We start from the raw sequence: 144,179 nt of genomic DNA, 5'->3' as shown, positions 1-144,179 counted from the left end.
CGTAATTTCATAAAGGTTTATCCATAGCTTGTATCATATGACTGAGCTCTCCCCCTCCATGATTTACTCAAAGATGTGGATTTTGTCTACTTGTTCCAGCAGATCATGGGTTTTATCCGGCCAATTAACGTTCTATTTCTTGGATGCTTTTTTGATTTGCTATGGTTCAGTTCCGAGAGTTGAGAAATGCCGCATATATTAAGCAGAGCAGACAACCTTTGATCTCCAATCCACCTGCTAATTCTCCATTGGCTATTCAACATAAATTCCTTGCACAGACCTGCCACAGGCACGAACAGCAGCTCGACATGCAGCAAGTGAGGAGTACAGACAAAGCCGAGGAGAAAGCTGGCTGTTGTTTGCTGCTGACAGGCTATTTTTAGCTCACAGACTGTTATTCCACTGAGTAAACTCAAGTCAGGTAAAAGAAAATGCACTTTGCAGCCTCATCTGCATAGAGTGCTGGATCAATCGGAATTCTCAATACCTTTAATGCACTCATATTTTTAACACTTGGCTGGTGATGTTGTGTCTGGCAGGTTGCTGTGGCAAATCCAGCAGAACTTCTTCTATAGACCAGTCATCCTGCTGCACAGTGAAATACCCCCAAAACTTAAATTGTGCTAAAATGCATCTGCCATCATCATCTAAAAACAACTGGCTAGCAACTTGCAGAAGCCCATGGTACGTTTATATCGTTGCAATAAAAATGGCTCTTTCACCTTCCTAACTGCCTTTTGCCAGCCTCCTGGCTTCTTTCTGCTGTCATCAAGGGTGATGGTAAGATTTCAGGTCTCCCGCTTCTCAGGGCAAAGGGCCATGACACGCACCAGGTTGGAGATTTAGGCCACAGTCTAACTCTCCAATTCCCAGTGATGAATTTAGCAAGTTTGACTCCCGTTCAGCACTTTCTGTACTACTTTCTTTGGGCAACGACAGTGTCATTGTCATTGACAGTGTCAATGACAGTTGCCGTCTAGTTTGTCTGCATTTCAATCTTTCTCGATACAAGTGCAGGTGGTCCTCTATTAACCAAGGTGTTTCCATTTAAAAAAAAGGCCACAGGAATCTTGATCCCTTTTCTCTTGTCTCAATTGCAAAAATACTCCTTTTGTACCAGTGGTTTTCACTCTTTTTCTCATTGCTAAACCCCCTCTCTGTGGATACACATTATGCTGTAAGTGTATTGCCATTAGGGTTACTTTTCTCAGAAAAGGAGAAAAACACGGACGTCAGGAAGTTAACCCTGGACCCATGCAGATTCACAGACCGCAGGTGGAAAACTGCAATTTTATCGTTATTGGGAAATAGCATTTTTTTAAAAAAATCAAAATCCTTACCTTAAAAGCAGTCTCTGGACTACCAGATCACACACTGAAAAACAGTTTTTCAGACAGATTTCTGGCTAAGGCTTTGGACAATTATATGGATTAAGTTTTCCTTCACCTAAGTGCTTTCCACAGTGCTTTCTTCTGCCATTATCCCATTGAAGGGGGATTTTGCAGTCTTGGCTCCCTAGGAATGCACCTCTAACCCAAGGATTTACCCAATTCGTCTTTATGTTATCATTCCAAAACACAACATGGGTACTATTTATGCTGAAATATATTGGTAGAAACATATCTCACCATGATGACAATCCTCACCTGTGTTCTTAGTTCAGCAGGTGGCTCTCACCATTTTCCCATCACCCTGGCAGCTACATCTCCACAATGCCTGTGTCCTGACACATAAGGTATTCTGGTTTGTGATTGCTGGGTGGGATGTCCTATGCATTTGTCCAGTTGATGTTCCAAAGATGGTGTCCATTTCTCATTCTGCTGGTTCATTACTGGACAGAGTGAAGCACATTTCCCTTTTCATATCATTGTAACCGCTTCCCATGTCACTTCTTGTCAGCTCTCTTCAACCTGTCAAAGCAGATCAATAAACTGTTCGTGAGAGATGAATGTTCATGTTCGTGCTTCTCCGGTTTGTTTGACTGCTTGAAGATTTGTGGCAGCTATTCTCAAACCCGCCTCTGATATTAGCTTACACAGGTAGCTTCCCCTTTAGGCTCACACAGGTCCACAAAATATTTACAAAGATATATAAGTTGTTGAGCATCCTGAGCACCTGGTGCAATGGTGTATCTCTGCTTCCAACACCTCACATCTGGCAGAGACTTCCCAGGGCATCCAGTGAAATGCATGAGCTGCCTCTGTGTTATTAACCAAACAGAAATGTCTTACCTCTTTTTTTGAATATCAAAAACCACAAATAGTTCTGCTAATACTAGTCATGCCATAGTGACCTTAGGCCTTTTTTTTTAAATTTAAATTTAAAATTTAGATTTAAAATAAAAAAAACTTAAAAGCTTCTGCTCCCTAGTGTAGCTGTTGGAAGGGCTAGATATCCTGTCTATGTAAGCCTAGATTAATTAGTCTTCTCCAGTTAAGGGAGACTCGGGATCTTCAGCTCCCCCTTTTTTAAGCTTTTTTCCTGGGTTGGGATGAATCTGTCTCCCTTGAGGTCTCTGCCTCTCTGCACTCATGAGAGAGGGACCTCTGCTGATATTCATGGCTAGGCTCCAGTCCTTTGGATGATTAAAATTAAATAGGATTAAATTCACCCATTTTGCTTATTTTTTTCACCTATTGTAACAACAGGGAATAATTTGCCTAACCTTCTTTCTTCTCAGTAGCAGCTTGCAGGCGTTAATTTTTTATCACTTTTAAGTTTCAGATATTTTAGTATAAACTACGATGTATACTACCAGTGGAATATTATAATATAATAGGGGCTTCAGCACATGCTTCAGTTGTTTTTATATCCATTTTATATCGATTATTGCAATGCCATCTTAATGCAATTTTCCACAGACTCCCATGTTATTAACCCATATTCATCATTTATATCCCTCTTCCAAGGCTTGTTGTAAGACTCTATAGAAGAAGATAAACAAATTACAGATACAGGAATTAATTGTTGCCTCATTGGAGCGCTCCAATCAAGGGATTTAAGGAACATTTGTTGGAGTGATGCAGCCCATAGGCCATGTTGATGGGAACGGTAGGAAGAAGGGTTGAGCAGAACTGGAAAAAATGATAGACAAGAAAACACACAGATCAGGGCAGATGTGAAAATGGAAGCCAGGGAAAGTGATAAAATTACTGTAGACCTCCAAGGAATGAGGCTGTGCGAGTCAGACATTAAAGATTCCTTCCAGCCAGGTTTGCTCCCCGTTGCTCACACAGCCTTTTCTACAAACCATGCCACCTTCGCTGAGCTCATTACACAGCCCTGCCTCGTCTTTCTCTTTATTTTCCTGCCCACTTAGGATCAGGCATAGAAATCTCTGCTCCCTCCGAAGGGAGAGGGGTCAAAGTAGCTCGACCCTTCCTGGCAGACCCTTGCTAGCTGCTGGTCCCAGCCCCGTCTCCACCCCAGGACAGCTGCCCAAAGCTTGGCAGCACAGCCCTGGAGGAGGGCAAGGAGAGCATGGGGAAAAGGAAGAAGGACCGTGCCAAAAAATGAAGACAGTGTTAAAAACACAGTAGAGAGAGGAGGAAGGAGGCACAGGAGGGCGAAGGGAGTTCAGAGAAATGTGAGGGCACATCAAAATGACTGTGTATATTAAAGAAGCATATGGTGCCTTGACCCACAGGGGAGCTGTGTTGTGCTACAGAGGGTAATGATAAAGAGTAACAGACTGTCCCTTTCCCTGAAAATCATGTGGTTGAAACGGATAAAATACATCAGAGGGGAGATGAGTGAGTGGCCCAGTGTCCAACAGGAGCTCTGCATCAGAGCCGCCCACAACACCCAAGCTAGTCCCAGACAGATGTGCCAGCAGCGAGGCACTGCTGCCCTCCAGGACCATGGCAAGAGAGGGGAAAACCTGGGAAGTGGGAGACAGAGAACTGTGATGAGGTAATGTATGAAAACGGCAAGGGAAGGATGCAAAGTGCGGCTCCAAAGAGAGTCAGGTTTGCCAGCCTGACCTCAAGTGTACACAGAGCCCATGAGAGGGCGAAGAGCCTGACTGAGTTCTTTGCTTGGAGCAAAAATCACGACTGTGAAAGAAATGGGAAAGAGGCAGGCAGACACAAAAGAGAAGAAAGCTGGGGAAGACAGGAAAAGAGCATGAAACTGCTATCCTCAAAAACAAGGCAGATATGCCAGCCATATTAATAACCAGGGCACAGGCCCTTCCTCCACTGCAGCTCAGTGAGGGATCTGATCACATTTATGTTTAAGTCGTGGTTTTTTTTAATAATAATAGTAACAGAAAAGCCAATGTCAAGAAGTAAAAGTCAAGGGCCCAGCTTAATTCTGCAGAGGGAACATAAGGAGAAGCTTTGCATGGAGGTGAATGTGTTCTTCTCTGTCTAAGGAAGAGATTTGTGGGTGGTTTCAAGCAATTTCAGTGGTGGAGCTGATAATCCTATACAACATTTTCTTCTGTTATGTTCCACAGTTATTTTTTAGCCACAGCTATCAATCACACTGCTTTTCAAAGAAGGCAAGTGTCAGTATCTCAGCTCTGTAGAGGCAGCAGAGAGGTGGAAAACAACTTGCCCATAGGCAGCCAGTACCACTGAGGACCCCCATCAACAGGGTCCCAGCCTGGCCCACGCCTCTTCTGTGTCCCTTCTGCGAGGGCTGGGGGGCTTTGGTGTTGATCTGCTGGCGTGACCGTGAGAGTCAGACAAAGTCCCACACCTCGTTCAAAACCACAAGGTAGATTCCCATTTGCCTTAACTGCTGTGTGTCAAAGGAAAGCGGTCGTTTCTACGCCAGCGAGCCGAAGCAGATTATGGGTATCTATACTGGAAACATGCACTGGAATGACTGACTTCATGAGTGGAAGTCAGGTTTTTTTGCTTGATTATAGTCATTTGGTATATGACTGGAAGGAAACATTTTATGCTTTGCACAATGATACCTAAAGTCTGAAATAGGTACCTCTCTGTTTCATTTTTGTCCTGTAGATAGAAATTAAATCTACACATAATAGCAGCAACAACAATAACTGGAAATTAGGAAGATATTTCCCCAATTGTAAAATCATAACCTCTACAAATTCTCTTATACCTTCCTCTGCAGCATCTGGTCCTGGCCACTCTCTGACACAAGATGCTGGACTAGATGGGGCTTGGGTGCAGTCCAGCCTGCAAATGTCTGTGTTCCTAAATAAGCTGTGAAGTATTCTCACATTCTGCTTCTGAGCCTGTACAGAGAAGCCCAAATAAAGCATAATCTTCTCCTTCGAGAAATCTCACATTACATACTTTCTTATATTCTGAAGCAAAATTCCGTTCAATGCTCTCTTCAAAGCACTTGTACTCCCAACAATGGCTTTGTAATGTGCTTATCAAGGCTTCGCTTTCCCAGTGGATAGACACAGTTAATTACTACAGTCACAGAATATTTGCAGCGGTGGTTCTTAAACGCCCTGCCATCCTCAAAGGTGTCCAGTCCATTCTTGAAGTGACCACCTAAAATAACAGAGTGGATAGAGATACTCCAATTGTTTTTCAGATTTCAGTATGGGATTATTTATCACATTTCCTACGTCAAATTTGCAGTTTGTTAAACCAGAAACACAGAAACAGGAGATGAAAACACATGTTTTGAATCTGAATTCCAGGGACCCATGGGAAAATGTTTCTTTTTGTGTTACAAATGAAGGATAGATGAAGAAAAGGTATTTTTTCAGAAACCAGTGGTATCAGACTGATGCATGGATGAAATTGTTCATTTTCATTACCTCCTTAAATTCAGGTCAGTGTTCTTTTAATACACTTTTTGAAATTACAAAAGGTATGATGTCTTTTGTTACATGCATGTAGCTTGCTTAACAGAAGGGAAATGTCTTCGTTCCTTGACTGTCACTGTTTCAAACTGTGTAAAGAACATTCAGCATGCACACTTGATTGTGGAAAAATGCAGTGTCCCAGGGCTCCAGCAGGCAGAATCCAGGATCTGAACCACAACATCTGAAGAGCTAATAGGAAGAGATGTGGCCAGTTATCTTCGAGGGTCAGGCACAGAGCTGCTGTCCTATATAAGAAGCCGGTAGATAATGGATCCAACCTTGCAAACAGTGCTGAGCAGCCTGAGCTTTCAGATAGTACTGTAGGAATGATGAGGGAAAAATCAAGTCCACATAACCAATAATCTCAGGCAGAAGTAACTTCAAGGGAATCCTTAAGCTGTGGATTTCCAGAAGCTGGTATCTTTATTAGGAAAAAAAACCCCAAAACAAACAACAAAACACTAAATGTTTCCCTGTTCTTGTATTTTGTGTGCTTCTGTACCATTTAAGGAATTATGTAACATACAAAGGAAGAGGACAAAGAAAACCAACCAAGTCTCTAAATCCATATAACAAGACACAGCAGAGAAAGCAATCAACCAGCTTCATCATCTTCAGTTCATCCAATTTACACCTGCTGTAGTGCTGACCCTTGTAGGAAAAGAAATACCTGGCAGCTATTGTCCAGTCACGTTAGGCATTCTATTGCCTCCCCACAGGCCACCAGCGGTCAATACAATGATTTTACAATCAGTCCAAAAGCAACATCTTTAACACCATGCTGGATTATTGCCCCAGCTCTGACTCAGGGAACATTTCCTCTAGCTCTTGCATTTTCCTTGGAGACTTGTCCATCTAAGCACTGACCAAGCTCAACCTGTTTTAGCTTTTGAACTATGACAAGGTAATAAATCACAGCTGCAGGCGAGCAGGGTGGCTGGGTTATAGTGTTTTAGCAGAAAGGCTGCCATAAAGTGCCATGACAGCTTCCCACTCTGCTGGGGGCTGTATGTTCACCCAAATCATACCCTGGTGTCAATAGGCAGGATCCCTTCTGTGTGCCCAGAATGGGGAAGGGATACAAGTAGCAGGGACACAGTTGGAGGAATAGATTTTCAAACATAACTTCTCAAACGGGCCATAGGACTGTATAGACACCATCCTCTGCAGATAAGCCCTTATCTCAGGTGTTGGTAACATTTCTGCTGCCCTGTGATCCTGCAGGCTGGAGGCAAGCAAGTAGTAAAGCCCATGAAGCAGTCCTCATGCCCAAAGAGGCTACAGCAGGTACTGCCCATCCCAGCAGACTTTCCTGTCCCACATATAACCCAGTATGCGTTGTGCTCCTCCCAGCATTCCTCAGACCATCAGACTCTTGTTGAGAAAGAAGAAATTTTGGAGACACTGAAACACTGGAGTCATTGGGTGACTTTCAGATCAGTTTAGGGGATTCTTTTTTGCTGGTCGACAGCCGGCTGAACATGAGCCAGCAGTGTGCCCAGGTGGCCAAGAAGGCCAACAGCATCCTGGCCTGTATCAGCACTAGTGTGGCCAGCAGGAGTAGGGAAGTGATTGTGCCCCTGTACTCGGCACTGGTGAGGCCGCACCTTGAATCCTGTGTTCAGTTTTGGGCCCCTCACTACAAGAAGGACATTGAGGTGCTGGAGCGTGTCTGGAGAAGGGCAACGAAGCTGGTGAGGGGTCTGGAGCACAAGTCTTATGAGGAGTGGCTGAGGGAACTGGGGTTGTTTAGTCTGGAGAAGAGGAGGCTGAGGGGAGACCTTATCGCTCTCTACAACTACCTGAAAGGAGGTTGTGGTGACGAGGGTGTTGGTCTCTTCTCCCAAGTAACTAGTGATAGGACAAGAGGAAATGGCCTCAAGTTGCGCCAGGGGAGGTTTAGATAAGATATTAAGGAAGAATTTCTTCGCTGAGAGAGTGGTCAAGCATTGGAACAGGCTGCCCAGGGAGGTGGTGGAGTCACCATCACTGGAGGTGTTCAAATAACATGTGGACGTGGCACTTTGGGACACGGTTTAGTGAGCATGGTGGTGTTGGGTTGATGGTTGAACTTGATGATCTTAAAGGTCTTTTCCAACCTTAATGATTCTGTGATTTTTGTCTAGCAGATAAGAAGTATCAGGCAGTGGAGTCCTGCTCACTGCCAGGCTCCTCACAGCACGGCGGGGGACTCTGTGCCTAGCTAGCAGACCAGCTCTGCTGAGAAGACGAATCCTTTTCCAGGCACTTGCAGCCAGTGCACAGCTGCTGCAGCAGTTTCGAGGGAAATCTGGCCCTCTACTGCCAGCAGCAATTTATGCACATTTGCAGGTGTGACACATTTGCTTCATGTGACCTCTGAGAAGGCAAAAGCATTGCCTTGAAAGTGTGTCAGTGATACCATTTGGCGCTTACTTTTTCTACTTCAAAGTGTTCTACCAATATTAATGAAGTGAGCTTAAAAATAAGAGCCGAAAACACCCTAATAACATGAAAATATTGCCCTGGAATAAATATATAATCAAGAAGGCAAGAAAGCCATTATAAAATGAGGAGCTTTTTTTTTTTCTGTAATGAGTTGTCTTTGCCAATCTATTTTAAATGTAGCTCATCTGTTTAGCTGGAACCCTCCAGCCATTTCTTGATCGTACTGTGCTGTGGAATATAGCAACTCAAGATGCAAAATTTCAGTTCCTGTGACCCTAGTGGCCTGGGAGAATATAGTACTCAATTTAGGAAGATCTTAAATTACTTCACTTATCACTCCAGACTATTTCTGGAGTAAATGTAAATGTATGCAAATATATGGTACAAAGAAAGGTTCAGCCCCTGTTTTGAAGCCCTGGGACTGAAGGACTCAGCTGAGATTTGACCGGGAGCTGTAGACAGTCAGAGGTGCAATTTTCTTCTGAAAGCATCATCAGGACACATGTAACTGTGAACAGATCACGTAGGTTTGAACAAAGCAAGTAAAATTGCCAAATCCAGGCATCTCTTAAGCTAGTCTCCCATTGTTTGTAATAGTGTTAGGATTTTGCCTGCTGGACTGAATTTCCAGCTCTACACTGAATTTACTGTAGTAGAAATCCCTTAATCTCTCTGTGCTTCCTTCTCTCTGTGCTCTTTCCTATCTCTTCATTTGCAGATAAGGATGATACTAATGTCTGCCTCCATGGGTGTTATGAGAACTAATTAACTGAGATTTCAGTGAAACTTCAGCAGCAAAGTCAAATTTCTTACCTGGAGATGAAACATACATTCACACACATGTATAAATATAGATATTTGTGTGTATAGAGTTACATATATAGAGATATATAAATTTAGATATAGATATGGATATTAAAGCCATACTTATCACCTGACAAACCTTTGTCAGTGCCAAGGCTCTTCTTCTCTTTGCCTTGTCTGTCTGTTATAATCCTGTTATTTTGAAATGCTGGGCTTTATTCCAAGTCAGTGTGAGAACGTCAGGTAGGTAGTTGTTAAAAAAAAAAGAAAGAAAAGCTTTTGCCTTCTCTTTTTTTCACAGCATTTTTGTTCTGTAACTATTGTTCCTGCCAGTCAGAAAAACTGCTTGGTTTTTAATGAAAAATCTGAACACCAACAAATTGCAACCCTCCCTTTCAACACAGACATGCCCTTTGAATTTAATTATGCCTCAGGCAATGCATTATAACAGACATATGATAAGTGACACCAAAATCTTACAACGAACACAGCAAATATCCCCCACCGGGTAAAAATAGCCCAGTACCAGATTGCCTGGTTTGGTCCCAAGTCACTCGGGGCCAGAGTCTGCCTGATTTACCCCACCTGGGCTGAGGTGTCGCAGGCTGGCCTCGCTGATGCCAGGAGAGCCGAACCCCTTCGTTGCTGCCGAGGGTCCGCTCGCTGCGTGCCCCTCGATCCCCGGCTCCGGCAGGAGGGGGTGGCTGCATGAAAACATTAACCCGAGGAAGGGGTGGAGGGCCCCGCTGTGGCGCAGGGACGTTCCTGGCGGGGTGATTCAGAGCACCAGCGGGAACCGAGAGGAGCCAGGGACAGAGGAAGTGGAGGAGGTTGGGAGGTTTCCTTTCCTCCCAGAATAATTTCTCACAAGCTGTGTCAACTATCCGCAGTTAAACAAATACTTGAAATATCAACATTTCCCATTTGGAGGGAGAGGCAGCACCGGTTACCTTTGGTTTTGTTGTCTCGGGAGCTGCAACTGTCGGCGAAAGGAGACTGCCTGGGATTTTTCTGAATGTTCGCAGAAGAAAATTTCCTTTGAAAACAAACACCCACAGCCCTGCCTGTAATGCAACACCAGGGTCAAACTCCGTCCTTTGCATCCTTCTGGATGCTAGCACGGGATAACGCAATGCCCCTGTGTTATTTAGGTCCTCTGGCATGGCCAGCAACTCCCAGGCAGCGGCAGATCTTTGCCACTTCTTTGGTGATTCGGGTGGTGCACAGTGGTTGGGGCTGCTTATTGCCAGGATGGAAAGTATTCCTATGTATGGGGAGACAGCAGTTGCAGATGCCTCCTGACTGCTGGTGGGCAAATACCAAGAAGAATTCCATCTAACCTCAAAAGTCATATGGCTGTAAACACAAAATGAAGCAACAGCAATCCTGCCAGAGAGATTCATTCTTTTAAAGTGGCTGTATTTGACCTGATGTCTGTCTTTCATTCCCTTTCTCTTCTGTACACGTACCTTGGCTCACTGACATTTTAAAAGAGGCAATTTTTTTTATTGTATATCAGATATAGCTGCTCTGGGTCTGAAGACCCTTGCTCGTGTCAGGAAACTGGTTCCCTGCAGTGGTGCAGCTCTCATGAGCTTCTGCAGCAACCGTTTTCATTGAAGTCTTAAAGATGAAAGACAGTGCTTTATAGAAGAGAGAGCTGGGACACACAATCAAGTTATTGCAGTTTAATGTGTTTCTGTGCAGCAGCTGAGCCACACCAGACAGCTGGGTTCACACCTTCAACTTGTGGTAAACGCAGGACTTAAGATACACGTGTTACCATCACCTGAGTATGTCTCTTGTCAGATATTAACAACAAATTGTTCACTTTCTCGAGCACATAACTCCATCACAAAACTGAGTCCTACAGATACTTAAATGTTTCATTCTTGATTTCACCACTAACTTGCCCTGCAACCACGAGTCATATCACTTCCTTAGGTTTCAAACTTCAAGTGTAAGATGGATATAACACGAGTGCTTATTCAAAAGGGTATTGTAAGGAAAAATACAATAAAGCCTGTGAGGTGTTGAGATATCCTGGGTACCTCAGCTGGCCTGAGGGACATTGTACACACACTGTTCTGTTAAGAGGACTCAGAACAGCAGTGCTTTGCTTTTAGTCATTCACAGTGCTCCTCATTATTTATACAGCTGTGGAGCTGACAAATGATTTAGAGTCTTGTCTTTTGCTGCAGTAAATAGAAGCCAACAGGGTTGCATCGCTCTACAGGCACTGAGAAGCTGGACCACTTTGTTGCATGTTTTAATGGGAACCTGCAAGTCACAGTTCCTGTACCAAAATATTTGCAAGTGTTATCTCCTTTGAAAGATGAAATTTTAGGAGCTGCTGTCATATATCCTGCATAAACAATTTGAAGGATAACATCAAACATTATGAAAGTGTGGAAGTACACCAAAGAGAAATATGGTGATTTACTGAGCTTTAATCAGTTCAATATAATTCCATGAATTTTACCCCTAAAGGATTAGGATTGCTGTAACTGTTACCTGTGGATAAAGCTCGCTTCTGGCAAGTGATAATTAATTCTTAAATCTTGGAAGCTTCTGAGTTTCAGAGACCCCTGAGCACATTTGTATGAAGATTAGACATTGTTTCTTTTCTCCTTTTTTCTTTGAAGTCTTTTCTTCAAAGATTGCAGCTCGCTGTTCAGACTGCATAAACCCTCTCTTGACAGAGACAGCTTTTCTCTGCGCTCGCAGAGCCTTTGGGTCCGACTCTGCACTCCCTTACTCCACTCTGCACCACACCAAAGTGTACAGAGAGATGTCAGCATCACATCACTGCGAGCGGGGAGGAGAATCCAACCCTTTGCAAATACGTCAAGCGAATTGCTCACCCCCTGTGGGGAAAATTTATGATGTAACAACACAGTAATTAATATTGATGGTGCATGTTGTTCACATTTCATTTTTTTAGACGCTTGTTTTCAGGACCGTGAGAAGCCAGGTTACAGTGATCAAAGGTCAAAGCCTTAAGTTCCCTGTAAAACAGCTTCCCCAAGGCTATGCTTAATGTGGGAAGAAATTAGTGATGAGATTTATACAAGGCTTGTACCTAAGCTAAAAAAGACCAAAGATGCTAAATTACAAGAGTTAGATTTTCTTCGTATTTACAGCCCTATGAATTGTAAGCAATTGCTCTGACGCTGAAGGAATGACCTCCTCCCCATTTTTAGTTGAAGTAGGAAGTGTTTAGTCCATAGCAAATGCAGTTGAACTCTTATATTCACACCTTAGATGAACTTCTTAATTCTCTGTCCTCGAGCTGTGTTATTCTTGATCTTGTCATGAAAAAATATTTTGCCACTTCTTTTCTAATGAAAAAAAAAACAACTGTGCAGTCAAGGAGAACTGTTTCTTGGAATATTTTTTTTCCTATTCTGGATAACTGCTTTCTGTCAGCTCATTATAGAGGGAGAAGAGGAGAGGAGAGGAGAGGAGAGGAGAGGAGAGGAGAGGAGAGGAGAGGAGAGGAGAGGAGAGGAGAGGAGAGGAGAGGAGAGGAGAGGAGAGGAGAGGAGAGGAGAGGAGAGGAGAGGAGAGGAGAGGAGAGGGAAAAGAAGAAGGAAAAGGAGGACAAGGAGAAGGAGGAGGAAAAAAAGAGATGAGTGGATTCATATAATCCAGGAATTCATTTTTTTACAGCTTGGGATAAATGACCCCCATTAGTGAGAATCTAGAAAACTAGCGTTCTACCTTTATAATTCAGAAACCATAAGGATGGTTCAGTTATTTGTACAGCAGGACTCCAGGGTCTTAGTGTTACATAGTACAAGTCTTCAAATACTCCTACTGGTGCCAGTACTCTCAGCTGTCCCATAACTTGTGTGCGAAGTCACTGCCGAGGTGAACAAAGGTTGCACCATCCAGATGAATTCTTGTAGATTAAGTTTCTACGCTGTTTCTACGTTTTTCAGGACAGTGAGAAAGAACAAACAACATTCTACAATCTGGCCAAAATCAACATCTTTCCATTCGGCAGCAACAGGGTTTCAGCCAAATCACTGCAAGTCACTGCAGAAGCTTTCACACTGAAATACATGGCTGTATGTTCAGTGATGCAACTGTGTGGTGGGTTGACCCTGGCTGGATGCCGGGTGCCCACCAAAGCTGCTCTACCATTACCACTCCCCTTCTCAGCTGGACAGGGGAGAGAAAATATAATGAGAAGCGCGTGGGTCGAGATAAGGACAGGGAGAGATCATTCAGCAATTACCATCACGGGCAAAACAGACTCTACTTGGGGAAGATTTAATTTAATTTATTACAAATCAAACCAGAGTAGGAGAATGAGAACTAAACCCAAACCTTAAAACACCTGCCCCCCACCTCTCCCTTTTTCCCCAGGCTCGACTTCACTCCTGATTTCTCTCCCTGCTCCCCCCGAGCGGCGCAGGGGGACGGGGAATGGGGGTTGTGGTCAGTTCATCACACCTGGTCTCTGCCGCTCCTTCCTCCTCAGAGGGAGGCTCCTCACACTCTGCCCTGCTCCAGCCTGGGGTCCCTCCCACGGGAGACCGTCCTCCACGGACTTCTCCAGTGTAAGTCCTTCCCACAGGTTGCAGTTCTTCACGAGCTGATCCAGCCTGGATCCCCCACTGGTGCCGTCCTTCAGGAACAGGCTGCTCCAGCCTGGGTCCCCCACGGGTGCCGTCCTTCAGGAACAGGCTGCTCCAGCCTGGGTCCCCCCACGGGTGCCGTCCTTCAGGAACAGGCTGCTCCAGCCTGGCCCCCGCGGGGTCCCAGGTCCTGCCAGCAAACCTGCTCCAGCCGGGGCTCCTCTCTCTCCCCACGGGGCCACAGGCCCTGCCAGGAGCCGGCCCCAGCGCGGGCTGCCCACGGGGTCACGGCCTCCTTCGGGCATCCCCCTGCTCCGGTGTGGGGCCCTCCCCGGGTGCGGGTGCAGATCTGCTCCCCCGTGGAGCTCCATGGCCGCAGCGGCACAGCCGGCCTCCCCGTGGGCTTCCCCAGGGGCTGCCGGGGAACCTCTGCTCTGGTGCCTGGAGCCCTCCTGCCCCTCCTGCTCTGGGCCGGGGGCTGCAGGGCTGCTCTCGCATGTTCTCACTCCTCTCTCTGGCTGCAATTGCTGTTGCACAAGTAGGTTTTTTCCCCCGTTCTTAACTCTGTTCTCACAGAGGTGCTGCCACCATCGCTGACTGGCTCGGCCTTGGCCAGCAGCAGGTCCTACTGGCTCTGTCAGACACAGGGGAAGCTTCTGGTGTCTTCTCACAGAAGCCACCCCTGTAGTCCCTGCGCTACCAAAACCTTGCCACGCAAATCCAATACAAAGTAATACTTAATTCACACAATATCTTGTTCATTAGGAGATATCTTTAAAAAAAAGATTATCATTAAACCTCTGTTAGGCATGAGAAAATAGAAGTGCCAGAGAAGTGACGTGTCTTGCTCCAGACATCAGGGTCAATGACAGAATCAGGAGTGGAGACTCAAGCACTCACACGCCCCATCTTCAAACCATCCCTTATGTTACATTGCTTCCCAATTTAATGCCCTAACTGGTCTGTTCGTGCTGTCCTTCCAAGCACTCTTGAGAGTTTCCTCTCATGTCATTTCGTGGCGCCCAGCCTGCTGAAGGAAATGCTTCTGACTCTTGTTATGAGTCTCTTTTTTTCCCAAAAATTCAATGCACAGACCTGAAATTTTGGACCACTTCTTGAAATTGGCACTGCAGGCCCTGTATGCCTCCATCACCCACCCTGGGCATGCACAGTAGTGCCCCGTGGTGGCCCAGCATCCAGGCACACGGGCGAAACTGCACCGGGAGACTTGTCTCCAGGGGCCACAGGCCAGATGACAAAGAGCCAGGAGAGGAGGTTTATGGCTGAATATCTTCGCCCAAGGGAAAGCAACCCAAAGAATACAAAATGTCAGCAGAGGGCATGTTGCCCTTGATTGAGTGGAGAAGGACCCCCGCTGGCTGGAAACCCAGAATTAACAAAAAACAACAACAAGAAAATTAGCAAGGCTTGCCAGCTGGGGAGAGACATCTGGCTAGTGATCACAGGGGCCTATGAGTCAATTAATCCATCTCCGAGCTGGATTAGCACATTGAAACATGCTTCCCTTCACTGCTGCAGAGGGACCTGTTGAATGAGCTGTAAAGATGAATGGAACTAAAGAAATTTCATTTAGATGAAGAAAAATGGCTCTGAAGTAGTGTGTGGGTGGTTTTTACATGCCTTATGTGCTGCAAGAATTAAGAACAACTCAGAGAATTTAGGGCATGAAGCAGCCATTTGGATACAAAAGCTCTTGAATTTAAGAACTGATGGATTTAAAATTTGTATCTAGATATCTGCCTATTTACTTCTCGTGTTTATAGCATACCCAGGACAAAAGATACCGCAAACACAAATTAGGATATATAACTCTTTCAGTCCATTCTTCCCCAACTGTGTTATATCAAGTCACAGTGTGTGTCTCCTCAGAAGCTATTCCTGGGCTCTTTTGCTATTATATGGAATGACAAGACTGTTATTCAAGGACATCATCTTGCATTTAGCTCTGGAGAGATTGAGACTCAGTCTCCACTTTCTCTGTCATTGTAGGTCAATGGGACATAGTCTCCTTACATACTTTTCAGATCATCAGAGATAGGACTTCAAGGGACCTCTTTGGTCATTGAGTTCAGTTCCTGCTTTCACGAGCCATCAGGTCATATAATCCCTTCTATGGATTTCTTAAGCTCCCTCTTCAATTTTGATTTTTTGGCTGTTATTCCTGCTGTTGGAAGGCTTTTCCAAAACTTCATTCCTCTGTTGTTTGGAAACTTCTTTATCATTTCCAATGTCCATTTATTCAGGACGAGGTTATACTCAATTGTTCTCATGCCAGACATGTCTTTTAGTCTCCTGCCTCCTGAGTACTCAGCCCCTGAGATGTCAACGGATAGCTGTCAAAAACTTCAGCTTTCCTTTTGCTCAGCTTAAATAAGTGAAGTCACATTGCTCTCCTCCCTTAAAACAGGCTCACCAGTCCCCTGGTTATTGTAGTAGTCCTTTTCTGCACCTATTCCTATTTGTCCTGGTTTCGTCTGGGATAGAGTTAATTTTCTTCACAGAAGCTCGTATGAGGCTGTGTTTTGGATTCGGGATGAAAATGATGTTGATAATATACTGATGTTTTCAGTTGTTGCTGAGCAGTCAAGGACCATCTAGCTTCTCATACTGGCCTGCCAGTGAGCAGGCTGAGGGTGCATGGGAAGCTGGGAGGGGACACAGCCAGGACAGCTGACCCAAGCTGGCTGAAGGGATACTACATACTGTATGATGTCATGCTCAAAACATAAAGCTGGAGGAAAAAGAAGGAAGGGGGAGACATTCGGAGTGATGGCCTCTGTCTTCCCAAGAAACCATTATGCGTGATGCAGCCCTGCTTCCCTGGAGATGGCTGAACCCCTGCCTGCCCATGGGGAGTGGGGAATGGATTCCTTGTGTTGCTTTGCTTGTGTGCGCGGCTTTTGCTTTCCCTATTAAACTGTCTTTATCTCAACCCACAAGTTTTCCCACTTTTACCCTTCCAATTCTCTCTACCATCCCATCGCGGGGGAGTGAGCAAGCGGCTGTGTGGTGTTTAGTTGCTGGCTGGGATTGAACCATGACAGTTTCAGTTATTATTTTCACAATAATACATGGATTATATACAAGTTTTAAATGCTATCCTGTGCAATGGTACCAACACCACCTTTCATCTACAGAAAATACCCTTTCTGCCTATACCTTGAAGTTGTACTCACTGATTTTCACTGGCACTGGTTAGCTTATTAGTAATACACAAAGACTCTGTTTTTTTCAGCAAAGAAGATTTCAGCTTTAGGAAAGTATAAGGAATTTCTGTTAGCCCTGGAAGCTTACACTAGAGACCTTGTAGGAAGAGACATACAAGTTTTCTCATCCAGGAGAGGATGCCCAGGAACAATCCTCATGCAACTATTAGCAAAGCAATTCAGTGCTAGGATGCATCAGGCAAGATTTCTCTAGCAGAAGCAGCAAGGACTGTCTTTGTGTATTACTAATAAGATAAACAGTGCCAGTGAAAAGTCCTAGACGATACACTCTGATTGCCCATACTGAGAAATTGCTGAACAGTCCCTGGCATAGTTCTGACCTCAGTCATTGAGTTTTTTTGGGACATGACACTGCCACAAATTATTCCTAGACATGGCTTGGGACTTAGCACATAGTGAGGACCAGTCACCATATACATTTTCAATGTGGGCACCCTGTTTTAGAGGCTGAGAGAGGTTAGCTGTATGGGTGTGCACCACTGTGGGCCTAATGATCTCACTGCCTGAGAATGGTCCCATGTAAATTTAATTTGTGAGACTAGGCATAACTATTGACACTAGTGTACAGCTCCTCACCTGAAGGACTGTGCACAGTTCTGATCATCTGTATTCATGGCAGAAGAGCTAGAAGGTTGCAATTACAGCTCTTAATCAGTGCCAGACACCAGAATATGACCATCCGTATCACTTAATTGCTAACACAGTCCTTAGCCCTTGAGTTTTGGCCAAGATAACTCTCCCAAGACAATCCCTGGGAAGAGGCTGGAGACTGTCTCAGCCCCAGCAGCATTCACAACAGACCCCAGGGATGTGACCATCCAGTTCTGGAGTGCCAGATGTTTAGCTGTAAGGGCACAGCACAGCTGTGCCAGATGGTATCCAGACCAGAAAGTGGTCCATGACCCATCCTGTTTTCTAAGATAACTGCAGACAAACTGGATCAGATGTAGTGAAGGGCTATTTGGGTGATCAAGAGAATACAGAATTACCTTTATGAAAGCAGGTAAAACAGATTTTGAATGCTTTTGAAAAATCCCCTTTATACTCAAAGAGAATTTTGTCTACAGAAATTGTCCCCAGCCCCTGGGAATTTGGTCCTCAGCTCCTTTAACTGGAGCATCCCAAATGATTTCAGCTGTCACATGTCATGTCTGAGAGACAGCAAGCGTTGGCACAATACGTACCTTCAAACAGATGCAGCACTTCTCAGGGGGACAATGACAATTGCTGAGCATGATTTTCTTCCCAATAAATACGAAAACTCCATAGGCAGCAGTCAAAAGAAATTTACTCTCCTTTAGACATTTCATTTGAATCCCTTTCTTTCCTCCGTCCCTCTGCTATCTGTCTCCTCTCTCAATGAAAGTGCTGAAGTAGATAAATTCAGGGCCTACTCCTCTGAAAAACAAAGAGGCCTAGAGTAAAAAAAGTCCCAAACTATGAGCATCTGTACATAAGTAGGGTCATATCAAGTTTGCCAATATCTAGTCCCTGTTGCTACTGGGTCATTCAGTGTCCATTGCCAGCTATTGACTGTTATCCAACACAGACAGTCCCAGAGATAAAGAGTGAAGGGCTCCCTCTTGACATGCATGTAAAGCCTACTGCAGTAAGTGTTTTGCTTTGTTAGGACTCCTAGTTATACTTACACAATGCTTAAACTACAATATTTGTCACAAGTTCAGGGATCATCTCATCTGAGGAACCAGGGAGGGTACGAGAAGCACTTATCTGTCTTTTTATTTAAGTGCAAAGGAAAGACACATATCTGGTCATGTCTGGGACATGTTCAAACCAGAGGTCTAACGATGCAAAACTTTCTCTCTCTGGGGACCACAATCAGTTCTTCCTCTTCTGATTGTGTCTGAGGACAAGAAAGTAACGTACATACATACAAACTTTTTGGAGAGGGAAGGATACATGCAGAGAGGGATCAATGCAGAGAGGGACTACAAGGATGCAGAAGTGTCTCCATCCACTTCCCTACAGATCTGAGGAAGGCATCTCAGGACTAACCCAACCAGCTTCTTGTACCTCTCCACCTGCTGCAGGCACCCTCTGCTCAGTATGCCACCAGTCTGGTTTCTCTTCTAGGGCTCCTGATTTTTGCTTTGTGCATGTGCAGGGATGCATTGAGCACTGTGAACCAAGAGCCAGTGGTTTAAGATTTTTGTTACAGATGCTTCTCAAAAACGTTTACCCACTCATTTCCTCACCCCACTCCAATCAGCCGCCAAATGTTATTAATTTTTACAGTTTTGAGGTATCTATGTATTCCTCCATTCATTCATTCATTTCACATCTGTTTTCTAAGCAATCTATCTTCTAAAATATTTTGATCAATAAACCAGAAAGTAATCCAATGAAACAAGTGATCACAAATAGATATGTATGTTTGAAAATAAGAATATTAACACTAAATGCAGGCAGATATAAATAATAGAAGAAAATGCGCATTTATGGACTTTATAAATATGTCCAAAATTACTCTCACAGCCCATCAGTGTGATGAAAGGACTCCAAATTGTCTCATATCACCAGTGGAGAATATGGGACTTAAAGGGATGGAGAAATGTGTCTACAGTCACGCTTGACACAGAACTGTAAATTCAGTTGAGGTGTCCTGATCACCCGCTCATAAGTTAATCATGATGAGAGAAAAGAGTCAACTAGGACAGCTCCAGGAACATGATATAGCTCTAAATATTCCTTTATAGCCATTAAGCCATGTTCCTTTAATATGGCAGAGCAAGAAACACGGGGAAAGGACCAAGGAAAGACAAGCCTGGTCAAGATGATTATCACCCATCTAATCCCTGTCAAGTGTAATCCTATAGGTGTTTGCTGCCAGCAAATGAAAACCACCAGCAGTGGGCATCTCAGAAACAAGCAGTCCCTCATTCAAAAAGGAAAAGCAAATGGATGTTTTAAACCTACCTGCAAACCTCCTTGACCTTACACTCATGTATAAGGGAGCCTGTGTATTATAAAAATAAAGTGTTGTTTAAAGAGAGACTGCTAAGTTGTTTAAGAGCATGTCCAACAGAAGCTCTGGAAATAATAAAGAAGTGTTTAAAGCAGATTGCCTGCCTCATTCAGATATGTCAAGGAGCTGATCCAAAGACACCCAGGAACTTTAGAAGGGGCTGGAGCATGCCCATCCGTTTCTAGTACTAATAGGAGCTGAGCTGTTAGTGCTTTTGCATGATATCCTGTAAGAAAAAGCACTGGCACTTGGCTTACTCAGGAGAGATTTCACCTTCTGTTATTGTAGAGACCCAATAATGATACAAAAACCAAATACGCGAAAAACCCTAACACTCTGTCATCATTTCGAATTTAGTGAGGTCTTAAAATATTCCTGCACAGGTAGAGGATTTTGTTGGAGGAGAATCAACAGAGCAACGGGCTCAATTACATCCGAGTTTCCTGTGTAAGATCTGTCAAGCAACTCTTATCATCACGTCTGTGGGTGAGTGTGAGTAATGGGTTTTATTTAAATTCATGTGGTATTTACTACCTACACCCAGACAGATAATGGACAGATAGCAGAACAATGATCAGCAAGCGGCTACCACTTAATTCTTGTTTTATTCCGCAGCTTGTCTGCCTTCATCTGCCTTCCATTCTGAAGAAGTAAGCATGTTCCTTCTGTCTCAGATGGAAATGCAATGGCCTATTACAGATTCATTGCAAATTTTCCATTTTCCATCCAAAATTATGGCAGTGATAGAAAAATAAAATCCCACAGTATTTGTTTCCAAAAGCATTCAGCTCCATGCATATATGGTTAGCTTTCTGCAATTGGGTTTCTTATCCTCAAAAAGATACAGTCAACAACTGCACTTTCTAAGTAGCAAATATAACATTTAAGGAGTTTATTTGCCTTTACAAAAACAATAGGTACTAAGTATGATGGTAAAGGCAGGGCATCCTGAAAAATATTGAAATAATCTATTGACTTGCTGCAGTTCTATTGATTTCAGAAACACAGGGAGAATATGCTGAACAGGAGGAAAAAAAAATTAAGTAGCATCACATGAATGCGGTAGTAAAACATCCTACATACTCTCATCACTGTCAGCTTCCTGCAGGAAGAAAATATGTGTTCAGCCCTGAAAACTACCTCCTTTCAATACGAGTATTGGTACACATTCATTTGCTCTAGCTAGCTATCTGAATTCCTTTGGGTTTAGTGAAGCTGTCAAAGCCTTACAAGTGCGAATGCTGTTGTGTAAGTAAAATTAACGATTCCTTTTCTGCTTCTCGTATTTTAAAGCTTTAAATGAGTCTTATGGCTTAGGGAAAGGGGAAGAGGAGCGGAAGGGCTGTCAAAACAGAATTGTAAATCTTTCGGCATTTAAAATCTTAGACCTGATTGACCTCATGACGGTGCTTCAGACCGGCATTTATCTTGGTGTTGTAAAGCAAGCAAAATATCTTTACCCAGGCATGAATCCCACTTCACAATTTGTTGTAACTAACTAGGATATGAGGCTCAAGTGGAAGACTCCAGTCAAGCAAGTAAACATCCAAAAACAAACAAAAGCATTTACATTTCTGGAAGTTTTACATGTATTTATAGTCTTTCCTGTGAGTATCTGTAAATGTTGGAGTAAGGGGACAGTAACGTGAACATAGTTGTAAGTCAGTTCTTAAATAAAATTGAAATATATGAATAATTAATACCAATAATAGCTGATGCTTGCCAGACTGGTGTGTGCTGAGGCTTTATTTTATGCTTGTCATGATATGAGGTCATAGACTAGGGGTTGTTTGGGGAGAGGGCTTCCTCTGTGTCCGGATCCCCCAGAATATTGTGGGCTACACCCCAAGCTATAGGCTTCCTATTTTCAGTACAGCGAGGAGGACTTCCCATCAACACCCTGCTTATGGCTGCAAGATGAAAGCTGGCTTCAGAAAGAAGCGTCAGCCTGCCATAGACCATTGCCCACATGCTGTCTGTCTACACCAGTGGCTCTATCCCATGGTAATTTAGACTCAACTCAACCAAGGTTATTGACATCCTCATATTTCAGCTGGCTACCCTGAACTGCCCCACAGTCAAAGGCTCTCCAGAAAGCACTTTGGAGCAGGAGCCAGACCCAGATGCTCCAAAAATCCCATGACATTTTCCTAAGGAATTTGCATGTGCCCAGAAAGGAGAGGGATCCCTGGGAAGATGGCTAGCTCATTACTTTCTCTGCATGTTAGCAGCAGAGATGACCCCACATGCGTTATTTAATTGTTTTTTTGTCAATTGTTTCAGAGGGTGCAGGTGACGGAATTCTCTGGAGAGTATCTCCTATTTTACTAGAGTGTGTGTGCCTAGTTCTTCCTCAACCTATCAACACAGTTTCTCACAAAGTTATGTCACAATGTTGAAGTTAGGTCTGACGCATGTCGCCAGCTGAAAGAAATCTGGCTGAAGCCTAGAGAAGGCTAGAAGAAGGTTCAATTGGATGCTATCCAATGGGACTGAATTTCTGCTGCCATCAGACGCGTACCTAATTTACCTCCGCACAAAGAAGAACAGTGTACTCACTGACTAGACTACCATTCACTGGAGGACTATGTAGCACATTACAAGCATTATTCTTAGGACACAACTGCAAGGTCAGAAAGTAACATTACCCCTGTTACATATATATATATACACAAAACAGTGAGCCAAAGACAGAGATGAGACTGGAACCAAGTTTCAGTCCACTGTTTCACTTGCTAGACTGAAGCCCTTCCAACAAATGGAAGGGGATTTTGTATATTATATTGCGTGCCCAAAGCCAATAAAAATATTCTCATGGTGCAGTGAGTTGACTGCAGGAAATATGGGGTGTACATGAGTTTTCCTAAGAGATTTGGGGAAGTCAGTCTTTAAATTAGAGGCTGTCATAAAGTCAAAAATTACTGAAGGACACCTTCATAGAAAACAGCAGGATTTTCTCCTCATAAACAAAAAAATGAATATTCAGGATACTTTGAGTGGTTCGATCTAATGTTGTAGACCTTTTTTCTCTTGGTTCTGCTACTGGCTCCTCCCCATTGAAATTCATCACCTTTCTGGACAAATAGCTTTTTTAAGGATTAGTGCTGTGGCCATAGTGAACTACATTGCACTCATATTTAATTTAAGGTCTTAAGTGGTTCTAAATATGCTCCTAAGATTCAGTTTAAGCACAAAATATTCATTCAGGTTTAATGAATAATTCTGAATAGCTGGAACAAGAGAACAAAAACGTTTTAATTTTAACAAGGGCCAGATTCATCAAAAAAATAACTATGGTGACACAAATGGAGTCTCTTTCACTGATACTTAATTTGGCCATTGCATTGCCGGCGTTTTATTCCCCATGATTACAGTCCTAGCTCAAAATAGTCTGTTGGTACAAGAGAACTCACAGGTCAAGTCTGTAATGCTCCTGACTCAATGAACCAGTGGAGCCAGTCAAAGGTCTCATGTTGTCTCTAATGGATGTTGATTCAGCAATTGACACAAATTCTTGAATTCAGCTCGAAAAATGTGTGAGTTTTCTCTCTGTGTAAGAGACTCTTTCAGTGGTGACTGTTCCTAAATTTGTCAAATGTTTCCCATCATGTGGCTCTCGAGCCCTGGTTGAATGGAAATATAGGGTGCGGTCTGCTTGAGGCTGAGTTTAAGGTGAGATGAGAGTGGGCTGAGGGTGAGAAAATTTCAGCCAGGAATTGTGTTAAGAGGTACAAATGGAGATGGAAAGACTGCTGATTTGCCATTTAAAAACAGAATTTTCTAGCAAACTTTTCTTTGAAAAACAATTGCAGTTGCTTGTGCTCTAAAGCAGGACACTGAGAACAAGCACAAGAGTCATTTGGTCAACACTTCTGTTAAACCTCTGAGAATATCCTGAAGCTGGGCTCTTACCAGCCCTTCAACATAATCACTGCTTACACGTACTCAGGAAAACCTTCTTAAGAGACCAGTAGCTGAAACCTTTAAAGAGTCTGTCCTCACCAAAAACACTCGAGCCTCTCAGTGCCTCTAGTGCCATCCAGAATAATCCCACAAAATAGAGAAGGAGGCTGCATTGCTTCACTGTGTCTGCTTGGGACCAGTTTATCCATGCAAAGAATGACAAAAGCACAGAGGCAAAACCGAGATTTTGCTGTAGTTGTTGTTCTCAGCAGCCAGCCGTGGTAGGGCTGACCACTAGAAGAGTCTCTTCTCTGTTGTCAGCACAGTCAGGTTGAATGAAAGAAAAAATCATGCCACTCAAATATTAAGGGCATCAAAAGTGTCTTGCAGCGTACAAATAACTTGGGAGAAAGAGGCTGCTAGCATGAAGAGGGGGAAGGCTTGGAAGAGGAGCACAAGGAGATTGCAACTGGAAATGAGGAGTGGGATACGTCTGAGAGCTGCTGATGGACTGAGATGTACAGTGATCAGTGAAGGGAACAGTTCACAGACTGAAGAAATGGATCTTTTCACATTTGCAATGCTATTATAAAAAGCTAACTTCTTGCATGCAAACACCCTAACTGCAGAGTACCAAGTTAACTCACCAAGTTTATGCTGGGCTAACTGGGGCATGCTGTAAAGATAATAAGAGCATTTATCTGTCATGAATGCAAGCTTATAGATTGATAGATCATTTGATCTGTATGACTGTATTATGGATTTGCCATTAGCTTTCATCTTTAGCCATGCTGACAGGATCAAAAAAACATATTTATTACACTTGGTGGGTTTTAATCGACTTTGCATTTTCCTGTGAGTAGAGTTGGAACACAGATAATCTGCAAAAGACACTGACAATCTTTCAGTTTATTCTGGTTTATTCATATTTTCCTAAAAAAACAAGCCAAAGAACGTATCACAGATGTATTCTCCTCTAAAAGCTTTACATAAGATTTGAAGGAGAATAAGCTAGCATTAGCCATAGAAGAGAGAAAGATGCAGTGCAGAAAAAGCTTATCCTCTGGGCTTGATGAAGAAAACAGCTCGAAGCCAGCAAATCAATGATCCCAGAACGAAACTGAAACACTGCCCATAGACACAGTGGATTTGCAAAATATATGTTCTTCCAGTTTCATATAGTATTGCTCCGACTCACAGAGAGGGGCTTTTTAGTACCAAGGCACAAGGTCCGATGCTATCAAGGTCTGATAGCACACAAATAATATGACAGAGGGACTGGTCTTTAGCTATATCAAAAAGCTAAGAGTGCATGAAGGGAAATCCATCTTATCTGGACATCTTTGTTGTAGATGTCTGCATGTGAACTAACTGACTTACCGTGGATTTCATCAATATAGTCAATAGAGTGTAGCGTGTGATTCAGCCTAAAATAGACGTCTCCGTTTGGTGAAATGGATTGCATGCTGAGCTCTTTTGGCTACACTCACCTCATTGACTAACTGGGAGTCTAAAGAGTTCACCTGATGCAGAAAACTCCATTGTCTGGCTCCACAGGCCCTGTTTGCTGTCAGTGGAGAGAAAGAGATACAGTTAGGTGCAATTTATTTCATCCTATTCCAATGTCTAAAATATATTAGATGAATCACAGCTTATAATTGACTAATTCCAGGAGTAAAACTGTTGCTATGGGCTTACATAACAATAGGAGAGGTTTAAATGTTAAAGCTTGGGACATCGCAAGGATAGAGGATTGCTCATAGCATGCTCTGATCTTTTGAAGGCTGGTTTCCTAAAGAAATAGGGCTTATACAATTACATTAACTGTCAAGTCAAATAAAGTTTGAATGCTAGACAATTTCAACAAAATTGTACAAAATACAGACTTCAAAGACATTAATTTGCTACAGGTTTCCTTTTGAGGAAAAGAAGGTGGCTGAGTAAAGGCTGAGAACAAGATTAAATTCCCACTGAAAAAGAAAGGCTCAAAAATGATCTCAGCCACAAGAGCAGATACCAGAGAATCCTCCCGGGAGAAAACCACAGGAAAAGAGACTTTCCATAACGTCCTTTGCTTGGGTAGGCTATATCACTGTTGTAACCTATCTTACATCAGCTGGAAACTGCCAGACAATGTATCTGTCTTGGAAAAAATAAAATGCTGTGGCCTTACATAATGTCAGAAAAAAACCCACTCAAGCTGGGAATCAAGTGTCATTTGGGGATAACCTGTGTTTCAGTGAAATCAGTGGAAGTTCAGCTCTGAATTCAGTAAATCCCAATTTCACATCTTGCAGCCTTGTTTCAGAGAGGAAAGCTCCTCTCCAGGGGAGGAGGCAGGGCACACTCAAAGCATTCAGTAGCTTATTCAAGCCAGCGAGAAATCCTCAAGTCAGGATGACTGACCATCTCTGACACCTGTTATTTCTGTATGAGATACCTTCGCATTGCAGACGAAGGTGTCTGTTCTGCGACCCGCTAGGATGAAAAACGTGCAGCCTGTGATAAACTGGAGGCTGTTACCCCAGTATTGTCTTCATTTTATATTGAAGAGATGCCATAGGATTTTCCATTTTAAAATCGTCACCTGCTTTCACAGGACTCCCCCATTTTACATGTATGTTTTTCATTCCTTTGTGTGACAGGAAAAGGCAGAGGATTTTGGCCATGCTGATTTTACTTTCCTGAGAAAAAGCATGCCAGCACCCTCCATAGCCAGGCAGTTGGGCCTGAGCCCTGAAGGGAGGGTATTTCACCGCTTGTTGCCAAACTTAGTGTGATAGTCCTAAAAGCACCTAAGGTCATTTAACTTAAAACTCTGTGAACTGCAGTTCTTTTCCCCTGCAAACCATCATGTAGCTTAAAGGTCTAGGGTTTTGTCAAAGCTACCATTCTGCCCTAGAAAACAAATTTCAAAACTTCCCCTCAAAATGTCCATGTTTGTTCTCCTGCCATAATTCCCCTCTGCCCAGGCACTGCCAGTGGGACTCCCAGAATTTGTCCCCAGGCTCAGCGATGGCCTGACCTGCTGCTGAGCTACTGCTGGAACAGAGACACTTCCAGAGCTGCCGTTTGCTTCCTGACTTCTGTCCTTGCTCGAAGACACCTCCACAGTTCATCTCTCACCCAGCCTTCACCTCTCAGAGCCATGGGGCTGGCACAGGGGTAGCACCGCAGCCCGAGCCGCCCCCCGCCCATTCGCTCCTAACACATCTGCACGATGGGAAGAAGAGATGATCTGCAGAGATCAGTCTTCTGCGTTGTCTTCCTGCCATGTGAAACAAGCTGTGGATCTAGAAGAATATGCCCTTGAGGGGAATGCAGCCTGGATCAAAATGTACGATTACCTTACTTTGTAACTTAACTTACTTTCTGCTGCACTAACCAAGGGCACCTGGTCTTGTGGTTTCTCAGCTCACATTTTTCAGTCACTGTTCAACAGGAGAATTTGGGGCAATTATCAGAGAATAACATTCCTTGCATGCCTGCTGCCATCTGGATGGTTCTGCTAGTGTTCCTACGGTCAGTAGAAATGTTGGCAGCCATGGGGCTTCTCCCCGATCAAAGCCAGAAAGTGCAAGCAAAGCAGTAAAATTCTCACCTCTGGTTCAGTTTTGTTAACAAATACAAGTAGTGACTCTTGGCCAGTTCCTGAATTCTTTAATGGGATTATTATTCATTCATGCTGGCCTCAGTGAAATTTAGGATACAAGTATTAATCTTAAATTGCATTAAGAATTATAATAACAAAAAAGCTTGTTATTACAAGGCACACAGGCCACACAGAAAGAATATTCAGCCCTGGCCCTCCCAAAATAAATCAGATCTAATTCCTCCTGGAGTGAGAGAGGAGCACATCCCTAATATGACTGTACCTTCCAAGAAATAATAAACCTCTATACAAACAGCCATGCAAAACAGTTTTAACTCTTCCTTGACCAAAACTCTCTGGATCCAGTAAGGGATGAAAGGAGCACAGTTAGGAGTTAGATTCATCCTGCTTAGCTTTAGGCTTCTGACTGCAGCAGTGAAGTTAGGGTTGTTGTCATCCTAAGCTCCTGCTCCTCCTCCTAAGCATAGTGGAGGCAGCATCTGTAGAGAGTATTTCATCCCACCAGGATAGGAATTGCCATTTGGAGGTTCCTATCTTCATCTATACATTGTTAAGGAAACCAAACAAGGAACCTCACTTTAGATGTCTAAAATTAGATATGAACATTTGTCTTTAGTGGACAACTTTGGAAGTTGCCTTATCTCTCCTTATTTTTATCCAGGCATATTACCTTTCCAGTATAAGAATGAGAGGACATCAGACAAAGATGGAAGGGGGTAGGATCAAACAAGGAGGTGTGTTTTTACCATGAAAAAAGGTGGTTTTGCTAGCTAAGCTCCAGAATACCATTTCAAAGCTCTGAAGGTCATTTGGTGGATGCTAAGAGTTTCATGGGTTCAAAGGGAAAATGTACAAGATAAATCTATTGCTGGTTAATAAATTCATAAGAAATCAAATCCAGCATAGGAAACTCCTGAACTGTAAGCTGTTGGAGACTGGGACTGTGTTCATGGGAAGTAGCACCTGTGTTCATGGGAAGTAGCACAATGCTCTTGTTCAATTATTGCCCAAAGACATTTTATGACGAAGGATCATGGTGGCCAAAATGTCTCTCTCTCTGAATAGTTTACAAATAAGTATGCTTCCTTCAAACAGTAAAGAACGAATAGAGACACCTTCATCTTACCTTATATAAGGTGTGGCCATGTTTAAGAACAGAGAACAAAGTTTGCATAGGTTTAGAAAGATGTAAAACTCCAGAATTCACTAGGAATTGTTGAGATCATTCATGTTGGCCCTTCTTTTATGCTATCATCATGTCTGAGATTTGGCAGCACCATGTGATTCCTTGCAAGGAGAAGTGTCGCAGACATGCGGTGTGCTTTGTCCTATGACTCAGTCGGGCCCTTCATCCGCTGCCAGGCACGCTGATGCAGAACACTAGTACCATTCAAGAGACTCTAAACAGGGCCTGTGTCTTTCCTTGCCTTCATTAGCAAGGAATTCCCCCCTTGCGCTATCAGATCGTGAAGGATTCTGGCAGAGGTATTGAGGACCAGGCTGGGTGGACTTCGAATTCAGTTCTGTGGCTGATCAGATTGCTGAAATTTCATTTACCGCCAACACAGAGAAGAATAAAGACAAAGCCAGTGTTAGGGAAAGCTGTTTCCTGCACCACACGGAGGAGAAGGTGCCAGACCAAGGTGGCAAGGTCCCCGGCGTGTCCTGGAACAATTGGTGACTGGAGCCACAGCGGGCCATCAAAGAGTGGCTTTTCGCAGAACGATGTCGCATCTCTTCTTTCATAATTTGTGCTAAGTCCCTCTCTAAATTTTGAGTTAAGCAGTTGTTGCCATAGTGATGGCCATGTAGAGTGAGAGAAGGCAGCGAGTGTGTTGGGGATGTGAGGTTCTGGCTCTTCACATAAATATATATATATATGTATGCACGTGCACTGCTGTGGAGCTGCGTGGAAGGAGTCAAACAAAGAGCTTACACCGGATCTGAGGGGTGGACAGAGGATACGGAAAAAGGAGCAGCTTGCTGCAGGCTGGAGGTGTTTGTTCCAGGATGTACCTTCACCTACAAAGAGCCAGGTCCAAAATACAAACCAGCCTGAGTGGTGACTGACATATTTGGTTTCATACCAGTGGAAGTCATTCCCTCGGTCAGGGCGAGGCATGTTTGTTACTGCCTCTGTGGGATACATTTTTGCAGAAACAGGAAAAATTGGCTTTCACAGGTTTATTTTTATTAAAAAAAAAAACCTCACTGCTAGCTCTTTAGCAGGAAATGCTTTTCAGCAATCTACTCCCAGTGTTCATACTAGCTTGTTTGTCAGGGCACAGGCTGCCAAAATGTCAATAAATAATGCAGGTATTGTATTACCCCATTTTGGGTCCTCTTCTAAGATATTTCTGCACTCCTAGCACTAGCATTTCTGGTAGTCACAGCAAGATAGAGTCAGAATTCCTGGGTTTTACTCCTTGCTTTATGCCACCTCTCTGTGAGTGAGAAAACTGTAGGAGCCTAAATACCTATCACTAGGGCAAGATCCTGCCCACATACCTGAGTGTATTTCTCAGGGGACTTTGGCAGAGTTTAGTCTTCCTCTGACTAAATTTGGCTAATAAGTGGAGTTAGGTGTCACCTTGATCAGCAAACACAGGCAGTGCCTGAAGTTAAGTGCTTTGGGAATTCTCAGCCTGAGAGCGAGTTTTAGGTCCCTGCAGCGCTATCCGATGCAGAAGAGCAAGCAGTTTGCATCACTGGCTGGGACCCAAATTCCGTCAAAGTCCCAAATTAGACAGATTGTGAATGGCCTTTTTAAATTCCATAAATTTACAGCAGGGCATCCAAGTTTGAAAAGTGTACCCATAAACCTACTGTGGCATAACTTGTCCATCCATGAGCCCAGACAGGGTCAGAATTAAACATTGTTGGGTTCCTGTAAAAATACACAATTTAAGGTTTGAAAATAATTTTGGGCCCAAAAGAGAGAAATAGGTGTGAGTATTTTCTAAGTATACCTCTGCATTGGTGCTTGTTTCACAGCAAATAGAAACTGCCAGCTCCTGTTCCCTATCAGTGACCTTACCTGCTTCTAAGGGCAAGGTGAGTGAGTGGTAGGTCTGCAAGATTGAGGATATTGTTTCCATCAAATTCCCAGTGGTATTTTCTGGCAGAAGCAAGGCAGTCTCACACCTTTCTTTGCTGACTGGAAAAGAAAAATGTAAAGAGGATCTCTAAGTCAGAAAAACCCATAGGTTTCAGTAGTTTACTGATTTACAACAGCTGCAAATCAAGTTCAGTAAAATTTTTAGAACAAACCAGTTCCTGTAGATAGCTGAGGGCAGCTTTTGTTTCCAGTAAACTTCTGTGACATTTGTGGTTAAAACTGTGAAGGCAGTAAGCACAATTCACAATCAATTATGTTTTAGTAATGGTTTTTTAATATGCGCCACAGCCCAGTAATCATGAAGCTGTTGAACAGCGTTGTTCTAAAATCAGCTAATAGCAGGATGTAATTTGCAGCCGACTCTGCTCACTTACAAAACACTTGCTCCGTTAATTGTGATTTCACACTCCGCTGCGTGCTGTAGCCTGGAGGTAACATTCATGTGATGGAAGAGTCACCAGTCTGGTCTCAGGTGGAGGGGAAAGAACATTTTGTGAGAGGCTACTGTTGTTAAATTTTTAATCCTTTTATGTTAAAAAAACACCAAGCAACTCAGCAGCAAAAAGCTACGATCCACTGCTAAACAATTCTTTCATTCCTTCATAAACCTGAACAGCCTTTCCGTATTTTGATCCCTTTCTATTGCTCTGTGTTGTTATCAAGAACACAACAAAACGTATGACCGGTCGGTGAGACCCTGTTCATGTAATCAGGCACCTACCTTGATCTCACATTGTAGATGACAGGTGAACTAGTCTGCCCAAAGCAAGTGCCTAAGTCTTTATTAGAAATATTTTTGTGCCTTTGGGGGTCTCCAGACACATCTTGTGTCTTTCTGAAGTCAGAATAGGCAGGAGATTCTCCTGGGAGAGGTCAAAGGTGCCTAAAATGTTGCCATACGCTAAGTATTCCAGTTAGGCAGATTGAATCTCATCAGTAAATGGTCGGTGGTGATGAGACAGAGTTCAGCAACGAACAGCCACGGGCAAGGCAGCAGCTCCTGCTCTGAAATGCTTCCAGTGTGTACGTCAGAGGGAGAAATGTTCCTCCTTTGACAAACAACAGAAACCATCCTAACTTGGAAAATTCTCAGCTGAGTGTTTTGTGCTGCTGTGGCAGGCTGGGACGTACAGCGCAGCCCAGACAGGGGTGGGAGCGCCAGCCCGGGAAGGCTTTTATTTGATTTGTGACTAAGCCATGGGCGGACAACAAGGAGCCATGGAGGGGGCTTTGGCCACTGCTGGCTGTCACCTCTATTATTCCAGGAATGTTTCTCCTATCCTGACCAGTGATGTGAAGGCACTGGGCCAGGTTTGGATGCCACTACTCGGGGGTGCAGGCCATGAGTGGGTCCTGTGGCAGCAGGTCTAGGTGGCAGCAGAAGGCATCCCACGTGCAGATGGAGAAGAGAAAGCGTGCACCCTGCTGCGCAAGGCCTGTGTGACTCTACGGCTGGCTGTGCGGGCAGCCAGGATGAATCCCAACAGAAGCGACAGTAAGAAAGGACTCTCTGCCCTCCACATATGCAGAGGCTCAGCCATATTTTGGCCGTGTTGCCGCAATGTGAGGGAAATGTCTTGGCAGAGGAGTGATTAGAGTGAAATCTGGCAGCTCGCACCGATGCCATTCGGAGGGAGCCAAGAACGCACAGGCAGAGCACCTTGGCTGGAACACGGGCAGAAACGCACAGAGAGATCTGGGCCCACGCAAAACCCTGCAGATGTTGCAGAGAACTGAAAAGTAATTATGAGCACAACACAGAAATGAGCACTGAGAGGGCAGAAAAAAATAGTTGCTCAAGAATCAAGTAAGAGAGAAAGGCTAAATAGTTGTCCACGGACTAAATGCAGATACTCCTTGGGGGGCTGTGCATAGATTGGTGTTAGCTTCACTTAGTTATGCTTCACTTGCATTAAGCACAATGTTAAAGCTCCTCGTAGCTAAAAGTTTCATCCCAGAGCACGAGGCTGAAAGTGTCACAGTTCACTTTGTGCAGGACTCCTCTATATTTATGCCATCACCTCTCTCACCCAGCCTTTGACATTGCTGACTGTAGCATGGCGATGGCATCCCTGCACCACCTAGCAGGAGGAACTGCTGTGACAGCCACAGGTCACAGAAGCCCAAGTCCCCAAAGTCTTTATACTCCCCCTCTTCCTCTTCCATGTCTTTCTGGGACCACACAGGCAGACTGAGACTCGAGTCAACTAACACGCAATCAATAAGCAGACAGCACTTGTCTGTTCGTTGCTGTCGCTGCTGGTGCGCTTTCAGCTGTCACCAATGCCTGGAAGAAATAAGCAGATGGATAAAAAGCAGTAGGATTCAGCTCAATCCAAAACAGACAGACGGAAGGTGGTGAGACTTTCAAAGGACTAACCCTGCATTACATGAAGATCATTACACCACAAATTGTCCAGATGGTGCAAAGCCTCAGGCTCATGGCTGGACTTCTCAGTACACTTGAATATACTTATTGTCAAAGTACAGAAGAAACTCTATGAGTTAGGAGGCTGCACAGACTGACCCAGATCTCTAGCTCTGGTGGTCTTCTCATTGCAACTCTCTCTCCTGAGACCAAACTTACAACAGAAGGACTCAGTCAGTGCCAAATGCACTCATTTGATGTAACAAGTAGGAAAGACCCATATTTCCACACCCCATTAGTGGCCAGTAATCTCCAGTGGCTCCTTGTTCCTCACCTGGCTGAATTAATAAGTCTTGTTCTAATCTATACAGTTCTTTAATACCTAAAAACTTCACGAGCATCAGGTCAGAGACATCTGTTTTCCTGTGTGATTAGTATTTTTAATTCTCTTTTTGAAACAGGATGAATATATCATAGATCTCTGAGGAAAGGGCTGGGCATCTGTTATATGTTGACATTGTAGAAAACATAAAGCATCACTTGTTGACGCTTAACACAGTACAAACAGTAATGTGGTGTTCTGATTTTTTTCTTCTCTATTCTAAAGTAACAGAACATAAGTTTACATTTTAAGAAGAATGGTATCCTTCTACACTGACATATTATCTCTTGCTTTACATGTCATTCTTTATATTGAAATTGCCCCTAAATTTTTAGGGCTTTTCAAACTCTTCCACAATATGCTAGGCATGGGATTAACTTGTATGGGTTGTTTACTTTCATGCTGCTGGCAGCGGTAATTGTATTAATTAATGTTTTTCATATATGGATTTCCAAGTTGAAATGAGAGGCACAAAATCATCTAGCTGGAAAGCCATTTTTGTCATTTTTCCCAAGGAAAGAAAAAAAAATAAACTGAGTTATAACAGCCAGCAATGGAAATTTAAAACACTTAGATTAATTTTCAGCAAATTTATGTGTCAGCATCTGATTAACATTTCATGAAGGAAATTTCTCCATTTCCATAGGAGAAATTTACTTGTTTTCTCTACCTCACCACATTTTCTGCAACTTTTTCCTGTTTTTTTACTTCCTGATTTAAGCTATCAGATTTCAGCCAGCCAGAATCAGGATGTGAGCAATTTGTATACCTGGCACATGCCTGTCACAGTAAGGCTTGGGTTCTTTTACAAAGATTTCTCTTCGAGAGGTGATGGCATCTCTAATTATAATTGGTAAAGAGACTCAAGCTTGTCCATCACTTTTTTCCGATGAAGTGAGACATCTTATCTTTCAGTGCAGTTCACATCAGGCCTTAAGGTCAAGTTCTGGCAGAGCACATATAAATGCGCCAAATGTGTTGGATGAGCAATGCTGTTGTGCAAGTTACCCGTGATCTCTGAGAGAAATAAATCATGGCATTTAACTTACTGTGTCAATCTTGAAAGATGTGCCAGAATTTTGAGCCAAAATTGAAATTGTTTTAGAACTCTGCTTCCCTAGGATAAGATTTTTAGAGCACAGCAAGGACTTGGGGAAAGAGATCTCTCTGATGGGGCACCCTTGGAGACAGATACGTTGATGGAACTATTAACTTCAATGTTGTAATGTGCCACAAGAGCACAGGCGTGGGAAACCTCCCCTGTGACCTTCCACTGAGCACTGGCCTCCTCCAAAGAAAATTTACTAAGGGTGGTGGGTGAGTCCAAGTTGACATATGGCTCCAGGCACCACAATATTACATTATAGTCCTGAATAATGCAATAAAAATCCATTACTGCCAAGAGAGAGCCACCCATAATAAAACTAAACATAATCTTCTACAGTACTCACATCAGCTCTTGTTGCATCCTTTCTCAGGAAGCTGCATAAACAGATGAACCCTGCAATATACTGCAAAAGGGAACAAATATGTGAGAATTTGGGCTAACACAGAGCAGGCATGAGGGGAAAACCTTCCAGGTTTTTAGCCCAGTCAAGTACATTGTCCTGTTTGCTAGTTAATGGTGTTGAAAAATAGCTAGGAGATCTGAGATGCCTCAGCTTTCAATGAAGTTTCCCATTCCATCCTTACAAGTGTAAAATTGAAAAGTCTGCAGCTGTTGGGTAGACTGCCAATGCTAGACATGGGTGTTGATATGGTGGAAGGCATCAGCAAAATTGTCATTGATGTACGAACAATCATAGTCTATTTATAAATCATCTGGCTAAACGAATTCTTCTTGGATTTTGACACCTAGAAAAATAGACTGACAAGAGACTTAGCCTAGTAAGAATTCAGCCCTGAACCGATAGCACAAGGGGAGCTACCCTGTGAGCTGAAAACAGAAAGCCTGCAGAGCACCAGAGTTGTCATGTGAATATAGCTCTGGAAAAAAGCCATGAAAGACAGATTTTGTTTTGGAACGATATCGGTGGGATACTGAATGTAGAAAACCCAGACATCCTCTTTCTCATCCTTGTTGCTTTCACAAAAACAAGAATGTGCATATCTTTAGTAAATAAGTAAGTTTGCACCAAGAAGTACTGGATTTGTGCAATCAACTCTTTACAGGCACAGAAATAGTCCACCAAATGGATTATTCAGACCAAAAGGCAAGGGTTTTTCAGCAAGAGCAACACAGCTGCCTTTAACACAAGTGAGTTGCTTTTACTGAGGGAAGTGCTGACAGTGTCCCGCCAAGAGCAGATGTAGCTCTCCCCTGTGGACCTTTGCTGGCGGAAAGAGAAGAGGTTCCAGAGTACTGAGTGAAGGTGTATCACAAGCCAAGTGCTGCTGGATAAAATTCACATAGGGAAGTGCTGGCAGAAGCCCCCCGATCCAGACATGAAAACCTTTATCCTTGTTCTTGTTTCTGTTTATTTTTCATGTTGATATTTGGATCACTTCTACACCTAGCTCTACACCTAGTTCCACCAGAGATCTAAAGCCTATAGAGCTGGGGTGTACATATTTTTAATATGAACAGAACACCTCAGACAATATAAACCTGCCTGTAGCAAGAGTTAAAACATTAAATACAAATGAAAAATGAAAAATGAAAGCTTAATCAACAGCTGCTTCTTTCTGAAACATCCCAGAAACATGCTTTTAGTAGAAGAGGGTACTGCAAAGCCAAACTGGCATGGCCAGTGTAGTGAAATCACTTCTGGTAGGAAATGGCAAATCTCAAATCCAGGGTGCTACCTTCACCACAGTTAAGAGGAGGAAAATGGGCTGTATCAGCCTGGAATAGGTGCAAAATATTTGTATATATAGTAATGAGTTATGCAAGCTGCAGAGAAAGCATGTGGGAGGTGCAGAGAAAGAACAGGAGAGAAACTGAGTTGCTAGCCCATCTTTGCAAGCTGCCTTAAAATAACCTCCCTTCTTCACATCAAGCTGTCTGCTCGGTGTCACCATAGTGACGCTGCTCACCGGCCACCCAAATCTGCCTCGCGGCTTGCTTTAGGGGTCCCATCACCGAGAAGCCGTTGCTCCTGGAAGCATCTCTCCCTCACAGCCCGAAGGGGAAGCCTCCCCTGAGAAACCAGCCTTCACATGAATGCCTCCTCTCACAACCCGCGCACAGCACCCTTGTTCCACGGCAGTCATGGGCAGCAGTGCACAGGCTGCTGAGCCTGCAGAAGGAGAGAAGCACATCTGATACCCAAAGCTGTGTTCTTGGTAACTGTCCCCTATTTAGAAACAAAGGATTTGAACACGTAAGATAGGATGACCACGTTTTCCTGGAAAGCAGGATGCTGCATGGGTGGTGTCTCCCTACAGTTTCAAAGCCTCTGTGAAAAGCTCGGAGTTTCACAGGAATTGTCAAGTGGGGACGCTAGGATGGTTGGGGTGGGTGAGTGGCTGGTGGGTACCACCCGTGGGCACCCCTCATGGGTGTGTCCCCAGAAAGAGCAGGATCATGGGGCTGAGTCATCACCACCCAGGTGGGGTTCCTGACATCTCCTCTCTTCATATTCCTGGATGTCTTCAGACTGGTGTTCTCAACACAAATCATCAAGGAAGAAGCAGAGAGATGGTGATGCCTATTCCCAGTCCTCACTTTCTCCAATTGCTCCTTGACTTCTGCTGGGACAGATCCTGTGGTGCTATGACAGGTTTTGGTTTCCCTCAGCAGGGCCACTGTAACAAGCTTAAGTGATAAAATACAGAAATTCTTTGCAGGGAAAATCAGTTCTCTCTCCAGCATCATTCATTTTACATATATGCTCTTTAGGGGCAACGTTGAAATAATTTTCGGTACATTTCTAGCCTTTATTGCTGATGTAGCAGACAGACATAGATCCTTGAGATACAGATATGATGCAAGGTGGAGGGTGATGCCATTTGCAGAAAACAGCATCTACGACGGAGTCAAGGGGGATGAGAACAGCCTCCTTGCTGTTCAGGGTAAATCCACTATAGGTCTAGGCATGTCCCAGGTGGGTTTTAGAAAACCTTATAGAGGACCCCATTACAAGCCTTTTCTTCAGAAAATTACTTGTTCTTGGTAGTGTTGAAGGACTGCTGAAAACAGGCTGAGTTTTATATGATCTTATAAAAGACTCGCATAAAAGTTAGTAGGAGCAGTAGGAAACAAAGGAGATTTATTGTTAAGGTATCAGAGAAGATAAAAGGAGAAGACACTGGAGAAGATCAAAGTTTGATTCTTGGCTGTGTTGATGACCTTAGGTAAATCATTCAGGATCAGGCTTGGAAGACAGACCAGCTTGCTTAGGAAGTTGCCTATTTCCTGAACCAGGGGTCCAGGACATGAAGAACATGAACCATGTTCTTCAATTCCTAAAGGGAAGCAGAGACCTTTTCAAAATTTGATAGTGATTGTGACTGCCGAGCAAAACGAAATCTGAACTTAGACTCTTCCGAGAATCTCATTTCATCTTTCTGTGCCTCTTTTTCCCCAAGTGTAAAATGAGGAAATAAATATTTTACTAGTGTTGTAAGGATAAATGTATGAATATTTGCTGAGATACAGTGGTGACAGAAGATACAGAAGTAAATAGAATGGATACTGCATTAAAAAGAAAATCCAAAATCCTGTTTTAATCCAAAAGGTGGATTAGTGATGAGAACAACGGAAGTTGGTCTAACTGAATTATTAACCACACAACCGTTTATGTGACAAATGTCATCTTTTTGCCTGATAGCTATTTGCAATAAGATAGTATCACCATTTTGTATGCCCTCTGTACACTTGAATAATATTTGGTAAATTGTAGTACTATGACACAGAAAGTACTGCTGAATACAGTTATTTCATTACTCCTCCTAATATTTCCAGGAAATATATTTATATCAGAAAATATATATCACCACATATGATCAGCAAACCAGCTTCCTTATAGATCACTGAGAGATGATGAAGCTTCTTTTCAGTTGACATATCACTTATTTCTTTATGGAAAATTCTGCTGAGACAACCTGCAGCTCAGACTACACACATGTTACTAGGATTGAAGAGAAAGATCTTTAACAGTGCATCTGACACATTACTGGTTTATGAGAGAATAGTTTTGGACTAAATATGAATAAAAAGCTATTTTTTCACACAATTTGGTACAGCAACATTGAAAATGTACCAGGATAAACAACTGCCTTGCAATAAGCATCCTCATCCATCATTCAGTGTTAAACCTTAATTGTTGCTTATTACAATTCCTTTGTGTTAAGTGTTTCTAAATTATAAATAACCATGCAACTCTAATAATAATATAAGTTCTGTTAAGGAAAATGTAATTGCAGAAATAAATTATTAAAGTGATCTATTTAAATATTACCACACTTGATTTATCTGAGGATTTGGAGATCAAGGCAGCCACTGTCATATTTGAAGAGGTATTGACAAGGAGTCTATGGACAAATCATGCATCTGTATCTCATAAATAGACCATACATGCGTAATTAGTTACAGTCGTTACAACATTGTCTTCGCTCTAAGGCTCAATTTTTCTCCTTTTAAGGTCATTAGCAAACTGTCTTGACCTCAGTGAGAGTACAGTCATATCCTAAGGACATACGTCACTGCTCTCTTCTCCCCTTGATCTGAGCACTAAACTGTGATTAACATTACAGAGAGCAAGTCCAGCTATAAGCATTTTCACATGTCCTAAGCAAGCATCGAGTATGAGACTCTTCTTTGTCATGTCTCTTCTTTTTCTCTCCCACCTCTCTTTTTTTTTTTTTTTAATTTAATTTGCTTGCAAGAGAATCTTTTGTGCATTAAGGAGGGATGGTTTTGTGATTAAGGCATTTGATGGAAAGCCAGGTTCAATGTCCAGGCTTTCCACATAATAATTAGCTTTGGTAGGTCGCTTCACAGAATCACAGAATCACAGAATCACTAAGGTTGGAAAGGACCTTCAGGACCGTCAAGTCCAACCATTAATCCAGCACCACCATGATCCCTAAACCATGTCTTGAAGCACCACATCCACGTGTTTTCTGAACACTTCCAGAGATGGCGACTCCACCACCTCCCTGGGCAGCCTGTTCCAATGCTTGACCACCCTCTCGGTGAAGAAATTTTTCCTAATATCCGATCTAAACCTCCCCTGGTGCAACTTGAGGCCATTTCCTCTTGTCTCATCGCTGGTTACTTGGGAGAAGAGACCAACACTCTCGTCACCACAGCCCCCTTTCAGGTAGTTGTGGAGAGCGATAAGGTCTCCCCTCAGTCTCTTCTTCTCCAGACTGAACAACCCCAGTTCCCTCAGCCGCTCCCCATAAGACTTGTTCTCCAGACCCCTCACCAACTTTGTTGCCCTTCTTTGGACACACTCCAGCACCTCAACATCCTTCTTGTAGTGAGGGGCCCAAAACTGAACACAGGATTCAAGGTGCCTTGCAGAACTGCAGTGCTAATAACTAAACGGACCATGGAACATTCTCTGTTGGTGATGTCAGCCAGCATGTAATGGCTGAAACACTCTGACCACACCAAAACTCTTTGTTGGAAATGGCCTCTGGTCTCTGACTGTCCATGAACCATGCCCAGGCACTGTTTAGAAGAGCACTAATTGTCCTGAGTCAAAACCGTCCCAGGGAGCATGTTAACAGTTGAATAGTATAACATGGACTCACTTCCTTTTCTGTTACAGACACAGCCTTCACCTGGTAAAACAGGGCATCTCATTTGTCATAGGCCAAAAATAGAGGTAAAGCCCTGAGAGGTTTCTCCCATCCTCTCATTGCCTGTGCCAGGTGAGCAGGCCAGTAAAGGAAGGCAGAGCAGGTGGACTTCAGCAAAAGACTTTGGATCTGAAGCCCAAATGCTGAGTTCAGCAAAAATTAACAGCAAGGAGATGACACTGTCACAGTGTTCTAGCTGAAGGAATAGTAAGTAGAGCGTAGTGAACAAAAAAAAAAAAGAAAAATTTATTAAGGGAAGGCTGGAAGCAGCTAGAAACACAGTGAATGTGAATACATAAGAATCCCAGTCCAAAAGAGAGAGAGGATGGAATAAGAGAGGATGGTGTGATGAAAGTGTCAGAAGTGGTCTCTGTCCTTGCAAAATGTGAAACATCGTTGAACGGTGGTCAACATCAGATATATCACCCCATATATCTGTGGTCTTTGTGCATAGCTGTCACAGTAGATGCTTAGCCTGTAATAAGTTATGAAGTAAATGGAATAAGGTGCTCTATGAGAACACAAGACAAATGTATTTCTTACTTTTTATACTGTCCAGCAATCCCTTAACATTGCTCTTCAATGTTTTATCGATAAAAGTTTTGTAACAGCTCACATCTCCTTTTGCCTTTTCTAATTCCTTCTATCTCTTCTTTAGAGGTCCAGTGGAAAGACTTGTTTGCTTGTGGGCCAGCACTTCAAATTTGGCAATGGATCAGAAGGACTGAAGAGCACTTTCACTTCCACCAATGTTTCTTAGATCTGCTAAAACAGGACCAATGAAGATGTTCACCAGACTCCAAGTCCTTGCGCTAGCTTTATTTTCCAAAGGAGTTTTCCTTTCCCTAAGTGACCACAGCTTTGTAAGGAAGGAAATTAAGATAGAAGGAGACCTGGTCTTAGGTGGCTTATTCCCAATCAATGAAAAAGGCACTGGGATAGAAGAATGTGGGAGAATCAATGAAGACCGAGGCATCCAACGCTTGGAGGCCATGTTGTTTGCCATTGATGAAATCAACAGAGACAATTACTTGCTGCCAGGAATTAAGCTTGGAGTTCACATCTTGGACACATGTTCCAGGGATACGTATGCCTTAGAACAATCTTTGGAGTTCGTCAGGGCATCTTTGACTAAAGTGGATGAAACAGAGTATATGTGCCCTGATGGCTCATATGCCATTCAAGAGAATTTACCATTACTCATTGCAGGAGTCATAGGCGGTTCATATAGCAGTGTCTCCATACAGGTAAGTCACTGGACCCCCATCAGGTGAGACTCATTTGTCTGCAGCTCCTGTGAGAGAACCTGTGCTTACATAAGTTTGTCAATAAAGAAAGTCTTAGCTCAGTCACTTTACCTTAGGGGTCAATCTAGCATATAATTTTAACTGAATTTATGTTAGTTTGATTCACTCTTTAAAACACTTGTAGTTTAAATCTCGGGCAGCTCTCCACTTCTTCTAGTTATGGTGTATCCTGAGGGCATCTGAAGTCTCCAGAAGTCTTAGTATTTATTTTGAACTTTGCATTTCATAAGACTTACAACTCTAAGTTCAGATCTCTGCTTTCACATCAATAATAAATTATACTACCCATATTTCTGAAAATATGTATGCCTGCCATGCTGCATGTACGTAACATTTGTCATTTAAACAACAGAGATTTAAAATGAAAGAATAAAACCTTATCTCACTTCCAGGCTGAAATAAAGTAAAAAGGGCATACTAGCCAGAAACTTAAATAGCACCTGACCAAACAATTGCAAGTTTTTAGTGTCTAATTAAGCACACAGAAGCCAATGAAAATTATTCTGCTGACTTCAGTGAACAAGTTCTCAAATACCCCAAGCATGCAGCACAACTTCTGAATAGGTTCTAAATTTGCTGTCTTTCCTTTTATTTCCATATATAGTTGATACTAAGTTTTGCCAGGAAACATTTCCAGGCAGAGTGCAGTGTAAGCATTGTCAGAAGTCCAGCACAGAAGATAGATGTGCTCGGTATATCTTGCTCCCTCTTTCTGGCACATTGTAACTGCAGCTTTTGGTTTTATACTGGTCCCAAACAGAGGCTCAGTAGGGTATTGGAGAGTATTTAATAGCTTCAAAGGTGTAAAGTTGCAAGTGGGTTAAATGATTTTTGTGGTTTAGCCCCAGCCGGCAACTAAGCCCTACGCAGCCGCTCGCTCACTCTCCCACGGTGGGACGGGGGAGAGAATCGGAAGAGTAAAAGTGAGGAAACTCATGGTTTGAGATAAAGACAGTTTAATAAGTAAAGCAAAAGCCGTGCACGCAAGCAAAGCAAGACAAAGAATTCATTCCCCACTCCCCATGGGCAGGCAGGGGTTCAGCCATCTCCAGGGAAGCAGGGCTGCATCACATGTAATGGTTTCTTGGGAAGACAGACGCCATCACTCCGAACGTCCTTCCACCCCTTCCTTCTTCTTCATCCCAGCTTTATATACTGAGCATGACGTTATATGGTATGGAATATCTCTTTGTCCAGCCTGGGTCAGCTGTCCTGGCTGTGTCCCTCCCAGCTTCCCTGGGCACCCCCAGCCTTCTTGTTGGCAGGCCAGCATGAGAAGCTGGACTGTCCTTGACTACTTAGCAACAACTCAAAACATCAACATGTTATCAACATTTTCTTATCCCAAATCCAAAACACAGCCTCACACCAGTTTCTGTGAAGAAAATTAACTCTACCCTGGCTGAAACCAGGACAATGGTCCATATATTCCTCCAAATATGATTTTATTGCATGCTTGGTTTCAGTTGCAAGGGGTCAGTGTTGATTCCTTTTGGTCTTGGCTTCCCATTTTTTATAAATTCATGATAAAACTTTAAGTCCCTGGCATTTTTTTTCCATTAAATGTATATGAAGAACATATATGCCCCCTTCTTTAGCAGAAATTCTGTATTTCTCCTCTCTAGAGTAGGCATTCCTATGTCAGTGCAGCCGCCGATGTTCTAATGTTCCCTACCATTGCCAGTGTGTACTATCCATGAGAAAAAATGCCCCCCAGCTTCACTGAAGCTGTCAAATCTACATATATATCATTATTTTGGGTTAAATTAAATAAATCAGTCCAATATCACTCATAACCACCAATGAGTGGTGTCTTAAACCCAGATTCAGGTAGGCAAAGACCCTGCCTCTAGTATTTCCTAATGATCAGCTGTAGGTTTCCAAAGGCACCAAGCCTTGACAGTGCTGGACATGACTGAAACAGGCCACTGGACTACTATGAGCAATATTTTTCGACACTAAGTACAGACCCTCATTACTGCCTCAGTGTCAAAAGAGAAAAATGTTCTTCTGTACTACAGACCATCCCAGCAGTGACAGAAAGCTCAGGGAGCTTTGTTTACCTGTTTCAGGCCAAGAGTTCATCCAATGCTCGTTTCATTCACAATTATACTGGGGAACTAGCTGCTGCTCTTGTCAAGGCATTAAATCCCATCAGCTTGGAAGCAAGGCCAGCTTCCATCAGATATGTATGAGCACAGAAAAAGCATTTCAACAAAGTCAGTCCTGGGAAGAGTATATAAACCCTGCCTGGTTGTGTAGCGATGGGGTCAGGAAGGCCAAGGCACATCTGGAGCTGAGCTTGGCAAGGGATGCAAAGAATAATAAAAAGGGCTTCTGCAGGTATGTCAGCCAGAAAAGGAAGGTCAAAGAAAGCGTCCCCTCCTTGATGAGCAGGACTGGCAAACTGGTAACAATAGATGAGGACAAGGCTGAGGGACTCAACAACTTCTTTGCCTCAGTCTTCACTGGCAGTGTCTCTTCGCACACCTCTGGAGGGGATCGACTGCAAGATGGGGACTGGAGGAGCAAAATCCCTCCCACTGTAAGAGAAGATCAGGTTCGAGGCCACCTGAGGAACATGAACATACACAAGACTACAGGACCTGATAGGATGCACCCCAGAGTCCTGAGGGAATTGGCTGATGTAGTCGCCAAGCCACTCTCCATGATATTTGAAAAGTCCTGGCAGTCAGGTGAAGTCCCTGGAGAATGGAAAAAGGGAAACATTGCACTAATCTTTAAAAAGGGTAGAAACAAGGACCCTGGGAACTACTGACCTGTCAGCCTTACCTCTATGCCTGGGAAGGTCATGGAGCAGATCCTCCCAGAAGCTATGCTAAGGCACATGGAGGACAGGGAGCTGATTTGAGACAGTCATCATGGCTTCACCAAGGGCAAGTCCTGCCTGACCAACCTAGTGGTCTTCTGTGATGGAGTGACCACATCACTGGAGAAGGGAAGAGCTACCGTTGTCATCTATCTGGACTTCTGTAAGGCCTTTGACACAGTACGTCACAACATCTTTCTCTCTAAATTGGAGAGAGATGGATTTGATGGGTGGACTGTTGGGTGGATGAGGAATTGGCTGGATGGTCGCATCCAGAGGGTGGTGGTCAATGGTTCAATGTCCAGATGGAGATCGGTGATGAGCCGTGTCCCTCAGGGTTCTGTACTGGGACAAGTACTGTTTAATATCTTCATCAGTGACATAAACAGAGGGATCAAGTGCACCCTCAGCAAGTTTGCGGATGACACCAAGCTGAGTGGTGTGGCTGACACACTTGAGGGAGGGGATGCCATCCAGAGGGACCTGGACAAGCTCGAGGCATGGACCTGTGTGAACATCATGAGGTTCAACAAGGCCAAGGGCAGGGTCCTGCCCCTGGGTCGGGGCAACCCCTGGTATCAGCACAGGCTGGGGGATGAAGGGATGGAGAGCAGCCCTGCCCAGAAGGACTTGGGGGTACTGGTGGATGAAAAGCTGGACATGAGCCAGCAATGTGCACTCGCATCCCAGAAGGCCAACTGTGTCCTGGGCTGCATCCAAATCAGCGTGGCCAGCAGGGCGAGGGAGGGGATTCTGCCCCTCTGCTCCGCTCTGCTGAGACCCCACCTGGAATCCTGCATCCAGCTCTGGAGCCCTTGGCACAGGAGAGACATGGACCTGTTGGAGCAGGTCTAGGGAAGGGCCACCAAAAATGCTCCAAGGGCTGGAACAGCTCTGCTGGGAGGACAGGCTGAGAGAGTTGGGGTTGTTCAGCCTGGGGAAGAGAAGGCTCCAGGGAGACATTCTGCAGCCTGCCAGGACTTAAAGGGAACTTATAAGAAAGGTGGGGACGGACTTTTTAGCAGGGCCTGTTGCCACAGGACAAGGCATAATGATTTTAAATTAAAAGAGGGCAGATTCAGACTAGATATAAGAAGAAATTTTTCACCATGAGGGTGGCAAAACCCTGGCCCAGGTTTCCCAGAGAGGTGGTAGATGCCCCATCCCTGGAAACATCCCAGGTCAGGTTGGACGGGGCTCTGAGCAACCTGCTCTAGTTGCAGATGTCCCTGCTCATGGCAGGGGGGTTGGACAAGATGACCTTAAAAGTCCCTTCCAACCCAAAGTATTCTATGATTTTATGAAATTACGTTTTATTTGCTTTTGTATTCCAGTATGTGGCTTGTCTGTGTATTCGTATAAGGGAATACATGGGCAAATGGTTCCTCACACTACAGGAGAATAGTTCCTGCAAAGAAGAACCTCAGTCATCTCTCATACTTGGAGTGGTTTTGTCCCACTGTGGACCAGCTAGCGCAGCAGGGATGTATCCTTCACCAGGAAGGATCTGATTACTTGGTGCACAATATTCCAGGGTTGGAAAAGAGAAATCTGTAGAGGAGAAATGACAGCTACAAAACCTTGGACAACACAAAATGTTAAGGCAATCATTATTCATTTTGTCTTCCAATCAGAAAAAGACTACATCAAGTGAAACCAGCAAATGGCAGGTTGTTGTGGATGCTAAAACCTTAATGAGTTCAAGAAGTGACTAGAAAAAATCAGAGAATTCTGTATGGATACCACCTCTCTCTCCGCATTACCCAGAGCTGCAAGTATCTCAAGGCTGTTAAAATATTTTGAAATATCATATGCTTGCCCTGTGCCACTGGTGGAGAGGTGGCAGTGGTTTTGCCTTACCTCCAGTCTAGTCATTTGTGGTCAGTCTGTTTCTCAGTCCACCCTAAATTCAAGTGTGTCCAAAGGACAGGAAGTAGCCTAAAAGACATATCCATAAAAGCAGTTACAGCTAAGGAAATAGTACAGGTATTTCCTTCCCTCCCAGAAACCCTGAAGCAGGCATGCCACACTCCTAAAATGGCCTGGGGCCTCTTGCACAACATCTGTCAATCTGACTCTTTGAAGCCAGTCTCTGGTGATCACTGACATAAAACTAAATCCATATCTGAGGCAACACATTGGATGCAGTACACACTGAATACACATAGCATATACAGATGTTTCATATTCCAAAAGCTTGGGTTTGGAGCAGCTGTCAGATGGAAATCGGAAGTCCTAATAAGAGACTTCAGTACCTCTGAAAAATGGCAATATAGATGTATGCATATCTGTATGTAGCCCAATTTTCAAAACCTACGCGGGGTGATGAAACAACAGTTATATCTAATATTAGTCTATACTCTATACAGCTTCCTTGTTCAAACATAAGATGTTTCTTACAAAGTTCTCCAGAAAAATAAAGATACAGGTTCACAAATAATTCAGTGTGTCATCGAGCATTTTACAGCTAGAAGTGTTCAGTTGATGACCTTCCCTTGACAAATTGAGTCGGCCTTCCTTCAGTCTCTTATCGGGCTTTCCTCTAGACTTCATACTATCTAGAAAAGATGTAATTAAGCCATTGACTCCTTCTGCTCATCTTGTTAAGATAGCCAGTCATGGCTTCCATTTCAAAAGAAAATCCCTGTCAAGAATAATAGACATTACAGACTCAAGCCTGAAGATATAAGAACTTCAAAGCATTAAAGCATTTTGGTGTCATGCCAGAAAAGACTACCGAATTTCAGAGACAGTCACCTGTACAGAGTAGCTCCAGTAGCAGCTGGAATCACACCACTGCTGAACATCAAACCACTTCAGCAGGCATGCGTGCAGGGCTGAGCATCCCTGTTGCCCGTACGTTCAAATGGCACTCAGGGTGCAGGGTGCTTCCAGACGTAGCCTTGTCAAGCATTTCTCTTTTGCTTGAGAGCTCTAAAGATCATAAAGTCCACAGTGCAGTTTCTTAGCCTTAAAATAAACCACGCTGAGCTCTTCAGACAAGAAATTATTTCTGCCTCTTTTTTTTCTGCTCCTGTGAATTTGCCGGTGTATTTCAGTATCTTTTCTTCTCTTCTTTTCACCCTCCTTTCCCAGATTTTGTCTGGACAGCTGTCTGCCATATCACTTCATGATGCTCCTGCTGTCAGGTTTCTCCTTCTTTCATTATCCTTCCACCAAGGGAAAAAAGGATTTGCTAGTAAATCAGCAACGAACACCTTCCCCACTGAGTCAGTATGCGTGATAGGCACTTTTTGCAGACACTAAAAACAACAAGAGAATGCAGAATGCTTAATTATTTTCTGGTCAGACTAGGCTATTATCATTAATGATGATCTGGATAATTAGTTCTTAGATGTTGTGTTTAAATTAGCAGTGAGCCCAATCTGCACAACATTTGATCCCTCAAAACCCAAGCCAGGATTATCAGTCAATGGAAGAGATCATGTAAAAAAAGCTGTTTTCATGAAATAAAATTCTGACCTGACTTGAATCTAGGATCAGAAGGTGAATTCTCCAAAATTTGGAGGACTTTATTTTGGATTCATGGCTTTTCATTTGAACCAGATCATCCACTCTCTTCTAGTTTGCAACAGAAATTCCAAACATATTTTCCTTGGAGACGTTCAGTGACATAAAAAGGGTAAGAAAAAAGCATTTTTCATTTGCACAGAGAAGCACCTGCATAGCAAATCCAAATGCCATGTTTAAAGTTCTCAGGTCAGCTCTGTCAGTCATATGCATGTGTAAGCAGGAATTCAAGTTCTGGATTTGTTCTTTTTTGTTTCTGAAAACTGGACCCATCTTCTGAAAATGAAGATTGGGGTCCATTCCCTACAGTCAGCTCTCTTAGAAACATTAAGACATTTCCTTAGGGCTGGACTTTGCATTTCCATATCCATTATATTCATGTTGATGTAGGGCCCTGTGTAAAGTTTCCTTTGTGCTACCAGCCTACAAGACATCCAGACCATGGTCCTGAGAGTTATTCCCAAGTTAGAGCCTCATCAAGAAAAAATGGCAGAAAAGAAACCAGTACCCAGCTGTCTTCTCTTGAATTCCTTGCTGTGTCTCAAGTAAACCGTAGCAAAACCACTGGAGAAGGTTTAGAGGTACATTACTGCTATTGCAAAATCTAAGGCGCCTCTCCGAAGTGAATGACCATTTGGCATGAAATTCAGAATATGTACTCATTTACTGGCAGTCTTTTCCTGGCTGTCATTTCTCCCGAGCCACACAAGTCTGCCAAGGGCTCATGAAATCTGAAAGATAATCACCTCCATTTCCTTACTCCAAGGGTAAACCATCTTCCAATCAATGAGTCTTAACAATAACTTGTGACTTCCATAACCACTGAAAATAGTGCAAAATCTTAGAAGAACTACATGCAAAAAAACCCACCCATAATATATATGGGGCCTCTGTCCCCCTGTTCATGGACCAAATGGGGATACAGACAGGAGACACATGTGGGGGGCTGCAGGGGTTCACCAGGGACCACAGACCACATATGCCACTTGTACTGTGCTTGTAGAGGAGTTTTGCGTTTGACTGTGCAACAACAACCTGTGGTGATTTAGTTTTGTAAAACTAAACCAGATCCTTATTAAAAGGTCTGTTCTGTGAGATGGGCCACTACCACTAGCATTTGAGCTGCGCATGTACTTGCCAAATTCCTGGTACCTCCTTTCAGTTCTTTCTCTCTTTCATCTCTGTTCTTTCTCTCTCTCCACTATCTCTCAGCCAGATTCTTGCTGTTTGCTCCCTTTTTTGTTTCTATTCCACATTCAGAAACTGAACAGCCACTAGGCTGAGATTTCCAAAGTGCCCAAACAGCACTGGACACATCTCTCCTAGAGATTTCAAAGAAATGCATGTACCTCCCTCTGGTTGGTTTCTTTGAAAATCTCAAAGTAACTGATCCCTTTGCAGAGTTTTTTTTTTATTTGTTTGTTTGGAATTCCCCCCTGCCCAGTGTGAGCATTTTCTCCTTTTGACAGAGAGAGATGAATTTTACAGGGATGGGTAAGTAACCCGTGAGAACACAGGTAAGGAAGACACCCAACCATGTTAGAAGTGGGAAAGGATGTAACTGCAAGAGAAGTGGCCGAGAATAGGAACGAGTTAGGGACATCTTGACATCACCCACACTCATTCTGTCCCTTCTGACTAGGACTTATGCATCAGTTAATGAGTCTCAAATAACCATATTTATCAATGATGGCTCTTTTAACTCCAGAAGCCATTTCATGTTTTCAGAACCATTAACCGCAGTTCTGACTAAAGGGACTCCTTTCCTCATCACGTGTAAATGTGACATGAGTCACTCACGGTCAGGTTTACCACGTCTCAGAGAAGACTTGCACTCTTCACATGTAAAGCAAGGTCTTCTGCACAAATCTCTTCTCAGTGTGCCAGCTTAGTGTTTAGCTTACTTCACTTCAACAATGAATGCTGTATGGAGACAGAGTGCATATGCAACAGCTCGCTGTGCTATCCCCTCCAGAAAAAACAAAAAAAAAATTTTCCAAAAAATTCTCCTCTCAGACTACATTTCTCTGCATGTCCTTCTTGGTTTATTTTTGATTACACAGGACACACATATAAAAAGAAATTCCTGGGTCCTCCACAGAAATCCTAGATATTATTCTGACAGTTTTCCCTATTTCTAGAGTTCATTTTGCAGATGCAGTTATTTCACTCTTCAAACACTGCTCCTCTGGATGTGACAGCTGTATTTAGCTATATTTTTTCAGCTTCATTGCCAAAATTTTCAGGAGAAAGCAAAGCTAAAAACAGTGTTGTCTTCTCCCCTCCCCCTGCTCAGAAAAAAAACCCAGACATTTTTGTCTGTTTGGTAATTAATTGTTTTTTCCTGAATTATGAATTGGTTTTTCCTGAGTTACCTTTTGGAAGGAATTTTGTTAACGAACAACATTCACTAACTAGTAAACGGCCCTCAATATCAAAGACAGAGAAAGCTGAAGGAAACCACTGCTTCAGTCCTGCAATGTATCAGAAGATTACACAGGAGTACAAACCAGGCTGGGACTCTTAAATAACTTCACTGCTTCTGGTTTAGTTCCTTTGCAACTGACCTTTGACGATTAAAAGGACTGGGATGTCAGCATTGCCAACGCATTCCTGGGGTTAGAGCTTGAAGTTCAGCTGAACCCAAATGGATATTTTCTGTTGCGGGTGGTGACACAGCCCCTGTGTAGAGACTGTCTTCCATAGCGCTTATTATAATATCCCAGCCATAACACCAACAGTTTTAAATTGGGCTATGGAGAGAGGATGTTCCAGACTGATAGAGGTATTTCAAATCTGGAAATTAAACTGCTAATTTCCCATTGAAAACAAATCAGAGTTTAGAGTGAAGTATTTTCTTTGGTCTGAGCTGAGCAGCTGCATTTGCATCACTGAGATCTCCCCCTCCCAAAACCTCCCAAACCATATGTCAGGAGTGCCTGAGCCCAGCCATACTGGGTCACACTGTCCCTAAGGTGAGACCCTACATGCCTTTGAGCGTACTGAATCCCAAGAGGACAAGGAAAGTTACGGTGGAGATCATCTCTTCAGTATTGTTCATATTTATTGCCAACGATGCAACCTGGCAGCACTGTAGGCTCACAGCATGCTGAGCTGTATCTACAGAAACATAGCCAATAAATAGTTGGAAACTATATATTTATTCTGTTCCATTGGATCACATCTGGAATACTGTGTCCAGCTTGGAGTTCCCCAATAAAAGAAAGATTTAATAAATACAGAGATGATCGTGGGGAGGACAGTGTGGAGAACATACCCTACAAGAAGAGGTGGAGGGAACCAGGTGTGTTTAGCCTGGAGAAAAGACGATTTGGTGGGAAACTAATATCAGCTTTTCAGTATGTACAGGTTGGTTCTCAAGAAGACAAAGCAAGTGTCTTTACTGAGATGCATAACAAGAGAGTGGTTATAAATTGAAAGAAGGGACATTCTAGCGACAGAAAATGTACAAGCCAGGAGCTGGGAGCTTGGGGAGGGTGTGCAGGCCAGTGTAGGCAGTTGACTAGATACAGGTACCTCATTTATTCTTTGCATTAGGTTTATGTCCCCCACTTATCACACACCCACACTCTGGCCCATTCAGAATGAATGTTTCTTTCCTGCCTTTCTAAAATGACACTTTCTGTCAAAATTTGGTTAAAATATTTTTAGATTTAAGAAAAGAAAAAAGTAAAAAAACCAAAAGTAAAATAAGCAATTTAAAAAAATGAATTGGAGCAAATGCTTTAGCTGCAGTTTGGCCTGCAGCTGCCCAAAAGCTAACAAAAAGCACACACTGTAGATTACCATCATTTAGGAACATACACTTGCACATTTCTTCAAAGCAAAAGTTAAGTTCCTGTGCTATAGCAATGATCTAGACATTGCGAAATCCTTGGGACACGACTTCGCCACAGTCCTGCTGTGGGAAACTGGACAAGCGACTTATACTCAGGAACAGAAAGACTTTTTCAGGAGACCAGAGGCAGTGACTGTATCTCTGTTAGGATAGATTTCACTTCAGAGGGACAGGGGTTTCTGCAGTGTCTCAACAGAAACAAAACTCCTTTACCTCAATCCCATTCCTCTCGGCAGCCTAATTTATTATCTGTTCAAACCATCCGCAGGAGTTCTCGCCTGTCTCAAAGGAGCTCTGTGAAATTTGATTCATTAAGCCATGTTAAGTACCATGAGACTCTCACGTGGTAAAATTTTAGAAGTGCAGAGAGCACTGTCATCTAACAAGGGGCCTGCTCTGTCCAACAAATGTGTAATACACACTGAAGAAACCCTACCCGTCCTAACACTTCTGTATTTTTTTCCCCAAAGTGTTTCCTGTGCTCCCCAGCCCTGTATGCATTCAAACAACCCATGTAACAGCCTTTGGGATGTTAAGAAGGGAAACTTTAACCAAAAACATCAGAATAAATCCTACTGCCAGCAAAGAAAGTCCTACAGAGAATAAGCAAAATGCTTGATGGGATTCAATAAAACTATATATGAGTTTCTGAGAAATATAGCTGTTACCTATCTGACCCCATCTCTTATCAGGACTCTTGAATGGCCAGAAATATACTCAGAAAATGGATCCACATCTTGGATAGCTGTACCTAATTCATTGCTTCTTGCAGAAAGGTATTAGGAAGCCCTTTTCAGTGTTATAACTAGATTGGCAATTTCCCTCAACTATTTGTACTGTCCCTGATGTGCAGAGAAGTGGTTTAACCCCAGCTGGTAACTCAGCCCCACGCAGCCGCTCGCTCACTCCCCCACGGTGGGACAGGGGAGAGAATCGGAAGAGTAAAAGTGAGGAAACTCGTGGTTAGAGATAAAGACAGTTTAATAGGTAAAGCAAAAGCCGCGCACACAAGCAAAGCAACACAAGGAATCCATTCCCCACTCCCCATGGGCAGGCAGGGGTTCAGCCATCTCCAGGGAAGCAGGGCTCCGTCACGCGTAATGGTTTCTTGGGAAGACAGATGACATCACTCCGAATGTTTCCCCCTTCCTTCTTTTTCCTCCAGCTTTATACACTGAGCATGATGCCATATGGTATGGAATACCCCTTTGGTCTTTTTGCGTCAGCTGTCCCAGCTGTGTCCCTTCCCAGCTTCTAGTGCACCCCCAGCCTCCTCGCTGGTGGGGTGGGGTGAGAAGCAGAAAAGGCCTTGGCTCAGTGTAAGCACTGCTCAGCAATAACGAAAACACCCCTTTATTATCAACAATTTCCAGCACAGATCTGAAACATAGCCCCATATTAGCTACTATGAAGAAAATTAACTCTGTCCCAGACAAAACCAGCACAGAAGTAGAAGTGCCGTGAGAGGGACATCAGTCTCCTCTGTCACTGCCCTGGCCACTCCGTCTGCAGGATCTTGCTGGTTCAGCCTGTCCTGACAGAGGGACATGGCTCCCACTGGAATTTCTGCCGAGCTCACGTTGGGCAGAACCCCTCGCGTTATGAATCACCCACACCCTGGCAGCTGGGTGAGAGCCAGGTTTGCCTGGGAAGTGGACGCTTTAGCGCAGGACAGTGGCTACACCAATAAACTCAGCAGTGTGAGCGCAGATAAAGGTTTCCCGTCACGCTGGAAGCTGACTGTATCGACACGCTTTGTTCACAGCAAGCTGTGCGAAGCAGTTGTTTTAGGTTGCAGATACAGAACATCCAGCCTTATTTTCAAAGGTGTTAAGCATCTGCAAAACCCACTGGTTTCGACAGCAAAAAAAACAGGCTACTACTGCTACTTAAGTGCCGACATATGGATTTCAGGCTCTAATTGCATGCACCATGGCTTGATTAAATTGCTGCCTGGAGCTTTGCCAAAATAGATTATTTCACGGAGCAAAAGCTGGATCTACACTGCAGTTTTGAAGCAGTAGCACACATCCCAAGGCAGCATGGAGCTACGGTGCAGGTATGCCTCAGGTGGGTCCGTCTCAGTGCACATAACTCTGGTTCACATTGCACTGTCCTTTACTACACTGAGCTGCTGCAGAATAGACCCAGCCTTAGATAACAGCTCCTCCCCAGAACCTGTTACCTGTGCCTTTATCTTGTTGCTCATTTCATCAGGATCTCATTTTCAGAATCAGATGTTCAGATCAGCATGGAAATGGCTGGAAAAAAAGACTGTTCTGAAACCAGCTGCATCAGCTAAGAGCCTGAGACCTGAGCTCTTTTGAAAAATTAGTCCCTAAAATCAAGATGTTACAATATTGCAGAAAATCCCCAACTTCAGATTTTCCAGAAGAGTGTCCTGATCTGAATTAATAACAGCTACAACTTCACTGAGCTCCACGATCAGTCGCAGCTCTCAGGGACGATCAGGTCACTATCCTCTACGATTAATCAGGCTTTCTTATATATTTTATTTTTTGGTCTATGAAAAACCTGCCATCTGGAGAGCTTTGCAGTGAAGAGCATTACAGCAAACAGCCTTGCCACAGGGATGCTTTCCTCCCCCCATGGCACAAGCAGCAGCATTACAGGCAGTCTGCAGTGTCCCTAGAAGTGCGGTGACCTCCAGGGCTCAGGGTCCCCTTGTGAAATGAGGGTGTAGCTCTGTTTCCCTGCATACGGATACTTTGGCTGCTTAGACTAAAATAAATAAAAAACAACTGAAAAGCTGCTATATTTGTTATTAGCATCTTTCTGTGAGGTGAAGGCTTGACTACATACTGAGTCACAAGTGCTTTAGCTAGAAAATGGACTTCTTTTTTAGCCAGTTTCAGGAGGAAAATGCAGAATGATATGCGTGCATGTGCTTATTATGGTTTAGCTCAAATAAAATAATTCCTGCTAGAATAAACTGAGACAAGAAAAACAATTCCAGCCCACACGGTTCTGCAAGAAATGTTCCAGAATAACCACACCGAGGACATTCTTAATACCAAATCAAAGTGCTCTTTTTGAGTGACGACATGTGAACCAAACCGTGTGGATATGTGGGCAAATAATCAAAACTTACAAAGCCACAGAGGCTTAACAATGCTCAGAGCATCCGTTGCACCTTGGTGACAAAACAAGCCTCTTAGCCCACCCCGTTACTTTAAAGCTGTTCTTTTAAATCACCACAATGTAAATTAAATCCCACATTTCCGGCATAAGGCAGCTTAATGCATGTTACTACCTAGCAGGATGGTTAAGGACACATCAGCTGTTTCCTGAGGGACAGTCACTTGTCCAGCCACAGCACTTTCTGACCACGTGCCTCTACCTATAGACAAAACTGCAGGGCTTAGCCAAAGCTCCCTGTCAAGACTCCTTCCAGTGTAGAAAAGGCTTTGTTTTGGTTTAAATGAAAATAAAGCATTTTGGTTTATTTTATGAAGACATGCTTGGGCTCCCCAGATACAGGCAGTTAGAGACCTGAGGTGCCAGAGCATCCCACCTCCTCTTCCCCAGTGCCGCAGAAGGACAAGAATCTCCTCAAGTTCCCTCTTTCAGACAGCACAGGGCTGTGAAAGGCACTGCGCGTGTCCAGTTGGGCAGCAGAGTCTGGCCCAGACAAGAGATTACACCAGTTTACAGCGGGACACGAACCACAGCAAGACACTAGTCCAGTGCCTGCATTAAAGAAAAGACAGAATCTGAATCTATAAAATATGAAGAGATAGGGGTTGCCAAAAAGCAACAAAATTCCTTTGTGTGTTTTTTTACCAGACTGCCTATTTTGCTACTGACGTCTAAGTCTTTAAAATTTGCCTTGTTCTGCAGTATTTTATTTTTTTCCAAAACAGTCCCTTGCCTTTGAATTCTCACAGACATAGTCTGTGGTCAGAGAAACATTTGGAGAAAATGTTAAAAAATAATTATTGGACAATTTTTAATGAGTTTCCCTTAGGAATCTCAAGTACACTATTGCTTTTCAGATGGTTTTGTCAGGCTGTACTCCAAGGTCAGCTTCAAATTTCATTTACTGGACACAACTTCCATGCACCAAGAGCAGAACTCCAAAGTCTTCCCTTTGTCATTTAAGAAGCAATCACATGAAAAAAATGCCATAACCTTTCTTCATTTATTTCCAGATATTATCAGGAGCTATACCTGTATGAGAGTAAAAGAGTAGATTTGGGAATATTATAGCAAAGGACATAGTAATGTATAAAAAAGAAAACTACAAAAGCCAGGACTTTGGACAACATAAATCACACAGGAAGGGCAATCAGAGATTATTAAAATTTTTTATTATTTATAAAAAGCTGTAGGTCAACACAACATTGTACAGCACTTGAGGAGTACTAACATGCAACAAATACACCATCTCAGGAGGACTGCAGTCAGAACAGCTCAGAAAAAAGAGTTTAAAACAGTAAAAAATAGGAGAGGTGGGGACTTAGAACTTGAATAAGTGGGGTCAGAAAGTTCTCTGAAAGGCCTGTGCACGTATATCTGTAATATTTGCATAAAATAAAAATTTCTGTCTTATTAGTGCATTTGATTAATCAAATACACTGAGTCTTGGAGCAGATGAATCACACTGTGAACAGCAAAGGCATGCAAATCCCCAGATCTTAGTATGGAGCATGGGCCGAGACTGAAGTATATTGACCATTTGTGTCAAATTCTCTGTTGGTTTAAACAGGTTCAGTTTGACAGAAATAAAAGGTTCGTTACAGTCCCAGTAGGACCCTGGGAATTAACTGGGCAGCAGGACAGCTATTCTGCATACTGCTCTCACTGGAGTATGTTATCAACACCCTTAGTCTCTGTTAGCCAGAACACCTCTTATTAAAAACCACTGTTTATACCTTTCCCTAGATTCTGCTGTTCAGTTCTATAAATACCACCCTTTAAAAACCTGTGGTCTCCCCCTTCTCTCTAGGTGGCAAATCTGCTCAGACTCTTCCAGATCCCCCAGATAAGCTATGCCTCCACCAGCGCCAAGCTGAGCGACAAATCCCGCTACGACTATTTCGCGCGGACGGTGCCCCCTGACTTCTACCAAGCAAAAGCCATGGCTGAAATTTTACGGTACTTCAACTGGACTTATGTGTCAACGGTTGCTTCAGAAGGAGACTACGGGGAGACGGGGATCGAAGCCTTCGAGCAGGAAGCTCGCCTCCGCAACATCTGCATCGCCACCTCCGAGAAAGTGGGCCGGTCCAACATCAGGAAGTCCTACGACGGCGTGATCAGGGAGCTGCTTCAGAAACCCAACGCCAGAGTGGTGGTGCTCTTCATGCGAGGCGATGACTCTCGGGAGCTCATTGCAGCTGCCAACCGCTTCAACGTTTCCTTTACCTGGATTGCCAGTGACGGATGGGGAGCGCAAGAGAGCATTGTCAAGGGCAATGAGCACATAGCTTCTGGGGCAATAACCTTGGAACTTGCTTCCCATCCAGTTAAAGAGTTTGACAGGTATTTCCAAAGCCTCAGCCCTTACAATAACAGACGCAACCCCTGGTTCAAGGACTTCTGGGAGCAAAAATTCCAGTGTAATCTCCAAAACCGAAAACCACATAAAAAGGCTTGTGACAAACACTTCACCATCAACAGTTCTAACTACGAGCAAGAATCCAAGATCATGTTTGTTGTGAATGCCGTGTATGCAATGGCCCATGCCTTGCATAAAATGCAGCGGACTCTGTGTCCAAACACCACCAAACTCTGTGATGCCATGAAGCATCTGGATGGCAGGAAGTTGTACAAAGATTATCTCCTGAAAGTAAACTTCACAGGTAATAACTTCTCTTTTGCTACATACAGAACGTCACTGTAATTAATGAAATGTTCATTGGTCACAGTTAGAGCCAGATGAATGCCCACCAATTACCAAGGTTCAGGCCAGTGTTGTACCCTGGCAAGGCCACTCCTATCACAGGAAGGGAGAAAGAGAAAGAGGAACACATAGCGTGGTGAGAACCTTAAAAAAAACAAGCTTAATGCTCCTGTTTCCAGCAGAAGGAAGCGGTGGAGGTGGCAACAGCTACTTCCACGCACCAACTTCCTTTTTATTCAGAGCCAGTTTGGCTTTGGCTGGGCATGTCTGGAGACCAATGGTTATTTGACCGTCTGTTACACTAGGCAATCGCTTACTATGACTATGCCAAGACTTGGCCTTCTCTTCTTTGTTTTTTTATGAATTTGCATAATAGCTGGACCCTGGTCAATGGCTAATGTCTTTGCATTAGTAAAGCAATAATTCTTGCCATAGAACCATATCAGTATAAAAAATTTAACTATGTGGTATAGTGCCATTACCTATGTTACAGATCTTTAGGCTTGATGACAAAGTATGAAAAGCTAGATTAAATATATGCAGGAGGCTTGTGGAGAAAGAGTGGATGATCTGGCAATGATATAAGCAAAATTCATGGGGACTGGCTGCACAGCACATGACATCTCTGCTTTTGCCATCACATATGGCTGAGCTCAGGTTTGTTATTGATACTGCACCATAGCAAGGCTAAATGGATCTGCAGGGGAAACAAGTGTAGAGCATCAAGTCCTTTTGCTGTTACATGTCTAAATTCTTTCTGAAACATCTATGTTGAGCTTGCATTTCTATGTATTATTAAACTGATATTCTCAGCTGACAGAGTTGATAGTAAGGAAACATCATGCTGTGCTTTATATGAGAACTAGCTCCAAGAGGAATTGAAGGATAAATACGTGTATGATACCACATGCTCAGTCCCAAGAGACCCTCAGTAATGGTACAACATTAGTAACACTGGGAACTATGTGAAGCTGTCAGATTGGAGCTTGAACTTTTCCCTCCTTCAGAGTTCTCAGCATTTGATTCAGACTGTATCTAGATACTACCAATTACAACCTGAGAGCTTCTATCACCCCCAGTGTGGTGTGGCTGGTGTAACCAAGCACCCCACTTTCTTGGGTACATGCAGACATACCTCCCAGTACACGCTGCAGAGCTCCTTAGGACCCCTGGTCTTCCAGCACTGCTGGCTGACTTGTTTAGAGCACTTCAGGGCTTCCTGCAGCCCACACACCTGGATTTCTTTACCATGGAAATCAGGGTGGGGCAGATGGGACTGGTCATGTCCTACATCCTAGCTCATCCCCCAGGAGGTGATTCAGGAGGACCCAGGAGATTGGGCATGGTCTGGTAATATAGATTTGGTCACGAAGAAAAAATGATGCTCTCAGTGAGAGCAGCTGGAAGTTGAGATGCTTCAAAACCTTCACCTGAGTGTTGCATGCAATGCAGCTGAAACAACACGCCTGGCCTGAGCAACATGATGCTTGTGCACATCATGCTTCTGGTCTCCTCCTAAAGACTGCTGCACCAGTAAGTATAGTCACATACCATGACATATACGGATGCATAGGCAATGTACATACAGCATATGTCATGCTGTAATTGCATTTGATTTATTTATTAATTTCATGTGTTGCAGACAACAGCACGAGACACAATGAACCAACCTTTTAGGCTTTAAACCTATGGAAAATAAGAACCATAATTTCTCCTCCCCCTCCACACAGTACTTTATACACAGAAGCTATTTTCCCATTTGCCTACACTTATCCTGAAATACATGAATGTCTTGAAATTGTTGAAATCAAAAGGTTTTAGGAGCACAGCACTTCCCAGAAGCTGGGTGCTGGCAGACTGATCACGAGGGATGGCAGTGGTGTGCAACGTGCTTCTGCCCCTGCCAGGGAGACACGTCAGGACAGTAACAGCCTACCCAAGTGAGTAGGCAGTTCAGTAATTTAAGCTTCAAATATTTGGAAACTTGTTCTGACACTCCAGGTATTTTTATGGGCTCAAATGCATATACTTTTAGGAGAGAGGCCAGCTTTAGTCTGTCACTAGACAATCTTGGTTCCAGTACATGATTCCTGATAATTTTTCTGTTGAGCAGAGATTTTTTAAGAACCTAAGCATTTTTCCACTCAGCATTTAGAGATAAAGTCAAACTCACCACAATTTTCTTTGACCAACCTCCAGGAAAATTTTCATTTGAATACAGCCAGAAAAATTAATTTTCATTTTGATTGGAATATCTTTTATACATTTTATGAATTGGAAGTTGAAGTTGTTCAAGCTGAAAAAAAAAAAATTCAAAACCTGTCATTTTGTAATTTTGAAAACAGAAGGCTCTTCTTTGAATCAAACTAATTTGTTTTAATATAAACATGGCAATCTTTGAAACTCTGAAAAACTTTAGTTTCAGTTAGTTTTCATTTCCAATTTAAAGCATTAAAAAACCTGTCGAGTTCGTATCCAGTGGCTTTGTTCCATGTATATTATTCCTAGATTACAGCATGATTTGCTCATCGCCTGTTTCTTTGTTATCAGTTCTCCCATTATAATGTGAATCCATGTTTTAATGTCAGTGATTTTTGAAAGCAGATGAGTTGATTTTTATGTAGTGAGAGAATCAGCAAATCTCCCATGTCTTCTCCCCTTCAGAAATGTGTGAAATTTTAATACATACAAGTCTTGTCATTGATTTCCAAGGGACCAAGAATTCGCTTCTGCTCTTTTCTGGTTGAAGAAAGTCTCTGGGTGTGTTGTTAATACAATTTCAGGACCCTGCAGCACCTCACAGTTGATCAGTGATGCTCTCCTAGTTCCAGGTCCAAATCTGAGAATTTATCCCCAGTGCAGAGAGACGATGGCATGGAAGCTACCAGCCCATCAGGTACACTGCAACCAAGCCAGACTGGGAATTTTCTTACTTCTTTAGGCAGTGATGCACAACCACCAAAAGGAATCAGGCAAGAAGCAGAACACCAGCAATAACCATGTTCGCACACACAAACAGCAATTTAAGCAACGCCACCTCTGCTGAAAAGCAGAGGTACAGATAGATGAGTCCTGCATGCATAAACCTGCAACTTGCCATGAAAATAACTCTAAAAATGGCCCTGAATGTATTCTCCCAGCTTCCAGGAACATTTCAAACACACCAGTCTGAGTAAATGATAGGATGCATTTATATGACTGGTGTGGGACTGTGCAATTTCAGACATTTACCCTACACACTTGAATTAGTTTTGGATAGTCTCTGATTACAGTTAGTGGAGGGGATCAGCACTTACAGGCTGCCGTTCAGCCCACGTGAGGTAGCCCACGTGAGATATGATTTGCCCCTATATCTCTTGCTATTGACTACAGGTGGAGCATACAGCAGCTGAGATTTTCACTTGCGATTTAGCTGAAAGCCTGAAGTGAGATGCTCAGGTACAGCAATAATGGGATCTGTAGGGAAATATTCAGAGATCAGGTAACAGTAGGGTTGGGGTAGAGGACTGGCCAGGATTTGTGCACTCTCGTGCTGCCACTGTTACTGATATGCTGTGTGACAGGTATTTCATTAATATCTCTGGGGTCCTACTTATTTCTCCTTTTTCATTAAATTGAAATAACTGCATAGAACCGCAGTGTGGCATGAAGGCAGGGTGCAATTTCATTCTTTATTGTCTGTGAGATACACCGAGCACAGTGTAAGAAGTGTGACAAATGTCGTGATATCCTGAGTCTCTTCAAGGGAGAAAAGAGACACCTATGCCTGATTCCCACTTCCAGCAGCAGGATCTGAGAACGCAAAGCCCAGCCCCTAGATAAACACACCGACTCCATGGCAGTGCTTGTTTGGCCTTTCAAAGAGATATAGGCTGGTTCATCTTCTTGATCTTCTCAACCTCTGCATTCCCTCCTGAGGGCACAATTGTAGCACTTGATGTTCTGAATCGTGATGCTCTTCTGCTGATAAAGAGATGCTTGTTCAAGAGGCTGTTAGCTTGAATTAGCAGAACGACAAAGAAGTGCTGAACAAAAGTAAAGGGCTCCATGGGAGAGAGCACAGAGTAAACTCAACTTCTCCCCAGCACCCAGCCATTGCTTGGTTGAGGGCAGCGTGTGGAGGGGACTCTCGGGAGGGCTGTGAATCCAGGGATGAGCCCCAACACAAGGCAGAACTCCATGTATCCAGAAGCCTCCCTCCTTCAGAGGGTTGGAGGGGCCAGTGCAGCCACCAGCTCTGCTAACTCTTTTAGCTCCTTTAAGCCACCAGGATGACACAGAAAAGCGGTGTTACCATTGCCCAGAGCACTACTGCAAACCTCACAATGTTTGACATGTGCCAGAACAGTGTCTGTTAGCACAGACAGTGTGAAAAGGGTGTCCACCACTGGGGATAAAGCGGCAAGGTCCTGCACAGCCCTGCCCCATACGTTGCTACTTGGTGTAGCTGCTTCTCTGGGGCATTGGGCTCCAGGTTGGCCAGGGATGAGGAAGGGCAGCAATGACATTCAAGGACCAGCATTGTCTCCATCTGGCCCAGGGGTGCTAAGGTGGCTCTGCAGGATGACAGCCTTGTCGCCCAAGGGCATGGGACTGGCTTCCAGCTTTTCCCACTGCACAGTTAGCAGGGCTGATGGTATTGCAGGACTAACCCTGCTGTGAGTCTGGCGTGGGAGCCTATGGGCAGAGAGAGGTTGGATTTAGGGGTGTATGCATGTCCACCTGTCTTCTGCAGCTTCCTGAATCTCCACAGCAAATGGTAGGAGGAATTGGGCTAAAATTGTAACTCTGGAAAATAGATCATTAAAAATTTTAGGCAACACATGTTTATAGTACTCAGTGTCATTTCCTACTGCTTTCTTCCTCCACAGCTACAAGAATCACTGTCATGTCCCTCCTTGTATTATGTTCAGAAATCCAGCTCTTCTACAGCAAAGCCTACGTCATCAAACCTAGCTTTTACTGTGCAAAATCCTCTCCTGTGGCTAACCAGAATGACTACTCAAAATGGGAAAAGGCTTGTAAGTCAGGTCTGATTTGTCCCCTTTCATCTAATGGGCTTTATGACAAAACAGTCATTCCTGCTTGGTCCTAAGTTTCTGCGTGGTTTATTTTCTTTCTTTTCTTCCTCTCCACTCTGCCCCAGTCAACACTTCAATAATATGAAGCAGAAACACAAACTCTCCTTCTTGTTTACTCTTGAACACTGGTGACCTCTGTGGTGGGAACATACTTTCATGGACCGTTTCCATCATAACTGTTGCATCCAAGTAGGAAAGAGCTTGAAAGTCATGGTCTGCAACAAGCAGATGTCACCTCACTTCTGAGCACAGCAGCATTGCATGGTCCCTGCTCTGGGATTCAGCCATAAATATTTCTTGTCAAAAGTCCACTTCAAAGCTCAGTGTCCTGCCAGGCTTGCATGGAGCACAGACCAACAAATGATGCATCTGCTATCACAAGCAGATTACAGATACAGAAACTTCCAAGGCCGGTATACATTGACAGCAGGGAGTGTCTGTCAGTAGATGTGCAGGCTAAGGCTGGAGCTCATATCCCAGGCTCTGCAGCAGATGGCCCTGCTACTCTGTCATCTCACCCAACGAGCTCCTGCTCATCAGGTCAGATCCCCTTCGCCTCCAGCACTCAAACAGTCAGCTGTAAGGTCCTTCTGGCCTTCCTTGTGATGCCTATTTGTAAAATAAACCAGAGCACTGCTTTCAGCTGGAGGTAAAACTTCCATGGGGAGAAGGCATCTGATACCTTGTTAGTCATAAGAGTTTTAAAAGTTAATCCATGATGGATTTGTAGCCAATAAAACCAAGAAAATACAGAGCGAATTCCTTAAGATATCAATTAAAAATAGACATGACAAAGATGTCTAGGATTTATAGGAAAAATTACTGGTTTTCTCTTAGGACCACATATGTGTCATAGCATTTAAAATCTTGAAATCAGCTAAGGGACAGTCTCTGAAAGCACACTTGAGATTTGCTATCTCAGAGCAGAGAGGAACTGTTGAACCTGCACAGTATTTTCCCATATTTTTCTCTATATTAAAGTTGTGTTGGTATACACACACAGACCTGTAGTGAGATTTTGACAGCCTGGTTTTCCTAATGACCCCGGTTTACTTTCTCCTTCCTTCAGCCTCTTTGCAGACCTAGCTGCTGATGAGGATCTGCAGTTCCTCTCCTTTGGGCAAATTTACCCAGGTTCATGGGCACAAATCTCTGCTTAGTCTTTCCTGAAGCTTTTAATATGTGTGTACATTCATAAACATATGTACTTTGTTTATATACATGCATATTTTCATACACATATATTTAATTGCGTATGATATAGATTCATAATATATAGAATCATAAAGTTAAAGAATAAATCAGGTTGAAAGGGCCCTCAGGAGGTCTCTAGTCCAACCTCCTGCTGAAAGCATGGTCAGCTGTGAGATCAGACTAAGTTGTTCATTGCTTTATAGATGTAAACTGGCTGAAATTAAAATACTATGGAACCTTTCCATCCTCTATTTTAGGTTTAAGATATCATTATGGCAAACAATCTGACCTGCACCCTGGGTGCATTGTGTACCACACACTGCACCATCTAAACTGCATACTTGGGTTGCCAGCAGGACACAGACATTGTCATCTCTAGGGCACAACTTCCAAATAAAATTTTCATTAAAACGTCTCTTGCCGTGATGGCAGGTCAGTGACCTACCTTTTAACTGTGTCTGTTTTCTAGCCAGAGACTGTCATAAAGTGCTTCCTTTTCATTCTTTCATTTGGTACTAATTAACAGTAAGTGGCCTGAGTGAACTGGAACAGAGACTGAATCGTGTTCATACCTCTTGAGATAAGCTCCACCAGCAGAGGCCAAGGTGTGCTGGACCATTGCTTGCCGGCTCACTGGGGTGCAAGTTTTTTCTGCCTGCTGCCACCATGGCCACCACTGCCAGCTGCCACCACTCTTCTGCCTGACCTGGGCACTGAGGTCCCGTAGATGAAAAGATGGGAAATGAAGCATTAGCAGGACACAGAGAAACAACAATTTTTCTTTATAGTCCCCAGGAAGACTCTGGAAGTAAATGCCTTTGGTTTTTACCCAGCTGGGTGACATTCCTGGAAAGTCTGCAGAAATCACAGGCCAGCAATGGCCCTAAACTTGTAGCAGCAAACTTAGGTCAAGGTGCTTTGACATCCCTAAAACAGCAAATAGCTCTCCATCTCAGTTTCCTCTACTTGAATATTTGTACAACCCACCACTTCAGCTGAACTATGAAAAACTGAATAAAAAGTTATACAGCTTGTGCCTTGTATGTCACTTACAGTCAGCTGCTTTCAGCCTATTAATAATGTGGCCTTTAGGCATCTTCTAAATCTCTAGATTGCGCAGAGCCTATGCGGGTGTGTAAATGAGGATGAAATTAGACACTCTGTGTTTATGGAGAAACATATGACTGAAAAACTGAGCAATGATTTTCTTTCAGATCACATATTTGAGAAACAGAAGGCTCAGTAACTTAATTTCTCTAAATCACAGATTTTTGTGTTTGCCTGCTGCTTGTTTTATAATGGTTATTATTTCTTGTTTAGTTTCACTGGCAAATGTCATGTGAATTCCAATCACGAAGGGTCTGCACAGTCAAAGTGCTGGGAGGAGCAGGAAGACTTGTACAGCTTTTTCATCCCCCAACCGTGCACGCTCACTTTTCCAATCCCACTGGTCTCTACAACAGGGGGACAACTCAGGACATACCATGGGATGATATTACTATTCTTCATGCAGGTTTACCTGTGCAAGACGTCCGCACACAGCTGAAAAGATGTCAGGTCTGCTTCTTTATCCTTGTGACCTGGAAAAACAAGATATGTGAGAAAAGAGTTTCGTTCAGGATTCCTACCCCTTACATTTTAGCATCTAATCTGGCTCTGAAAAGCCAATGGGAGAACCAGATTCTGCTCTATTACCTCCTATGGAAGAGCGCTTAATACTTCCAAAAGCAATCTCAGTTAGTCTCACTTGGATGATGAGATTTGTTGGCAGCTAATAATTACACTAGAAAGGCAGAACTGAAAGCATAATCTGTATAAAAGTATCTTTTCTCCTGAAATAACCTTAATATCATTACATTCCTGGAAGACACGTTTGCTTCACCCAGTAGATCACAGTGCAAAGGTATTTGCAGGCTATCATTGACTAAATGGGATCTGGTACCAAACCAATATAGTTGCATTAATGGGCACCAACCTTCAGCCCAAGCTGGTGCTGTAATCTAGACATGGATCTTGCTCTGAATCCTAAATCACTTCCACGTAGCATATTTCCAGGCAAATCTGCCACAAGCTGACTGCTCTACTTGTACTTGTTAAACTGCAGCCCAGATGAGCATGTGAATTTATTTCAGCTTTCTGCAAAGCCTGAACTATTCCCTCCCAGCTTGTCTCTGCCCGTTTCTGACACTCAGTGCAGAAAGAACCAGCTCAGTGACAGTCATTTTTCTCTCTCTCAAAGGGAGAAAGGATCTCAACCCAACTTCAAAACATCCCTTGTGTAAATTTTGGCACCAACACACATTTTTCCCTAACACTCACAACCTCTGTGTAAATTGTCTCATGAATCAAAAGAAGTACTTAGGGCCAAAGTTTCAAACCAATGACTGAAAGGATTTGCAGATCCTATCACAAATTCACCTTTCTTATTCATGCAAGTGTTTGTGAGTATTTTTATCAAAAAAATTACTCAGGCCAGAAGATTACACCTACCTCCTAAAAGCGAATTCAAAAAGCATCCAGATCTGCACTTCAGTGGGGCAGAAACTCCTTTTACTTATGAGTACGTTTCACAAACCGACCTTCTACACAGTTCCCATCGACCGCAAACTGGATGGACCTGGCATACAAATGTGCTAAAGGGTGACGTTCAGTTCCTCATCTGTTAGAGACGTGTTTCTGAACACCTTTAAAGCATCTCATACAACGTCTGCTTTGCCTTCACTGCAATATTTATGGCTATTTTGCTAGCAGATACAGAATATAATGTAAAGAGATATTTTGTTGCTGTTATCCGGGTGAGTCATTTCCTTTTGTTTCCTTCTTCCTGCCATGAGAGTGTGTTTTGTCTGTGGATATAACCAGTGAACACAAAGAATACTGAAAGTCTTCAAGGAAGGGAGAACAACATACATATCCATGCACAGGGGTATCGGAAGCAGAGAAGCTTCACAAAATCCTGGCTGTAGCAGGCTCAGGCAGAGGAGTGATCCTTTGACTTTGCTTTCTCACCCCTCGCTCCAGCTATGGAGCAGTTCAGTCAACATGACCTGTTCATTATTGGGATGCAATATTGAACTGAACATTCCGGCTCAGCTCTAAGCCAGAAATGACAATATCTCCAAATATAAGTCCTTAAATCTGAGGCATGTAAATCATAAAATAATTATCAAGATCGTTAAGTTGGCTTGTAGGATCTCCACACCAAAACTCACTGTTAGCGCATAGGAAGAACAGCACAGAGCACATCACAGGTGGTGATGGGAATGGTGGTTGCAAACACCAGTAAATAGAAAGCAGAGGTTAAAGTACCTCACACTCTGAAGACCCATGCCCCACTCAGTCTTGCATCCACTTTTCATCTCCTACAGCTTTGCTTTTCTTGTTACAAGCCCATCTTTCTACTTGCCACTACATCAATCATCTCATCCCTTCTTTCTAGTGGCATATATATATCTAGCACTTTTCCTACAGAAGGAACTCAAGAGTACTTCTGAAGGCTGAGACACACTCACTTTCTAAATGTGCATGTGCAATTGCTCCTCAATTCAATACGGGTTTCATGCAGTACATTTTTCTATTTGCTGCTATACACAGATTCTAGATGATTTGATGGACAACAGTATAAGTTAATGCAGCAATTCTTTTGTCCATATGAAATATTTACTACTTCTGCAGCTGAAATACGAGGCTCAGCTAAGAAAACACCACAGTTTTATCCAAGGAAGGAATTGCACTGTGCTCAGTGGAAACAGGGAAACTATTAGTATGAGAAAGCTGAGAGAAGAACAGCCTTGAACAAAGTCCTCACACAATGTGTGTGTCACAGAAATCCCTTGTAGCTGTAGCTGAGAGCACATGGACTTTCGGGGTGGAGTGTGAATGCCTAATGGCTGCATCTGACATCACTTCGACTCCGTGACTCAGTATCAACCACACTGCCGTATGGGAAGTTTGGGTCGGAAAACATATACACAGGTATGCACGCGCACGCACGCACACTCACAAGAGCACTTCAGATTTACTTAACCCAATTCTATGGTAAAAGATAATATTTGATGTATGTTGAGTTTGCATTGGCAAAAAGTGAGCAACAAATCAAAAAGAAGCCATCTTTTTCTACCAAAGAGGAGGGACAGCCTCCCGGTGTTTAGGTAACAGCGCTGACAAGTTGCAGCATCCATAACCAGGTGGCAGTCCCAGGGTGGTTCTTCTCTCAGATTTCCCTTCCTTCCTTTCCTTGGAGAAGGCCGTTACCATCCTTATAGCTTCTCGTTATCTCTTTTATCTTTTCATCATAGACAGGTTGTTTCTCATGTGCTGTACACATGGTCTTCTTTCTGTTGATTATGCCCTAAAAACAATCCCCCCTTGTTGCCAAGGTTGAATTTCTTTAGTGATCAGTAGCTGACTGTATGTAGCTCTGGAGCCTCAATCATCTTCTTGTGCTTCTGCTACAGAACTCGCTCGCTCTGTTCCTGTGGGAACACTTTCTCTGTGGCTCTTTATCCTTAAAGTAGGTCTTAAATGTGTTACAAAACACCAGAAAATGCTTGATCATATGCAGAAGTGTATGGGATGGGTTTTCTGGACTCTTCCAGTCTAAGCAGCAATGGCATAGTTGCCCATAACAGCAGAAGGTTGTGCTCTTGAGGTCCATTACAAGTCTATTCCTTTGACATAAATAAATATACAACATGTGCCCTTGTAAATAATTTTTACCTATAGTTCTTCTGAAAGTAGAGTTTTTCCATAGTATTTATTTATGACCCTGATGGATGGAGCAGCTGATCACTGCTCCAAGATCTTGATGCCAACTTAGTAGGAGAGATTGGCCTGCTGTGCCAGGACAGATGTCCACCAGACAGTGGCAAATAAGACACTGTATGAAGGTACTATTGAAAACTGAAAAAACTGTGCTGAAAAAGTTTGTTAAACTTCCTCTTACATTTGCACATCTATTTGAATAAATAGCTAATGGCTAGTTAATGGTCCAGTAACTGAAAGAATAAAAAGCCCATCTTTAAAGGCTCTTTAGAGAAGAAAATATCTCAAGTCAGATGAAGGTTTGAGGCAGTGCTGTTAATGTCCTTTCTAGATCTCTGAAACACTTTATCAGTCTAAGCCTATCAATGTGTCTCTGCTTCCACCATTAAACAGGCAAGTAAATCAACATTTTCTTTTTACATTTTCCCATGAGGTCCAGTGATTGCTGTTGCCGAACTGATTCAGTGGAGCAAAACATTAGCAAAAATGATTCTGTGCTCTCAGCTTTATCTTTTCTTCCTGAGAGCAGAAGAATTTGCAAGTATTAATAGGACATGCAGCTTGCATGTTGTAGGATAATGCACGCCAATGAACACTGATGATGTTGGGAGAGGTGACGTGCTACCTTTGCAGCTGGTGTGTGATATGCATGAATAACCTTAAAAGACAGGAGTTCTTATCCTTTATCTTACTATCCTTTTACTGAAATTCACTGTTGCGAGTAGCTCACTTTCACCTCTTGATTGGCTGACTCAGCATTTGGTCATACATGAGATATAGTCTATTGAATACTGACTTAACCTGTCATTTCAGTAGAAGCGCATTTCTAGCCATCACATTACTATATGGAAATGAGTAAAAAGAAAATCCAGGCTCAAACCTTTACAAAGGAAGACGAGTCACATTTAAGGCGTGTGGTGGGCCTTACTGAAAGCATCAGTTTGGTGATTTCTCCATCAGTGGCCAAAATTCAACCCAGACAGCTTTCATATCTTCTTTGACATCACTCACTTTGTAGTCTAATAACTTGAGAACTACTGATGGAGGAAGATCTGCACCTTCCTGACGGCAACTCGGTTTAGCCAGAGCCACCTTTGGAGGTATCTATTTCTCTCCACTGACTACAGGAGTTCTGTAAGAAAACTACACTCCCAATATAGACACTCTAATTAAGTTTTAGGTTAAAGAAATATAAGCCACTTTTTCCATGCACATATATTCACAGAGAAAACTGATCCGCTCCAGATTCTTATACCACAAGATGTGTGGAACATTTACATTTCCAGCTGAACTCCAAGTCTTCTTTGTCTTCCTCCAACATTATGTCAGATGTGCCAAATACTGTAACTGAGCTGCATAATGCATCTGAGCATAAAGGTTCCTCTGTGTGTTTCACAGTAGCATTGTTTCTTTATTCCAGCTCTGAAGAATCCTACAACTCCTTTTTTTTCCACAAAATGTTCAATAAATTTGAGCTTCGGTTATTTGAAAAAGATGGTCTCCTTAGAATTCACTACTTATGGTTTTATTTTCCTACTGGAAATAGAATTTCATTTTGCAAATTACCTCATTATTAGCAATTTGTAGGGTGATTGCTGAGTTTTCACTATCTTCGTAACAAAAATAATAGCATAGAGTCATGATTTGCAGAAAGAGGCAATACCTTTATTAGACTGCCCACATATCTGGAAAAAAGAGAGAAGCTTTTCGCATAACATCTCTTTGCTGTATTTTGTCTCGCATCTGGATCAGAGCTTGTGTTTAGAAACTTTGTACTTTTAAAGAAGCGAACAAAAAGCTCTCAGCAATTACTCTGCAAATAGATAGTAATGAGGCCGTTTGCAAAGTGAAATTGTGTTTCCAGGAGGAAATAAAAACCTGATGTACTGAACTCCAAGCAGAGCTTTCCTTCAAAATAATTGAAGGTCAAATTGTTTGAGCAATTTTTCTGATGACTTAATGATGTGACCTTGTGCCTGAAAGCTTGTGCACTTCTTCCATCTATAGACTAGTCTAATAAAAAATATTGCCTTTCTTAATGGGCTTGAAATTTCTTGAGTCTTAGACCATCATATCTACAGTATTACTACTACTAAATAATAGTATTGCATTGTAAGTAATTAAATCTATGTCAGCCCACCTGATTTGGGAGTGTCTTCATATCAAGTCAATTAGGAAGTAACAGCCAGAGGGTCTATTTCATGGTTCATTTGGTTCTGATCTCTAAGGGCAAACTATCTAACTAAATTATTCAGAGCACTGTCTGGAAACACCTCTCTAATCCTCAAGTCCCCACAGAGGAGAGAATGTTTTAACCAACTTCCTCTAATATCTTAGTAACTGAATCTATTCATATTTCCTTCAGGGTGACAAAGAAGGACAAAAAAATATTATTAGGTATTGAAAATTTCCTTAGCCATCAGCTATTATATGCAATCTGAGGGTGGAATTAGCACATCATGAAATGGTGCCTCCAAAAAGAGAACGATTCCTGCCCTTCTGACATAACTGAATCCCTCACTTAGTCCAAAATGAATTTGAGCAAAATTAAAACACAGCTTCACCCTCTTTCAGCTGCACCCTGGATGTATTGAGAAGAGAGGGGTAAAGCATGGCACCAGCTCCCAGTGCTGAGGTTAAATGAAAATGTCCCTCACCCAGAAGTCCAAGCTGGACACCGGGAAATCATAACCCCAGGACTGCCAGAAAGTCCCAACCAAAATCTCAAGCTCTGAAAGCAATTTTAACGTTCAGCAACTGGCAGATAGCTCACCAGTGAATGCATTTTTTTTCCTCAGACCAGGACATTTTCAAGAGATACTGAAGTCCAGCTTAGAACTTAGAGTTCCATCTCCCAAGCTTTTGTGTTGTCACCCTAACAGAGGCCATAATTCTTCGTAATGGGATTGGGTTCCCCTTGCTTCTGTTTACAAAATAACTAGTTGGCCTGAGGGAGGAGTGAGGCAGTTCAAAGTCATGGTTTAATTTCCGTTGTAATTGCAAGTTGATTGCTAGTATAAATTACCTTGCATGCATTTTGGCCCTTTGCCAGCCATTTCCTAAAGTGGATAATCTTAAATTAAAAGAGTACTATCAATCGAAAAGTATTACTGTGTTGGAATCTCACAAATCATTCATATCAACTATCAAACTAGCAGACTTACTAAAAAAAGAAAAACACCTTGAATGCTTTTCCATGAATGCTTGTTTTATTTTAAAGTTGGATTAATGCAAATTTAGCCAAAGAACTTCAGGAAATTGTCTTAATTTCAGGGGATGTTTTGTATTTTTAAGGAGGAATATAATGAGGGTAAAAACATGTACATGTTTTCTACCTCCCATGTCTCAAATTCTGAATCCTTTCAGGAATCAGAAATCCCCTTTTTAATTCCTTAAATTTCCTTTAAAAATAAGAGTGATTTCATAATTTCCTTGATGAAGAGTTGTATCTTGGCATGTAGTTCATTCTCCCCGAGTCCTAAAGACCACACATATGCCCAAGGGCCACACAAGCAGGAGGACAACACACACCTGAAAATGTAAAACATTATGCTCAAGGCAAGTGTTTCATAGGGAAGGCAGATAGGGAGTTCTGCATTCAGCCAGGCTGAGGGGAATCACAAGCTGAATGAATTCTTCTAATCTTTCAGACCCTTCTTAGGTTTTTTTGCCAGCATCCACACTACTTTTCTCCTGGGCTGTTCTTTCCGATAGTCTCCACAGCAGCCTTGCAGGCAGCTTGCAAGAGACACCCTTCCGCAGGTACATTGCAGAGAGCTTGTGCAAGTTGCTGTCACTTGGTTCACCAGCTGTGAGCCTGTTTCAAATATCTGGGTGATATTCATCCCACCTAACTTCAAATACCTGTATTGTAGATGTACCTTAGCTAGTCATTCTCATTATGGTCAGCAGAAAATAGCAGGTACTGTTCAGCTGAGATAACTGTTCAGCTGAGACACCTACTCTTAAGTGACCCTAGAAATACCCATTCTCCTTTGCCGGACAGAAGCTTGGGATAAGTAACTCATATGCAGATATCTGTGTGATAGACCTTTGCATCTAGGTATGGGGAAATATTTCTGTCTCTAACAACTGCAAACTCCGTGAGTGTTTATGACATTTTAGAATTCCCTACAACAAGTGAGTTTCTACCCTGAGAGAGGAGCCACAGAGCTGCATGGAAAATCTGTAGACATAGATATGAAAATTACGTTTGTAGAAGACTAACTGTGGTGGTTGTAATCAGTCGCAGCCCTGTGCCTGTCTCACAAAATGACCTTACGCTGCTCCTGTTTCTACACATTTGCATGCATCAGAACTCTCCATCATACCTGCCTAAGTCATTTCCAAGTAAGACTGAGCCTAGGGATAAGGCATCCACAGGTTTGCGCATGTTCCTTGCATAAGAAGAAGAAGGAGCACTGCACATGACCCAAACGCATCTAGAAACGATTGTGCAGAGGTTATAAGTGACTACTTGTCTCTGTGAAAATTTATATTTTAAGCCTATTCATTATTTATTAATTGTGGAGAGGTACAATCTAGTGACACTTCGCTCTGAGCATTCCCTGTACTAACTTTTAAACTGCCAAATTTCAATGTCCCTTCTGCCAATCAGGTGTGAAACCAGCTGCGTTATGCTGAGAGAGAAACAAGAATGGGTGCATCCAGGTCTCCCTCTCTCAGTCTGAATGTTCAGCCAAGCAGAAATAAGTCAGTTTGACCTCAACAAACCACATCTATCCAAAAATAAAAGAAAATTAAGAGATACATGCATTTTCAGTGTCCTTTGTGATACTTTTCAAGATAAGGCATCATACATACAGATGAGCCTGTTGGACAAACACACCATATCCTGTCGTTATATTATTATCAAGGCTCTTCCTTGCAGTACTTTAATAAGGCATTGCCCAGGATATGTAACAGGAAGGAGTAGGGGGCATTAAAAAATACTATATTTTTCCATTACATAAAAAAATGCCTTGTTTTTCAGTCTTAAATCAGAAGTTCAGAGTTTTTGCAGCACCATCTAGTGAGACTAAAGAGGTTTTACTCAACCTTTCAGAAGCTCCAGCCTGTCCCTCTTTACATTTGCATTGCTTTTTAATCATTGATCTCCTTCTAGTCTATTGGCTGAAAGTCTTTGGGACCAACAAGCGGTTGAAGAAGGTGCCTTTGGTGCACACAATAGTCCTTTTTACATTTCTTTCTGAACTGTATGAAATACCACAGCTTTGCAAACTGCCGAGCTGAAAAACTGCAGAGCTTTCATCAAGCCTTGCTATTAATGAGTTGCCTCCGAGCAAGTGAGCTGTGCCTCTGATCTGTACTTTGTTTTGAAAAAACACACTCTGCAAGCAAAGAACAGATGCGTGTTTTACTGGATATGAAGGATGTTCTCAGATGTAGGCATACCTGTCATCATTCCTGCCAGGAAGTGTTACAGATGATATTTTCTATAAGACAACATCTATACACTCAGCTCTGGGCCAGACACATGCAAGACTCTGTACGCAAAATATCCTTCCTGGCCCAAAGATGTTGCTGGCAAACGAAACTCAGTCAGATTATAAGCCAGTTAAAATGATGTCCATCTTTTCCTAAGCTGCCCTGTCTCTTAAAAGTTTCCCTGTGCCTAATTAGGATTAAAACAGCTTTGTTTTCTTCATCTGCTCATCCCTGGTTAAAAAATCCTGGAGCACTTTCACCCAACTGAGCCAATGTGCAGAAACAGAAGCATTTAAAAAAATTATTTCCCATACCACCTCTTAAAATAATGTTTTTTACCAATAAGAAAATAAATCCCCCCTTCAGAACTAACTTTCTGAATTCTTTCGTGCCACCAAGAGCTGTACATCACTCACACTGAAAATAATAAAGATTTCCAAATGAAGACAACTCACCTGTTTCAAACAGCACATAAGCACTTACTGGCAAGTTACGTGATTGTTGGAAAAGATGATCCCACTGTAGGAAGATGGAAACAAAATTACATAATTCACTATATAAAAGCTATGACGTCATTTTATGTGCTTATCCATATCTGCTGCTAGAACAGTTGTAAAACTAGAGTCTTTCCTCTCTTGTCTGAAGCTGAAGGAGTTTGTCCTCCACTTAGACAACAGCATCCTCTCCTCCGACTTCTTCAGTGAGCTGATAGAGTTGGGCTGCCTGCACCGTGGCTCCACTCTGTGTACCTGAGTATTTCTCCTGTTCTCATAAACGGCACTGCTGTTACATCTTCATTCCTGAACTGCTGCAAGCTAGAACACACGACCATCGCTGATTTATCTTTAATTCATTCTAAATTATCTGTTCTTTTCCTTGGTAAATTCTTTTATAGAATTTCTCTTGGATAACTGCTTTGCATAAAGATAATTAATTTCAGGAAATGCAAGGGGAAGGGAAGATTCGAAGGCACTGATCAAAAGAGTCAAAGTTTCTACTGTCATTCAGATAGCCTCTTAGCTAACAACACTGGTAGACCCCGAGGGTCTTGTCTCTCACCTCCCAAGGGACAAATCCAAAACATATTATCTGCAAATCTGAATAAGACCTCCCAGAAATACTTGTTATAAAAATTGTAGGTTTACTCTCACAACTGAAATTTAACTATGAAAAAAATTCTCACAGTGACGTATGACATAGCCTGACATCTTCTCAGGGAAAGTCATCTATCAATATGCAAAAATTACACTTTTTACTCTAGAACATAAAGTTCTGTTTTCTTACGATATTACATTCTTGCCTATAAGCATCTTATAGTTATGATTATTATTCGAATCATAGAATCAGAATAGGTTGGGGTGGAAGGGACCTTTAAAGGCCATCTAGTCCAACCCCCTGCCATGAGCAGGGACATCTGCAACTAGAGCAGGTTGCTCAGAGCCCCGTCCAGCCTGACCTGGGATATTTCCAGGGATGGGGCATCTACCACCTCTCTGGGCAACCTGCGCCAGGGTTTCACCACCCTCACTGTGAAAAATCTCTTCCTTCTATCTAGTTGAAATCTGCCCTCTTTTAGTTTAAAACCATTACACCTCATCGTATCACTCCACTCCCTGATAAAGTGTGCCTCCCCATCTTTTCTGTAGGCTCCCTTTACGTCCTGGCCGGCTGCAAGAAGGTCTCCCCGGAGCTTCCTCTTCTCCAGGCTGAACCCCCCCAGCTCTCCCAGCCTGTCCTCCCAGCAGAGCTGTTCCAGCGCTCGGAGCATCGCTGGGGCCTCCTCTGGCCCCGCTCCAACAGGTCCATGTCTCTCCTGTGCTGAGGGCTCCAGAGCTGGATGCAGCACTGCAGGGGTGTCTCCCCAGAGCAGAGGGACAGAATCCCCTCCCTTGCCCTGCTGGCCACGCTGCTTTGGGTGCAGCCCAGGACACGGTTGGCCTTCTGGGCTGCGAGCGAACATTGCCGGCTTATGTCCAGCTTTTCATCCACCAGTCCCCCCAAGTCCTTCTCGGCAGGGCTGCTCTCCATCCCTTCATCCCCAGCCTGTACTGATACTGGGGTTTGCCTCGACCCAGGTGCAAGACCCTGCACTTGACCTCGTTGAACCTCATGAGGACATCTGGACATTGAGCCATTGACCACTACCATCTGGATGCACTACCTATTTGGTATACTCCCTGTTCCTCATCCACCCAACAGTCCACCCATCAAATCCATCTCTCCCCAATTTAGAGAGAAGGAAGTTGTGGGGGACCATGTCAAAGGCCTTTCAGAAGTCCAGATAGATGAAATTGGGAGCTCTTCCCTTGCCCACTGATGTGGTCACTCCATCATAGAAGGTCACTAGGTTGGTCAGGCAGGACTTTCCCTTGGTGAAGCCATGCTGGCTGTCTCAAATTAGATAATATTTTCTGAAAACATGAATTTTTTGAAATGGTTCTACAGGATCTAGAATATGTCAATAAATATCAGTTAAAATGCCTTAGTGATTTTATATGTCATCAGTGAGTATATTAATTGCTGCCACCCAGTGGGCTCATTTGTAGGCTTTGGTTTACCATACTATAATTTAACATATCATTGTTTGGTTAAATGATTTCATCCTCTCCATCTGAATGTGATTTATTTTCCTCTATCAGCAACCACTAAAAATTAATGTTTCAAGCTACAAGCTGTGGTTGACTTAAAACACATTTTCCTACAAAAACCTTTTCTTCATATTTGTGCTGTGGGAACAACCCCATGGAAGGCAACATATACATGAGCTTCAAGCTAACTATGCATGAGATTACCTGCTTTGCCTTCTGGACCTACCTGCAAAGCCCAAGGCGAATACTTTGCTCTACTTAAATGATAAATATTTTATCAGAACTGAGAAGTTGTTAAGCATCTTACACAGAGGGAGCTCTTTCCTGAAAAGTGCTGATATTTCTGACCTTCGCATATCTTGCACTAGGGTACTCGTGCACTTGTTATGCACTTGACAGAAGATAAGGCATGCAACCAGTCTGCAATTTGTCTTGCTTACCTGTGGCTCCACTGGAGCCAGTAGAAGTCGCAGGCTCTCAACACACCTCAGCAGCTGGCCTGTATAACACTGAATTGAATAAATGGGCTCTTAGAACTGGGCTGCCTTGTTAACAGCTCCTACAATCTCTATAAGTGTTATGACTAATGAAATAAGACACTGGCAATGACAACACATTATTGAAGAACTGTTAAGTAAGTGCTGCATTATGATTTCATTTTAATGCTGCTCCTGGATGAGAGAGATTGCATGCCTGTGCATGAGGAGGAGGAGGGAGAGAAGGGAAACTGCTTAATATTATTCTTGTTGACCTATATTTTGAATTTAGCTATCTGTTTAATTTAGAGCGTGTTATTTCCAGGAGGACTGGCCATTTTGGGGAATATTATGCTGCCCTGGATTTTTGTGCATTCAGAAGGCTTGTTGGGCCAGACAATGGTACCACTAGATGCCAACAGTGAAGAAAAAGAGAAAATGATCCTCTTATGCATTCCTGATTTACCCAGACCTAATCTGTAATCCTGCAAACCAAGGCTGTCCACCACTGTAGTTGACACAGGTGAGGTGGTAAACTGCAGAAGAGGGCAGATAAAAGGACAGGCAAAGTCTTGGCTCAAACCCAGAGGAGACTATAGCTGGGCGTAAATTATCTTCCAACCTTGCCCTAAGACAAGAAGAAATTTTGGAAAGAAATGTGCTCCAAGTTCAGCACCTGGGAAGGCGCAGGTTATGCATCAACCCTCCAATCAGGGCTTCTGTGCCAAAAAAACACTATCCCTTTTACTGACCTTAGTGGAAATATTGCAAAATCAGGTAATGCTCTGCAGGAATAAAGGTGAAAGAATTTGGCCTCAGTGCTTTATAGAAGCTAAATAAATCTATTGCAAGAAATCCAAAGTATCTGGAGTTGAAGTGGAGGAAGATATTACATCCTTATACAATATTGCTCATACTCGAGCACAGCATGGGCACAGATGCAGAGAAAAAGATTTATTCCAGCAATGACAGTGAAACCACTTCTGTAACCAAAGACACTGGGGAATGAAATCACCTTTATTGTTCATCAATGGCAAAAAAAACCCCTTTTGCTTCCTGCCTATAAAGCTATTCACTTTTGATGCTACAGCAAATGACCAATAAATCACATGGTAAATGAAATTTCCTCCTACATTTTAAATATTTCTTCATTCCCTGCATGAGCCTCAGCTGGAGGAAAAAAACAAAAACTCTCCAGAGCTTACCAGCTCGAAGTGTTACAATATTGATTTCACAGAAGGTCACAGATCCATTTTGTGTTATTTTCATCCATTCCCCAAACAAGATATAGGACCAAAGCAGCACATGCTGGGAACCTCAGACCAGACAAGAAATTTCAGAAACTGATAAAATTGAAGTAAAATAGAAGGGATTCAAAGCTTCCTACAATACAGGGGGAAGTGAAAGAGACATCGTAAGAAATTGTTGAGGACTTCATAGGTACTTCTCCATTACCCTCAAAATTAATCCTCTGTTCAAGTGCATTCCAGACAGTTGGCCTCAAAACTGATGTTTATTTATATGATCATTTAAATTTCCTTATATCATGACAGCAAATTTTCACCAAATAATCCTGTTTCAGTTAGAAGCAGACCTCTTCCAAGAGAAAATGTGAAAGGTAGCAATTGGGCATATTGGGGGAAATAATGGGAGAATTCATTTGTATATGGGGCAAAAAAAGTAAGGACACATAAGGTAATCTAATGAACTTTCCACATTCACAAATATTGCTCATGCAGTAAAGTGAAAGAGAGTTCTACTACCTGAATTCTTTTCTTTTTCCAAGTTCAAACAGGGCAAAAACTTTTCAAAAATTAGACAGGTACAGACCTCTTGACTTACCGGTTGGCACCTGAATTGGTTTCTATAAGCTATCAGGTATCTGTGCTTGCCAAAAGGATGAAAAAAGTCATTCGCTGGTTTGGTAATAAGATTCTCTATTTCTTGTTGTTTCACAGCACCATTCAACCCTTCCAATGCTGCAGACAGTATGGTCAAATTCGATGCCTATGGAGATGGGATAGGACGATACAACGTGTTCAATTTCCAATACACTGGAGGCAGATACTCCTATGTGAAGGTTGGTCACTGGGCAGAAACCTTGTCACTTGAGGTAGACTCTATCCACTGGTCCAGGAGCTCTGTCCCCGTCTCCCAGTGCAGTGACCCCTGTGCTCCTAACGAGATGAAGAATATGCAACCAGGAGATGTCTGCTGTTGGATTTGTATTCCCTGTGAAACCTATGAGTACCTGGCTGACGAATTTACCTGTGCAGACTGTGGGCCTGGAAAATGGCCCACGGCTGACCTGACTGGCTGTTATGACCTACCAGAAGACTACATCAAGTGGGAAGATGCTTGGGCAATAGGTCCTGTTACCATTGCATGCCTGGGCTTTATTTGTACTTTTATGGTCATTGCAGTGTTCATCAAGCACAACAATACCCCCCTGGTCAAAGCCTCTGGCCGTGAACTGTGCTACATATTGCTCTTTGGGGTCTTCCTGTCTTACAGCATGACTTTCTTCTTCATAGCCAAGCCTTCTCCAGCTATCTGCACCCTGCGTCGTTTGGGGCTAGGAAGTTCCTTCGCTGTCTGCTACTCCGCCCTTCTGACAAAAACAAACTGCATAGCCAGAATATTTGATGGTGTAAAGAACGGTGCTCAAAGGCCTAAGTTTATCAGCCCCAGCTCTCAGGTCTTCATCTGCCTGAGTCTCATTTTGGTACAGATTGTGGTGGTGTCTGTGTGGCTCATCTTGGAGGCTCCTGGCACCAGGCGGTACACTCTTCCTGAGAAGAGAGAGACTGTCATATTGAAATGCAATGTGAAAGACTCCAGTATGTTAATCTCCTTAACATATGATGTAATCCTCGTAGTCTTATGCACTGTATATGCCTTCAAAACAAGGAAGTGTCCAGAGAACTTCAACGAAGCCAAGTTTATCGGTTTCACAATGTACACAACGTGCATCATTTGGCTGGCCTTTCTCCCCATATTTTATGTGACATCCAGTGACTACAGAGTAAGTCTTTGGATATCTGTTTCCATAAATCATGTACATCACTTTAAAGGACCCTGTCATTATTCACTAAAAGCTTCTTTCACTTCTTCTGTCCTCTGGAACCCTTGCAAACAAGCTCTGTTTCAATGTTAATGTCTACCTAAGCATACTACCAAATTTTAGCTTATTTCTAAGAAAGATGGTCTCATTTCAAAGTGAGCATGTACAGTTAGCAGTGAAAAGGATTAGTACCATCAGCCTGATTGTGACAGAGGCAGAGTGTATGCATTAAATGTTCATACCAGTACATCAGTATGTGAAATCATAGTCCAAACAGAAAAACCTACTAGATCATGAGCTAGAATGAGTCATAATGAGTTATTTGGTGGAGGTGGGCCTTAAATTAAAACTGAACTAACTAGTCTCCTTCTGCACAAGAATCTGCCATTCAAACGTGTTGGTTTCTTCCAAATAAAAAAATACAGAAAGAATTTCAAAATTTCCTTTAAAACAAGTTTTTTTTTAAAAAAAAAATTTCCAAGAAATTTTATGCTTGAATATAGAACTTTTTATTCTTTCTCCACTTTGTACAGGATAAAACACATGCCTCAGCAGAAAATATTGGTCAGACTTCACCAACAAACTTAAAAAACATTATTTTTTTTAAATTGTCACATAGTGTAGCAAAGCTTCAAGTTCAATAAAACTGTATTTTTGGACAGAAGGAAACTGTCTCAGAAAAAGATTGAGATCTGCTCCACTGGAAATTTCACAGTTATTATGATGTGAGAAGTGACTGTTGGATTTGGCCCTTACAGCAGTTTGCAGTGAATTAATTCAACTTTCTGCCCAGAAGAAAAGTAGATTAGCTTAGGGTGGTATTGTTAACAGTAGCATGTACATGAAATAGCATGTAACACTGTGGAGCTAATAATGTCATTTAACATACTTTTGGTGTGACTTCTCTGGAATGATATATTTAGTACTATTTTTCTCAGCTTAGGAAAGGTACTGAAAACCTCGAGAAAACAAGGATAGATAACAAACAACGTTGTAAGACACGCAGAGTGACAGTAAAAGAGCTAAATATATTTAGTCTAGACAAGAGTAAACCCAGGGAGACGTGATCACAGACTATAAATAATTTCAAGGCAACAAAAAGAGAGAAAGGAATTATTCAGTCTCAGGAGAAGTTAGAATGGTGAGTAATGGATTGAAGCTAATGAAGGAAAAGTTTAAGGAAGGCACTAGGGAACAACTCCAGACACCCAAAGTAATCGGGAAAACAGACACAGAAGGAGGCTAATATCAGTGCAGACAGTCACATGAGTGGGTAGCAGAGACACTAATGGTCAAGAGGAGCATGACTTGATTGTTCAAGCACCATTTTTCAGCCTTATCTCCTCAGCGGGATTTTCAGAAGCAACCATAGACATTTAATTTAAATGCAAGGTTCCAAATAAGCCAGCTTGAGTCCTACCAAATTGACAGAAAATGCTTTTAACAACATTTTTGATACTTACATGACATGTCAGAGCTTTTTGAAAATACCATCTTAGACGACTACACTTCTGGGGTTCCTTTGAAAAGCCCATGTTTAATTTCCATGCAGTGCCACATGTTGACTCTGAAACAACCTGTGTCATCCTAATGTAGACCAATACTGCTGGCATCATCAATAAACAATCTTAGAAACATAATAGTAGCAATGAAAAAAAAAAATTGATTGGCTTGAGATTTTATCATTAGGCACAAACATCACTTAGGACTCAGTTTTCTGAAAAAAAAAAAGAGAGTTCCTAGAAATACAGCCAGAGATTTGGTGATGGCCCCACTGTAGTCAAAAAAAACAAACCCAAAAAAAAGTAGTTCAACATGCCTACCAATACTGAAACAGAAATGTCCCTATATGAACTCTATATGAGAGGTGCCATAGAGCATGTTAGATACATTGGGATGGCATATTATTGCATGTCTTAGGGTTAAGGCCTCCTCTGCTGTAAGGGTTTATGGTATAGCTATGCCTCCAGTGCATAGATGCTTTTTTTTTTTTTGTTCTATTAAGCTTGCTTATATTGGAACAACTGTTCTATTCTCCTTGCATTGAAAAAAAATTTAACAGCAAAAGGAATTCTGGGAGAAGGGTTTACAGTAGAGCTCTTGGTGATTCAATCATGATGTCAGCTGTGGAATTTTTCCACACACAACATGCCTTCACGTAATCACCAAGGTGGAAGGCACCTCTGGGGATTGTCTTGTCCAACATCTCCTGCTCAAAGCAAGGTCACCTCAGGGTGTGCCCCGTCAGTTTTTTAATATCTCCAAAGACAGAGACTCCACAACCTCGTTGGGCAACCCGTACCAGTATTTGACCATCTTCATAGTTTTCTTATGTTTAAACAAAATGTCCTGTATTTTGGTTTGTGCCCATGGCCTTTTGTCCTGCCACTGGGCACCACTAGGAAGAATCTGGCTCCTTTTTCTTTTCTCCCTCCATGAGGAACTTACATGCACTGATAAGATCCTGCTAAGCCTTCTCTTCTCCAGGCTGAACAGTCCCAGCTCTCTCAGCTTCTCCTCATGTGACAAATGTTTCAGTCCCTTAATCATCTCCATGGCCCTTTGCTGCACTTCCTCCATGTCTCTCTTGTAGTGGTGGGCCCAGAGCTGGGCACAGCACCCCACATGTGTCTCATCAGTGCTGAGCAGAAGGGAAAGAACACTGCCCTTGACCTGCTGGCAGCGATTGCATAATGCAGCCCAAGGGTTTGGACCTTTCAAAGGTCAAAAAATTGACCTTTTTTGCTGCAAAGGGCACATTGCTGGCTCATGATGTACTTCTTGGTCCCACCAGTACCTTCAGGATCTTCTCTGCAAAGCTGCTTTCCAGCTAGGCGGCCCCCAGCATGTACTGGTGTGTGGGGCTGTTTCTACCAAGGTGCAGGACTCTGCTTTTCCCTTTGTTGAACTTCATGAGGTTCCTGCCATCCCATTTCTCCAGCTTGTCAAGGTACCTCTGGATGGCAGCACAACTATCTAGTATATCAACAACTCCTCCCAGTTCTGTATTATCTTCAAACTTCTTGAGAGTTCACTCTGTCCCAGCTTCCAGGTCAGTAATGAAGGTGTTAAGCTGCATTGGTCCTAATATCAACCCCTGGAACATCCCGTGACTGACCTCTGGCTGGACTTTGTGTCACTGACCTCAATCCTTTGAGCCCAGCAGTTCAGTCAATTTTCAGTCCACTTCACTGTCCACTTATTTAGCCTGTACTTCATCAGCTTGCCAATGAGGATGTTGTAGGAGACAGTGTTAAAAGTCTTACTAAAGACAAAAGGAATAATATCAACTACTCTCTCATCATCCACCAAGCCAGTCATTTCACTGTAGAAGTCTATCAGGTTGGTTAAGTATAATTTCCCCTGTGTAAATCCATACTATTACCAGTTATTGCTCACCCATGCAAGCCTCCTGCCACATTTATTTGATTTCCTGACCATTGGGATGGGCCATTCTTAAACTTGAATGAGGCAATTCTTGAAAAACAGCCAGGCGTCCTGGACCCCTCTTCTCTCCAGGGCCTTATCCCCTGGTATTCTTCCAAGATGCCTGAACAGGTCAGCCTGCTCTGCAGGGTGGCAATCCTACTTTTTGCCTTGCTTCCTCCCCTTAGGATCCTGAATTCCACCATTTGCTGGTTGCAGCAGCCAAAGCTTTCCCTGCTTGTCACATTCTTTACAAGTTCTTGCTTGTTCGTAAGTATGAGGTCATGCGGAGCGTCTTCCTTCATCAGTTCCTCAGTCACCTGTTTTAGGAAGTTGATCTCAGCGTGCTCCAAAAGCCTCCTGCATTGCTTCTGCCCTGCTGTGTTTTCCCTCCAGTGGGTATCAGGGTGTTTGAGCTGCCCCAGGAAGACCCGGGCCTGCAAACGTGAAACTTCTTCCAGATGTCTGAAAAATGCCTCTTCTACTTCTTCCTGATTATGTGGTCTATAGCAGACAACCACCACAATATTGTCCACTTTGGTCTGCCCACTAATCCTGGCCCACAGTCTATCAGCTGCCTCAAGACTCATTGCCGGGCAGAGTTCCGGTCATGCCCGCTGCGCTCTCACACGGAGCGCGACCCCGTCTCCTTGCCCTGCTGCCAGGCTACCGACCCGCACTGTGACCGCAGAGCTGGCAGCAGAGCAGGAGCCATCTGCCCGCTGCCGCAAGTCACAGGCTTCCAGCCTTCATCGTCATGGGAGCCTCCATTTCCCAGCTCAACAAACACGGGCTGCCTAGTTCTTCCTAGTACAGGCCAGGCTCTTGCACTTTTTTCAGGCTCAATCCACCTTTTTCTCATCATGCCTGGTGCTGCAAACTGTGCTGACCTCCTCCCGTAGCTCCTCAACTTCGCAACAGAAATCCTCCACATCTCCTGCACAAAAGGAGAACAACTCCCCCAGCCTCCATGAGATGCCTCGGGCATCCCTGCAACCCCAAGGCTGCGTCCTCCCTCGGGAGCTCAGTCTGGGTCAATCCTGATATGTCAGGGACAGTTGTCCCCGTGGGCACTGGGGACTGTGCCCTGTGGCATCCCCCTTGTCCTGTACACAAACACAGCCTTCAGCGACGTTTCTAGCCCTCTTCTGTGCACCTTTCTGCACACTGCTGAACCTGTTAGCTGCCCAGCACCTACAGCCAGGCCTTCCCAGCACCTGCAACAAGAGTGCCCAACCTTACCTAACGAACAGGCAGCTCAGACAAAAGCTCCAAGCTGGTCAAGGACAGCTGGCAGAGCTCCTTCGGAGCTGATGGAGGTTGCTAGAAGTCACAGCCTCCTGCAGCAGTCCTCTCCCAATGACATTCCTTGAAGTGTTCCCAGAAGTCCTCCAATGATCCCAGAAATTGTTCCCAGAAGGTCTAAAAGATCCCAAAGCAGAGGCCAGGAACTGCTCTAAAAACTCCTGTGTTTGGTGGCTGACCCTGTTAACTGCACTGTCAAAAATTTAGAGAACTGCTGGAAAAGGTAGATTTCTCTGATGTCATTGATTTTCATGCAGAGATTTACACTGATTTCAGGATCAAAGATACTATCAAACCTGATATGATTAAATAAGCAGTCATAACGTAAATTCACAACAGCCCCAATATCTAGCACAATTAAGGGAATTCTGAGCCTGATCACCTTAGACATTAAGAAATAGATTAAGAAATAGATTAAGAAATGCAGCAATAACACAGGAAGGGAAAAGTCTGAGTGTTAAACTGGTGATAACAAAATCAGATGTCAAAAGTTCCTACTGTTTAGACAGTTTCTCCTTGCATTTTCTTAGGGGTAATTCTGGCTCCAGGAGCTTGCCCCCCTGCCACTTGTTCCTGCCTGGTCTAGCGGGATTGCCTCCGTTCTGCCAGCACACCAGTGTCTGTGAGGCTGGGTCACACATCGAACTACTGAAGTGACCTGGGTTAAAAGGAACCCTGTGGGATGAGGCTATTTTTAACCCAAATCTGACTGAGTGTATAATTGTGTCGGCACAGCTGAGCTGCTCCGGGAGGCACAAACCCTGGCCGAGCCGGCTGGCGGGGAGGGCACTGTTAGTGAAGAGAACTTACCTTGAAACTATTACCTTCATCTATTCTTGTTTTATATGAAAACTCCCAGTCCTGCTTTACCAGTTCAGGACCCACCCAGAACTGACTGCAGAGCCCCGTGGCCAAAATGCCGAGAAGGGAAGGGGAAAGTGCAGCTGGAAACCCTAATGTGTCCCTTTCTCATGCTGCCTCTGTGAGGGTCTTCCGTGTTCGCTCACCCTGTGACAGCTGAGCACCTTTTCATGGTGCTTGCCACATCTGCCTTGGGTAAAGAGTGATTATTATATGATCACATTAATTACGCTCACTGCTGACAAAGCACTTGGTGTTCTGTATATATATAAAGCAACAAAATCCATTCTCTACTCTATTTTTCATTTTGCACCAATTATTTCTGACAAGGAGGTATGAGAAGCATTCCCACAGAAGAAGGTTAATCTCCAAGGACAAGAGTGTAACTAAGGAAAAACAAGCCCTGGATGTATAATCGTTCAAATTAAGCAGTAGAGTTTAAAACAGTTTAATTCAACATCTTAATTAAGGAATCTCCTTGAAAAAAAAGAACATAAACTGAAAATGTGGCAGTAAACTGGCATCTAGTTATACCATTGAACAAAAAGGAAGCAAGACAAGACAGTGCCAGCAAAGTTACACTAACAAATGCCTCAAGGCAACTACTCTAAAATCTTGCAGCCTTACACACAATTCATTTCTGAGCCCAAAACCTGTATCTCAAAGCCAGGGCTCTTTTCAGTCTGACAAGTATCACCAGCTCTTATATTTACTCCAAATCACACCTATATTCCTGCAAGGGTTTGTCCCAATTCTTTAATTAGAATTGAGGCTGGAGACTAAACTGGTTTTCAAATGGGTGCTTTGCATGAGGCATCTAACATAAACCCATATAATGTGCCGTATGTGCAAGCTGGTCCAGTGCAGCCAGCTTTGCTCAGATACTGCGTGACAGGAATTACAGAGGATTTCCTGATCGATTTAGAAACCAAGGACATGAGAGATGAGAGAAAGAAAGCAGAATTACCCTTTCTGTACTACACTGATGGAGGACATGCTCAGCCAGTCTCCCCCTGATGTGCAGAGGCACGGGGCACCGTCAGCCCCACGCACCTCACTCCTGCTCGTAGCGTTGTGGCAGATAAGGATGCGAGAGATGTTCAAGCCCTCCTGTACCAGTGCAAACCCCCAGGACTGTGGTTCCTGCTGTTGTATGATAATGCTTCTAATAGTCTGTGTTTCAGAGCTTTCCGCACTGAAACACAGCGCTTTGCGCCCACTCTCTCCTAGGTGCAAACCACCACCATGTGCATCTCCGTGAGTCTGAGCGGCTTCGTTGTGTTGGGCTGCTTGTTCGCGCCCAAGGTGCACATCATCCTCTTCCAGCCCCAGAAGAACGTGGTCACTCACAGGCTCCATCTCAACAGGTTCAGTGTCAGTGGGACCGGGACCACTTATTCCCAGTGTAAGTAACAAAACTGACACTTTTTCATAAGGGTGTGGGGGTGCGGTGACTTTGGGTGAAGAGAAAAGTGGTCTTTTACCAGCAACAAGAAGACCTTTATAGGCTGGGCTGTGTACCCTGTGGAAGTACATTTGAGTCTGGCAAGAAAAACGCATCCCCCTCCCACGGGAATCAGCGCAGTGCCTGCTCTGAAGCCCACTGAAGTCGGCAGAAAGCCTGCAGCAGGCTCTGACTCCAGCCCGCTGCCCAACGCAAGTAGAGCTGTCGCTCGCTGCCGCTCTCGCAGCAGCGACGGGACCAGGTTGCCCTGGAGTATTCCCGTCCAAAGGGACGCCCACAGGGCCTGGGCCCCAGTTGCAGCGTGCTCTCGGTGGCTCTTGTCGCCTGCGTTACAAGAAGGCTCCAAGCCTGCAGCAGGTGCAGACAAGGGATGCCATAAGCTGCATCTGCAAGTGCCGCAGCCCAGAGGAGCAATCGGTGCTCCGTTGCAAGGACAGCTCATCGCTCTGCCTCCCTCCTTTCCTTCATCTTCAGTCACAGAATCACAGAATCACTAGGTTGGAAAGGACCTTTAAGATCATCAAGTCCAACCATTAATCCAGAACCACCATGTCCCCTAAACCATGTCCTGAAGCGCCACATCCACACGTTTTTTGAACACTTCCAGGGATGGCGACTCCACCACCTCCCTGGGCAGCCTGTTCCCATGCCTGACCACCCTCTCAGTGAAGAAATTTTTCCTAATATCCAATCTAAACCACCCCTGGCGCAACTTGAGGCCATTTCCTCTTGTCCTATCACTAGTTACTTGGGAGAAGAGACCAACACCCTCGTCACCACAACCCCCTTTCAGGTAGTTGTAGAGAGCGATAAGGTCTCCCCTCAGCCTCCTCTTCTCCAGACTAAACAACCCCAGTTCCCTCAGCCGCTCCTCAGAAGACTTGTGCTCCAGACCCCTCACCAGCTTCGTTGCCCTTCTCTGGACACGCTCCAGCACCTCAACATCCTTCTTGTAGTGAGGGGCCCAAAACTGAACACAGGATTCAAGGTGCGGCCTCACCAGTGCCGAGTACAGGGGCACAATCACTTCCCTACTCCTGCTGGCCACACTATTCCTGATACAGGCCAGGACGCTGTTGGCCTTCTTGGCCACCTGGGCACACTGCCGGCTCATATTCAGCCGGCTGTCAACCAGCACCCCCAGGTCCCTTTCCGCCGGGCTGCTCTCCAGCCACTCCTCCCCAAGCCTGTAGCGTTGCATGGGGTTGTTGTGGCCAAAGTGCAGGACCCGGCACTTGGCCTTATTAAACCTCATACAGTTGGCCTCTGCCCATCGATCCAGCCTGTCCAGATCCCTCTGCAGAGCCCTCCTACCCTCCAGCAGATCAACACTCCCACCCAACTTGGTGTCATCTGCAAACTTACTGAGGGAGCACTCAATTCCCTCATCCAGATCATCTATAAAGATATTGAACAAGACTGGTCCCAGAACCGAGCCCTGGGGAACACCACTCGTGACCGGCCGCCAGCCGGATTTAACGCCGTTCACCACAACTCTCTGGGCTCGGCCATCCAGCCAGTTCCTCACCCAGCGAAGAGTAAACCCGTCTAAGCCACGAGCCGCCAGTTTCTCCAGGAGAATGCTGTGGGAGACGCTGTCAAAGGCTTTACTAAAGTCCAGGTAGACAACGTCCACTGCCTTTCCCTCATCCACTAGGCGGGTCACCTGGTCATAGAAGGAGATCAGGTTGGTCAAGCAGGACCTGCCTTTCATGAACCCATGCTGGCTGGGCCTGATCCTTTGGCTGTCCTGCAGATGCCCTGTGAGCACTCTCAAGACCAACCGCTCCATAATCTTCCCTGGAACAGAGGTCAGGCTGACAGGCCTGTAGTTCCCAGGATCCTCCTTCCGGCCTTTCTTATAGACGGGCGTCACATTGGCAAGCCTCCAGTCTTCTGGGACCTCTCCTGTTAACCAGGACTGCTGATAAACGATGGAGAGTGGCTTGGCAAGCTCCTCCGCCAGCTCTCTCAGTACTCTCGGGTGGATCCCATCAGGCCCCATAGACTTGTGGGTGTCCAGGTGGTTTAGCATGTCCTTGACTGCTTCCTCCTGGATTATGAGGAGTACATTGTGCTCTCCATCCCCATCTTCCAGCTCAGGGGGCTGAATATCCTGTGGATACCTGGAGTGGCTGTTAAAGACTGAGGCGAAGAAGGCATTAAGTACCTCAGCCTTGTCCTCGTCCTTGGAGACAATGTTCCCCGCCATATCCAGTAAGGGATGGAGATTCTCCTTGCCTCTCTTTTTGTTGTTAATATATTTGTAAAAACATTTTTTATTATCCTTTACGACTGTGGCCAGACTGAGCTCTAGCTGGGCTTTTGCCTTTCTAATTTTGTCCCTGCTTGACCTAACGAGATCCTTGTACTCTTCATGAGTTGCCTGCCCCTTCTTCCAGAGGTGATAAACTCTCCTCTTTTCCCTGAGTCCCAGCAAAATCTCCCTGTTCAGCCAGGCCGGTCGCCTTCCCCGCCAGCTCTTCTTTCGGCACATGGGGACCGCCTGCTCCTGTGCCTTTAAGATTTCCTTCTTGAAGACTGTCCAGCCTTCCTGGAACCCTTTGTCCTTCAGGACTGTCTCCCAAGGGACTCTCTCAATCAGTGACCTGAACAGGCCAAAGTCTGCCCTCCACAAGTCCATGATAGCAGTTTTGCTGAGTCCTCTCCTTACTTCACTCACAACCAAGAATTCTATCATATCGTGGTCGCTAAGCCCAAGACGGCCTCCGACCACCACATCTCTCACCAGTCCTTCTCTCTTTGTAAACAGCAGGTCCAGCAAGGCACCTCCCCTGGTGGGCTCACTCACCAGCTGTGTCAGGAAGTTATCCTCCACACACTCCAGGAACCTCCTAGACTGTTTCCTCTCTGCCGTGTTATACTTCCAGCAGATGTCCGGTAGGTTGAAGTCCCCCACAAGAACAAGGGACAGCGAATGTGAGACCTCTGCCAGTCGCTTATAGAATGTCTCATCCATCTCTTCATCCTGGTTGGGTGGCCTGTAACAGACTCCCAGCAGGATGTCTGCCTCATTGGCCTTCCCCCTCATCCTTACCCACAAGCACTCCACTTGGTCTTCACAATCTTCGATTTCTATGCAATCAAAACACTCCCTAACATACAGAGCCACCCCACTGCCTCTCCTTCCCTGCCTATCCCTTCGGAAGAGCTTATAGCCATCCATTGCAGCACTCCAGTCATGAGAAGCATCCCACCATGTTTCTGTGATGGCAACTACGTCATAGCTGTCCCGCTGCACAATGGCTTCCAGCTCCTCCTGTTTGGTGCCCATGCTGCGTGCATTGGTGTAGATGCACCTGAGCTGGGCTATAGATTTCAACTCTGGCACGTTGAACCTACCCCTAGGTTCAACTCTAGTGAGCCCGGTTTTAGCCCCTCCCCCCTCCAAATCTAGTTTAAAGCCCTCTCAATGAGGCCTGCCAGCTCATGAGCAAGAATCCTTTTGCCCCTCGGCGTCAGTTGCACTCCATGATTTGCGAGGAGACCTGGTGCCGTGTAAACCGCCCCGTGGTCAAAGAACCCAAAATTCTGACGACGGCACCAGCCCCTGAGCCATGTGTTGATCAGGTGTGCTTTCCTGTTCCTTTCAGCGTTCTTCCCCGTCACTGAAGGGATTGACGAAAACACTACCTGTGCTCCCGCTCCATTGACCAGTCGCCCCAGTGCTCTCAAGTCCTTTTTGACTGCCTTCGGGCTTCTTAGCGTAACCTCATCGTTGCCAACCTGCATGACCAACAGCGGGCAGTAATCAGTGGGCCGAACCAGACCAGGGAGTCTCCTGGTGACGTCTCTCACCCAGGCCCCAGGGAGGCAGCAGACTCCCCTGTGAGTTGGGTCTGGTCGACATATTGGGCCCTCTGTACCCCTTAGGAGGGAGTCACCTACAACAATCACCCTCCTCTTTTTCTTAACTAAGGACGTCTTGATGCATGGGGCTCGTTGACTCACCCTAGGCACCCCCTCGGATGGACCTTCGTCAGGGTCCTCATGTTCCTGTCCCTCATGTTCCAGAGCCCCATACCTGTTGTGTAAGGGCAGCTGGGACGGTGAGGGAGGCCGGGAGGGAATTCGCCGACCTCTCCGAGGAGGGACCTGCTTCCATTTCCCCTCATCTCTTAGGTCCTCTCCTTCTGCCCGGCAGCAAGAGGACAGGGGATCTCCTGCTGCTTGTGGAGCCTCCACCAGCTGCCCCTGCCTCAGGGCCGCCAGGGAGTGGCTCCACCAATCTATCTCCCTCTCACACTCCCTAATGCTCCTCAGCCTCTCCACTTCCTCTTTCAGCTCTGCCACCAGGCTGAGCAGGTCGCTGACCTGGTCGCACCGCACGCAGGTAGCGTCCCCATCGGTCTCTGGGACAACCGACAGGCTCAGGCACCGCCTGCAGCCGGATACTTGGACAGCCGCGTGCCTGAGCGGGAGCTCCGTCTGTGTCGCCACAGTCTTTCTGGCCCCGGTTTTCAGCCGAGTGGCGACCATGGCTGCGCCTCCTCTGGGAGGCCGATGGCCACTTGTACTGTACCCCGCCCGCACGCCTTCCCTGCACGCCCTGCCCGCGCGAACTGCCGCGCAAACTGACGCGCTACGCCCTCCTGACGTGCCACGCCCTGTTCGCCGCGCTGCGGGTCGCTCGCGCTCCCGGGGGCGGCTCTTGTAGCCGAGGGGTTTTGGCCGCCGCCGCCCTGGGCCCCGCCCGCGCTGAGTCAGAGCTGCCGCTCGTTAGGAGCCCGCTCCGCCGGCCGGGGGTCGGGGGGGGAAGCTGGGGCACTCTCTCGCTCCCTGTGCTGCCGCCTTCGCGGTTTGGCCGCGTCGGGAAGGCTCCCCCGGCGCGATCCTTCGCTCCGTAGCCCTTCGCCTCGGTGGCTTCGAAGTCTCTTCATCCCAAGCAGATTCACATCTGTGATTTTGATTTCAGGCTGTTGCTCTTCTTCGGGGTAAATTGCTTAGAGATGTTTTTTAATTAAAAAAAAAAATAGGTCACCTGTATCATGTTTCTTTTATTTCCTGATCAGACTTAACTAGTCAAGGAGGGGAGCACACAGCACCTCGTTCACAGAGCTCTGCAGACAGCATGTCTAACCTGGAAAGCTAATTGAAAAAACACGCTACAACTAGAAAGAGGCAAGGAATAAAAAACAGAGGACAGGAGGGACACAGAGCAAGGCTTGCCAGCAAGTTCACACCAACCTAGTTTCAGGGTTTTGAGTATCACCTGAATTTCAAAATTGGCTAGAAACCTTTAGCACTTCAGATTTCAGACAGGACGTGGAAGGAACTCGGGACCCTGGTGTGTATCACATTGGCAGGGATTAGGAGGTAAAGGGGTCCCAGACATCTCTGGCTGTCCCACTCCAAACCACCGTGTGTCATGAATGCCCAGGATCCCTTGACAAAAGAGCAGCCATGTGGCTCTACACATCCCCCATCCCATCAGTCAGGACTGCATCCAGCCCTGACACCAGAAAGCACAATCTCCTTGTTGTTTTGGGAAACAAACTAAGAGAGAAGAGAGGGCCCAAAGTGCTGAGCACTACCTGAAGGGCTGGATTTGCAAGACCAATGGATTCTCAATAACCAGTAGACGTTTGGTCCCTTGATGAAATGGTAAGTCCATGACAGCCCTTATGAATCTTGTATAAGTGGTCTTCCCAAGTTTTTTAATTCTCTCATACTGCGTAATAAGCTTAGTCAGAAACCATTTTGATTCATGGGTACTTTTGTACAGGATTGCATTTTAGAATTTGATATTTTTATTATATTGCTTGAATAATACATGTGTGTGCACAACACGCATGCAACTGAAAGACATTCTCAGTGCACATCTTTACATTAAAAGCCTACTTCATCAGGTTTGTGAATAGCTTTAAGACATTAAGGAAAGCATAGCAATCGAGACTTACAACCTCTTGATACTTCATTGTTTAGAAAAGGGTGGCAGTCATTTACTTTTCCTGCTTACACCTAGCTGAATAAGGGCTGCTCATCTCTGTTAGTCTTTTCAGACCATGGCAAGACATGGACCTAGAAGTAGAACTAAAAGGTCCATCATATACAATGGAAAAAGCCCTATAGTTTCCATCTAGGACAATTATTTGGGAAAATAACACTGAGAATTCACTGTCTAGCACAGCGCCAACATTTTTAAGAAGGAAAATTTTCCCTTACTCCCTTCCATTTATTTGTGGATGATTTTAAATAAATTTTCTTTTTTTTTTAACTGTCTAGTCATTTATAAATCTCCAAAAAGGTTGTCATCCAAATTGATTCTAATCCATGTCTAAAATATTCCTCTCATCAGTCCTGGCACTGTCAGCTTATTTTTATTTTGGTCTTGATAGTTTTTCATCAGTCAGAAACTGCTTAATATGAGACTGATCAAAATTATCTCCAAGGATTCTAGTAACAGCAACATCCAAGAAGCCAGTTCTTGTTCATTATCAGAGCTTTAGAGGACAGGAGTACCCAAGTTGCTCAAATGGGCAGTGTGTTTCCTACCTCCATAGATTCCCACCTCCATTGCATCCCAGGGCTGCCACCATCACCTCATCAGTAATTAATGCCATGAGCATAGTGGGTCATGCACAGCAGGAGACTCACAGCCAGTTTTTAACACAGTTCCTTCAACCATGAAAACTGGCCAAACCCTATGAGAAAAGGTAAGTGACACTCATAATGATCTTGGGCAGGGCTAAGCGTTAGCGTATCGCAATTACATCCCTAAACGGAGCTGTGGAGGGAGGGCCCGAGTCAATGGTCAACCACATAAGCTGCAGTGCGGTAGCGGTCATGAGAGCTAAACCGAGCGCCTCATGTAGCCGTCCGAATACAGCTCCTCGTCTGTGCTCCTTGCTCTGCAGAAAGCTGGTAGAGGGGAGGACCTGACTGCTAAGAGAGGAAACTTGCTTTAGAGCCACCAAGCTTTGATCATTTTGACAGCTGAAGTCTGGACTATAAAATATTCAAGCCGAGGAGAGGCGGGATATATGTGTGCTTAGGTATATGACATGTTTTGAAACATATACATCCATACACATTTATGTGCATCTGAAAACTCACCTTTGGCAGAGCGCTGCATAAGCTCTGCTTCCCCGCAGTGCTTCCCCCATGGGGACGTTCCCCAGTTTTCCTGTGGCCTGTTTCGCGGGCTTGGCAGAGGTACCCCCATAAGGCAGGGGATTAGCACTCATAAAACTTCCCAGAGAGCTCAGCTGATTTAAGCACCTGCATGCTTCAGGCTGAGCTTTTACACCCAGAAGGTGTCATTCATCCAAGTTAAGTCCCCAGGAGAGCAGCACACAGATTTGAGCTCCTCCAGGCATCCTCCACAGGGGTCAGAAAAAGAATTGAAGCTACTCTTTATAGCGAGAATGCTAAATTTTCTCTCTCAGATTTTATTTTCCCAGACCTTGCCCCAAACTAGCCCTGATATATGGCTTTTACACACGATTAGCTCGCAGTCGTCCAGCTGTGAGCACGAGCAGAGGAAGCATCACACAGGCAGCAAGTTTGAATCTGCCTGTTCCCGATACGCAGGTACGCTGCAAGGTGCCCACAGCAGCGCTGGGCTCTTGCATTCTCCCTCTGGTTCTTTGCCTTTGGATTATCTAAGCACAATGAGGGGCTGCCAGGAAAGACGAGATCAAAAGCATGCACTGCAGCCAAATGAAGACTTCTGGCCATGTCACACATTTTTCCTTGGCCTCAACGCAAGGCAAAATGGAGGTGAAGTGTCTCCAGCAGGTCCAGCTCTATTTCATGAGCCCCTTTAGCTGCTGTTGTAAGATGAGGTGGAAAACTCAGAACCCTGCAGGGCCAGCAATTAACATTGCCGAGGTCTGTGAGGAAAAGCAGGGTACTCCCAAAGTGTGAACACTTTACTCCACCCAAAAGAGTTAATAACTGCCTCCCACCACTACCAGAGAGGAATGTGCTGTGCAGGACGCCTGGGAACTCAAAAATCAAGGCCACCCATTTCTCACCTACCACCATAGTTGTCCGTCCAGCTTCGACATCCTCCTCACCCAGTTACTGTAGTATTTGAGCTATTCACATGTTGGACTTAAGAAAAACCCTGAAGGTAAAAAATTCTGGGTGTGTGACTGATGTTCACAGAAATGAAATGCTTTTGCCTGTAGTTCTGCCCTGCGGCAGAACGGGGATTTGAATCAGATTTCCTAAGCAGTACTGATTTTTCTATTTGCCAACAATAAGTAGAAATGAAAATAACAATAATGAAAATTTCAGGTCAATGTGTTGCCGTATTATACCCAGTTAAAAACTGAATACAAAACCTGATGGTTCATTTGCACAAAATCATACACATGATGCCATGTGTCTTTTTACTTGGAGATGACTGTTTTCATATATGTGGCTTACAACACATCCAAGTTGTGAGACGTCAAACTCCATCTACCTAATTCAGAGCAGGGGCTCATTCTTGGATCTCCTGTTTATCAGGAATATATCCTTCCTTCTGAGTAGTAGGTTAGCCTCTAAATTTCTCTTGTTAAAGCAGTTTTTTTCCATTTATATTTATTCAGTCAATGAAAGAATTCGAAATAGTAGCTGATTTGAAGAAAGAATGATCTGTTCTGAAAATGATGTGAGCATCTTTAAAAAAACAGTCTGCAACTGAGAGTGTGGCCAACACGAGTTTTGGAAGACTGAGCATGCCCTTGTCAGCTGCATAAATTGCTTTTTACACTGGATGATTGAATTTACCAAGTCATGACTTGCTGTGCGTTTTCTTTGATGAAGGCATCACATTTCTCTGGGTCACTGTTATCATTAACCTAATGTATCTTTCAAAAAACAGCTTTATGGTGCCTTAAGCAGAGATGTCACAGAGTATCTGAAAACACATTCCTGATGCCCACTGGATAATTTTAACAAAGATGGACAAACAAACTTGCTTTAAAATTAAAATTTACAAGGTTTTAGCAGAATGGTAATATATCCTATGGTCAATATACAAATACATTTAGAAACAGATTCTGATACTCAGATTTAATTGTCATATCACTGAAGCAATGAAAACCTGTTGTATAAAATATTAGGCAATGTAGACAAGGGTATTGGAACTTGACCCTTGACTCTGGATGCATATTGAATCCTGATCCAGAGCTCCTAGAAACGAAGGGTATTATGGCCAGAAAATATTCTGGGATTAGGTGAGAAATAATCTTGCTTTCAAATTCAGTTATTCAAAAATATCTTCACTCCATCAAACATGTACGTAGGATTCTTTTTTTTTTTTTTTTTATTAAAAATAGATCAGCACACATTCCTAATATGCAGAGGTGGATTCTCTCCTGGATTTAAAAATGCATATATTTTACTTCAGGAATGTCCATTCCAATTATGCAAAAGCTCAAAGGATCAGACCTTAGCATTTCTTGCCAATAAAATATGAAAAATACAAAGGTTCATTTTTTTATCCTACAGGGATAGCTGTAGGATAAAGCACCACTCTGGCTATATTAATTCACACTACCATGCAAAGTGCTATAAAGTGAGACCTAGTGGCCCAGAATCATCAAAAAAATTTCATGTATTTTATTCAGAAACTTCTCAGAGAAGCTTAGTGACCCTAAGCACTCTCAAAGGTCAGCAAAGAGAAATCAGGTTCCTCCACAAGGTGCTTCAGCCGCAGATCGGAGTTGTCTTGTAGAGGTGCAAGCAGCACCTCCATCAGCTCCGCTGCTGACACAGCCACAGACAGTGACTTTGCATGGAGCATCTTGGTTAAATTGGGTGACATGGTCCAGATCAACCCAATGGTCTCGCAGTTCAGATGGTTTTAATCCTGCGTGTTGTCATTTTTTGCCACCCTGAAGTCAGTTGATTTTCCCCTCTCTTTCTCTTTCAGCATCTGCTAGTATGTACGTACCGACTGTCTGCAATGGAAGGGAAGTTCTGGACTCCACCACTTCATCTCTGTGATTGTGACTTGCAGTTCAGTTCTTGAGTTTTTAGACTGTTAGGCAAAATTTTGCACATGTTGTGCACTCCGAAAAACACCCGAAAACAAAAGAAATCAAAACACAACTAGTACCTTTTTTTTAGAAACAGTGTAATAAATTATTTTTGAGGATTGTACAGTATATAGTGATGTTCTGGAACTTTTTAGACTGATTTTAGCCTTTCTGTTAATGGTTGTAAGGGACATGTAAATAACCATGGTTCACAATGTGCATAGTCTGCAGTAAGGGAGTGATTTGTTGCAAGCACAGTTGCAATGTTAGGTGACTTCTTTCCTACGAAATTTTTTTGTAGCTCCTTGTTGTAATTAACTTAGACTGCGTTTCTATGTTGTATATTACAGTTACCTTACGTGTAACAGATTGGTTTTCTCAGCACAAAACAGCAGTATTAATGTAAAGGCACCAATAATAAAAAGATAAAAGTTTTTCAGCATGGTTTGATTTTTGTTTCTTCCTCCCTGTGGTGATGCATTTTCTCCCCCCCTCTCCTTGCCTTGCACCTGGGCTGCTGTACAACCTGAGAAATTCAGTTGTCTGGCAAGCCGACACATTACATTTCCCTAGACACCAGAACAGGTAAAAAGGATAAAAAGTCTCCAGTACCAGTGCGTACACACGTATCTGTGTATCGGTCTGTGCCTGTGTTACAAAATCCGTACCGCACAGCATGTGCTTACGATGAACGCTTTGTCAGGGTCAAGTATAAATTCCCTCTCTTTAAAAAAAATGCACATTATTAAAGCATCTCAGGTGCTCTTTTTGTTATTAAAATGTAGGGTAATGTTCAAAAGTGAAAATGTCTAATTGCATCCCAATGAGATATTAGCAAAAATTTGTTGATCTCCGGTTCACTCATCTGGTGTAACTTAATGCTGTCATGCACACAACAGTTTGGTAGTGTATAGAAAACAAAGAGATTTTAGATTACGTTGGCAAAAAGATGGAAGAAAACCTGTCAGAAAATTAGCTAAGACTGTTTTATACCTCCAGCCGAAACAACGCTGGTTCAGTTTGTCTGCATCAACAGTGCCGTGAAAGGCAATTGGAGCACTGCAGAAACAGAGACCAAAAAAAGTCAAAAAAGAGAAATCCAGGAGACATTTACACACGTCTCTGGGGTGACCTTTGCGTTCAAACCAAATTATCCAAGACACGCATACCAACTACTTAGACAATTGCAAAATACCTTTAAAGTCTGGCTTTTATAAGTGCACTCCTAAAGCTGCCCTCACACTATTGAAACAACCTGAAATCCTCCCTTCTGCCGGGTCTCATAAGTCATTAAGAAAACAAACACACCTTTGATTAATGTGCCTCAGCGTATTTACCTAAGGGCTTGTTCCCGTTGATCTCATTCCAGCTGAGGTCAACAGCAAAATTCTCATTGACTTCAAAGGCAACACCACCGAGGCTTGAAAGGCACACACTACAGATACATACTGTTGGATGTACAAGTTCTCTGGCACCCCGTTCTCCTGCACTTGCAGAGGTTTTTACACATTTCTGGAAAGGTGCGAGTCCTTAGGGCTGAACTAGCAAAGGAAGTATCTTATTTTGAATGCAAAAATTAAAGATGCAGGTTCTTAAAATTCCTTCTCACTGATAGATGCCTGTTTTCTTTGGACATTCACATGTCCACAAGCAAAGACCTCTTGATGTCTACACTTCTGCAACTGGCTACACAGACAGCTATTTAAGTCTCTGCATCACGGAGCTGTCTAGTACAAAAATCCCTGTAACTTTCCCCAAAATAGGCATTGCTCAGCCTACATAGCATACGGAGCCCTGCATTCAGCTTCTTTCTCTCCACAGGCTCTGGAGTGCCTAATGTTTGGGGTTTGGTTCCCACCTTGATGCAAGGTACAGCGGTCATGCTTTGACAAGTTGGGAGTCTTGCTTTCTAAATCAAGATCCCTTAAAGCATCTCAAGTTGTGCAGCTGCTTTCATTTGACTTTTGCATGCTCTTTTGTGGATTAAGAGGCTGTTCGCAGTATGGCAAAAGGTCAAAATATCTGACCATAATGCCGATGTCCCTGCATTTGCATTATCTTTATGGAGCTATTAAAATGCTTAAGCCAATGAGAATTTCTTCTCAATTTTTATGGAAAGCAACAATCAGGGTCAAATCCACCTCACCTAACAGTCTTTCTCTACAGTATAAATAGCTACATACGAGACTGTCAACCTCTTCTCCCTTTGTAGTCAGTGGAGAGAAGTAGGCACAATTCCCCTGGCTTTTCTCAGATGGCTACTTTAGGCTGAGATGAATCTCTCCAAACAAAGGCTAGCACAGCTTGCTCAGATCACAAAGTTTGCACTGGAAATAAAGACATTGTGTCAGATGAATTCCACCTCTAGAATTTAAATTGGCATTACTGAAGCTAATTTATAGCAGGTGAGGATCTTGCAGTCTGGGAGTTTTCATTCATTTCAATTTCACTATTGAGAAAATGACCCAGCATCTGTGTCTGAACATGTGTTATGAATACTTAGGTTGTTTGAAAGCCACTTGCATGTGAGTTTTTCATACAAAAAAAGAACCCACGTGGAGCTCTGGAGCTCCAGCCCCACTGAATGTTCCTCACATTCTTGTACTTTACTTGGTTTTGACTTGAAAGCTTTTCACTACATCCTGTTGGATATCCAGGGATGCAGATTATCTGGTATTGCCTGATGATTCAAGTAATCCAGTTTCAAGACACTGCAAAACAAAAAGGAATATGTCAAAGTTTGGCAAAAGCTTTGCACATCATACTGGCGTGAAAATCTCTTGAGAAAGGGATTGATTTTTTTTTTCTGTTGTCTCACATCATCGTTTTAGTTTCTCTGTTTAACACAGTTCGTAGTTTTTGTTTCCATTTGTGTAAAAATTGGCTTTAGAGTATCAACTTCTTCTGATCCTAGTGTTCCCATCATATGTAAAGATTTGAGTAATTCACCTCAAAACACAATCGGTCCCATCATGGTTCCTTGCATGGTGGATGAGAGAGTCATCATACCGCTCTGAGCCCTGCACGCAGCCAGCCAGGAAAAATGCTGGGGATGAGAGCAAGGCTTAATCCAGCATCTGTGGTGCCTTAGTGGAGGCTGCAGAAAAGTTTAGTCTTTCATCCAGAAGCTATAACTTCAGAATACCTTATCTCTCTGATTCAAATCAAGAGCACAGAAAGGTTTGCCAAAACCTGATCACTATTTATTGGCTGAGCAGAAAAATAAGACTCAAAAAAATCATTGCAGGTCAATCTGAAGTAAACAAGGTTTGGGACTTTTTGGTCTTTGTTCCTGGTATGAGGTTTGTTGGGGTTTTTTGGGGTTTTTTTTTTGTAGGAGAGGTGTTTCTTTTTTAAACCCTGAAGTTTGAAAGCAAAACCAAAATCCACTATGGTAAAGCCAAATTTTCATTTTGCCTTCAAGTGATTGTTTTTCCTGAACCAATTGAACACAACTGGTTTTAGTCATAGCTAAAGAAATTTCAAAAGGAATTGTCTTTTCAAATTTAAAAACTCTAACACCTGTTTCAAAATGATCAAAACCTATTTAAAAATATCATGTTCTACCTGAACAAAACAAATCCCCCAAAAAGTCAGTTCAAAACATCCAAAATATCCTGGCTCCACCCAGATGTGTCAGCTCTGGTTAAAGGTTTCTGCTGCAATCCTTCACCCAGTTAGTCCACCTAGTGTAAGGGAGACCAAACCAAACCCTTAAACTCATCACCAAACGCAGCCTGATTTCCATGACGTCATTGCCTACTCATCAATGCTTGCAGTCTGCAAGACGAAAGGCAGAAGCTGTTTATCCAGAGACACCTCAAAGCCTCTCAGCAACACAGGCAAAGCTGAGTTTTGTCACTGCAAGAAGAAAAGCGGCCAAGACCAGGCTGGGCTGCTCTTGCAGGAGAAAGGGGATGGGTAGGAAGCAAAGGCTGGGGCAGGTCTGGAGCGTCAGTCTCGCTTCCCTTGCCTCGAAGGAAATGGCAGGGTTGGGAAGGGGCTTCTCTCTCCCCAGCAGTGCCACTTCCCTACGCACAACCACCCTCCTTTAGAGGTAAAAACAGCAAGCCAGGTAACACTTTCACCACTGCCTGCAACCAGCTGGAAAACAGAGCGTGTCACCCCTGAAGAGAGACATTCTAGTACATTGCTGGTTTAAATTCGGAAGAAGGCAAGGACAGGAACGGGCTGCATGTAACAGCAAAGCTCTCAGAGGTCACTCTCGTATGTCTTTTATTCAAGCAAACACACATCCACACAACCTTGCTTTGGCTTTTAACTGCTGGTAGAGCACCAGACTCACAGTACGTGGACCTTATAGTTTTCTTCCTGACAAGGTCCAACTCTATACAATCCAGAGAAATAACCAAGACATGGTGGCAGCTTATGAATAACTCACTCTCATGTTTCGCTGGTTACTGCTGCATGTATTCAGTGTGGGCTCATCCAGCCAGGTGGTTGCGGATGTCACCACGCGTTGTGACACACACTGTATATATTAGGATGAGCCTGACCTCTTTTTATTTCTGCTCCTACCTCCTTTACATGCTTGGCAAAGCAACACAGTTCACAAGCATTCAAAAGCAACAAGAAATTGAAACAAGAGGATTCGGTGAAAGAAATAGACACAGGAAAAGAGTAAGAGAGAGCACCATCAAAGACAAGCAGAACTTCCCGAGATTTCTCTTAAGGTTATCATTCCCTGTTACATTACCTAGAATAGCTATTTAGGGCCTCCAGGCTGAATGATGGCTCAAGGATGAAGGGATGGAGAGCAGCCCTGCCCAGAAGGACTTGGAGGTATTGGTGGAGGAAAACCTGGACATGAGCCGGCAATGTGCGCTCACAGCCCAGAAGGCCAACCGTGTCCTGGGCTGCATCCAAAGCCGCGTGGCCAGCAGGGCGAGGGAGGGGATTCTGCCCCTCTGCCCTGCTCTGGGGAGACCCCCCTGCAGTGCTGCGTCCAGCTCTGGAGCCCTCGGCACAGGAGAGACATGGACCTGCTGGAGCGGGGCCAGAGGAGGCCCCAGCAATGCTCCGAGGGCTGGAACAGCTCTGCTGGGAGGACAGGCTGGGAGAGCTGGGGGGGTTCAGCCTGGAGCAGAGAAGGCTCCGGGGAGACCTTACTGCAGCTGCCAGGGCTGAAAGGGGCTTATGAGAAAGATGGGGACAGACATTTTGGCAGGGCCTGTTGCCATAGGACAAGGGGTCATGGTTTTAAACTAAAAGGGGGTAGATTTCAACTAGATAGAAGGAAGAAATTTTTCATATTGAGGGTGGTGAAACCCCGGCCCAGGTTGCCCAGAGAGGTGGTAGATGTCCCATCCCTGGAAACATCCCAGGTCAGGTTGGACGGGGCTCTGAGCAACCTGCTCTAGTGGAAAGTGTCCCTGCTCACTGCAGGGGGGTTGGACTAAATGGCCTTTAAATGTCCCTTCCAATCCAAACTATTCTATGGTTCTATGATATGGACCAACCAAGGCAGCACTCCTTGCTTAGGATGAAATGTCATCCCCATTGGCGTGTCAGCACCAGTTGTAGCTGCTTTTACTCTTACACTGAAGCATTTGTGTTGGCCACTGCCAGAGATGAGTCAACAACCACTGGCTCCTAAATGGCAACAGCTGCTGCTATCTTGTCTGATTATATGTAATCTCCATTTTATGGGTAATACTGGCTCTGGCAGGACAAACAAACCAAAACTTGCAAACTTTCCCCTTTACTAACAAAGAGTCCCAAAACCTCTTTTTGAAGAGCAAATAGTCAAATCTTTTCTCTGAACAAAGATGACAGCTCCCTGAAGCTACTCAGTAACTTCTCATTGTGGCTCTCAGACACTTAATTTTCCCAAAACTTAGACTCTTAATCAATCGTATTATATATTACAAACATCAACCAACATAATCAGAGCCAAGACAGAATACATTCTTTGCACATTTCCCCCCTAGCAAGCACTGTCAAAGCTGAGACAAGAACATTCTGTTAATTTGCCAATAATTTATGCAGAGACACCACTAAAATGTGCTTAATCCTCAAAGAGATTCAGTTGCTTGACTCAAGATTTCAAAGAAAAGCATGCAAATGCAGCAATAAAATGCATTCTGTTTAATCAAGTGAACACATAACAGACTGATTCACATTGTTTTATGGCTTCAAATAACAGTTTCTGATGTGATTCCATGTGGGAGAAAAGGGGGGAGGTTGCTGTAAGTATATTTTGGCAGAATACTAGAAGAGGTCACAGGCAGCTGATTTCTTAATGAAGTGTTAAGGGCTTCCAAAATTTGTCTTTTATGGGAAAATGCAAACTTCCCCTCTCTACTATACCTTTAACAGAAAGAAAAGAATAGCAGAAGTCAGCTAAAATATACCAGTTTCAACTTGCTTAATTGTTGGAAAATGTTATTTTCTTATTTTAAGGTAAATAAAGTCTACAGTATTGGTTTGTACCCCACGACGTCAGCACTGCACCAGATACGCTATTAAGTTGCTTGGAAGAATTTTGAACAATATCATGGCAAACCATTTGGAAGCAGAGCTGAGAAGGGTCGTACAGCAAAGTCTGTTAGAGCTGACCAAAAAAAATGCCACTATCATTTGCTTTATTTGGACAATAAAAGGCAAAGGAAAATGAACTAAACAAACCCTCTGTGGTATTAAGTAAAATTAAATATAGTTCATAAAATTAAGGCATTTTGACATTACAGAGATATGGGTCCAGTGGTGAAAGAAGAAATTATGTTCTGCAGAATGAACTGAAATTATGGCTTGGAAAACATATGGAGAGAGAAGGGAAAAAATTAAAGGGGATGTAGACAGATGCAATTTGATGGCAGTGAAAAGCTCTAGCACCACTGCAGACCTGCAATGTTCAGGAAAGGCTGCAGTTCCACCAAACATCTCAAGTCCAAAATTTCAAATATATTTTCACTTTATTTTATGAATGCCCATCAATCAGATATATATCCTTGATGCTACAGCACACTAGTTGAATAAAAATCAACAACATAAAACCCCTCTTCATAAAAGATCCAAGTGAAATCCCAAAGCCATAACCATTTACTCTGTAAGCATATCATCTTTGCCAACCATATATAAATGACAACATGACAACAAATACAATGTACAATAATAAGTGTGCAATGGTACAAAATATACAAAAAGGAATGTGTATTTAATATACATTCAACAACACCCCATAAAAATCTTTGTTGGGAAAGTGAAGTGCATTTTCAAGAACAACAAAAAACATACACCACTTCAGTTAAGAAGCCTGAAGTATCTCCCATCAAAAGAGTATAGCCTGTGTTCTTTGACTGGAGATATAAAATAATTGAGCTGAATTTTCCCTAAAGAAAAAGAAATTTTAAACTTCATAAAATTTTTGTCCACATCTATAGTATAATAAAATATTTAGTGTGCAGAGAATTCAGTTTAATTTAAATTTTACTTAAAAGTGGGCCCTCTTTTATTGATAGATAGATAGATAGCTCAGTCATATAAAATCAAAAATCTATATTCCTTATAGTAAAAAGACCATTTCTTCCCATATGTCTTTTCTGGTTTTGATGCACAATTTGATTCCACAATTCATATAGATTCACTATAATGGAAAATATGAGTCTGACCAGAGGCCAGTACAAAAATTATTCCTCATTTTCTCCTGGCTCTATACAAGTCCTGCATAATTTTACTCAAATTTTTTTTCCTAAGTTTCAGATTCCTTTGAGTTTGACCTCAATGGGAATTTCAGGATATTATTACAGTGGATATCATGAAGATCACATGCTTATAATGTGGCTGATTTCATTAAAAAGTCCACCTAGCCTCCAGTTTTCAGGCACCATTTCGTGCCTTCCTTCCAAAACCGGTACGTGCACTGACAGCAGAAAGCATTCAGATACTGAGCTGTGCAAGTACGTAACCCATGCTGAGCTCTGCTGGGCTTCTGTCCTCGTTCCTTGCATGGGTTCGGGAACAGAGGTGGCGGAGTATTTCTAGGAAGCCTCCCAGCTGACAAAGCTGATCCCTGATCTCCAGAAGTAGGGATTCTCGCTTTAACTCCAGAGTTTAGGCTTTGTTGATTTGCAGCCCAGGGAATGGTGACAGCTTGGCAGCCCAAGGGAGGGTACTGAACCTGCCAGTGACCTCTCTTGAAAGGACAAACTTCCACTGAGAGGGACAAGTGCAACTTGCACCGTAGGTATCACTTTCTTTCTCTTTATAGAGTTTGAGCCTGCTACTGCCTATAAAATCATGGGCCCAGACCTACAGTTCATACAACAGCAGTTAACACATTAAAATTCAACAGCACCAAGTTTTACCCCAACCCCGATGGCCATGACTTAGACATCAGAATGGGTTCAGCGTGCAAGTGCAACACCGTGCCTCTTGTATTAGAGGCCAACACTGACCATCCGGCCCTTCAAAGCATTAAAATCAAAAATATTTTCCAAAGTTCAAAACTCACCTGAGGCTCATTCCGAGTACCATTCACAAGTTTGATTTTGAGAGAGACTCATAGTTATGCTACTAAAGGACAATACACATCCTTTGCAGGAGGTTTCAGGCCTCTCTGAAAATCATTTCTTATGAATATGCGTAGAAGGAGTGATAGGAAATGAAAGGTACCTATAAATCATACGGCATGCCTGAGTGATGCCCAGGTGAATGCAAAAAATTCACGTTATTTGCAGTATGTTTATCTCTTCCTGAGTTGAATTTCATTCCCAGTATGGAATCCAAGCGTCTGCTTTCTTTTTTGGCAAGGTACTCAATCACATGGTAAGGCAATCCAATTTTCTGGTTTGCTTCCTGTTTTCTTTCCTCCTAAATGGTCGAGCATTTCTCACCAAGATCACCACTACAATGTGTGCCAGAATATGTTTAAAATATGGTCCTGTAAAAATAGAAATTAGGTTTGTATCTTTGAAGGCAGCATTAATTCTTCATATATTCTGGGATCTTGAAGATTTCAGCTGAACAGATTCAAAATGATCTTCCTTTTCCTGCAATGGAAAAGACAGGTTCTCATCAACTGGGATTCCTCAAATTCACTCCAACAGTTACTACAGTCACTTCTTCTCTTAATATCTCCAGAGCAGCCTTTGCCAAAGACTTCACTTTATTTCTATCACAGTGAAATCTTTGACCCTTTTCATAACACTACTAATTTTGTAAATCAACAAAATTATGCCATACACATTGTTCATGGTACTTACTTTAGAGGGTACAGGGAAAGTTTGCATTTCATACTCATAGTATAGGACAGGTAGTCAGAGCTGGGGAATTATAAGATAATCATATCTGTGGTTATTATTACTTATTAACATGTTCCTACAATAAATAAAATGTTTGGAGCAAAGTCTGTGAATGTGAACACCACTGCCTCACTCCTGGATTCCTGCCCCAACTCCTCCTCTGGGAGACACACAGGACAAAAAGAGTCTACAAATCCTCTGCCGTCTTAAAAAACAGGGATGGAGGGTTGAGCTTTCCTTCTGTTTTTACTTGCTGGGTGACAGCCTAGGCCATCTGGCCAGCAGGCATCAGGGTGAGAGGGGTGGACATATGCATCATTGCGTGTGTGAACAACCCAAAGGTCCATGCAGAAGCAATGAATGAAGGAGCCCTAATGAAACTTCTCACGAGAAGGTGCCGGTTCTTGCTTCATGTATCTACCTTTTATACTTGTTGATATACACAAACATTTTGGAAACCATGTTAAACCAACCTCGTGATCTGATCTTTAAAGCCATCTCCCTCAGAGGTCAGGACAGTCTGGTGCAGACATGGGAAATAGCGGGGGAGCAAATTGTCCTACGCCAGCCTACGGCGGAGTGTATATTTCTTGTTCTGAAGGACCTGGTATTGTTATGCTGGAAACAACAGCTGGAACTAGAGCAGCCTCCAACCTGAAGCAGTTTCATAATTCGTTGACTTCTATACTCTCATTAAAGATAACAGTCATTTCTTTCTATATTACAGGCGTAGCCCTGAATTCCTTGGGTACTCAAAACCACTAATAGCTTCATGAGATGTTTTGCTTCATGGAAATGCCATTGCCTGAAGCTTGAACATATAGTTAGGATAATTCATATTTTTCTTTATTCCTCAGTTTACATTTCTCCTCTTTTTCTCCCGTTTTCCTCCATATATTTTTTCTGTATTTTACATGCATATGCAGCAGGAGATGCATTTCCTCATCTTTTGCATAAATGAAAACTGATGCCTATAACATTTGTTTTGGAGAAATACATATTAAATCCCAGTTATCTGCAGGGATACAGCGGACAGATTTCAGTAAGCTAATGAGGCACTGGAAGCTGAGTTTGCCAGCCACGATTATCTAGCAGGAAAAAAGGAACCAGCTTAGAAATATCTGACAGGCTTATTTAAAAAGGAGAGAATACTCAGGGAGCCTGCTACAATGGATATAGGAACTTTAAAAAACTCTTTTTGAGTCCAAATAGGCATTCAAGCGGTCTGAATACTAAAGTACTAAAGCTTACCTTAAAGAGAAAAAAAATAAACACTTCTCCCACGCTCTCATCTCTACACTTCTAATCAGGAAGGAGCCAGTGGTTGGTGCTGCAAGTGGAGTCAGCAAAGTTTTTACACCTATCAGGCGTACAGCGAAGCATGACCCTCACCAGCAGCACTGGTCAATACGCTCAGCCACAGCCAGCCAAACCATTTCACAGACCAAAAAAAATCATCAGTATTTCAAAGTCAGTCCCTATAGGATTCAAAATGGAGTCAACTTCCATTTTTGCAACACAACCACAAATTTTGGTGTTATTTGATTTTATTTACATTTTCAATATTCTCAATATTGAATTAAGAATTATTATTGAATTTTTGCCCCTTTCCACAAGGAACAATATTGATTTTGGAAGACAAATAGTCAGGCTGGGGTCAAGGGGAAGTTCCGCATATTGGCTGTGTGATGGCAACATCTCCTAGGAGAAAGATCTGGGGAGCAAGTAGCATGGAAAATGTTCAGCAGTCTAATAAAAAAAGTAAAAGAACATAGAGAAGAGAAAAATATGGGAAAAAAAAGGAGGCATACAGGATTTTATTACATTGCACTCAGTCACAGAAAGGAAAAAAGGAATAGGAAAAAAAATCTTAACATTCAACATTATGAAATATTATTTGGACAAGAAACAAGAGAGGGACTTTTCAAAAAAATGTTTTTATTATGATCTTTTAAGAAACCTTCTTATTTTGAAACAACCCACTTCAGCAAAACTGTCTGAAAGGGAAACTGTCATCCACCTTCATCTTGATCATAACAGATGCTCCAGCTGGAATCCCTTAAAGACAACACTACCCTTCCCATTGACTTCAAGGCATTTGGGTTAAAGACCTAAGTGCTTGCAGGATCTACCATGATGGTCTTCTGTTGCTTCTCTCAGAAATGTTCAAAGGACACCAAAGACCTTTGTGCTATGAATTCAGACATGCAGCAACCCACATCACATGTGCTGCAGAAAAAAATGCTTTTTGCTGCTGTTGCTTCCCACTGAAATGGAGGAGGCAGCTGTATTGACATCAGCACGCAGTAGCTGATGTCTCATCTGAATCCAACAGTACTCAGAATAATGGTTCTCAAGCCAGCCATGAAGCCAGCCCAGGTGAGCTGCAAGCAGCTGGTGGCTGTGTTCCCAGTGTTAATGTTCTGTATTTATAATAGCTGTGTTTGCCTCAGCAACCGAGGTGTCTGGTAGGAATCTGGGAAGAGAGGATCCCCCCGCCATTAACTGCTTATTTTAGGTATCACCCTTACAATAAAGATTGCTACTGAAAGCTCTCTGCAGAAGAGAGAGCGTTTACTTAATACCCTGCAATATTTCTTATTATCCATACTGTGGATTTCAGCAGATCAGCTATGGACTGGGTGATGTGTGCGTGGGAGGCTACACAAAGCACTGTGCAAACTAGCATCACAGCCTCATCACGTCCAGTCATAAATGAAGGTAATAATTATTTTTAGCATTAATAGTAGTCATTACTACTCACCTTTGTTGCCAAGGACTTGAGCTTCCCCAGCAGTGACTGCTTATTTGAATATACTATTTCTTCCTCATTATCTTCTCCTTCCATTATAGCACAGCTGTCAGCAGCTGGCAGCTCACACTCTTTTGAGTTGGCTGTCATCACTAATTTGGAATATTTATACTCCAGCCTGAAGATATAAAGCCAGACAGGCATTGGTTTTTTTACAAATGTCCCATACTCAAGGTTTTTGTAATTTAGGTTATCTGCAGTCCTTCCACATAGTTATTTCTGAGGTATTTACTTGAAATTAGATATTTTTCAATCATTAAAGACACGTAACCAGAACAGTATTAACAATGCATTGAGCTCCTGCTCTCCAGATTAGCCCTCTATCCTTATGAAAGAGCCATGTTTTCCCAAAAGACCACAGGCAGGTCAAGAGGATTTCCTGCGTGAAGTTCAACCTGTGCGCTGGTTGGGGCAACAGCAGGTCTGACTTCAGCCTGTATCAGAATCTGCATCACACCCATGTCCAAGGGGAATATGGGGGACAGGACACATGTGCAACAGGGTGTTGTAGGAGGCAGCAAGAGGTGGGGACCATGTTACTGGAGTCCGGGTTTGATGAAGCTGGATGTGCTGTGGGGTGACAAAATCCCATCGAGGTAGAATCATGTTTTGAACGTTTATGGCATGAGATTTTGGAAGCAGAGGACAATGGGGATGGAGAACAGTCAGTATGATCAGTCTGAGAAGCAGGGATCTTTTGGGAGTGTACTAGACATGTCCTGCCAAATAGACCTAAGCAATATATAGTTAGAAACTCTATTTTAACCAAACCTAAAGGTATGAATTAGACTGAAGACATAGCCTTTTGGTCTTCAGATCTTGAGAAAGCTGTGTTGTTTCAGGGCATAAAGTCAACTTCAAACTCTTGGGTGTTAAAAAGACAGTTCCTGTTGGGAAATTATTCCATAACAAATTAGTGTGAATTTTCTATACTTTCTTTGCTAGCATTTTGCAGCCACTCGTGGCAGAAGAAACCTCAACTTGGTGGATTAACGGATTGATCCAATATGGTATTTACTGATCCAACATGGTATTTCTCATCAACATTGTCATAAGGTCTGATCCATGAAATGTTCTTCAGTTCACTACATCAAGCTTTTATTTTACTTCTATATGGACCACAATTTGCAGTACTTACTTCTGGTTCTTCTTCCAAAAATAGCAGGTCAAGGCTATCAGCAGAACAGCTGTGAAAGCACCAACACCAGCTCCAACTTTTAGCCAGAAGTCCACCGTTTCACAAGTGCTGGTCCTTTTTTCTGGCAAGGGAACCCCTTTAATGCAATGCTTTGGATCATTCCATACATACAAGGTTTCCTTTCAAACAGAAAACACCAAAAAGTGAGCTGTTTGTAGGAAGAGAGAGCACGCTTTAGAGTTGAAGAAAATGAGCTGTTTTGAGGTAGACAGGTTAGACATCTTTCCAATGAAAGCAAATCAAAACATGTACTTCAGGTTTTCAAACTCCAGGTGGAGTCATATTGTCTACTCAAGTGTCCCCTTGATTGTGCCTGCAGCTTCAGACATGGCAAAAGGATTTCCTCTTCTGTATTGCTCTTCACTTGGCACAATATGGGTTGGACAGCAATTGTGAATGTGTTGTGCCTGCACTGGAACTCTTGATCAACAGAACAGTTCTGAACCTGTGAAAGGCCTTCCTAATATTTGACTAGAGAAGACAGCAGCAAAAAAATTGCAAGCAAGGAAGGATGAATTGCTGAACTGAAATTCTGAATCCTTTCCCAGCCTGCGGCTGAAGTTTATGGCTATTAAAGGACTGAAGTCCTTTGGGCGCTCCATCCTTTACAAATAACTTCCCTGCATGTACGAATGCATAGCGGGTTCACGTTCCTACCCACATAGCTGGTCAGCAGAAGACAGCTCTCCTCCAGGAACCATGCTGCCATTGGAACAAATGTTCCTGAGTCCCAACACAGCATCTCACCAATAAGACTTGCATCCAGTCAGCTCAGAGCCCGGACCAAGATTTCCCAACTCTGCCTGCACTTACGTATCGATTTGTACACTGAATTTCAACAGAGTCAATTTATACCCAAACGAACCCATCTGACTTGGAGACATGGGTCCTGTACCTGAAATCCTTTTTTGCAGGCTCCCTCAATCTCATGGTAGTCTTGCTCCGTGCAGAGAGGGCAAGCTTCTGCACTTTCCCACACAAAGTAGAAAGTGCATCCGTCGCAAGTGCCCGCAGGGCATGAGCTAGGAGGAGAGCAAAGCTTAGTTATCACTTATGAAACACTCTGGGGTTTGCATCTTCATTCCACATTCTGCTGCTGAAGATTGGTAATGGTAAATACAACAAATGGGTAAACATCCATCAAGTCAGCAGATGGAAAAATCTGGGGGAAGAATATTTCCCAGTTTGTAAAATGCTTCCTCAAGTGAAAACAAATATTGGATTGTCAAAGGTCTAAAATAACAGTTCAGTTCCTGGCAGTGAATGCTACTCATATACCTACATTGAACAGAAGAGAAAGAAGCAAGTCTTGGAGACCAGCAGAACTACTCCAGCATTTCAGCAGCATGGGCTAGCCCAGCATGATCCTGCACCGCTGTTCCCCTGCACTGTTCGCATGAATGCTGCTATCTTGTTCCTGTTGTTCTAATGATCTCTGGGTGATTTTGTCCGTATGGAATGGACTTGTCCTGTCATGGTTAATTACTAGAAGGATGTTCACCAGTTAATGAAGAGATAACAGCTTCTCTTAGTCTAAGAAAGACTAATGACCCTATTTTGTATTCAGCCTGCAGAAGAAAGTTGTACTGGCAATGGTAGGACATTCACGCAGCTTTTGTTACTGGCAATTACATCAGGTCTAACAGCAGCAGTGGCCAAAAGTCCATGCAAGAAGCTAGGTCATGTAAATGTGAAATATATTGATACAGAAAAATGGATTTAAAGGTTTTTTTCTATATCATCTGGAAATCTTGTTATCCTGATCTGAAGGAATGAAGAATCCACAGCCCTAAAATCCCGTTCAGGTTTATCCTGATTTGAGTAAGTGACAACTGTTCCCTCTGGATTATGGAACATTTTTTCAATGTACATGGCAAGAGCACTGACAGACCTCTGTCCTCAACCTCTTTCATCTTATAGAATCATAGAATTATATAATCACAGAATCTCTGGGTTGGAAGGGACCTTTAAGGTCATCTAGTCCAACCCCCCTGCCATGAGCAGGGACATCTTCCACTAGAGCAGGTTGCTCAGAGCCCCGTCCAACATGACCTGGGATGTTTCCAGGGATGGGGCATCTACCACCTCTCTGGGCAACCTGGGCCAGGGTTTCACCACCCTCATTGTCAAAAATGTCTTCCTTATATCTAGTCTAAATCTTCCTTTTTTTTAGTTTAAAAACATCACCCCTTGTCCTATGGCAACAGGCCCTGCTAAAAAGTCTGTCCCCATCTTTCTCATAAGCCCCTTTCAGCCCTGGCAGCTGCAGTAAGGTCTCCCCGGAGCCTTCTCTGCTCCAGGCTGAACCCCCCCAGCTCTCCCAGCCTGTCCTCCCAGCAGAGCTGTTCCAGCCCTCGGAGCATTTTTGTGGTCCTTCCCTAGACCCACTCCCACAGGTCCACGTCTTTCCTGTGCTGAGGGCTCCAGAGCTGGACACTGGCCTCCATTATACTGTAACTTGATGTGATACTAAACACCATGTCTGAAGGATCAAGGTGTTACATGCAGTATTATTTGACATGTACCCAGTACCTCACTGTCTGATTGCTGAGCTAATCAAGGGGGGCTGGGAAGGGAGAAGTCAACAAGAACTGAGATAAGGTATGTCATGTCAGCTGCGTGCTGTTTCTGCCTATGCTCATATTTTTAAAAGCAAGGTTGGTTACTCCTCCCTCACTACTAGTGAGTTACCACAGCTCACACTGTGTTTAACATATAACACTAGAAGGACACGTGGAAGATTTTCACACAGCAGCTGATAGATAGTGGCTTCTTGCCCAGCATAATTTGTAACGTGACAGGTCCCTAAGAAGCTGGGGTAAGCATCTCCAAAGGTGTTCGAACACCAATCACTCATCCATCACCTGTGAAGTAGATGCCTCTTTGCCTTCATTCAGGTGAGCATTGTTCACCCATCCCAAGAGGGACAGGGATCAAAGAGGATCCCACACTTCTCACACTGTTAGCTTTTGGGAAGACGTTTTTTGAGGACGTAACTTTTGGGAAGGAGAATGAGTGAGAGGGTTATCAGCAGATTTATAGTAATGTCCAGACAGACTAAGATGGGCCTTAACAGCCAAAGAGAAGGGTTATCAGAATGGAGGGGAACTTCTGAAGAATCACAGGGTGTTGCTAAAAAGTAATAGAATTAATTCTTTTACTGTTTTTTCTCCGCAACTTTTCAGGTGCAGACATAAACAGGACTTTGGAAGAAAGAAGCTTTTTGGAGTCACTTGAATCAGAGTGAAGGGACAAAGAAGTCAGGCAAATTAAACACAACTGTTACAAGGGGTCCAGGATGCAAACTGGAGTGATGAGACATGTAAATAAATACATACAGAACTTGACCTAGACAGTCAGGGCTCACATAAGCATTGCAATAGCAGATTTCATAGTTCCTATGACAGATTGCTCTTTTTCAAAACATCACTTTGTCCACAGCCACTGCTGTAGATCAAGGAAGAAAAACTACCTCTCAGAGCCCTGACTAGGCAGTTCTAATCAGGAGGCCAAAGATCAAAATAAAGAACTGAAATAAAGGAGAAGTGGAGACAAGAAAACATCACTACATTTTCTTTTGGCTTTAAGCTTCGAACAACCTTCCTGAGCTCTAACCTCGCTCACCACACAGCCAAAATACAGAGCAGCTGGTCTGCTGGGAGGTGATGGACACACACGTCCTTCACCTAGAAGAAACAAGTGAGACCTCCTGCATGGCTGATGAGGGAGACAGCACTCCTCATTCCTGTTAGGTATAAAATTACTAATGAGTTCTGTAAAGATTGCCTCAGAGGAAAAGGCTTTTTAGCACTACTAGGATACAAATATTTAAATACCTGGGCACAGATAGCTCTCCTTGGTCTGGTTTGTTGGGGTTGCATCTCATCGTCACAACAGTTGCACGGCCATTTTCACAGGAGGTTGTCACTGTTGAAGACCTTATATCAAACCAGAGGAGAAATGTAATACATTTCCACTACAGTAAATACATGTTGCTCTTTCATATGTCTCTGTCCATTCATGTAACTGCAGTACTAAAGAAATACCCTTTACCACAGCACTTTTGCCTTTGTCAGCTGGAAGAAAAAAAAGGAGCAACAGAAGCAGGGCAGGTTTCACCACTTTATTTAAATCTCAAATTGCTCTGAGATGCCACTCAAGGGACTGCTCCATTTTTCTAGCTAGTTTGAATTCTGCTGAGTCAAGGAATAAGCCTGCCCACAAACCAGAATAGAACAATTTAAAAAGAGAATCGCAAGTGCTGTCATCAATGTGTTACTCTGCTGGGGAGTTTATGGTGGCTCTCTGCTCGCATAGTAATCTGAGAACGACGCTGTCCTGAAATAGCACAAGGCAAAGGGGTTCAAAAAATTGACCTTATTCCAACATGATTGACGTTGTAAGCCAAGTTCACGATATACTCAAAGTAGGGTCACTGGTGTGGCATTCAGTTTGCAGAATCAGACACGTAATTTAAGTATTCACACATGCATAAAGCGCTATAGCCAGTTAAGATCTAGTACTAAAGACAACACAATTTAGAGAGCCAATCAGTAGAACAAATATAGGTATGTGCCTTAAGATACTCTGAATAGCCGCACGGGTTCCAGAGTCCAAATTTAGAAACCCAGTTCATGTGAAGCCACCAGCATGTGGACATCTTAATTGAGGTGATCTTTGAGCTAATTCTTACCCAAGCTGAGGTATTCTTTTTATGGAGGAAAGTGAAGAATAGGAAAAGCACACTAGTAATTCTGCAGATTGGAACAATTCTTTTTAAGTTCAATTAGTTAATTTTTGTAACATCAAAGTAAATACAAAATAACATGAAAGAAAATATGCAACAGGAAGTGGCCATATCAAACCCAAATATGAGAAATTATGGAAAGGAACATGACACTGGAAGTGGCACCTAGGTCAGTCAAAGCTCTGGTATCTCTCTGCAGATCAAGTGTAATTTAGATTTGAGTAAACAGTGTTTGCTGATTTCATAAGATGTTCTTCAACATGCCAATCGATATCAGCCAGATACAGATTAAAGTGATAAAGATTAAAGGTGGATTAAAAATCTCCCCTTGCAGTTTCGGTTTCCTTTAAGCAAATGAGGAAATTTCACATACCAATAAACAGTATTTTTTACCTACTTGTAAAAGAAATGCACATCAGGTATTTTGCTTGGAGAGGGAGGAAACATGTCTGTCTTGATGCTGATATTTTCCAGTGTTGTTTCAACAGTAGCTCCTAAAATTTGAGAAGAAAAAAAAAAAGGAACAAGCTAAGAATGGATTTCTGAGGGGTTCAAATGTAACATTTTCTCAGTCTGAAAGGTATGGATCTTACTTAGTAGCATTTAACGACATTACTATACATTATACGCTTTCTTCTATTCTAACTAAACTTTGCAGATTTGTATGTTCTTCATACAGACTGATTTCCTCATACAGACATAACAAAACAAAAATTTAATAAACCAACACCAGTGCAAATAAGCTTTACTCTTCTGTATGAATTTAAAGCAATCACAGGATATTACAGAATTATAAAATAGTTTAGGTTGGGGAAGGACTGCTGAAGATATCTGATCCAATCAACTGCTCAAAGCATATGCCTTGAATGTATAACCTAACATATCATAACCATGTAATATCCTGAGCAATCTGCAGTACTGAGGGAGAAAAACTGAAAGATGCAATGACAAGATTCAGAAGGATTATGGAGTCATAGGCAAGCCTTGATGGAACATTTTGGAACAAATGGCAGGCTGATGTGTGGAACAACACAGGTTACACAGGTCTGCATGGATTCTGGAGAAGAACTGAAAAAGAGGAAAATTCAAGTAACCAAAGTTCTTAGAGATCCTTCCAACCCCATGAACCAAAGAAGACAGAAAATATTGGTGCTGCACTGCCACATGTCAGAAGAAAAGGGAGCTGTACAAATGGAACAGGCTGCATCCTTCTAGTGAGGTGAAAAATTACTAAAACAACAAGAAAAAGCAGTAGCAGCCAGCAGCTGGTGGGAAGATGGGAAAGACTGACGAAAAGAAGTTTTCCACTTGTCCTGCAACACTTCAGACAGCCTAGCTGAATTCTTAGGACTTTGACTTGACTTCAACTTGACTGGCATTACATTTGGGAGGACGATTCACACAGCTGGAAAATCCATGTCTGGTAGACAATTGGATTTGGTAGACAAAAAGGAACCCTTTTAGGTGAATAGGGTAGATATAACAAAGGTGACAATTTGCATTAGACACTACTACCTGGTGTAGGGCAAGTCAGAGCTTGGGATTGTGAAAGTACGTGGATCAATGAAGCGCTCAGTAACATTGCTCAGGAGGGCTTGCAGGTGAGAGATTGCTACAGAGCATCACATCAACAGACAGAACAAAATGAGCTGTGCTGCAGCAGCCATCAGGAGCATGGGCAGAAAGATGTCAGGTCATTGTGGAGGGACCTCTGTTCTGAGAACATACACTGACGTCAGTAAGGTTGATCATTTCCTCTCATCAAAGACATTGCACTGAACACAGCGTAATTTAAATTTTGATTGCAACACAATGGATAGAGATTAGTTACTCACTAGACTGGAAGAAGATAGCTCCTAGGGACCTTATTATATACAACAGAGGCAATGAGGGAATATTCCCATCCAACATGCAGTACTGTAGAGATGGCATCTCAAAGTGCAGTTTCTCAAAAATAAGAACACTAGAAGCAAAATCAAGTGTGAAAAAAAAATGTCATTCTTCAGAGGTTATTAATTATATGGCTAACAAGCTACAATGACTCTCTCAAGAATGGCAATAGCTTTGACTAAGAGTCCACCTTGGATCAGAACAGCGGTAAAAAAAAATCAAATAAAAAAAACATTGACACAATCTTAATGGAGGGGAAATAGAGAATCAAATAGAATCAGAAGTTATGAGTTATAGAAAAATGATAATGGATGCTAAAGACTTCAGGGAAAAGCCTTTGTTTGGCAGCACTAGAAAAATTGTAAGTTTAGAGCTTTTTTAGAAATACTAGAAATAAAAGTACATCTTATGAACAGGAAAGGCAAACTTCAACCATTTTAAAATGTAACAATAGTGATCAAGAAAAGGCAGCAGAATAGCTTGATATCTTTTCTCTCTGTTAGGAAAAAATCATTATTTTCTCCTTGCCTTCCAAGACAATGACTGAACACCTTATTCCTTCGGTGGCAAGAGAGGATATTGGCATCTACTTGGCATGCATGCTTATAAACTAGCAAGCGCATACCTAAGAGTGATCTTTAATAGAGCTTTTAATGATAGTGAAATGTCAGAAGACTGATGGAGAGGGGATATGGTGAACCAAATTACAACATGGTTAACACGATGAGGCAAAATAACAGGAATGGTAAGTGGAAGATGGGTTTCAGTAAATGGATAGATACTTAATGAGTGACAGTCAACATGAATTTATGGAGGACAGCTCTTCTTGAACAAATCTGATTTTATTCCTTGAGTGCTGATGAATTTGGTTGCTAAAGAAAATTACGTAAATTTATTGAGTATTTCACTAATTACCACATGAGATTCTAATAAGAATTAGAATTTAAATTCTAAAAGTTAGCAGTGTAATATCAATTAAGCACACACTCAGGATTAAAAATTATTTAACTAACTAATTATGAAATTATCTGGCCATGGGAAATTGTCATCAAATGTGATATGTCTCCATGCTTCTCTAGGCATTGATATTGGAGTTCCAAAATGCAAGGTTATCATCAGGGAGCTGCAATTAACTATATAATCACTGTTGGCAAAGTGTGTAGATGAGACAAAGAGTAAGAGGAACAGGAACAAAATACAGAGCAAATTGGTTCACCTGGTAAGCTGGTCTCAATCAAACTAAACATATTTTAGTGCAGACAAGTGCAGCAAGGGATGAAGGCCAGTCCTAAGGAAAAGAGATTTTCCCTTGGAAACTGTAACTCTGAAAAAGATCTGGAGTGGGCATCAGATCCAAGAAGCCACCATGAATTCCCATGAGTCTAGAGGAAGAAGGGCTCAGGGATTCCATCTTGCATGTAAATACAAATATGGAAGTTATTTTTATAGCTATTATAGTGAATTAAATACTGGAATACTACTCCATTCTGATGCCCATGCTTTAAGAAAATGTAATGAGAAGTTACAGAGGCTGAAAAAAGAGCCCTAAAAAGTATTCAGATGCTTGAGAGAAATACGTGATAGTAAGAGACTTAGAACAACTTGGTCTACTTAGTTTATCAGGAGGGTGTGATGATTTTAGCACATAAAGTATTTCTCCAAGGAGGAAAATGTGGGTGTGAAATGGAGAAAGAATAAAATGAAGCAAGGGCTGAAAACTGAAGCCAGGCAAATTCAAAAAGGAAACAAGTCTGCTTTAAAACAAAATACAGAGACAATATTTGACCAGTGGAAAAAAAATACCAATGACTGTGGCAAAGTTTTTCTTTCCGGCAGTCTTAAAAGGCCAGGTTGAATGCTCTTCCGAAGACGTGCTTTTGTCAAACATGGGTTTCTGGGCTCAGTGCCAGGGAGAAAGTACAAACACTCAGTGCCTGTAATGGATAGGTGAGCAGACTAAATGACTTCATTGTCTAATCTGGCCTCAGACTCTGGGAACTTGTGAGCCAGAGCAATGCAAGACTTAATGATGTGCACAGCCCCATGCTGCTCTAAGCCTCCTCCTTTCTCACCTAATTATATCCCGGCACCAGCTGCTTCTTCTGAAATTGCTCAAATGGGGACTTGGCATGGGCAAGAAAACACTTCGACTAATGTGACTACTACAGCGATTGGTCTTCCCTGCACGAGGTGGGTAGGAAACATGAAAGAAAACCAGTGGTTTTAATTACATTCTTCAGATTTTTGTGCTGAAATTTTATGCACCATAGGACCCACCAGACCAAACACGGGGAAGAGTGAGTAATATGAGCATGGAAAACAAAGAATGGGGGGAACCCTTACTCTTCTCCACCAGTCATCAGCTGAACTGAAACAGCAGCAAAAAGCAATGGTGTCTGTCCAGATCCGCTCCATAGTTCAGGAACAAAGTGGGCTTGAAGCCTGGGCTGCCCCTTCACTCTTCCCCCAAGGTAATGCAGCACTGCTGAGCTGAGAAGGATTTACTCTGCAGCCCTACATACATTAGAGTACATCCATGATAACAACATGCAAAGGACAAACCATGTACCTAAGAACCTGTCGGCAAGGCTGTTGGACTGCAGAGCCAGGGCTGTCCGGAAACCCTTGCTGTCTGATGGGATGATGGTGGACTGGCAGACAAAAGCTCCCACAAAGTTGGAAAAATCTTCTGATTCTGCAACCATGTCCTTCAGAGTAACATCTGTAATATTGTCAGTGCAAATAGCCATCTTCTTCCCCTGTGGACAATCAGGAAAAAAGGGGAAGCTGTTGGCTGTTGATAGGACATGAAGAAGTTTGGGAAAGGAGAGTTTGAAAACTTCCTGACTACAAAGTGTATGAGCCCCATTCCTGCACCTTAGAAACATCAAGTTGTTTCTATCATGAGAGGGACAAATTGCAACAAACTGTGCCATTGTGAAAGCTCTGACTAAAGCCTTCTATAGATCCAGAAATATGATGTCACCTCTGGTATGTGTCTTATCAGAAACCTGTGCTACGAAGCACTCTTCTTTGTTTATCTTGACAGAACAGTGTTTACTTGCAGAGCATAATAAAATGGCTTGCAAAGGAAAACCATATTTCCCTTGCCTTTAAATAAGATACTGTAGAATAATTCTTTATTTGGGATTTATTCCAGATAAAATATTCTCAAAGCACAAACACATTAAATCCCTAAACAGATATATAGCCTTCAAGGCTGCATTAATGTCACACGTCACGACCAATGCTAGAATCTCAGAGCAATAGCAATGAAAGACAAATCAGCAGACTCAGTTGTCCTGACAAAGTGCCAAGTGCTCAGGACCTAATCGCGTGGTTGGTAGTACTGTAGTGCCGTCGTAATAGTTTGGGAACATGAAGACCAGATCCACAGGCAAGTGTGCATAGCTGTACCTTTGTGGATCTAGTTGTCAACGGCTCTAATCCAGGAGGGTACTTAAAGACACATTTAAACCTAAAAGTATGCAAAACACTGTAAGGAAACACGACTACTCATTTGCCTCAACTCATGCAAACCCTTTGGTACATGGGAAAGAGACTTCAGAAAGGTTACAGGCCTGAACCTCGATGTAAATGACATGCATTGACTTTCATGGGACAATACACATCACTGGTACTGCTCCAAAATTTATGTATGTGACAACACGCTCTGGTACAGTCCGATCCCCAGACTTAAAAACTCTGACTCTTGAGTGTGTGCACTCATGGACTAAACACATTTTTCCACCACTTTTAAAAGGCTGCAAAGTCAGCAATGGGCACCTCGGCTGTCAGAGACCAGGGTGACCAGGGGCTCTGCTGACAGTAATATCTCTGGCCAAGTCATGAGGGAAATGTATGGAAAGAAGTTGGCAACTGAAAGACTCAGACTCTTGGTATCTTTTTCCTTGGTTCAAGTTCCTTGGTGTCAGCACAAAAATATCAGGGTTGTCACCCAAGTGATTTGAAGACACAAGAACTAAGAAAAGGTAGGGATGTGACAGAGTTTTTTTATTCTGAGCATTATTTATGCCTAAAGCACTCTCATCTCTGCTCTGAAAAATCACTTGGCCACTCAAAAGTCCTCTTGCACAGCTGAGCAAGATCCAGAAGAAAGTGCATGGTGTTGGTAACATCTCAGCTGTAGGGAAGTCCTTGTCCTCTCTCACTGTGATCCCACAGAGCATCAACACAGGCAGCAAATTGGTTAATCCCCCCGACCCTCAACACCAGCTGAGCTCACCTCATTCCCACACAGGCTGATGTTAAAGAAGTGGAAGAACTTGGTCCCTCGGGAGGTGAAGCTGGGTCCGCTCATCAACGAGCCCACCTGGCTGAGGTTGCTAAAATCATAACTCAGGCTGTGGTTATCCTTTATGTATGACACCAGGCAGTCACTGAAGCAGGCAGAGTGGTCCTTCAGAGAAGGAGAGGCATCCATTGAAGAGTAGTTATGGACCAGCAGCAAACCATTCAGTCAGCACCTGGGAGCTAAAGTAAGCAGCTGCAGACAGGACTGCTTTCCTTATTAAAGATGGAGCGGAACTTTGTCCCGTTCCTGTAATTCACCTTTCCCTCGGGAGAATTCCCATTCCTCTCTCAGTCCCTCACAATCACATATCATGACTTTAGTGCTCCCTAAGCGTGACCTTTCTGCTATCCCCTGCATTAGCCAAGAAAATGTAGTTTCTTTCTTTGTTTTGTTGTGGGTGCTTTTAGGATCCAAACATCTCAGCTTAAAGCCCTGTAGATAGACCAGAACATGGCCTCAGTTACACTTGCATCTTGCAAAGCAAACAAAAGAAACCGTTCAAAAGATAGGAATAGGATATGAACCCAGCTGGAGACATGCAGAATATGAACGAATTGGAGCAGTTCTTCAAGTCCTGTGCAGCTCCTTGCGAAAGGATGCTGCGCATGATGAACGTTTATCTAGGCTTAAGGGCAATTTCATGTAAGAGGAATTTGTTACAGGTTTCTCATCCAGCTGAGGAAGTCCCCGAGTTTAAAACAGCAGGAGTCTGGGACAGTTTTAGGTGGAAGTAACTTGCTTGCCTTGTTCTTACACTGTCACCAGTACAGCTTCTTGAAATGAAGCTTTTTTTGAGCCAGTGTAGTCAATTCTATCTTCTTATTAGAATCCTAGAATCACTTAGGTTGGAAAAGACCTTTAAGATCATCAGGTCTAACCATAAACCTAACACTGCCAAGTCCACCACTAAGCCATGTCCCTAAGTGCCACATGTACTCATCTTTTTAACACCTCCAGGGATGGTGACATCACCACTTCCCTGGGCAGCCTGTTCCAGTGTTTGATAACCCTTTTGGTGAAGAAATTTTTCCTAATCTCTAAACTAAACCTCCTCTGGAGCAACTTGAGGCCATTTCCTCTCATCCTACCGCTAGTTACTTGGGAGAAGAGACCAACACCCTTGTCGCCACAACCCCCTTTCAGGTAGTTGTAGAGAGCGATAAGGTCTCCCCTCAGCCTCCTCTTCTCCAGACTGAACAAGCCCAGTTCCCTCAGCTGCTCCTCATACGACTTGTGCTCCAAACCCCTCACCAGCTTCGTTGTCCTTCTCTGGACACGCTCCAGCACCTCAATGTCCTTCTTGTAGTGAGGGGCCCAACACTGAACACAGGATTCGAGGTGCGGCCTCACCAGTGCTGAGTACAGGGGCACAATCACTTCCCTACTCCTGCTGGCCACACTATTGCTGATACAGGCCAGGACACTGTTGGCCTTCTTGGCCACCTGGGCACACTGCTGGCTCATGTTCAGCCAGCTGTGGACTGACAATTATTGCATATTTATAAACAGAAATTAGACTAGGGACATATTTGGAAGAGTGGGATCATTGGTTATAATTATACTCCAGTGCTCACAAGGCACATACCTGTAGGAAAGCACTAAAACTGTCCCTTTGAGTGCTTATATACCAACCCACCCTGTCTGCCCATCACTCAGAAACGCTTGGTTTCTGTACCTTGGTGCTTTTGCTGCCAGGCCCACATGGGATGCAGGCCTCCCTGCCATAGACCTGGTGGATGGACAGGAAGGTGTTGGCCGGACACTCCTTGCACTGGCTCGTCTCCTTCTCGATGTAGTGTCCCGCCGGGCAGGGCACGCAGGATGAGCCAGACTGCTCAGACCCCAGCGCACAGGCCCGGCAAGAAGAGGCAACTCCATCCACTGCATTGGTCACGGTGATGGAGTAGATCTTTGCCATGTCATTGATGAACTGTCTGCTCTGGAACGAGAGCCAAAGAAACCACCCTGGTGCCATTGTGCCACTGCATGTGGACGCTAACCACAGCGCTGTGAACCAGGGCACCAATTCAGGGATCAACTTATGCATGTGTCTGTCTTTCAGCACGGATGGTTTATCCTCAGCTGCTTCCCCAGGGATGCTACATAGCGACAGTCACTCACCCCTTACAAGAAGACTGTGAGCTTCAATGGAGGGCAAGAGCTCTGGTGGTGGGTGTCCAAGGAAAGCTGTAAAGCCCTGTACATAAAGAAGTACTTACGTCTTGGCCCTCATTTATTCTCTGAAAGGCCCAGGTGAACGTGAAAGAAGCGTTTTTGGAGATGATGTGAGTGTAGGATTGTTTCTCTTTACTTCTTTCCCATGATTCCACCACATTAGTGTTTTTTCGATTAACATCCTACAAAAGGGGCATTAAAAGGTTTTTTTTAAAAAAGTGTGGTCAGACTATACTAAACACCAGTATTTTATAATATAGAGATTAATATATATAAAGACATTACAATTGCATTTAACAGTTAATAGAGGAGAGCAAACATATTTATTCTGTTTTCTATTACTGGAAGATGTTCTAGTTCACACAACAGTTAAGTTCAAAGTCCTATAGCAGATTATAAACATTATAAGGACAGATTCAGCACAGAATTTCTTTCAGATTTGAAATTCCATTTCTATATGTGGGTACCTCATATATAACTATATATATATATACACACACATGTAATATATATACATATCCAGTATATATATAAATATATATATATACATGTGTGTACCTCAGCACAGGAAGGGGAAGGCCAAAAGGCAAAGACAAATTGTAGTTTCTGCCATCTTTGGATATCCACTTTGTTGGTGTCTCTAGTAAAACAGAACTGACGCCAATAAGCATCAAAGTTTACACAAGAAAAACCTGTTCAATTTATGTTTGTGTTTCTTATTCTCCATCAGCTGTAAGTGTTCCAGTGAAAGATGCTTTTCTTTTAAATTACCACCTAATTTCCACTTAATTCTCTTTAAAATAAGAGCAGATCCCTGTAAAGTACCACCAAATACAAAAAAGAAAAGACCATCTTCCCTTTGCAACGGCAGGGGCAAGGAAGCCATCACAGATCCAGCTACCTTACTCACCTGATGGACGTTCAATAAGCAGACAAGGAAAGTAAAAAACACAGCCTTTCGCTTTCACAAACCAATGTCTGTCTGCTGCCCTACCAATTCTCCAGGTCACTGACAGGATGAAGACCAAATTTCCAAATTTTCCATTTCCCATCCCACTATCCCACATCTTGCCTTGTGACTCTATTAAACTTCTGGGGGCTAACTCGACTGCACAAGAGACACTGAGAATTTTATCAGTCAGTTTGACAGACGAAAATCTGATTCTTTGGCATTCAGTGATTTCTTTTAAAATAAACAGGTAACCAAGAATGGCTCACAACTCATGCAGTGGAGGAATTTTGCTAGGTCATTCATTAAATCCTTCCTGCAAGGGCACCGCAGATATTAAACTAATGTCATACTTAATCTTGGTCGTAATAAACCAAGTGCAACTAATTACACCTATGTAGAGGTATTAAAGTGATATGTGGAATACCAGGCTCAGTCCTCAGTCGTCAAGGGAGAGGTCTCACTTACCGCCATAAAGTACAGCACACAATCTGCTGAACAGATGGTCTCAAAAATAAAAGTAATCCGTCCTAGTTCTGACCCAGTTGCTCCTGTCACTGATGTCGGAGGTCTGTTTAACAGAGAAGGAATGAAACATTTACAAGGTGCTCTCCAGACAGGCAGCAGTCAATCCTTCAAATTGCTTTTCGTACAGCGGGGAAAACATCAAAGTCCCGTCACATAAAACCTGCCCTTGCAGAACGGCGGAGGCCAGGTTTGCACCGCGGCTCTGCGCTGGTGGGGCACAGCAGGGTTATTTTTTAAGTGTCTGACTTCTGCACAGTTTCCTCCCTATAACCAACACCTAAATGTGACTGTACTGGTAGGGAATCTTAAAGTATGTAATGCATTTAAGCAGTAAGTGATTTACACTGATTTAATTGCGTCTACCCTCCACTGATGGGAGATGCATTCAGGAGTTTCATGCAAACCAGAAGCACTCAGGGTGCTCCCCTGCTAAGTACTGGACAGTAAACTGTAAGCTGGGACACGCTGAGCTTTTCCATGGATATGTTTCTTGCTTCTCTTTTAATTGCTGTTTACCCATACTGTAAAATAAAAATCAGGGTTTGCTCACTGGGTGTAAGAAGTCACAACGCCTCTCAGCTGACATACGGAAAAGGGAGGGTGAGGTTCACTTTGCCATACCTTACCTGTCTTAATATTTGGCACCTGCTCTGAGCTAGGAGGCTAAGCTCACTCTTTTGACAAGGAAAGAGACACGAGCACCTTAAGCAGCTATTTCATCCTATCTGGGCGTCCAGGAAAGGTGGGATGTCCTGTTCTCCTGCGGTGCCTGCATCTCTCCACTGGCTCCAGGGGAAGCACAAACTGTGCAGGTTGGCCAGAGCCACAGCGCAAAGTAATGCGGGTTTCTGTAAAACACCTTCAGGGCAGACACCAGTACACACCCCACGGCAGGTTTAGCTGGTTATTTTGGGATAATTTAGAAACAGAGAGATAGGAACATCTTTTCTCAGTTTCCAGTCAGCCAACCGCCTGGGATCTCAAACTGAAGCAAACACTGCCGAAAACCAAGGTCTTACGGAATCGTCAGCTGCAATGGGCTGACTGCGGACGCAGGAATAAAATACAAATTTCCCCTTGTCTCTCATTCATGACATCATTGCACTTCAGAAAGGAAATCTCTGTTCATTCCAGGGATAATATGAAATAGGTGTAAGAGGCAGAGATAAATGAGAAATTAAAAAAAGAAACCTGTTCCTTACTTAAATCCCGGAATGTGCAGGTTCAATATAAGATAGTCATTGTCAGAGCCTCCTGCCCCACTCTGGATGTGATCACCAGCCACCTCCCAACCTTTACAGGACAAAAAAAAAAAAAAAAAATCAAGAAATGGATGGTTTCTTTTTCATATGGCAAAAAAATGCTATGTTACCATACTTTTTTAAGCAATTCAGTACTTTAGTACATTTTAAAGATATCTGGTGTAAACTATAAAGCAGTATAATAATGCTTCTGAACAAAAAATTTTAGTAATTGCATCAACTGCTGATTTTATAGGCAAATGTCACCTTGAAATCAGCAAAGCAATTGAAATTCCCTGACCTGTGCTGTGCAGCTCAAGGGAGATGATCCATCTGATCTCTTCCAGCCTTAAAACAGATGAATCAATGAATCTATGTGTTAAACGTTAAGCCTATACTTCAGTGCCCCTCTGCTCAACACACATAATTCAAAGCTTGAGTTACATCTGCCTGACAGGGTAGATCAGGCTGAGGAAAATCCCAAAGAAGGCTGGAAGTGGGAGAAGTCCTGAATGGGACCATTTTCACCAGTGAGCTGTGACCGCTCTCTGCTGCACTCTTAGCACATATGCAGAGAAAAAGATCTGAGTGTTAAATGAACAAAGATCACAGACTTTAATCAAGTTTTCCAAAAGAATTTTGTGTGATCTCAAAGGGCATAGTTATCACAAAACATGAACAGAGATAAACTAGAGAGAAGTCAAATAGTTGGGTTTTTTTCAATGGGGATATTCAGATGCATCAAAGTCTGTGGTGGGGTAGGTCCTTGTCTGGAAGGACGTCATGTAAGCTGCAGCTCCTGCCCTCTTCTGGTATACAAGAGGGATTTTTACTTCTGGTTTTTTGAAATTTAGTGGCACTGTTTCCTACAGAAGTTTTCAAGCCTGGCGCAATTCAAGAGAAGGAGGGAAACTCTGTGTTGTGACTCGCACAATAAAGAGCATACTCATGTTGATGGGTGCTCCATTACAAGAGTGATCAGCACAGGAGAAAGACAGGCAGGTAACAACACAGGGAATTTGGCTCACCGTTCATCCCATCGCACTTTGAGTTGCCGACATTAAAGCAAGATGTCTTCATGTTGCCTGGCAGGACGTTCCACCACTTGTACTCAAACCCAAGAGCTGGTTCAGTCCCAGCAGGGCAGGCTTTGCACTCTACAGGGCAAAAGGGCAGGAAAGGAAATCACATAGCCAAAGCACATCTCAAACAGTGTTTTAAAGAACATAGACATTACTTTTTTACCCTCTGGGGCAAGTATCGAGCAATGAAATTTATTTATTTCTTTATAATTAAACAGCCAAAGACTTCCCAAGACCAGAAGAGTGGAAATGAGACCAGCATTTTATAAATTGCGGATCATAACTTTGTGGTATGTAATCTGCAACTGATCCCCCAACTCCCCTCCCTTTTTAATGGCCTCAGCTGAAGGTTTGATCATACTGGTAAACATGAGCTCCCACAAAATTCTGGGCCAATACATCTCAGAATCAACAAGACAGAGTTTAGGCTAGACAATGTTGGCAGGGTACTCATCTGATGATGCTTAAAATGAGGGGAAGAACTTGGCATGGACAGGAGAATGGGTTAAGAGGAATTACTGACTGTAAAAATTCTGACTCCCTTCTCTGAATCCCTTAAAATAACCCTCAAGATGTTTATATCAGCCAAGAAATGCATCCAGAACACAGCAGGTCAACTTAGAGCAGCAATCCCTGATAAGAAAGGACTTCAGAGAGAAAACAGATAACCAACTCCCTCTCTCTGATGTTATTTAATAAGTATTTTATGCAAAATGAACTCTGGCTTATGATGACATGTCATTAAACTAAGTCACATGCAAGCAGACAACTGTTTTTGGGGACACAAGCAATTTTTTTGTTGACTCCTACCCTGTGTCCCATCCGAAAATGTGCCTAGTGGGCAAGGAGTACAGGAAGATGAGGCATTGTTGTAAAAGCCAGGATTGCAGGGTGGACAATCCTTCCTCTCTCCAGAAGGAGGTAGGGTCAGTGCATCAGGGAGATCCTCTCTGCAGATCTTGGGTTCAATCCATTTGTACATGATCTGAGTCTGTAAGAAAAAGACACTGAGCTCACACAGTGTGTTATGAAGCTTTAAGACTAGAAGCACTAAACCAGGTCCCCCTTGTAAATTAAATTAGGGTATTCCCAATGTTTTAGGCCAAAAACAGACCTTGCATATCCAGGACAATAAAGGGAAGGGCAGAGAAGGGAAACAGAAGTGACTGGGTTCACAGGCGATTCCAAGATTTCAGGGCTTAAGAGCAAAGCAAAAATGTGAAGCTTAAAAAAATTACTACTGTTCATTCCTATTTATCTAGTGGATTTTGCTATGAAAATGTTTCTGAGGAACATCAGATAAAAAATTCTAAAAACTCCATAAGCAATCTCTGCATTTTGACCACAGTAACCAAAGATATAATTTCTGCATTATAAAATCCCTGTATCAGGAAGGCATCTGTTAGCAGAGATCATCACAAGTTCTGCATTTTCTCCATACTGGCCTGTTCTTTGGAAAGTTCTCAAGCTCTCTCCAGCCTTTTTCACTTACTAAGCAAATGCCAAAACCACACAGGAACTCTTCCAGCCCCTCTCCAGTCCCTCCACATTACATAAGGAGCAGTCTATGAACGCTAACATGAGTTAGTCCTTGGCGTTACCGTATACCATGGTATCACCTTTCTGACATCACCTCTCTTTGACGAGACACAAGTTTTCAGACTTCAGGAAAAGTCTTAGGTGAGATGTGTCACCTGTGGTGTTGGGTTTCAAATCTCAACTGTTTTTGGGTCTATCCCTGAAAGGGTTTAATATCTCAAGACAAAAATTAGTAGAGCTCCAGAGCTGAGAAACCCAACTGGCAATACCTTACCCTGGCCACCAGTCCTTCTCTGGGTACTTCCACCATTTGGTCCCAGCAGTGCAATCAGGGACCCTTGAGGCCAGAGGCATGGGTACAGAGGTTGACAGGGGAGATTTCACCTTATGAATGTGGTTCAGGACCCTGAGCACATGTCCCTGCCATCCCAGGCATCGAGCTGCTTTGTGCTCAAGGTTCGCCCTCTAATAACACAGAGCTGTTCAAGACGTATTGACCAGCTTTGAAGTGGTTTAAAAAAAAAAAAAGCTGGAAGAAGCCTCAGTGCAGGCTCAGGCCTCAACTCCTGGGAGCTGCCATTAAGCTGAGGTTCTCACCCTTTGTCCCTGCCTACCCTGTGTGGCAGCCATGCCTGTGCCAGGTCATGTACCCTGTTTGACCCACATCCTGCCTGACCCACGGACTTGATCTCCCAGCTTGACATTGGTCGTGTCTCATCACTACGGACTTGTCTGGCAACCTTGGCTGAATCTGGCCGCTGATGCTGGGTCTGCTTTGCTCACTTTGCTCAGGCACTGTGGGACTGCTCCTGCGGTCAGAGTGGCATCTGTCCCTTATGGATCAGCCTGCCCTTGCTGAACACTTAGAGGGTTTTACAGATTATTGCTGCAGAAATGCTTCAGCAGCATCAGGGTGCACAGCATTTAAAATTAAAAGGCTCAGGAGCTGGCAAAGTACTTGTGTCGTTGCCCAGAGCCCAGGCACACTGTACATAATAAATCAATCCTACTGCATCTGGGCAGAGAGAAAAGGGTGAGGGAGTGCCCACAGCCACACGGGTGAGGCTTTCTAAACCCGGGGCTGAAGCAATCAGCCTGGGATCTTTCAAGCAGTAGATAGGTGAAAAGGCAATAGGAGTCAAGTGCCTAAATCTCCTGAGGCTCCTTCTACACATGGAGTGGGAACAGCAGGAGGGAGACAACAATCTAATGGTCAGTGAAAAACCTGGCTGATTTGAGTAAGCCATGGATCAATAGGCCTTTAGGCTGGTGCTTTACAGCCACCGTTAACCCAACGATGGGCTGCCGAGCCAGGCCCTCTCACTGGACGGCATCACACGGAGAGGCGGCTGGGCAGTACGGCAAACCTGGACTGATTTCCGGAGAGGCAGAGCACTAAGCGGTGAAAGCAGTCCTGAAAACCCAGCCAGTATCTGTGTGTCTATGGAAGATGAATCATTGAATAGTTTCTTCTTCAAATTCCTTCAAAATCCTCCTGTGACTGCTGGGACAAAGTGTGGGAGAGCTCCAAAGCCAGTCTGCTCCACCAGCAGGTCCCCCATGTGACAGACCCAGTGGATCTAAGACGTCTGGGTGAAACAGTCTACTTAGAGTCCAGGTATTTTGAGGCATCCCATGAGGCAAGCACATTATCAGCAGCTAAGGTCTGCTGCTGCACATGACCAGGTTATGTATATACCATTATTCAAACAGGTCGTGGACTCTTCTTTGACACTAAATCAAGGGACATGACACACGTAACACCTATGCAGCCAAACTACCCAAAATAAATATGGTCATGTCCGATGTTCCTGTGCCATGGTAGCACCTGAATCATATCTGGGCATTGGTGGGACAGGGCAAGTTGGCACAAGCCAAAGGTATGCCAGGAAAGACTGCTAACAACTAAACAGCTGGGTCTATTCTGGGACAGTATTTCAACCTGTGCTCCAACCCGTTTTTTTTATGAGCATGGAGGTAGCACCAGCGACCCAGTCAAACTAATCACAACTGCAAGGAGCTCAGCATTTCGCAATGACAGATCCCTTAAGCAGACCCATGACAGGCAGATTCTTACAAATGGATAAATCCTGGAGGGAAAGTTACTAAAGGACAAGCCAAAAGCCTGAGGGAGATTCAATTCTGAAAGTAAAGTTGGGGAAGCAATTCCTAGAAGCCCTACACTGTTTTCAAATCAAGAGATCACAGCAAGCTCAATGAGGTCAAAAAAAGGATCATGCCTTCTACTTACTTTTCCTTCCTTATCACATGGGGTATGGATCTGGAAAAAGTCTTTGTTTGTGCATGGAGGACGCTCTATACATGCATTGGACCCCTCATCTATAAAGAAAGGGTGAGGAACAGGATGTTAAACTATCAAATGGTCCCTGGAAACAATCATAACAAGCTTAAAATCTGGAGAGTAAAGTGAGTCAGAAGAAAAATACAAGACAAGAATGACAAACCAAACTCTTAATGGAGTCTACATGAACCTTCCCCTGAACTGAAGAGGGGGAACAGGGAAAATAGCAGCTGTGATTGTACTGTCACACTGAAATTCATTGATTCAATATAACCAGGGAGCCACCCAAACCCTCATCCCAACCCTTCACCTTCAAGCAGTAATTTGTGTACTTTGCCAAGCGTGGAAATATGGTCTCACTTGATAAGGAACAAAAACACTCTAACCCATTAGAAACTTCCATACAACATTAGCACAATTTTTCCTCTCCCCAGATGTTTTTGCAAAATTCCCATTCCCATCATGAGCACAGGCACAGGTCCCCAAGCATTTGCCATAATCTGTAATAGCAGATGCTCTAGTTGATAATTAATTCTTCAAAAACTTTCTTATAAAACAATTACAAGGAAGAAAACTAAAGATGTTTTGACCATGAAGAATGGATTGTGTCCGTGTTATTTCATGATCACCAGCTAACCACAGCTGGGAATGCAGAGGACTTTGGGGACTAGGGTTTGCAACTAGATCACCACATCTTCCAACCACAGGGGAGGCAGGGATGGGCCAGCAGAGGATTTGGGAAGGAGATTCCTAGAAACACAAGTCTGAAGGCAGTGATGAAGCCAAGTCAGGTCGTCGCCAACCGATAACACAAATTACCACGAGAGGGCACAGCACGACTGTTATTATCCTTCAGAAGATCTGTTACTTTCGAGGTCGCAAAGATCTCCATCCCTTTATGTTAGTGTAGGTGATCCTTGCCGAGATCAAGTGTGGTCCATTATGTCTGTAAGTGCCCTCTGCAGCTTTTGGGAAGTGCCATATTCATTTCCCTTTTGCATATCAACTGGAGACTAAGCTTAATTGTTGGATAAAACCGTTCCCACATCTGTACACAGAAACATCTTATGACCTTATGTACTCAGATTTTTCTGCTTTTGCTTATCTTATTTGATTTATGTACCTGCATAATACAATTCTTCATTACACTTGGTGCACTCTTTAGCTCCTTTCTCAGAATAAGTATTTCTTGGACACACCTGGCAGCCAGATGAACCTGGTTTGTCACTGAAGGTACCAGGCTTGCATGCAAAGCATTCAGATGTATATGCAACTCCTGTAAGGTAAATTACAGATAAAGCACTGAAATACAGAGAGGTATGCTCCGTAGCTACTGCCCACCTGCCTAAGGGGGAAAGCAAGCCATGTGGGTAACGCAGCTTAAAAATCACAGACTTTCACCACTCACTTCAGACACTTTGGCTTTGCCGACTCATGATTTAGGTCTTTACTCTTTGCTCCTCAATGCAAGTCTGGCCCATGTAAGAACCTTACATGACACTCCAAGCTTGATTACATTTAGAATCACATCAAAAGAGCAATCCCAGATTAATTAAATGGTCTAAATAGTAATTTAACTATCACTGTTATGATGAATACGTCCATCTATTTATCATTATTGAGACACTAACTGATAAGCATGGTCTTTCTATACCAAGTAAAAGAAAGCCTATTTTTTCCTTTTTTCTCTTGCTAAACCAGTCTTCTCCAGTAGACGGCATCATTTACCAGCTAAATTAACTTTTCAGCCTTTCCCTGACAGTATGAAGTTTTACTGTCCTGTTTCTACACGTTGGAGAAGGAGATGGGGGGACAAGGGGACTAAAAAGCCACTTCGGTGCTGTAGCCACACCAGTAGACATGGCACCTGGCAAACACTGTGATGAAAGAGTGAGATAAGACCTAAAAGGCAAATATTACTTACCTTCAATCGTGATGTTTTTCACCAGAACTGGTTTTACTACTTTGGACCCCATGAGAATCCCGGTTGTTCTCCAGTATAATATATTGCTACCTGATTTCAGAGTTACCTGCAACAACACGCATAACAGTTAGCAGGCATTCCCTCCCCACGAAATTGTTTTATTTCTTACTTCCATCACTCAGTGTTCTTGCATTCTAGCAGCAATCCTGGCTTTTCCTAAGCTGCTTAGTGAGACAAGAAGTAATGGAGAGACAGCTCAGCAGACGCTGTACAGACATCTCTGAGGAGTGCCAAAGTGTGCTTTACAAAAAAGCTTCTCAACACCCCAGTTTCATGGAAAAACACCAAGAGCTCTTTCTGACCTTGTTGTAAGGTTGCAGAACTGGGAAAAAGCTGTTCCTGCCTTTATCCAGCTACCCCTGGCACTCAGGAGCTTTTATCTCTAGCTCTATGTTCAGATATAGTCAATCTGTTTTTAAAGCCTTGAGATACACTTCTGTAAAGAAACCCAACATGACCCAGAGTTCAAAAATCCAGGCTCACAAGTGAGTTTTGTTTATAGGCTTTAAAAATCAAGCTCTGCCTGCATCTAACATTACAGCATCACGATCAGTAAGACAGGCACAAACCATGAGTGACACCAGCAGTGTTCCCATCCCTCCTGCTCATTGCTGACCCTGCACAGCAGATGAAATGCAGAAAACAGCCCAGTTTCCAGCTGCTTTGACCTACTTGCCTTCACAGCGTGGTTCAGCATAACCCCTGTGCTGGCACAGGAAGGCTGGTGAGTTGGTGGCACCAAGGCTGGGGGAAGGAGGAGGAGGAAGGCAGGACCACTCCTTTCAGCAGCAGTGTTGATGCCTGCTGCCTTCAACTCACCTGTGTAAACTACAGTACCACTCTATTTACTGAAAGTAGCAGGTTTACCAAGACCCTGCCTGGTCTGCAAAGCTGTACCACATCTACCAGCTCAGTACAAGATGCCTACTGCCTACACAGTGATACTGGCCTGAAGGTGCTATATTTTCACACAAGGGGAGGAATAAACTCTACCAGCAAAAGGGTCCTGGATAGTATTTGCAGCAGTGCTGTACACGCTTTGATGGACCATAGTTTTTGTTCAGCCAGGATAAACAGTCCAAAAACTCAGCAAAGTTTGTATCTCCCACTCCCCAGACACCTGCTAGCCAGGGGGGCAGAGGAGAGCTGGGTTACTGCAGGTAGCAGCAGAACTGGGACCACATTGAATTAAACGTCATGTTGTGTGGTGTAGAGATACCCAACATCAGCTCTGGTGCAGCAGGACTAGCATGCTGAAAGCAGAGGCTGCAGCAACTGGAAAATAGGGCTCAGAGAAGCTGCCATGACAGGGTTTGCAATGCAGACAAAAGCCTCAAGGAGAGCCAGAACAGTCAACTCGCCTAGCTCGCATGTCTACACTTCAGCCAGGCACCCAAGCAACCTTCATAGTCAGTGGAGACACATCCCAGACAATGAGCTCAGATGCTCATATGCTACCACCTCCCGTGTAGATGCTGTCTACACCTCTCAGCTCACCCAAGTCGATGCCCTGGCCTTTGATCTACCTTCAGCCCATGCCGCTCACATCTCCTCACCCAGTTCTCCTGCCTCACGATGTGACTCAGGCAGGGCTTGCACCTGAGTTAATAGGCACTGCCAACAAGAGCTGGCTTGGGAATACTGTTTCTCCTCCAGGAGGATAAGCAGATCATGGGAAATAGAGAGCGTGGGCTGCTGTCTATGCCAATAAAAAGCCTTTTTCTTCTGGCATACTGTCATCTACGCTAGGCCTTTGCTAGCATGGCTCTGGGAATTAGGGTGTGGTGATATAGTGGAAACCAGATGCCAGCAGGAGCTAATGAGCTGGTCTACACATGGTCTGCACACCAAACAGACTCAGCCAGCTGGGTCACAGGCCAGCCAAAGGGCTGCTGCTCCCGACGTGACCATCCTGATCAGCACTGCAGGAGCCACACCAGTGCTGCCAGCCTGCTTTTCAACCGGGTAAGTCACCACAGAACACAAGCTGGGTGCAGTCCAGCTCTTCAGCACACATTTGAGAATAAAATGCCCACCCTGCCTCCACATACACACACTACTCCCGCTGCTCTGCTGAGCAACAGGGAATAATCTCGTGCTCTCATGAGCAAACAACTGTTGTAGAAGACTTCAATTACAATCATGCAAAGTGACTGTGGCGTGCAGATTTGCATAAATCCATTTAACTTCATACAGCACTTGATTCAAAGCCCAAGGAAATCAATACAAAGTCTTGCATCTGTATCATTTGCTTTGGGATCAGACCCTTAAAGATCTCGGTGGCTTTGCCCCCAGTACTAGGAAAGCTGTGCTGCTTCAAATGGCCCTTGTCTGCTGTCTGCTCAGAGGAAATCACAGGCATTTATAAATGGAAAAAAGCTTCATGAAGGAATTTTTTGCACACTTACAGAATGAGAGCCCCATTCCCCGTTGTCTGTTAGCTTCACCCACTTGTCTGCCACGGACTCCATCTCTTTGCACTGGTCATTTTGTATCTGTTAATAAAAACACAAGATCAGTGACCACAGATGCATCTCTCTGTCAGTATAATGACTGCTGGCTGGGAATGATAAGATTCAGCTTTGCTCCTCTGTCTACACATTTAGGACAGCAGCTGCCTTACTTGTGGCAAAAAAAAACCAACCACCCAACTTTCAAAACCTGTTAGCAACTTAACAGTGCCTCCAACGACCACCTCTGATGCAGATGGAAGAAAAGAGCAGGAGGAGGAGATCTCAGTCTTGTCCTCTAGCTATCTGGTCAGACGTGGATACTGAGCATCTTGTCTTGGCTGCCTCTTCCTTCTCCTCAGCCCACCAAGACCCAGTTCTCTAAAATCCAGAGGCCACGGGCTTCTAAGTCAGAAGGAGGTAGGAGTGGATGGGCCAAAGCTAGAAGACAAACTGCTTTCTCTGCAGCCAACATCTGTTATGTCTTTGGCTCCCTGCCACCTGACCTTACTAGGCATGAGAGAAACGTTATCAAGGGAGAAGCAACATGCCATGGACAGTCTGCCCTGGCAGGAGTGTGAGGTTGATTGTCCTTCACCCAGGTCCAGTGCAGCTCAGCAGCCTTTCCTTGCAGCAGGATTTGATGCATGGCCTCACACCCCACTTCTTTCTCCTCATAACTGTCTTCTCTGAAGAAAAAGTATCAAGTCCCTTTGAAGCATGAGTTCAATTGTTCATCTTTCATTCCACCATGGAGAAAGACCAGTTCAACACTTTCAGAATACATGGGGTAAAGCATCCTCCTCAAAGTTGTTCCACATCGAGTCTGAAATAAGTCACATAAGCCCCCATCCTCCAAAGCATTTGTGCACCTAATTCCCACCGAGATCAACAGCACTGAGGAAGAGAGGTAAGAAGAAGCGCCTAAGTAGAAGGTAGACCCCTAATTATCTTGCACAATCTGAGTTACAGCATCTTTGTGCCTCGGTTCCCATCTGTAAAAAGGAGATAAGAATATATAGTCTCTTCTCACAAGGTGTAAAGGGCTTCAATATGTAAAAAGAGCCTGGGAAGGGCAGGTATCAGGGCAGGCAGGAAGCACTGGGTATCTAACAAGAAGCATCCATGCTTCCCACATTTGAGGACATCTGCTTGCTTACCCTCAGACCGACAGTGCAGCCACCTGCACCTGGAGAGCCCAAAAACGTCACCATTTCCTGGCAAGCTGCAAGCCACCACCACTGAAATGCCACTGTCCAGAGCTGAAGTGACATTGCTAAGTATATTTAAACACAAAGACATGCTGGAGGAAAAAAAGTGACTTTTAGAGGAGCGTTAAATATTATTTCCCTGAAATACTGAAGCTGGCAGTAAATGGGCATTTCTATAAAGGACTGCACAACTCACTGCTTCTTGAAGAGGGAATGATAAATTTAAGGAGGTGAATGAGTGGGATATGGATAAAGGTAATAATCAAAAAGCCATTTTCAAAGCCAGTGCTCAGAGAAACAATATATTTGTGCCATTGTGGGAGCAGATCAGTCAGTCAAGCAGCTGGAGCTAGGATTCAAAATACTGATACGTTCACCTGACAGCAAAAAGCCTATCTACTGCTTTCTCGCCATGAAGAAGGCAGGATAGTCTAATATGAAACTGAAATGGCTAAACAATATTGCCTGCACTGTCGGATATCAACGTGCAGTAGCAATCTATTGCACTGATGCAGCAGCAAGAGGGTACCTCCAACAGATTATTTTTGTCTTCCTTTCCCATCTCTACTAAGGATAAGGATACTTTGCACTTTTCTCCAAGCTTCAAGAAACATTAACCAACTCCAGCTAAGGCTTCTCACGCCTGTGAGATACCATGAGCTGTCTTTTTCAGATGAAAACCAGAGCCCACCAGACAGGTACAGAGGCAGAAACAGAAGAGACTGAAAATTTCCAGTCATCTCCTGCGCTGAGTTGCCCTCCCATGACATTTTTTTCTGTCCCAAATGGCAAGTACAACATGCCAAGGAAAGCAATGCTGGCGTTAGTGGAACCTTCCAAAGCACCTCAGTGATGTGGGGCATCTACACCACACTGCGGAGCCTGGTGCTGGGAACCTTCTAGCTCCCTGGACCCCAACAAGACCATCCACGTGGGCAGAACAGGGTTGCCTTTCCCATTCTGGTCACTGCTGATCAGATTGGTTTAGTAATTTGGGTACAGCATGGTGCAAGCCCATCCAGGCTGCTTCCATTTCAAAGTCAATGATCCCCAGCCCCTCCATTTCTCAGTGCGGACCTGTCCTCAGGGCCTAATTCCTCTTGAAAGTCATCTGAATTTTTCCTTCTAAATCTCTTTGGAGAAATGTTGTTTCTGGCTTTTTCTTTTTTTTTTTTTTTTTTTAGGATCACCCTTTTGCTTTTCTCTTGCTTTTCTTTTCATCTTAATTGCTATGATCTAAATTGACCTAAAACTAAAGCTAAGGTTTCCACATACTAATGCCTTGAAGCACCTCAGGTTCTGGACGCCTACTTTAAAAGAAGTCTTTTTAAACATAAAGTCCTTTCAAAGGCATCTCAAGTTAAACACCCCCAAACTGAAGCATCTACCACCAAGAGTTTTTTCATAAAAGGCTGGACTAACAGGGGCAATCATGACTCCTGATGGAAAAATCCCGGCACATGGTAGACAGGACCAGTTTATCCTGAGTTTTGAAGCTGAAATAAATACCAAAAGGCAACATAAGTGACAGAAAGAGCAGTTTGGGGTTTTTTAAATCTTGTTCAGCAATAACAAGCTATGAACAGACGAGAAATGTAAAGGGAGGAAAAAACTGTTTCTAATGATCTTTATCTGGATTGGATTCTTACAATATAAGGTTGAATTCACCATATAAAAGGCCTTACAAAAAATTCAAAGAAGATGTTGTTGTCAATATATTGGTATTCAAAGAAGACAGAACCGGATTTCTTCAGGTGCACAGCGTAGATGAGAGAAACTGTACAATCATCCCTGTTCGACTCTATGTAATTCCCTCGAGGTGTCCACGAAGAGCTGATGAACATAAACAAAACAAGCCTCAGCTGAGATCACAGACACTGAGGAGACTTTTCTTACACTACTACACAAAAACGTGTTACTTTAAATAAAGAACCCAGAATCCCACTATAGCTAACTACAGTGAATTTGTAACTTTATTACTGGATTCCCATTTATTTTTCATGTAAATATAATACTGCTTATTAAAACCGTGCATGGGAAAAGATATGGTACTAGAAACTTGGGACCCAACCTACACAGGAAAGGTTTATTATCCATAGGTTCAATATAATTTCACTTATATTCAGAAGCAGCCTTCTGCAACCACCGTGGGTCGGTCTCTAAATAGGCTGCGAAAGTACCTTTTAGCCACATTTACTATACCATGACTTTCCAGCTACAAATGAGAGCAGCTCCAGCCTGGTCTTAGACTCACTAGCTGCTGATGAGCCCAAGGAGACCATGATGACAGCAAAGAGATGACTACAAATTTCACTTCCCAGCCACTCTTGTTTTGTCATGAGTAGGGCTGGTTACCCTCTGGAGAGCTTAGATAAGTCATTAAGCTGGCTTTGCGCTGCTGAGCTGCCTCAGGTTTACCCACGTCTGTGAAACCCAGATGCAAACAGAACTTCTTACTTGTTGCAGCTGTTGGCTTTATTCTCAGTTGAGCCAACCGCCGTGTCCATGAAAGTTGCCACATTGGAGAATCCTGCCGGTAGCTCATCCCACTCATCAAACTTGATCCCGCTGCCCAGCGAGTATGTCCCCTCTGCACATTTGCTGCACACCTGGTTCTTCATCTCCAGGTACTCACCAGAGGCACAGGAGAAAGCTGGGGAGAAATCGTTTCCAACATGAATGGAGAAATTAATCCCAATAAATTTCCATTAATTTTTTGCCACTTAACTAATTAAGAGTGGACTGCCACTAAAGGAACTCAAACAGGAATGCCCCAGTCCCAGGAACACACCAGCTGAGCTACTAACACTGGCTGCAAAATTGTTCACCAGTGCCTGTTTTTTCACCGACGTGGCAGCACTGAAGCCGAATCTCAGATGGCGGCTCCTGATTTGCAGCTTGTCTCCGTGGGCAAAACAAGGTTTAGAAATGAAATCTCCACCCACAGGCTGTGTCCAAAAGCAATTTGTGAACATGAGGGCATGGAATACAGTTCTCCTCACCCTTGCTCACCCATCTGCTACTCAATTAAAACCACCAGCACCTGGGAGCCAGAGCAGACTCATATCACCCACCTGTACGGTAGCGAAGAGTGCGCAGCAGCACGTTGACAGTGATACAACACTACAAACCTCAGCTGAGAGCTCCAGACCTAATCTAAGGCTCTCTCCACGTTTCTCCTCACATGGGCTGCCCACAAAGCTTTGAACATCTTGCCTGACAGACCAGGTGGCCGAGGAAAAGATCACCAACGGGCCTGTGTCTTGTGAATGGGGATCTTTGACCGGGGTCATATTAGCGTGCTGAGAAAATAAGCACTGGTTGCCCGCACAGCAAAGACAGTACTCAAACGTATTTAACTAGGTAAAGTATAATTTAGAAGGAACGTTCACAAAATGCTTTTATTACTGATGTCTCTAAAATGACTCACTCCAAATAACTATATATCCCTTGTTCCAGTCTGATCACATCTCTACCTGCTAAGGGAGGAATATTCCGCCCTCCCTCGGACTGAACATCCTGGGTGGAAAACAAATGAGTGCTTTCTGCAGAATATAATATATCCTGTGTTGCTTGCAGATTTCTAAACTTCACCGTGCCAGTCTAGGCAAAGCAGGATTCAGAGCAACGCACACAACTCACATCCCAAGAAACGGTGGGATTTTTTCTGTTTCACGCATGCCACGTTGTGCAGCGACAGATATTTCATACACTCACTTTGGCAAACATAAACTCACTAGTCTGAGGAACTGTGGGATGAGACCAGTCTGCCAGCCAAAGTGGTGAAACTGGCCGAAAACAACTGATGCCAGATGAAGTTTTACAGACATGCTGATGTTTATCTAACTGCAGAAAAGCTTATTTGACTGTGAGTACTTTGATAAAGATGTGGCTGCACAACACCAATTTCCATCTGAATCTAACTGCAGTTCAGGCTCCCATTTCTGTGCTGGATCCTGCAGCATTTCTTTGGGTAATTATCCTTGATGGGCAGCACTGAAATGCAGGTGAAAGGTCCATTTTGATGGAAAGATCTGCCAAAAGGTCATTTTTCCCTCTTGGTCATATCAGCGTAGTCTGAATTTGAACCAGTGGACTTCAGGCCAACAAATCTGTTTTTTTAACCCTGCCACTTTAATATTTTTATTAATAAATGCTTCTTTTTTTTTTTCTTTTGAAGGATGCACAGAGAAGCCATCAGGAAGGGAAGTAAGAAAAGCCAGCTCTCTCATGATGGATTCCAATCCTTTAACAGCTTAAACTTTTTTTTTAAGAAAGTTTATAGCAAGAACTGGAGAGCGCTGCTTAACCACACGTTCCAGATTTGGGAATTTCAAATAAGGAGTCAGTAACTGCGAGCGACTCGCTGCCATAATGAAGACGCAGAAGGCAGCAGAGCCTCCTCTTCATTGCAGTGAGATTGAGCAGAGATTATTTCTTTAACTGAACTAGTATCTTTTAACTCCTTGCAGCCTGATCATTCTAGAGGAAAAAAGGGTATAAGAGACCAGGCAGGCTGCCGTGCAGGACGCTGCCATCCGCCACTCATCTTCCAGGGGAGAGATGAGCCTTTTTCTTATTTAAGTGGGGAATTACCTTCTTACCCTTTTCTAAGCATCGTGTTTCAAAGGCAGCAGCATTTCCCATCAAACACGTCTGCAAGCAAACTAGCTGTGAGTATGCCAGCTACTTGCCAGGTTCAATTTGGGGCTGAACGTGGCTAATGGCACCACGAACCACTTTCGAGGTGGGAAGAGATGCATCACCTGGTCTCATTCCAAGCGGTCGGGCAGGGCTGGAGGGCGATGGGGAGGAAACGCGGCGTGTGAGGAGCACAGAGATGGTCTCCTCTCCTAACGTCAGGCAGCATGCTCTTCCAGCCAGGGGGGGAGACCAAAAGCCAGGCCAAACCCTCTTTAAATTAAGCAGCATCAATTCAGGAGCCTGTCCCCCCTGGAGACAGGCAGGTTGTGGCCGTGCCCAGAGGGACCCTGCAGAGCAGATGTCCTCCACCACGGGCCAAGAGGCACCAGCCCCGGGTGGGGACAGGGCACAGACGATGGCCCGTCCCGGGGCACTGGCACTTTGCCCTGCTCGGGACTGCTCTGTCTCGCTAAGACGTGGCCGGGCACAGATCCGGCGCTGAGCAGCGACCGCTCGCCCACGGAAGCGCTTGACAGCACGGCTGTGTTTGGGGGGCAACAGGCATAAGGGGCTGTCAACGGGAAGGGCGGCATCGCCACTCAGGAGGTTAAGGCACGATGTGGCGTTTCAGGAATCCAAATCGTACGTTTTAGGTGTGTGCTCTGATTCATCCTCCACTTGCTACAGACTCCAGAGGGAAAATTAATCTCCCAGCTTAGAGGTGGCCTTTGTGATCACTATCTGCCCCTGACACCAAAGCCCATTTGTTTAAGCATTTGATGCTCAATTTTTGGAGAAAACATCTCTATTGAATAACTTCTTACCCACCCTGTTTCAGAAAGCAGAACTAAGGCTGCTAAATCACATAGGCAATTCTGAAAATCTTTTCCATAATCGACACTATTGATCCTGTTTGGACATCATTATCCCTCTCCCTCTCAACTGCAAACTTTCCTATTACACCTTTCAAATATCATTTTGGGTGCTACACACCAACATAGATGGAGCAACGCACATTGTGAAGACTGAATTTGATCTTTTTTCTTTCTGGGGAAAAAAAAGGGAAACACATTAAAAAGTTTCATGATTGGCCCCATCATGGGCATTTTTAAAACTGGGAGAAGATTTTCAGAGGCAGTTAGGGACAGCACAACATACTGTGGTGCTGGATACACTGATGCCTTCGGTAGCTGCAGTGAAGCCAATGCAATTACTGGTGATTTGCATCTGTAGCAATAAAATAAAAACCGAAGGAAAAAAAAACGCTGTGGCTTGTGCAGGTGACCGAGTCTTTGTCACAAAAGATGCTGTAAAGTACTGTTAGATAGACACTGCCACAGGCAGCCACACACGTTCATACATGTATGCAATAAAGCCGACACCCGATCTACTTCATAAAAAATCACCAACAGCTACAGTACTAATACCCACTGAAACCATTGTATAAGTCGTGCCAAATAAACCTCATTTCATTCTTTAAAAGGATTACAAATCGCTTGATAAAGGTGACTGAGTGCATGTAATAGACTTAGGGTTTCTAATACAGTTAACTTAGTTTTGCATGTCATTCTGATGAAGAAGGTAGTACCAGACAATACCAGTAAGGCACATCTTGAATGGATTAAGAACTGCCTGAGTAACCGGTCTCAGACAGGGCCGTCGGTGAGAAACCATCACTGAGCAGGGGGCAAGGGGGCAGTTCCGCCTGCCCCAGGACCGAGTCTGACGGCCGTCCACATTTTTATCACAATCTGCAGGCAAATAGGAAAGGAAGAGTATTAAAATCGATGGGTGACTGTTGTCAAGCCTGAGCCCGCTCCAAGTCAGTGTGTTTTAACAGAGCCAAAGGTAAAGACAAGCCGCTGAAGGCAAGGAATGCCGGCCCTGCCTGCAGAAGGCTGAAACGTATCCCAGAGAGCAGCAAGCCTGAGGGTGGGAGTGGACCCGCCGTCCAGCAAGAGCTTCCACCGTCAAGACATGCAAAAAGGCACTAGCGAGATCTGTGGGTATATTTAGAGGCGGAGGTAGAGATGTGTAGGATGGAACGTATGTATTACAGGCAAGACGATCATTCTAATACTGAATATAGTTGTGATTCGGCATTTTTAAGAGGTCAGTGGAAAACAAAAAGACTTAAAATGCTTTCAAAATTAGGAGTAATGTCTTGCAGTGAGAGATCTGAAGTGCTTAGTCTATTTAGTTTATCAAAAGAAGATTGAGAGTCAGCTTGATTAATATATAGGCATCTCCAGGGGGAGAAAAGACAGGATCCCACTGGCCTCTTCAGTCAAGCAGAGAACTACATAAGAAGAGCTACCTTCTGGAAGTGGAACCCAGACAAATTCAAGTTGGAAGTAACACACACATTTTTAATAGGAAGAATGACTGATTGCTGGAACAATTTGTCACGGCATGTGATGGACCCTTTGTCTCTCAAGTGCTTCGTACCATAACTGGACACCACATGGAAGAAAAGCTCATGCCAAATACAAACTATCAGCCTCAGCATCAGCCTAACTGGGTGCATTTTAATGGCCTGCGAGGTCAAACTAGCAAATCTAATTAATCCCTCTCCTCTTAAACTCTGTGAGTTGAAAGCGATGGCATCTTACCTCCCTCCTGGGACACAGCACAGATGTGGAGCATCCTGAAGCAGGAGCCCTGCCCACTGTGTAACCACTTCCAAGGAGTGCTTGCAATAGATCACTTTGCAGATAGAGCACATTACAATCACTTTGTAAAGATTTGGAAATCACTTTGCAGACATGGAAACAGCTCCCCAGAGGGCAAAACAGACCATA

At 43.5% G+C, this 144,179-nt stretch overlaps 2 protein-coding genes across 3 annotated transcripts; one reads left to right on the top strand and one right to left on the bottom strand.

Annotated features, from left to right (window-relative positions):
* Positions 1–40,737: 40,737 nt before the first annotated feature.
* GRM3 (glutamate metabotropic receptor 3) lies at positions 40,738–97,016 on the top strand (the record flags this gene model as incomplete). 2 transcript variants are annotated; one of them, XM_082012422.1, is made up of 5 exons in its annotated part: positions 40,738–41,235; positions 56,485–57,340; positions 78,891–79,957; positions 86,819–86,993; positions 96,943–97,016. In XM_082012422.1, 5 exons carry the CDS (start codon positions 40,738–40,740, stop codon positions 97,014–97,016), a joined length of 2,670 nt encoding a protein of 889 aa, XP_081868548.1. The 2 variants fall into 2 exon arrangements, with proteins under 2 accessions (XP_081868548.1, XP_081868547.1); XM_082012421.1 differs by having other exon boundaries at positions 40,768–41,235; positions 56,485–57,377; positions 78,865–79,957.
* Positions 97,017–105,999: 8,983 nt separating this feature from the next.
* On the bottom strand, positions 106,000–139,370 carry ELAPOR2 (endosome-lysosome associated apoptosis and autophagy regulator family member 2; the record flags this gene model as incomplete). The annotated part of the gene is made up of 20 exons (XM_081999518.1): positions 139,192–139,370; positions 138,420–138,567; positions 135,482–135,568; positions 133,014–133,119; positions 132,213–132,365; positions 131,039–131,127; positions 128,059–128,239; positions 127,195–127,323; positions 126,128–126,218; positions 124,866–124,968; positions 123,493–123,630; positions 122,949–123,212; positions 121,205–121,378; positions 119,528–119,717; positions 115,466–115,562; positions 114,158–114,259; positions 111,217–111,343; positions 110,262–110,440; positions 109,076–109,241; positions 106,000–106,059 (listed from the first exon to the last, which is right to left on the bottom strand). Exons 1-20 carry the CDS (start codon positions 139,353–139,355, stop codon positions 106,000–106,002), a joined length of 2,748 nt encoding a protein of 915 aa, XP_081855644.1. The 5' UTR covers positions 139,356–139,370.
* Positions 139,371–144,179: the final 4,809 nt, after the last annotated feature.

Source organism: Phaethon aethereus (assembly GCF_964289735.1).
Source record: "Phaethon aethereus genome assembly, chromosome: 1".
NCBI lineage: Eukaryota > Metazoa > Chordata > Aves > Phaethontiformes > Phaethontidae > Phaethon > Phaethon aethereus.
This window is presented reverse-complemented; position numbering and strand designations above follow the sequence as displayed.